Genomic DNA, 138857 nt, shown 5'->3' on the forward strand with positions numbered 1-138857 from the left:
GCCGGATAGCAAAGCTGGGACCTGAGCTTTTCTGAGCTCTCTTCCCCAGCTGGCCCGCACATCTCCCCTGGGGGCCGATGATTCCCTCTGGCTGCCTGCTCACCGGCAGCTCCTCCTCACCACCCAGCAGCCTGGGCAGACCTCCAGGTGTCCTCTGTGGCTCACCCTCCCCCATCCCGAGTGTGGGCGGCCACACCTGTGCTGATCAAGGTGGCCTGGGCAGTCTGGCTCCCCCATCTCACTGGCCTCTCGCCTGGCCAGCTGGGCCCTTGGCCATGTCCCTGCGCCTCTTCCATCTCCAGAACTCCCCCTTTTCCTTCTTCGACTTTGCTCTAAAACCAGGGCCCAGACAGGGCAAGGTGGCTGTGAGCTCACCAGGCCATTTGAAGGCCACTCGAGATGATCTGCCTTCCCTCCTCCATGATGCCCCCCCAACTCTGTAACTTCCTGTTTCTGAACGCAAGACCCCCAGACCTTCAGCCCCTTGAGGGCAGCCCGTGGAAGCCTCCGTACAGCGTGCTGAGTGCGCAAATGGCACAAGGTCCCCTTGTGGATCAGGATGTGGTCCTCCAGACAGGACGGGGCCTCTGGGGGACGGGACTCAGGGGGTCTGTGGTTGGGTCCTCTGCCCCTGCCAGTCCCAGGAGGACTGGAAGTGGACTGTGGGACTTGGCTTTCCACTACCCAGACTCCAAAAAGGTGACCAAGAACCCAGAGAAGCCAGGTCCTAATTCACACAGATGGCACACGTGTGGGCCAACCTACCCAGGCGAGCCGCTGCGGGGTGTGGGAGGCCATCAGCCACAAGCCCAACACCATTCTGTGCGAGGCACTGGCGGGTTCCCCAAGCAAGTCCTTTGCCACTCCCCTAGGTGCGCAGGCATCCCACCGGTGCTGGGGGTGCTGGGGTCATTTAGTGCTACGTGCACGTGGCATTGACTAACATGGACTCCCGTGGAGAGAAAGCTCCTGCCTTTTCAAGTCTCTTTCCAGCCTTCTGATTACATGGATGGCCTTTACAGCTCTGGGGGAGCACCCTTTTCATCCAGCGAAGAACAGGGAACCCCGGCCCCACCCCAGGCCCCCGGGCAACAGCATCCAGCCAGAATGTAATCACATTATTTCCATCGTGCTTATCTTTATGGTTACTTTCTATTTCTGGTAAACGATATTTGTTCTCTCCCTGGGATGACACAAAGTTTTTTTAAAGGAAAACAGTGAATCGATTCAAGACGTCCCAAAAGATGGGGCTCAGATGGAACAGAACTCTCAGAATGCCCTGGAATGCCTGGAGTTTGGGGAATGGAGAATGTACTCCTCTGATCTTCCCAACTACCAAGTCGGTGCCTTTCCCGGGGTATCGTCCCCTTCGCATAGCTGAGAAGACAGAGGTCCCGAGCAGGGAAGTGATCACGACAAAGAAAGGCCCTTGACTGGATGGGACTCTGCCACTCCCACCCTCTACCCTCCCATGCCCAGGGCTTGCATCCCAGACCCTGGGGTCCTTCACCTGGGGCCAGGAATCATACGTTGGCGGACAGCGTGGGCCTTGGGAGCCAGGATGGCAAAGCCCTTGCGTGTCAGGGGTCTGATGGGCAGCTCTCTCTCCAAAGCACTCACCGCTGATCCGTGTGCTCCTTAACCCTGCGAGGGACTCCCTCACGGACAGAGTGTGCCCCGCAGACGGCGTGTGTGGCGCATCGTCTCCACGCTGTAAGTGGGAAACGGACTCCAGCCAAGGGATGTGCCCAAGGTCACAGAGCCAGTGGGTGGGTGGAGGGCCTGGGCCTCGAACCCTGCTCCGTCTGAACCTGGAACCTGTGTTCTCCTTTGCCCAGCTTCCAGCTGTGTTAAGAATCTGAATCCTCCTGGGGGCGCCTGGGTGGCTCAGTCGTTAAGCATGTGCCTTCGGCTCAGGGCGTGATCCCAGAGTCCTGGGATCGAGGCCCACATGGGGTTCCCCTGCTGGGAGCCTGCTTCCTCCTCTTCCACTCCCCCTGCTTGTGTTCCCTCTCTCGCAGGCTCTCTCTCTCTCTGTCAAATAAATAAATAAATCTTTAAGAAAAAAAAAAAGAATCTGAATCCTCCTGAATCCTAGAGGCCGACTTCTTGGGAACGCACCCCCCCCCCCGACTCTCTGGACTCATTTCTTGTTCCCATGATGCTCCTTGTTGGCACCCCAGCCAGAAGCATGGAAAAGGGCCCACATAGCACGTCTGCAACCAGCTCCGGGGTGACTACCTGCCTTCCTGTGAGCCTCAGTTTTGGCCTCCGGGAAACTGAGCTGCTAACCTTGCCCCATCCCACACAGGGCTGCTATGTGGGTCCCAGGCCCTCACCATGCTTCCCTCCTCTCCTTCACGCGGGGTCTGCGTCTCCCCACACCCTACCTGGAGCACGGGATGCCGTCACATAGTGGAGCTCTTGTGACCTCCACAATTAGGATGGTGGATGGACCATGGGCGGTCAGTTACAGAGGAAGTTCACTGGATTAGAGAGCCTTGAGTAACAGGGCACATGCGTGCCTTCAACGGTTCGCTTGCGTATGTGTCAATGGACATCCCCTTGGGAGCTGTAGGTGAGGACCCAGACCCTTCTGGAACCTGGGGCTGCTGCTGGAGATGGGACCATGCTTCTTGCCTGACTCGCCCCCATCAAGCAGCACCTGTGACTTCCAGGCATGGCCCCCAAAGCGGAGCGAGACACCCCCCCCCCCAGAGGTCCCACAAGCCACGTGCCCACGGAGCCCTTCTGGGTTTTGATGGTTTCCTCCCTGTATTTAGCAGCTAGCTCCTTCACCTTATTTGCAGAAATGGTTTAAGCAACTGGCTTATATCACACTTTCCTGTGGGGTTCAAGTTTATTCTCACGGAAACCACTGCGCTTTTTCTGTTTTGTCCTCAAATTTCAACAGCTTGCATAACACTTAATTATGTTAGGGCTTACAATCTCAAGGATAAAACAGGCACAAACTGGTTTGGGGACAAACACCCTGGATCTCGCTCAGCTGGGAGTGGCCTTGAGAGAGGCCCAGGTGGCACTCCAGGCACCCTGTGGGCATGGAGAGATGGGGTGCTGTGGCAGGGAGACAGTCCTACCTCTGTTTTGGGTCAGCTGTGCGGACTCTGGGAACATCTTCGTAGCCGGAGTGGGATGGCAGCTTCCTTGCATCCCCCAGAGCCTGTGCATAAACAGGTACCCCTGGCGGTCCCCACTCCTGGTGTCCAGCGGGGGTGACAGCACACCCTCAGGCCCCCTCCCCTCCTCACACCCCAGGACACCCACCCACCCAGAGTTAGGGCCCCTTATCCCTTTGCCCCATTTTCATCCTGCACCTGGTCACCGAACACCTCTGGGGACGGATGTGGTGCCCCATTGCTAAGCTTCATGGAGCCCCTTCTTTTCTTTCAATCAAGGCTGGGACTTGGGTGAAGTGAGACAGGCACGCTCCTCCGGCCCCACATTGAAGGGGTGCCCAAAAGCAGGAATCGGGACAAACAACCCAATTAATAGTGGGCATAGGGTCTGAATAGACATTTCTTCGAAGAAGATATACAAATGGCCAATAAGCACGTGAAAAGATGCTCAACATCATTAATCAAGAGGCAGATACACATTAAAGCCACACCGAGATAGCGCCTCCCAGCCCCTGGATGGCTGCAGTCAGACAAGCAGTGACAAGCGCTGGCAAGGGCGTGGGGAAATCGGAATGCCACTGCCGGTCGGAATGGGAAATCGTGCAGCCACTTTGAAACACAGTTTGGGGGTGCCTGAGTGGCTCAGTCGGTTAAGTGTCTGCCTTCAGCTCGGGTCGTGGTCCCAGGGTCCTGGGATTGAGCCCCACATCAGGCTCCCTGCTCAGCGAGGAGTCTGCTTCTCTCTCTGCCTCTTTCTCTTGCTCATGGATAAATAAATAAAATCTAAAAGAAAGAAAGAAAGAGAGAGAGAGAAAGGAAAGAAGGAAAGAAAAGAGAAGAAAAGAAAAACAGTTCGGTTGTTCCTCAATCAGGTAAACAGAATCATGCCCTGGCCCCACAATTCTACTTCTAGGTATATCCCCAAGAGAAATGAAAACATATAGCCACAAAAAATTTGCACACGGATGTGCATAGCAGCATTACTTTTTTTAAAAAGATTTTATTTATTTATTTATTTGAGAGAGAGAGAAAGTGAGCATGAGTGGGGTGGAGGGGCAGAGGGAGAGGGAGAAGCAGACTCCCCGCTGAGCATGGAGCCTGATGCGGGGCTTGATCCCAGAACCCCGAGATCATGACCTGAGCTGAAGGCAGACACCCAACCAACGGAGCCCCCCAGGTGCCCCTACAGCATTACTCGTAATAGCTCCCAAGTGCGAACAACCTAAATGTCTGTAAACAGAAGAATGGATAAATAAATTATATACCCATACACTGGAATGTGATTCAGCCAGACCTTGGTTTCTAAGGCCGTTCTCCAGTAAAAGCAACGGCAGCTCCTCGGAGCGACGGCTGACGGTGGGCCTGGGGCTGGATCTACACAAGATGAGCCTGGAGCCCTTCGTCGCACCAGCAACCAGGGACCGGCTTCCACATACACATGCTGCGTGCTGAAGGGACACAGGCCAGCAAGAAGTTACCGATGGCCAGAGACCAAACAATCTGAGTGAAAGAAAGGCAGGAGAGAATTGGATGATAATGCAAAGTAGGAAAATCTCTTTAAAAATACAGCCGCACGTCCATATTGATATAAACAGATGATCGACTACATAAATGAACAGGGGACAGGGGACAAATCTTCTAGGCAGGAGAATTCCAAATAACTTATGTAGATGCCCCACGTTCAGGGAGGTGAGTGGAACTCCTGCTCCAGCGTGGCAGTGCCCAGAAGCTTCCTCCCAGAGTATAGATGATCTGATTGGATCTTTCCAAGAACTCCGTTTGGTGCACCTCATACTGTCTCTATTTCACAGATGAGGAAACTGAGCCTTAGAGAGGCCAAGCTCCAGATCACACGGCTGGTCACTGGGAAGCTTTTAGCTCCCCGGGGGAGTCCTGGCCTGTTCCCTGTCTGGCCTGTTCCCCACTGTGTGCCCTCAGATCTCACAGGGGGTGAGGGGTATAATTGGCACTCAATAAAATTGTCAAACGAGTGAAAGAGGGAGAGGACAGAAGTAGAGACTGAGCGATCGCATTAGTGACTGGGTGCCAGCTGGAGCCACTGCCGTGGGGCTGTGTGTTTCCGGGCAGCTCCTGGACCTCTCTGAGTCTGTCTCACGGTCCCCATCTCTGAGACAAAGACAGGCTTTCCTGCCTCATTGGTTGATGTGAGGATAAAGTGAGCTCACTGGGGCGCACTGGATATGAACCTCGTGCCATGCGCGCAGTTGTACAAGAAACACTGATTTCTGTTTTCTAAAAGGCAGTTTCAGTGTCTAACACAAAACGGGCAGGAAACTCAAGCTCAGCTCTGGAGTCTCGGGAGTTTCAGGCAGGGGACTGGGTGGGGCTGGTCTGCAGGTTTTTGCCGGGTTGCCCATCTTCACAAATCAGGGCAGCCTGGCTGAAATTGAGCAGCTCCCTGCTGCCTCCTCATCCCTACGGGGCCCAGGGGCTTTCCTAGGGAGACTACCTGCGTCTGGTCTCTGGCAGTGTGGCCCACTCAGGAAGCAGATGCAGTTAGAAGGGTCTCGGCCTGTCGTGCAAGAACCAAGCAGAGGGGGCTGTGGAAACCCAGCTTGACACCCAGTGTGGGCGCCCACCAAGCCCTGGATCCAGCAGTAGTGCGGGCGGGGGTGGGGGGCAGGCCCCTTGGCTCCAGGATCTCCACACCTCCACTTGCCCCAGCCGTGGAGCTGTCTCTCTGGCCAGGGCTGGGAGCCTTGACTCCTCTGTGCATTCTCAAGCAGCTCTGCCCTTGCTGGGAGTCCTCTCCCTGCTCCAGACAGGCGGCTGGCTTTCTGCTCTGCCTAGCCCTTCCCCAGGGGCAGTGAGCACAGGGAAAAGGAAGGAGGAAAATACAGGGGAAAACAGCGAGAAAGCGGAGCCCAGATCAAGATCTCTGATCCTAGCTCTCCATGAAGGCAAAGCGCCCGGCACCCGGTGGCTCCCTTCCTCCTCCGTCTGCATCAAATCACACCCCCTCCTTAGGTCCTCAGAGCACCTTCCCATCCTCTCCTTGCCCAGGTCACACACAGCAAGTCAGGAATGGAGCCTTTTCCAGCTCTAGGACCCAGTGGTGGCCCCCACCGGGTGGCAGCCAGTGCACTCCAACTGCCCTGTGGCCATAGGCATGCTGACTGACCCCACCTGCTGGGGACCCTCCTGCGTGCACCTCTCGCCCGCAGTGTGATTCCAGTGGGAGTTACCACCCCCCATCCCCGCTTGACTCCGCCTCCCTCACTAGAATGATTGGCTAAGCGGAGGCACCTGAGCCAAATTGGGCCAATCAGAGAGTGCATTTCCTGGACATACGCCAAAACGGACCAATCAGGGTCCTTCCCTAGGATCCTAGGATTTCCTTTCTCAAACCGGCCTGGTGCGGGTGCTGGAAGCGTGTGTGTGTGTGTGTGTGTGTGTGTGTGTGTAGATGCCCACCAGTGTGTGTGTGTGTGTGTGTGTGTGCAGATGCCCACCAGGACTGGAGAGATGGACGTCGCTGGAAGGGAGAGGCAAAGATGTGCAGGAAGGAAGCCCTGGCCGTGGCCCTCCCCGGCCTTTCCCCAGGCTGCGCCTCCTTTGATTTGGTGGGCTCCTCCAGGGGCCTTTAGTAAATTGCTTCCTGTTTAGCTGGTTTGAATCCCGATTCCGCTCAGGCGGTGGCGCATCCAGACCATGGACTCTGAAGCCAGCCCGCCCTCGCTAGCTCTGTTACCTTTGGTGCGTTGCTGAATAGCGCAGGACCTCAGTTTCCCCAACTGTAGCCCACACTGGCTTACCGTGGGGGCTGAGTTATAACAGCACCCCGCACCCAGGAAGACCTCAATAACATCAGCTTTTCAATCAGGAACGCTCTGGGTCCTACACCTACTGAGACCCTTGGTGCCTCCCCCAGGGGTGCCCATCAGTGTGTCCCTCAGGGTAGGCTGAGTGTGGCTTACCTCCTTCTTGTGGAAGGCCGGACACTGACTTTCCTTAGTGATCAAGGCTGCAGTGGTCAGCCCTCGCCTGCTGGGGCTCAGTGTTTTCACACCTGTTACAGCGAGATGGCCCAGTGCCTAAATCTGGCCTTCCGTAGCAGGCAGCCCAGGCCCCAGGGGCAGCTCAGACTCCGAATTGCCCCCTCTCTCAGTGGCTAACTTTGTTTCGGGGTGCAGCTCACCGCATTTGGCACCCGGAACTATGCCTGAACCATGCTGGAAAGTGCTTTGGAAGGGTAGAGGTTGTGCCCAGCTGCCCAGCTCCTCCTCCCAAGGGTAGCTCCCCTCCCAGGAGCTCTCACCCCTCCCACCAACAGCTGTCAGCCAGGCCTGTGCCACTGGGGTTGGACAGATCTGCCCAGATCTGCCTGACCACCTCCCACCCCCCAGGTGCCCACGGCTTGGACTCGAGCTGGGAATAGCCCGTCTGCCCTCAACGGCTGGGCTATGCCAAGGAGAGAATAAGGAACAGCTGTATCGTGGGTTGAACCGTGTCCTCCAAAAAGATAGATCCACCCGGAACCTCAGACTGTGACCTTATTTGGAAATAGGTCTTTGCAGATGTAATTTTTGAAAGATTTCGAGATAAAATCATCCCAGATATAGGTTGGGCCCTAAATCAAATGGCTGGTGTCCTTATGAGAAGAGGAGAGGACGCGGACGCAGAGAAAGGCTGTGGAAAGTGGAGGCAGAGACCAGAGTGATGTTGCCACAAGCCAAGAAACACCCAGGATCGCAGGCCAGGAGAAGGGTGTAGGAGCTTTTCTTCCTCAGGGCCTCCAGAGACAGCCACACCTGATTTTGACTTCTGGCCCCCTGAACTGTGAGAGAATATCTGTCTGTTTAGGGAGAAATGTGTCACAGCCGCCCTAGAGAAGGCCGACTGGCTTGCACAGCGCGCCCGCTGGCAGTTTGGCTGCGTTACCAGGAAGCTTTGAACTTTGCTCTCTCTTTGCCCGGGGAATTGCGAATCTAAGCATGTGTCTTTAGGAAATTATTGGGACAACGCAAGGATGTGTATGCGAGGGGTGTTCCCCACAGTTTTGTCCGAAGCGGTGAAAAATTAGGAAAGAACTAGATACCCGTGAATGGAGCTCGGTCACATGAGTGACCGTCCCCCCCCAGGTTGGAGCACCAGGCAGCTGCTGAACACCGTCATGTGGTTGACATCCAAAGAGCTCATGCAGGCGTAGATGGGGGAAAAGTGTTTTGAAACAGTCTGTCTGCACAAAACAGATTCGCTGTAGGAAAAGATTGCTACATTGGACTTCATAAATTAAGAACTGCTGGTCATCAAAATACGGCATTAAGAGGCTGATTTCCAATGCCAGTTCTCCCACTGACTGGCTAGGAGACCTTGGGTGAACTAGCTCCACCTTCTGTGCCTCAGTTTCTCATCCGTAAAATGGGGAGACTGTCTTCATGAGGTTTGTTCCAGTGAATTGTTACTGTGTAGCCAACCCCTCTAGAACGTAGTGGTGTAAAACAACAACAGATTTCTCACTTGCTCACATATGTGAAATTAGAACAGAGCTTGCAGGGGGGCTTCTCGGCTCTGCCCAATTGGGGGAGGGGCTGCTAGAGTACCTGCTTCCAAGATGGCGTACTCCCATGGCTGGCGCGTTGGCGGGGCTGTTGACTGGGAAGTCATCTGAGCGGAGGGTCGGAGGCCTCTTTATGGGCTCCACAGGGGCTTCTCCATGGGCTGCTAGGGTTTCCTCACAGCATGGTGGCTGGGTTTCAAGGACAAGTATCTCAAGAGACAGAAACTGGAAGCCACCGATTTCATATGGCCTTCCCTGCCCCACCCCCACTCCCCTGCCAATGGTAGAGTGTCACTTCTGCCACATTCTATTGATCAAGAGATCACAGGACCCAGATTTAAGGGGAGGGGACCCAGACCCCCATCTCTCAATGAGTGGGATGTCGAAGAATTTACAGACATGTTTTAAAACTGCCATGGGCTGCTATGAGGATTAAGTCAAATCAGGTGATCCATCTCAAAGGGTCATCCCATAAATGAGGCTTGGCTTTGTTTTTTTGTTTTTTGGGTTTTTTTAGATTATTTATTTATTTATTTATTTATTTGACAGGGAGAGAGAGCAAGCACAAGCAGGGGGAATGGCAGAGGGAGAAGCAGGCTCCCCACTGAGCAGGGAGTCCGATGTGGGGCTTAATCCCAGGACCCTGGGATCATGACCTGAGCCAAAGGCAGACGCTTCACCAACTGAGCCACCCAGGCGCCCCAGCCATAGACAACTTATTCAATACAAAGAGAGAAAGTAAGTCTACAGGGAACAGCCTGGCAGACACGGATGAGCCGAGTGATCGAAGCTAGCTAGCATCACAGAAATGGAATAAACGCGTCGTCCTGCCTCAAGGCCTTTGGACTGGCTGTTCTCACTGCCTGGAATACCCTTTCCCCAGTTATCCACAGAGCTTGCTTGCTGACTTCCTTCGGGTCTCTGCTGCAATGTCATCACCTCAGGAAGACCTCCCTGACCCCTACATAAAATAGCCATACCCACTGCTACCTTTTTCCTGGCCCTGCTCTGCCTTCCCTTTTCCACCTGACATTTTATGTTTTTTTTTTCCCCCACTGTTTCTGGTTTATTCTGTTTTCCCCCAGTAGAATGTCAGCTCTTCAAAGGCATTTTTGTCTTGCTTACCGCTGGACCCCAGCACCTAGAATGATGCCTGGAACACAGTAGGTGCTTGGAAAAGCTATGAAGAATGACTAAGCGAATCTGATAGTGGCAGCCCAGATGTCACCTCCTTTGTGAGGTCTTCCTTGATTTCACCCACACATGAAAGGCCTTGACCTTGACCTGGGGTTCCTCCCCAGTTTTCGGCTCGTTGCTTTTGTGTGTCTCTGGGGACTGAGCCCCACTCATCTCTCAGTCCCCAGCCTGGCTTTCAGCACACCATAGACACGCAGGTAATCGTGCTCCTAGGTCTTATTTCCACCTGTCCACAGGTCCAGCTTTGTGACCCAGGTTTACATCTGCCATCTCGGTTAACCTTCAACATAGGCTTCCGAGGGACATAGGATGACCCGTGTACAGATGTGGCCCAGACAGGAACGAATGGTGGCTGGCCCAAGATCGGACAGCTGGTCGGGGCAGAGCCAAGCCCAGAACTCCTGCTTCCGCGGGAGCAAAGTGCATGAGAATTACATCCTGTGTGGACACATTGGGAGGATCTTAGACTCGGCTTCATCGGAGTTGCGAATCCAGTACCTGAAGGGCCCCAGACCGGGAGCTGGTGCAACGCGAGCCTTGGATTTGTCACAAGAAGCCAGAAACCGTAAGTTGGCAATTAATTCAAATGAAGCGAAAACCCAGAACAGATTCTTCCGTGGGCTGGATGCCATCCTTGGCCAGCAGTTTGCAACCTTTGTTCCATCAAGATTCTATCTAGATTCTAGAGGGTCCCCTATTTTACAGGCAAGGAAACAGGCCCAGAGAGGGGAGTGATTTGCCCAGGGTCACATGGCAAGAGCCAAGATTTGAAAATCTCTAGCCTAGAGAAGGCAGTATTTTAGGGGGAGTGACACAGAGTCAAGCACCCCAGAGTCAGTCCCTGCCATTCACCGTAAGGCAGCCCAGGCCAACAAGGAAGAGGAAAAAACCAATGGCTAATTCCAGAACCAGGCGGTCATGGGGAGAGCCGAGTTTCAGGAGCAAATAGACCCGGGTTCAAAGTCCAGCCCAAACCCCCATCAGCTGCGTGACATGTGATCTCCGACAAGGTTCTTCCCTCTGTGAGCCGCACCTCTCCTCCGTAAGACGGGGCCGGGATGCCCTGGGTAAGGGAGGACTTGCTCTCAAGCTCAGCTGGCTCCTCGGCCCACCCCATGGGTTTTGGGGCCCCCAGGCCGGGACTGTCTTCCAATACACCTCACGCGCTTACCACACAGAGGTGGCACCACACCAGTTCCTGTGTCATCACCCTCCCCATGGCCCACGTGAAGATTGTGCCACAGCAGCTGCATGGCTTCCAGAACAGACCTGCTGACCCTGGAGCTGACCGCCTGTGCCGGTGACCCCTCCCCATCGATGCACCGAGCAGGTGCCTAGATTCTTCCATTAATGCTTCAGTCTCTGGCTGGAAAGCCACCCCAGTCCCTGCTGCTACTGCCGCTGCTACTGCCGCCGCTCCAACCTCCCCCAACCCCCCCCCCCAAGCTCTCTCTTCAAATTGCAAATGCCCAAGGAGATTAATACATCAGCTCCCAACAAATCATTTCAGAGCCTCTCCAGACACTCGGCGAGGGTGGGGGTAGACAGGTGGTCTGGCAGCTTTGGGCTCCCTCCCACCCTTTCCAGGGCCCTGCATCCAGCTAGCTCCTCATACGGCAAGAACGAGCTGGGGGAAGTCATGTGGGCAGTGACGCCTCCCAGGACACTGCTGCCCAGCCCCCCCCAACCCTGCCCTAGCCCTGTGTCCCTCCTTCCCTGCCCCAGGGCCACACTCTCTTTCTTGGGCCCGGCCCTTTCTGAACTATAGATGCTGGACCCCATTGCCTCTCAGGCCTTCCCTGCCCCCTCCCACAGCCCCCCAAACTTCCCCCCTCCCATGCCAGGCCAGAAGCCTCCTGCCCACTTTCCTGAGCTGGTGGACTTCAGGCCTCATAGGCCCTCCTTCCCGAATGTTCTTTTCATCCCCTGACCATTGGCCTGAACCTCCTGACATGTCACTGGCCGTTGCAGCTGCCCCCGGATTGGTCCTTGACCTTTAGCCTTGTTCACCTCTGCCCATTCTCCCTGCCACCCCATAGCCAGAGGGAGCTTTTTTTCCTGTTTTAGTCTTTAAGAAAGCTCTAAGCCCAGCATAGGGCTGGAACTCACGACCCTGAGGTCAAGAATTGCATGCTCTACCAACTGAGCCAGCCAGGCGCCCCCAGAGGGAGATTTCTACAATTATGTGGCCACGGCTCTCCAAGCTTAAGTCCCTTCCTCCAGGGCTGTCCATCTAATCTCCAAAGGGCAGTGCACCCCGACGTTCAAAGCCCCACCAACTTCACCTGCCTCATTTCTTGCACCTGGTAACACCTGCCACCTGGGTTTTCATTCCCTACATCTGAGTTTAAAAATTATTGTTTCCCTGAAATTAAAATAGAACTGGGTGTCCTATAGCTTACTTGGCAACTCTTGTGTCAGTCCAAACATCCCAGACATCGTGAGGTTTTAGTATAATTTTTAGTATAAGTGTGTTTTAAGTCCTTTACTTGGGACATACTTATACTAAAAAATTATTCATTGTTTAGGTGAAATTCAAATTTAATTGGGCAGCCCATATTTTTATTCGCTAAATCTGGCAACCTAGGTCCTACACAGGTCGCAGGGACCAGGGGAACTGTCAGGGGTCAGAGAGCCCCAACACGGACCCTGAAACTCTGCGCTGGAGTCTGCCTGACAGCCTCCTTTCCAAACTCCTGCCTTGGTCCATGGAAGGCATTGGAGCCCAGAGACTCCTTGGGAGGAGCTGATCCACTGCTGCCCACCTCTCTCCCCATTCTGGGCCTCAGTTTCCTTTTCCATGAAACGAAACTAATGGTTTCTCCACCCTCTCAGCCTCTCCCCAGATTCAAACACCTGAGCAGAGTAGGGGAGTCTCCGCTGACAGCGCGTGCCCAGAAGGCAACCGTGGCTCCGGAGTTTCTGTTCTTTGGCTCCCTGAAGGATCTCGAGGAGTGATTAGGACAAAGGTCTTTTTTTTTTTTTTCTTTCCCCAAAGCAACTAGTAAACCAGTTAAACCACCTTAATGATCACTGATCCAGGCAAGGAGCATTGGCAACTGCGAAAACCAATGTGGGGGATGAGGGCGTCCAGATAGTATGACAGTTACCTATTGTAGGTGGACCTGGCCACCAACACCAGAACAGTCCATCACCTGCCCTCCGACCCAAAGGAGACTAAAGAGATCTGCCAAGTAAACGCCACACTTAACCTGGGATTAGAGAGAGCTTGAGCCAGAAGCAATAATAGCTGGAAAGGCCATTCTAGGGCAGCAGGGGCAAGCGGAATGTGGACTGGGGACTAGGTCGCAGTGTCGTGTCGATGTTAAAGTTCCTGAATTTGATCATTTCACTGTAGTATATAAAACAATGGCCTTGTTCTTAGGAGAAATATGGTGAAATGTTGAGAGGTGAAGGGTCACGTATCTGCAACTAACACACCAAGGTGCGGCAAAAGAAAACAGCTAGGAAGGAAGGGGGAGAGAGAGAGGTCAAATGGTAACAGTTGGTGAATCTGATAGCTCATCGTAGTATTCGTTTTTTGGCAAAGATTTTATTTGTTTATTTGTTTACAGAGCGTGAGCAGGGGGAGGGGTAGAGGGAGAGAACTTCAAGCAGACTCGCTGCAGAGCATAGAACCTGAGTCGGGGCTCGGTCCCATGACCCCAAGATCATGACCTGAGCTGAAATCAAGAGTCAGACACTTGGGGCGCCTGGGTGGCACAGCGGTTAGGCGTCTGCCTTCAGCTCAGGGCGTGATCCCGGCGTTATGGGATCGAGCCCCACATCAGGCTCCTCCGCTGTGAGCCTGCTTCTTCCTCTCCCACTCCCCCTGCTTGTGTTCCCTCTCTCACTGGCTGTCTCTATCTCTGTCAAATAAATAAATAAAATCTTTAAAAAAAAAAAAAAAAAAAAAGAGTCAGACACTTAACCGACTGAGCCACCCAGGCAGGCGTCCCTCGTGGTACTATTCTCGCACTTTCTCTGAACATCGGGTATTTTTCCAAGTCTGAGGGCACCCAGAAATAAAATATCAGAAGTAGAAGTGGTTTTGAAGACACCGTGCGCTCCCCAACACCCGAAGCCATCCTTTCTCAGAGGAGGACCCTGAAAGGGGAAGGCCTGGGCCTGTCACACAATGACGGGCAGCTAGACCTACCTTCCTGGTTTGAGTCTCAAGAACAGGAGGGGGCCACCTAACCAAGGTCATCCCGGCTCTTTTCTCTGCACCCCACATACTCCCCAACACTATGGCCACGCTATAGGGCTGCAGAGGTAAGCAACTCCCATGGAGTCTGGGTAGGAATCCATCCCTGTCTCTCCAAAGAAACAGAGCCACAACTCCCTCAACCTGCATTGCCTACCACCCCTGAACGGCCATCCCACCTCCCAAAATACACGCAGGATCAGACAGGAGAGAGAAGAGGGGGAGCTCAGAGAAAGGGGGACAGGAATTGTAACAGTGTCCCCTGGAAAGCAACAGGCCTCGGGTCTCACTCGGCCATTGCAAGCGGATCCAAACCCCAGGAAGGAATTCTGTTGGGAGTTGAGGCCCAGGTCAATAACTGGGCAAAATAAATGCATCTGGACCAGTCCCTTTTCAGGGCTGGGGGCAGCCAGAGGACAGGATTGCTGGGCCTGGGGTCCAAGCCTGCTGAATGCAGCAGCAAGGGGTCTCTGGGGGTGCTGGAGGTGGCACCACCCCGAGTTCATAAGCAAATATCCTGCCCACATGGGTACCCCAAGCAGACAACATCTACCCCCAGTTTTGGTTTCAGCTTCAATTTTTGTCCACTTGTGCACCAGGTCTGGGCTCCCCAAGTTCATGTGTAGCCATGGACTGTAGTCACACAGGCAAGCAGGAGCCAACAGCCGTGCAAGGCCAGGCCGGGCAGGTGGGTCACTTTCTATGGAAGCTTCCAGATGCAACTGGGAGTGCTTTACATTCTGAGGTGTGTTAGTGGGTTGAGGTGTAAACACAGACAGGATTTATTACAGTGAGAGCAAAACGCTTCCACAAATTATATTGATTATGAACAACGTTAATCTTATATACAGAAAAGATGAAGTTCAAACAGATAAATAAAGAGCAGTGGATAGTTAATACGATCTTACGAGAGGCAGTAATAACGTGATCACTTTAGGGGGAAAGCTGTTTCCTTTTCAAGTCTACAAATGCAGCTGATCATTTAAATAATAATACAAGACAGAAAAATAGATTCCACCTTAATTCTGATTTTGTAGGATTATTTGCTGGACTAGCATTTATAGCTTTAGTCTAAATGGTATTTAAGTTTTGTCTGTGTATTTAATGCCATTTAAGGGGTGACCCTTTCGAGGAAAAGCCCCGTGTGGGAATTCTTCGTGGCTGTGAGGACGGACGATCAAAAGGAGAAAGCCAAGTTAGTCACCTCCAAATTTCACAAGGAGAACGAACTCTAACATCAGTGTCCACATTCCTGAGCAGCGGCATTAAAGTACACGAAGAAAACTGGAAGTGACTGGGGGAAACGAGGAGGTCAGGGGTGATCTTTCGCTCCGGGGCCTCACTGGAAGGTGTCTGTGGACAAGGGCGTTTGTCCTAAGAAGCACCTACCAGTGGGAAGCTACTGGTTGAAGTCAAGCTGTCCGATTTGATTACTTCCTTTGTAATACTAAAATCGTGATCAAGAAGGGGCACCTGGCTGGCTCAGTCAGTGGACTACGCAACTCTCGATCTCAGGGTCCTGAGTTTGAGCCCCATGTTGGGCACAGATTACTAAAAAAAAAAAAAAAAAAAAAAAAATTGTGATCAATAAAACTGAAATCATACTTAACTGATGTGCTGTCACATTTACCCTTGTATTCCATGGCAGGAGACCCTTTCTCTGTTCCTCCCTCCACGCTGTCCCCTGTTGCCTTTTAAAACCAGGCATTCACTTCCCCACATGCCTAAATCCTCCAGGGCTCCCCACGTTTCCCCACATCCCAGTTCCCTCCATCCAGGTCCCCATACTGCCTCATCCTGACTTCACATCATCCCACTGTGCCCCCATCTCCCGCTGTAATCGGCCTGTCTGGTGTTTGCAAACCTGTGTCTGTCCACCTTGTTTCTACCTCCAGGTTCTGCCCAGCTCCTTCTGCCTGGAAGGCCCAGTTCTTCTCCGCCTGGCCAGCATCCCACTGCAGGGACACGTCGCCTGGCAGCTGAGCAGTCAGATTACCAGGAGCTCACATCTGGGTCCAAACCATTCCCAAGGCCAAGGCCAGAGAGCCTCCCTGGAGCCTGAATGGGCTTACACAGAGGCGGTACTGTCTGTTAAATTCACTCATTCAACAGGTATTTATTGAGCAAGCACTATACCCTAGGCTCCAGGGGTGCAGGGGACTTCAAAGCGGAGTGGGGGAGGAGGAGCTTGTGGGTGGCTCAGTAGGTTAATCACGGGACTCTTGATTTTGGCTCAGGTCATGATCTCAGAGTCCTGGGATTGAGCCTCATCGGGATAAGCGGTCAGCATTGGGGCGGGGGGGGGGGGGAGTCTGCTTGAGGATTCTCTTCCTTTGCCTCTCTCTCTCTAATAAATAAATAAATCTTAAAAAAAAAAAAAAAGTCTTGCCTTCAGGGAGCCCACAGTCGGCTGGGATGCGGCGGGCCTGGTGGCCGACCACCCCGATGGAACACCATGGGAAGGCCGCAGCTCTGGGCAAAAGGCTAGGAAGCCCACAGGGGCGGGGCAGGGCCGGGCGGCGCAGGCCTTGCTGAGGAGGGAACGTTGGACCTGCAGCCCACCAGTAAGCCGAGGCTGGCCCTGAGGCAGCTGGGGACAGTGTCCCGGAGAGTGGGAGCAGCGAGTTCAAAGGCCTGGAGGGGGACGGAGCTAAGCAGTGTCAGGACCGGGAAGGCCTGCGAGGCCCAACACCGAGCTAGGTGCCCCCGTCTGAGTTGAGGCCGGGCGTGGCCTGGTGGTTTCCGGATTTTATGTTCCGGATCCCATAGAGCGGGGGCGCCGCCTTCCCCCTTTCTGGTGACAAACGGGCCGGAGAGAAGGCCGGCGTGACAGCCCAGGATGCCCCGCGGGCCGGAGTCCAGCCGCGCGCTCGCATGGCTACCCACCGGTGCAGTCGGCTGCCGCGGGCCACGTGCAGTGTGCGGGGTCCCCCTGTCGCCCCTTCCCCGTGCGGCGTGCGGGGCGGGGCCGCCCGGGCCCGCTCGGCCCCGCCCCTCCTCCGAGGGTGACGCAGCCGGGGGCGGGGTCTGGGCGCGGCGGCCCGACTGTTTCGGCGGCGGCGGAGCGAGCACGGTGCGGCGCCACCATGGGGGCCCAGCTGAGCACGGTAGGCGGGGAGGGGCCCGGGGGGCGCGGGGACGGGCGCGGGGAGCCGCGGGGACGGGGAGTGAACCCCACCGGGGCCACCCCGCCCCGCGCGTGCCCCGCAGGCGCCGCGACTCACGCCCCGGCGCTCAGTCGCCGGGACCCAGCCCTCCTACCTGGGGGGCGTGCGGGCGGCGGGCCCGGGGGCGGGCACCCGGCTGATGGGCACTGGGGCGCCCCGCCCGCCCGCATCCCCCCCCCCCCACACATCCCGCCTGGTCCCGCCCAGTGGAGGGAGGAGCGGGCTGCGCGTGAGCGGTGCCTGTGAGGGTGGGAGAGGGTGTGGCGCGGAAAGTTGGGAGTGTGCCTGAGTGTGCTGGTGAGCGAGTGTGAGCGTGAATGGGCAGGAGTTTGAGAGCGCACGTGTGTGGCTGCGTGTGAATAAATGACACGACTGGGTGAAGTGTGAGTGTGCACGAGAGTGCGTGTGAGTGTGAATGCACACGAATTTGTGAGTGCAGATATGCGGCTGATTGAATATATGAAGTGACTGGGTGGGAAGTGTGAGTGTGCACGAGAGTGAGTGAATGTGCATGAGTTTGAGAGTGCAGATGTGTGGCCGAGTGTGAATCTGTGAAGCGGTGTGGTGGGCAGTGAGTGTGTATGTGTGAGTGGAGGTGTGAGGCTGAGTGAGACCGTGTGATTGAGCAGGTGGGAATGAGTGTGTGAGAGAGCATCTGAGAGCACGTGAATGTGGGAGTGGAGTATGTGTGTACTATGGCTGGGGGTTTGTGGCTTCTCTGGGCCACAGTGACAGCGCTGCACCCTTGTCTCCGGCTGGAAGGGGCCCTGCAGAGCTGCCCGGCTGGGCTCCGGCTGTCCCCTGAACCCTACGAAGCTGACAGACTTGTGAGCCCCATTTCACAGATGATGAAATGCAGCTCGCACTTGGCCACCTGCTTGTGCCTGGCAGGGCCTGAACTTGTGGGGCTCCAAAGTCCATGATCAGGCTGTCACTTTTGGGTCGACCCAGGGCCTCCCTCCCTCCCCCCAGCCTGCCTCCGCTCTTGGATTTCTCAAAAGCCACAGTGGCAGGGCTGGTGGCTTGTGCTCCTTGTGGAGGCTGTAGCCAGAGGGCAGCCTCCCCTCCCCCCGTACACACTCTGGTCCCTGGTGCTGGCTGCGTGCAGGGAGCAGGCCACACGGCTGGCACTGAGGACTAGGCCCAGAGCCACTTGCCTCCACAGCCATGTCCGCCCCAGGCGCCTGAGACTTGGAGGGCGCCGGCCTCCTCCCTCTGGCTCTGTGAGGCCCCTCCTCGGCTGCGAGGCAGAAGGCCTCTTGGCCTGGGTGTTTGCTCATGAAATCGTGGCCCAGCCCAGGACTGTGGGGACATTCACACCAAGGAGCAGCCTTGCCCAGGGCGAACCTGTGGGCATTACTCAGCTTCAGAGTAACATCCTGACCCTCCTCCTTCATGGCTCAACCCCCTGACCCCCACCCCTGCTCTGTTTGCCCACGCTGCTTCTCACCTTCTAGCTGGTGTTGGTAGGGTTTGTCACTGCGTCCCAGGATGTGGCTGCTCCATACATTTCTGCTGAAAAGCCAAGGCCCCTGGCAACCCCCTTGTGAGGGGCAGAGCCCTGTCTGGGAGTCAGGAAACTCACCCACTCCAAGGCCTCCTCTGTCCAAGGGGCCCACTGAGCGCTCACGGCTGTGCTGGGGGCAGGGGAGCCACAGTCCTGGATGGGAGGCCAGTCCCCCAGTGTTCCCCCCAGGTGGCTGGGCAGGAATTGCCCCTTCCTTGTGTGGGCCTGCTGGGATCCCCACTCAGCCAGCCTGAAATACCCACAGCAGACCCTAGCTGGGCCTCCTGGTGCACAAGCTCCCACAGGGTCTGCGGGAGGCTGGCTTGGGCTCTGGGCACCAGACGTCTTATCTGGGATGTGCAGGCTCTGCAGGAGGCCTCCTCCCATACTCCAGGGGGCCCTGGCTGAGGGGTTGGCACTTCAGTCTGTCAGCCATCTGGGGGGAATATTGGGGGATGGACCTGTCATCCGGGACTGTGGCTCCCCTGCCCCCAGCACAGCCGTTGAGTGCTCAGTGGGCCCTGACAGGCTGCCATTACAGGTAGAGTCCCAGGCTTGCCACTGCCCCCCGGCAGCTCTGTGCCTAGTCTGTGGCCTTCATCCCTGGCCCTAGGAAAGCAGGGCTGTGTCTCTTCTGCTGAGAGCAGCGTTGCCGTCCACCTGCCTCTCCTCCCGAGTTCCCCTCCCCCACAGTTCCGAGCCAGGAGCCCCCTCTGCAGAACTTCCTCCACTCCCTCCCACTTCCTTCCACTTCCCGAGAAGGGGACCAGGAGGGAGGTGGACACTCAGATCCCAGAAGGACAGCTGGTGGGCGACAGGCAGGTAAGCCTCAACGCAGGGAGCTGGCCCCTGGGGAGGGCTCAGCCTGCCCACTCAGCCCTAAGCCAGGTAGAGCGGATGCCACGGTCCCAGCAGGGAATTGCAGGGGCTTAGCAGCAGGGCAGGGTGCCCCGTGGAGGGTAGCAGGGCTACCCAGCCCCTCAGCAGTGGTGGGTGAGTGGGGGGCTCCCTGGAGACATCCTGGGACTCGAGCTGCCCCTTTCCTTCGCCCCCTTCTGTGTCAGCAGAGGTGAGGAAAGGCAGGTGGAGGGTTCCCCGGTGGGCAGAGCATGGCCGGGGCGGGGGGGGCATCAAATCAAGGACTGGGAGGCAGCTGTCTCCTAGACACCCCCCCCCCATGGCTGTGGTGACATGGTTTTGTGCGTGTGCGTGTGTGCACATGTGTGTGTCTGTGTACGAGGAGCTCAGGCGGAGGACGAGCTGGGGTGGGGCCTTGGCCTCAGCCGTCTGCCTCCTGTTTACTCTGCCCACTGCATGCAGGGGTGGGAGTGCTGCCATGGGCTGGGAGGGGGGTGCAGAGTCCATTCCACCCCCAAGTCATGGGAACAGGGCATCGCTACCCCTTGTGAGTCTGCAGAGCCTTCCATTTTCAGGAGATGAAGCCTTTACCTTTCCACTGTACTCTTTTCTCTGACAGTGTCTGTCTTCCCCACTGGCTTGAGCTCCTCAGGGGCAGGGTCCCCTGGCTTATGTCCCCTGCATCCAGCGGGAGCCCTGGTGGGTGTGCTCCCTGGGGTATATGACCTGACGGACTAACTGCCCGCAGCTGCCTGCCCGGATAGGCATGCGTATGCATGCAAAGTCCACCTCTGCTCTCTCGGTAGCCACACGGTGCCCGCAGGCACAGAGAGGCAGTGTTGTAGGGTGACTCAGTATGTGGACTGGAGCCAGATGGCTGGATTCAAATCCTGGCCCTCCGGCCAGGTCTGTCACCCGGGCCTCTGCTTCCTCGCCTGGAGTGGGAGTGGTAATAGCTCCCGTCTCCCGGGCTTCAGGATTATGGGAGATAATTATGCGCAAAGCGGCCCTACCGTGCTCTGCGTAGTCTGGTCATCAGGAGTGGGGACTGGAAGGAAGGCTGCTGACATTTATCACCTGCCCACGTGAGCTGCCCCTTCCGGCCATGGCACTCATCCTACCGTATGTCTGGAAGGTGGGTGTGCCTAACAGGATCGAATCGAGGGTCCTAGCCACCTAGCCTGTGCTCTGTGGAGGGCTGTGGGTTTTTAAAAGGGACGGGGTAAGCGGGTGCCCTGTGCTTGCCCGGGAGGGACCTGGCCTCTTGCCCTGGTTCCTGAAACTTCCGGACAAAATAAAAAGAGTCAGAGAAAGGCCTGGGATGGGGGCGGGGTGGGGTGGTTTTTGTCCCTTTACGAATTTATCCACAAATATTTACTGAGTGTCTGCTCTGAGCGCCGGGGGTGCCGTGCTGATGAGACACCCAGATGCCCCCACCCTTCTGAGGCTTCCGCTCTGTGGTGTGCTGTTTCGTGTCAGCTGTGAGCACGTGTGGGCGCTGGCCTGGCCGTTTGAGCCCAGGCTGGCATCCAGGGTCCCCGAGGCTGGTACCCGGCGTCTGGAAGGTCTGTGTAGGGCTGCAGCCGGTGTTCAGGACTCACCTTCCGAGCTGATGACTTAGGAGTTTTTTCCACAGCCAGTGTTTGTAGGTTTGGGGCAGGTGAGACAGAAAATGGGAACCCGAGCCCAGACTCCACCCTGGGCCTCCCCGAGCCTCAGTTTCCTCATTTGTCAAACAAATGCAGTTGGCCTATTTCCCACTGCTGTGGGTCAGTGAGGAAATGCAAGGGAAGGTTCTTTGCTGATTGTGCAGCGAGCTGCAGGCCAAGGGGTCTTATGTTATCAAACTTGGCTATGCACTGGGGAAAATAAAACTCCAGGGAGCACCAAACACAACTCCAGCTGGCTCTTACGGTCATTTCAGTTCATCTCCAGGGCTCCCACAATGGTGATTTCCTGCAAATGTAACTTCACTGCACTTTCTCCCATAACAGTGTTCCCAAGGGACACGGCTTCTCTGATTGACAGGGAGGGGCCTGTAGGAGAAGAATCTGCAGCCCCTCCCCCCTGGAGTCTGCAGAGGGGAGCAGGGGCTGTGGAAGTCCACTGAGGGCCTGATTAGCTAGGGAGGGGCCGCTCAAGGAAGAGTTGACATTTGAACTGGGCTCTGAAGGATGAATAGGAGTTTCCTGTTTGGTTGAGGGGAGAGGTAGGGCATTTGGGGCAGAAAGAGGAGTATGCAAAGGTCTGAGGCAAGAAGGGCTTTTGGCCAGAGTCATAGCCATATAGTAGAGGCCTTGAGTGTAGGCAGTGGGGAGACGTCAAGGGTGTTTGAGGAGGGAGTGGGTACCCTGTTGGCTTGGTAGTTGGGGCCTCATTGTGGGAGGCAGGATATGGGACTGGTGAAGCAGGTGGGACTCAGGCCTCGGGCTCTGTGGCTGGGGCGCAGAGAGGGCACCTATCCTGGGGGGTGGCCTAGAAAGAGCTAGACAGGCCTGGCGTTGAGTCCTGGCTCCACCCCCAATTTGCTATAGACCACAGGCAAGTCCCTTAACTGAGAAACAGGGACAGGAGTATCTCTTGTGAGTGTGGTCCTTTGAGGATTGGCTTTGGTACAATTGGGACAAGATCCTGACCTTCTCTGTGTCTGTTTCCTTATATGTAACTTGGGGATAATCACAGTGCCTATGGCCTGAGGTCGAAAGGAGTATCATCCCAGGTTGCTCACATCCCATTCCTAGAGCCGTGCCGGCTTGCAAACGTTTGCCACTCCCGTTCTCTGTGTGGCCATTTCCATCTTCCTTTCCCCCTCAGCCTTAGATGGGACCATCCTCTTGCCCCTGAGGAGGGTGGGGCCTGGAAAGGCTGAGGTTCTCTCCTGAGGTCCTGAACTGGGGTTTCAGACCTGGGCCTCCTGACCCCTGAGTCCAGGGCTGCCAACCAGGCCCCTTAATGAGATCCAGGATGGACGAAACGCTGTGTGGGGCCTGGGATATGGTGGGTACTGGTTAAATGGGCAGTGGCCAGAGACCCCTGCCCCGTGGCCCCGGCCCCTGCCAGGTGGTGGGTGGGTCTGGAGAGGGAGCCCTGGCTGGCTCCCGTGGGCCTTTCCTTCAGACCCATTAGTCACAGACCAGGGGCTCTGTGAGGTGAGGCCTGGGCTGTACCCAGCCTGGAGGCCCTGCCTGGGAGAGAGGCACATTGTTCTGAGCCCAACAAAGGGCCTGAAACCACAGTTGCAACAAGGGAATTTGAAGTTGCTGGGCTGGTTTGGGGGAGCAGGGGCCAGGCCTGCCATGGGATCTCGGTGCTTCTGCCCTCCCTTCACCTGGATATTCCATCTCCCCGGAGGTAGAGGCCCGTTGAGGGCGGCAGGGAAAAGCTCCTGTGTGTGCACCCACATTCCTCTGTGACCTGGGCACCCCCATCTCATCTCATATCCCGGCTCCCAGGAGGGGGGTAGATTAGTAGCTCTTACCTTCCTTCTACAGATGAGAACACTGAGGCTCAGAGAGGTCTCAGGTGCTCAGCCAGGGTGCCCTCCCTGGGTTGATAGAAAGTGGGGAATCCCAGCAAGGCTTTTAGGAAGGGCCTTGAGGGGCGCCTGGGTGGCTCAGTCATTAAGCGTCTGCCTTCGGTTCAGGGCGTGATCCCAGAGTCCTGGGATCAAGCCCCGCATCAGGCTCCTCCACTGGGAGCCTGCTTCTTCCTCTCCCACTCCCCCTGACTGTGTTCCCTCTCTCGCTGGCTGTCTCTCTCTCTGTCAAATAAATAAATAAAATCTTAAAAAAAAAAAAAAAGCAGGGCCTTGAGAGGTGAGGGTCTTCTCACCCAGGTCTGTGCTCTGCAGAATACGCTACCTCAAGAAGCCCACAAAGGAAGCAGAAAGGCCTCCATGCAAGCAAAGAAGTTGGCTCTGAGCTTCCTGGCAGCCAAGGCAAAAAGGGGAACTTGTAGGATGATGAGAACTCGTGGTCCTTTGCTAAGAGAAGTAAAGTCAGGGAGGTGTGCTAGTGATGGTTAGAGAACAAAATGTGAGCCAGCTTTCTGGAGAAGCAGTGTTTTGTGTGGACTTTTGGATCTCAGCCTCACTGAACCCCCCAGTGGGGGCTCCTCCCCCCCTTTTTATTTTGAAATAATTTCAAACTTACAGTAAAGTTGCAATAATGTGCGAAGAACTCTTATATACTTTTTTACCCAGATGGATTCAGTGTAAACATTTACTATATTTGCTTTATTATGGGTGTGTATGTATTTTATTTTTTTAAGCCATTTAAGAGTAAGTTACAGATACAATGCCCCTTTGCCCCTAAATACTTCGGTGTGTATGTCCTAAGGACAAGGGCTTTCTGTCGCCTAATTACAGGATGGTGATCAAATCGGGAAAGTAACATTGATGCAATGCTCTTATCTTTTTTTCTTTTTTTAAGATTTTTATTTATTTGACAGGAGAGAGAGAGCATGAGCACAAGCAGGGGGAACGGCAGGCAGAGGGAGAAGCAGACGCCGTGCTGAGCAGAGAGCCCATTGTGGGACTCGATCCCAGGACCCTGGGATCATGACCTGAGCCGAAGGCAGACACTAAACTCACTGAACCATCCAGGCGGCCCTGCAATGCTTTTACTGAATCCATGGGCCTTAACTCAGATTTCACCAATTGTCTCGATACTGCCCTGTTTTATGGGGGCGCCTGGGTGGCTCAGTCCCTTGAGCATCCGACTCGTGATTTCTGCTCAGGTTGTGGTCGTGACATCCAGCCCCTGTGTCGGCTCTGTGCTCAGCAGGGAGCCTGCTTGAGATTCTCTCCCTCCCTCTCTGCCTCTCCCCTGCATGCGTGCTCTCTCTCTGTCTCTCTTTCCCTCAGATAATAAATAAATCTTAAAAAAAATATTGCCTTTTATAACTTTTATTTCTGGCCCAGGATTTAATCCAGAGGCTTGTGTCACATCCCGGCACTCTGTCTCTTTGGCCTCTCTCTTGGTTTCCTAGGACTGTAAAAGTCACCACAAACTAGCATAAAACAGCAGACATTATTCGCTCACAGTTCTGGAGGCAAGAAGTCTGAAATCAGTGTGTTGGCAGGGCCACCCTCCCTGGAGGTCTAGGGGAGGGTCCTTCTTGTCTCTTCCTGCTTCTGGTGGCTGTCAGCAACGTTTATTAGCTTCCTTGGCCTGTGGCCAAGTCTTTGTCTCTGTCTTGGGGTGGCCTCTGAGTCTTCTTTCTCTTCTAAGGACACTTGTCATTGGGGTTCAGCGCCCAGCAGGATAATCCCAGATGATCTCATCTCAAGATCCTTAGCTTGCTTGCATCGACAAAGACTTTTATCCATGTCGGATCACATTCCCAGGATCCGGGTGGATATATCTTTTGGGGCCACCATTCAACCCAGCAGAACTTCCTTTAATCGGGACCAGTTCTCTGACCTTTCTATGTTTTTTTGTGCCATCGACATTTTTGAGGAGTCTTGGCCAGGTATACTGGGGAATGGCTCTCATCGTTTCCTCCTGGTTAGAGGCAGATGAAATGATCCCATTTCACAGATGGAGAAACAGCTCAGAGAGGCTAAGTGATTGGCCCGGGGACAAAGACAACTAGAAAGGACGGGTGACCAGTTGTCTTCCCTTGCAAGAGTATTCTCCCCAAGTAAACCTAAGCAGTGAGCTAGGCCATGGGATTTGGGTTTTCTGTTTTTTAAAAAGCTAAGCGCTGGGTGGCCCGGTTAGCTGAGCGTCATACTCTTGCTTTCGGCTCGGGTTGTGATCTCGGGGTTGTGGGATCGAGCCCCATGTCTGGCTCCGTGCGCAGCACAGAGTCTGCTTGGGACTTCTCTCCCTCGCCCTGTCCCTCTGCTGCTCACAGGGAGAACCCCGTGCTCGAGTGCTCTCTCTCTCTCATAAATAAATAAATCTTAAAAAAAAGTCTACTTTAAAAATAAATAAATAAAATCTAAACCACCTCTTAAGGGTTTTTGTGAGGTTGAGCTGTGTGGGGCAGGGGATTGGCAAGGAGGAGCCTCTCAAGGTCACGCTGAAGGTCAGAGCGATCATGGGCCAGGGGTTTAAGAGCATGATTGGGGAAGCGAGTGGACTCAGGTTCAAATTGCAGCTCCCCACCCGCCAGCGGTGTGACAGTGGGCGAGTTGCTTCACCTCTCTGAGCTGCTGCTCGTCTGTAAAGTAGTGGTGGGGACAGCTCTCCGAGGGTTACCCTGAGATGAATGCCCACGTGGGGCTCATCGTAGTGCTGGGCAGTAGACTCTCCAAGTTTCAGGGGACCTTGCAGATCATCTGGTCCAGTTCATTTCAGAGAGGGGAAGGGACTTAGCCAGGATCACACAGCCAACAAGGAGCAGAGCTCCCCAGTGGCCAGTTCAGTGCCTCAGCTGTCCCTTACACCTGGAGGCAGAACTCCGGGTTCAGGGGTTTGTGTGTGTATATAAAGCTAGCACTTAACATTCCTTAATAGGACCAGGGAAATTGACCAAAGGAAGAGAAGGGGGGAGGGAGCACAGATACACAGTGCTCAAGATGAAGCACAATTACTTGTGAACTTTACTCTGAGCTTCCTGGCAGCCAAAGTGAAAAGGGACACATGCTCTGTTGTGTAGCTTTCTTTGTCCTGGTTCCTCTGGGAAATGGAGCTTTGACAGTGACTTAGGAATACAGTGATAGGTTTCATGTGCCTGGGTTTTATAACTTCTCCCAGCCGGCACCAAAATGGATGCTGGGGTTCCCTGGGTGAGGATGGGGGGGAGAGGGTGCTCCTGGCAGAGGGGACAGCATGAACAGAGGCCTGGAGGTGTGAACCAGCCGGTGTGTTTGCGGGAAAGGTGGGCGGCAGGCCCGTCCCCGTGTCCACGCTGACCTCGGGGGTCTGTCCCTGTCGTTGCAGTTGGGCCACGTGGTCCTCTCCCCAGTCTGGTTCCTCTATAACCTGCTCATGAAGCTATTCCAGCGCTCCACCCCAGCCATCACCCTTGAGAGCCCAGACGTCAAGTACCCACTGCGGCTCATCGACAAGGAGGTGAGTGCCCGGCCGGGGCGGTTGCAGGGGCTGGACCCGTGGAGGCTTCTTGCCCTCCCTGCAAGCACCATAGTGTTTCTCGGCACCGGCCGTGTGCCCAGGATACAGGCCCCACCTCCGAAGTAGGTCCCGTTGTCTGCCCATCTTAGAGATGGGAATTGAAGTGATGTCCCCTTCTAAGGCTACCAGTAAGCGGGCAGAGGGATTCAAACCCAAGTCTCTAACCACAGAGCCTACTCTCCGAACCACACTGTCTATCCCACGGAAGGCCAGAACAAGAGGGACCTCTCAGGACTTTGGGGTCTAAGCGCCCATTTAACAGATGGGAAAACAGAGGGCAAGAGAGAACAGGGGGGCATTGGAGGTCACACTGTGAGTTCGGGGTAGAACCAGGACTCAGGCCTACCCCTGCCATGGTCCCAGGTGCTTCCCATCCCAGTGCCCCTTTCATCCCCGCCCCCACGGTCATCTGCTCGGGGCCTGGTGCTTGTCGGACCCCAGTATCTTCTGCCTCTGCAGATTCGTGATCTCGTGCTCTTGCTGTGTGGCCCCCCCGGCCCCTCTGGAAGGCTCACTCTTGCCCTCCTGTTGGACCCCTTTCCTTTGAAAACCACCCTCTCCCTCCTTTGCCCTGCCTCCCTGTAACAGCTGCTTTTCCCCCTGCTTTCCCTCATCAGAGCCCCTCCCTGGTGCTATTTCTGGCCACTGGCAGCTGCCTCGGAAGGGTGTGACAGGGAGAACTGAGTCATGGAGCAGAGAAAGTCACCTGCCAGGCCTCGGGCCCTGGGCCCCGGCTCCACCCTGAGCTCCACACGTGTGGTCCCTGAGGCACAGAACCGGGAGGTCACAGACAAGTCAAAAACCAAAGATAGGAAAAAAAAAATCACCATTTCCCAGAGGCTTTTACCAGGCTTTATCTTTTCAATTGTTTTATATATATTGTAACAATTTTGATTCCAGAAGGAACGTGTGGTTTATATGTGCTTACGATAAAAATTCTTTGTGAAGTATTAACGTCCCACCCATCACATCCCCCGCCACTCCACCCCCGTGTGGAGGGTCCATTCACGGGCCCGTGTGAGCCTTTTCCGGGCATCATGTTCATATCTGGGTGATGTGCGGAGTTTTAGGCGTGTGTATACTTACTCTCACTTTTTTAATATCCTGATTTTTTTAGCCAGCCACACAACATGGATACTTACCATGTCTCACCCAAAGCTGGTTCATTATTTTTGATGACTGACTAGTACTTCTCCATAGGGGTGTCACGCAGTGGACCTGCCAGTTCCCTTTGAGCCGGAGGCTAATATCTTAGCAGTTAAATCTGTCCCCCCCCCCATTGTAGCCTAGTGGTGGCTTTTCGGAGTCAGCGAGTGGGTCCACTTTTTGATACATTTGCTAAGCTCCCCCAAGGGAGGCCCCCACGGCTTGCCCTTCCTGGACCTGCTGACCCTCAAGGTCCCCCTGAAGCCCTGGGGGTCGACTGCTCAGCTCGTCATGGCCAGCAGCCTCCTGAATGCCGGCACCATGCTGGGCTCCACGCTGACGGTGGCCTCATGACTTTTCTGTGCCTTCCCACTGTTGTCCAGCCCAAGAATTATCAGCGTCTTTCCCTTGTTTCTCTTCTTCTTCCAAAAACTGTCTGGCGTGTGGGTTTCTGACCTTGAGTCCCGGGACCAATTGAGAACCCTGGAATCCGTGCCCGGGAAGCCTGGGGGCTCAGTTTGCCTGGAGTGCAGCGTCTCTGGGGGGGCAGCTTCAGGCCCGGGCTGCTGGGGCGCCAAGAGCTCTGGCTGTGTCCTGAGTGGTGGCTGGGCACTGGCTTTCTGAGACCCAGCCGCCTGGCTCTGCTCGAACGCTTCAGGGACACTCAGAGTGATGCTCTGTTCCTTTGGAGGAGTCTGCTGTCCTCCCTCCAAGTGAGGACACTGTGTTCATTAGTGGACCTTGCCACGTTACCCAGTCTCGTGTGGGTGCGAACACGTACTGGATAGCAGCCTGCCTTCTGTGTGGCCCCTCCACACCCCTCGTCCTGGCTGCACCGGGTGCAGGAGAGACCCCACAGGGGCCTCAGGGGGCTGGGGCGCCAGGCTTGTTCCCAGCTCTGACCACAGCTTACTGTGGGAGACTTGCCTCCCCTGGTCTTGATTTAAGACTGCTTAACGGGGATTCGGGGGCTTTAGTTCCGGCTCCTTCCTCGGCCCGGCCTGGCCCTCAGCCAGCCTCTGCCCCGCTCTGCAGGGGAAATGCCGTCACCTGCCCACCCTGCACAGGGTGGAGGCCTGGCTTAGGGCTCTTAGCCGTGGCCGTGACTTTGGGGGCAGTGGGGCTGGCACACCTCCTCCGCTGTGCGGCCCTGCTGTAGTCATGGCCATCCCACTTCTCACGGGGCTTTCAGTGTCGTCTAGAGCCCCTCTCTTGTGTCCCAGGCCCGGACACATGGGCCTTGTCTCAGCTCTGCCCCTAGTTCGCCAGCCCAGGGCCCGAGGTCTTCCTGCCACCCCAGGATACTGCCCAATCTGATGGTGGGGTTGGATCCTCCCTCTTGTCCCCAGAATTTTCTGGGCCGTCTGGCAGCCTCCGTTTGGGATCCTGAGTTCATTCCCTACCCCGGTCACCTTGCTGGGTGGCCCTGGGCGGGTCCCTGCCCTTCTCTGGGCCAGTGAGAGCAGAGGCACGCGCAGTGTGTGCCTGACCCCCGGGCCTGCGCGCATGTGCGTACAGGTTTTGTGTCCACTGTGGCATCCGCATCCCTTCTGGATGACATGGGACATGAGCTCTGAGGGCGGGGGGCCCCTCTGCCCGGGGTGCCGTCTAACAGCTCGGGCCTCTTTGCAGGTGATCAGCCATGACACCCGGCGGTTCCGCTTTGCCCTGCCGTCGCCCCAGCACATCCTGGGCCTCCCTGTCGGTGAGTGGAGCCGGGGGCTAGGTCAGAGAGGTGGGAGCTTTGCACTTGAACTAGGGAGAGTGGGGAAGACTTCAAGGACAAGGGGACAGCCAAGCTGGGCCTTCAAGGATGAGTGTCAGAATGAGAGGGGAAATCCCTGGTGTCCCCGGCAGTGGCACGGGCAGGAGCAGAGGTGTGACGGCAGGGAGCTGGGACAGGACGGGAATTCCTGTGGGGGCGGGAAAGGGGCCCTGGAGCTGAGGCCAGGCCAGCCTTTGAGGGCAGGGCGGGGGGCACAGGGCAGTGGTTGACTAGACTCAGCAGACCCTGCAGAGATAGTCCGTGGCCCCTTTGGGACTAGACTCACCCCTCCTCATCCTGCAGGCCAGCATATCTACCTCTCAGCTCGGATCGATGGAAACCTGGTCATTCGGCCCTACACGCCCGTCTCCAGCGATGACGACAAGGGCTTTGTGGACCTGGTCATCAAGGTGAGGTCTTGGGGCTGCGGCCGTGTTGGGGGCAGGGGTGACCACATCCCCTGTAGCCTGAAGGCCCGGTGCTCCCTTGTGCCTGGTTTCTGAGTGAACAGCAAGCTGGAGCTTCCCAGCGCGAGCCAGATGCGGGGGCTTGGCAGAGGGCAGGGCCTGGCGCTCAGGGGGTGTGTCTTCAACTGAGATCGTCTGCAGGAGAGAAACCAGGAAGGTTGACCAGCTCGTGCAGAGCTCACTGGCTGCTCTTGGACCCGCAAAGCCTAGGGCACTGGGTGTCCGGTTATGGCCCCAGGGGGCCTGCTCCACCGCACTCAGTCACACGGTCTCGGTGACCAGCCAGTCCTTTCCTGAGCACGTTTCCCTAAGAAACAGCCCAAAGTCCCCTGAAGAGTAGTGTGGGGAGCTGGGATCCATCACGGGTCCGGGATGGGTGCACACTGTGGAGGAGACGGAGCCATTAGATCAGAGAGGCACGGAACAGCCAGCAAGGATCTCAGTCATCACATCGGGGGCACCTGGGTGGCTCAGTCGGTTAAGCGTCCGACTCTTGATTTTGGCTCAGGTCGTAATCTCAGGGTGGTGAGATCGAGCCCTGAGTCAGGCTGCATGCTGAGCGTGGCGTCTGCTTGAGATTCTCTCTCCCTCTCTTTCTGCCCCCCCCCAGCTTGCGCACATGTGCTTTCTCTCGGATGTGCTCTCTCTCTCTAAAACAAAAACAAAACATCACATTGAGTGGAAGGACAAATGAGAACCATAGGACAGTATACTTTTGTGCAAATCAGAAGCACAAGCTTTGCAGAAGCATCCGTGTTCTCTGATTGCACGTCCAACAAATGCGAACCAGCCCAGGCCAGCAGGGGTGGGGTGTTGGAGACCCTTCCAGGAAAGGCCCAAACCCCTGTGGCCACCCTGGCTCAGCACTCCTGGGGGCCAGGCTTACTGTCCTAACTCCACTGTGTGGGCCCCCTCACTGGGCCCCTCATGGGTGGAAGGACAGGCAGAGGGCCCCGCTGGGCCACAGCTGAGTCCCTGGTTCTCACAGGGTCCTGGGGTGGTGCTGGGTCTGTGAGGGCAGGAAGGGAGCTGGGCCCGGGTCTCTCCTTAGCTTGGTGTCATTTAGATTATACTGGGTGCCCAGGCTTGCGAGCCTGTCTTTGCCCGGAGAGTGGAAACCCTTGCTTGAGGGGAGAAGCACGTGGGACTGAGCGCCAGGAATGGCACAGAGTGGGGCAGGTGGGGTGATGGGAGCTGCTCCCCTGGGCAGGTAACAGAGGGCTGAGATGTGGAGGCCGAGGAGGCGTTGCCCAGACAGAGAGGAAGGAGAAGGACCTTTCTGGTGCAAAGGCCCTGAGGTTAGAAGAAGGCTCGAAGACTGATGCAGCCAAAGGGCAGGGGCTTCAGAAGACTAGAGGAGGGATGGTGGGGCGGGGCCGGGGGCGGGCAGTAAGGTTTGGGCTTTGTCCAGAAAGAAAGGGAAGGGGTTGAGGGTTCCAGCATCTGTTCTTGGTGGAATAACTCTAGCCAAATGTGGAAAAGGTGTTGGCAGGGGCGGGGGTGAGATCCAAGTAGAGGTTGGGAAACTCAGGAAGACCAGGCCCCTTCTGGCTTAGAGACCTCGCTCCCTGCTCCCCATTGGCCCTGGACAAGGGTTAGAGTCTTGGCCCGCGCATGGCTCTGCCTGCCTCTCCCTGTCCCTGCACTTCCCTCATGCTGACACCCCCGCCCCCCCCACCGTGCTGTGGCCACGACGAGCTCTTCTTTCTCCCCCAAGGCCCAGGCCTTTTGGGCTGCCTGTCCCTCCCCAGCTGCCCCCTCCCCGCCCATCACTCCTGCCGGCCCCTCGAGGCCCAGCACCCCCAGCGCTGGGCGGGGTGAGCTGTGCAGCCTCAGTCTCCCCGGCTCTTTCTTGCTTCCTTTCTTCCAAAGAGAAGTCCCACAGGGCACAGGGAGGGAAGTTGTTCCAGGAACGCTGTTTTTATGACAGCACAGAATGGAAAGATCTGAACATGCACAGGAGGGGGGAGCTGAGCCCACTTCCCGGAGCCTTTCTGTGCTGACAGCGTGGGAATCTCCCATCGGGAGGGGGCACAGAGACGGTTCTTGGCAGAACGTTCATACATCCAGCCCTCGGGTCGGGAGCCTTGTTCACCAGGCTGATGCTTTGTGTTCAGAGGGAATGTTAGGGAAAGGCAGACTCCTGGGGGACTGGCCTGCAGATGGGTACATTTAGATGGGTGGACAGGGCCTTACGTGAGAGCCACACACAGGCCGCAGAGAACCCCAGAACAGGTGCTTCCTTCCCTCTGTGGCCCAGAGCTCAGCCCGGTGACCCTGGGAACGGGGCCTGAGAACTGTGGGTGTGTCTTTCAGGTTTACTTCAAAGACACCCATCCCAAGTTTCCTGCTGGAGGGAAGATGTCTCAGTACCTGGAAAGCATGAAGATTGGAGACACCATTGAGTTCCGGGGCCCGAACGGGCTGCTGGTCTACCAGGGCAAAGGTGATTTGGGCTGGAGTGCCTGGAGACCCCAGCAGGCACAGTGAAAGGCTGGGCTGGGTGACCCTTGTTGGGCAGGCAGTCTCCTCTCTGGGGCCTCAGTTTCCCTGGCTGTATAGGAGGGAAATAGGCCAGGACAGGGGTGACTGGCTGCCCACAGATCGGCTTTGTTTGAAACCAAACAAGCGAAAGCATCGAGCCGGAGCGTCTCTGGCTCCCCAGCCTCAGCGCTGCGCCCCCACCTCACCCCGCACTGTCTGCGGTGGGAATGAAGGGCTCACCCTCCTGCTGTTCTCGGCTGACATTGCCACCATCCCGTCCTCTCCCTGCCCCCAGCTAGCTGGCTGGGTGTATGGTGGCTGCCCGCGCCTCAGACCCCCGAAGCAGAGACAGGTGCTCCAGCCCGTCCAGCCCCAAGCCTGGCATGTTTGAGAGCTGGGGTCTCCCCATCTCCTCCTTCTCCTCTCCTCAGGAAAGTTTGCCATCCGTCCAGACAAGAAGTCCAACCCTGTTATCAAGACAGTGAAGTCTGTCGGCATGATCGCAGGAGGGACCGGTATGTGGACCCGGAGTCCCTTGCTGAGCCCCTGGCAGGCAGATGTCATGGGTGGGGGTCAGGGTCAGGCCATGGGACGGGACACAGATTATAAGCCATTGTGAGCTCCCCGAGGTCAGGAGCGCAGGCCTGGAGGCACCTCACCTCCACACCACCTCTTGCCTGCCTGGCACTGGGCCTGTGTGTACGTATACAGCAGGTGCTCACTCAGCATGTGGGGGCTGCTGTTTTGCAGGCATCACCCCGATGCTGCAGGTGATCCGCGCCATCATGAAAGACCCACATGACCCCACTGTGTGCCACCTCCTGTTTGCCAACCAGGTCAGTGGGTGTCCTGAGACGCGCAAACCGGGCTCCTGCAGAGAGGGGGCGCAGGGCCTGCGAGGCACCGCTCAGGGGGTCTGTGCGGCTCCGTGGCCGAAATGTGAAGTTGCTCCGAGAGTCCTGTGCACGGGCAGCCTTCCTGTGGCCGGTGGCGGTCAGGCTTTTCAGCCCAGGGTCTGACCCAAGTGGGCTGCTTCGGGAGCGGAGGGGGTGAGGCGCCTGGAGCGCCCCCCACCCTGGGATTTGCTCCTTGGCTGCTTCCTCTGAACCTCAGCACTCGCCCCGCAAACAGAGTTAGGAACCCAGCAGTGAAGTGGAAGAATGCTGGCTGGGGCTGGGGCTGGGGCTGGCCTGGAGCCGGAGAAGCCATCTTTACAGAGGGGCCGAGAGCACAGCAGCAGGCAGGCCCTGAGCTGGGGGCGTTGAGGCCGGGTTTGGACCTGGTCTATCTAACTCCCGTGGAGCCCTGCTACCTGGGAGTGACCTGGAGACACATGAGGCAGTGGCCTGGGGTCAGAAGGGGCCATGTGAGGAGTAGGTCACTGGGGAGTCTAGGAAGGCTTCTTGGAGGAGGTGACACCAGGCTGAAGGACAGGGTCACATGGAGCCAACTGGATGAAGCCGGTGGGAACGGAGAGTAGGGAGCCGGAGTCCACAGTGCGGGCGAGGCTGTGGAAGGAGCAGGTGTGATTTGGGGAACAGTTGTCTGCATTTCCCGATATAAGGATATGTATCTTGAGATGCCAGAACGTAAGGAGACTTGTCCGAGGAATGACGGACCTCTCACCGGGACCATCTGCTATTTTAAGGGGGACAGTCACGGCGCAGGTTTTGGCCTATTTCCTTCCAGTCCTTCCTTGTTCTGTAGTCGACTGCACCTGTGTTCAGCTGTTTGCTTCCTCCACTCCCTGTTATGTCAGGGCACGTGTCCCCTCTGCCGTAGGAACCATCTGCAAATGCCATTTGTAATGAACACCCTCCGAGGCTTTGAGCCGCTCCCTGGGCGAGATGGGGAGAAGGGGGCGTGCGTTTCTGGGAGTCTGGGTCTGCTCCGCCAGGCTGCCGTCCTGCAGGCTTTGCCAAGTATGTGGCCCCCGGTGGACGGGATGATGGCCATTTGGGGGATGAATGTCTCCAAGGACAGTCCCTCCTGACCTCTGGGCCCTGATCCCTACCCCCCGACCCCCAGACTGAGAAGGACATCCTGCTGCGGCCCGAGCTGGAGGAACTGAGGAACGAACATTCTGCTCGCTTCAAGCTCTGGTACACCGTGGACAGAGCCCCTGAAGGTGAGAGACAGAAGTGCTGAGAGGGCTGGGCTCGGTGGGGGTGCTGGGCCTTCGACTTGCTTGGTCTCCGATGGTGCTCAGGGTGGCTCCGTGAGAGGGAGGTGGTATGACCCCATCTCACAGATGAGGGAGGGATCAGAGAGGGGGAAAGGAAGTGTCCCGCCGCACCCAGCTAGAAAACACCTGAAGTGGGGCTTGAACTCACGTCCTCCTCCAGAGCCCAAGGCCTTCTGCCCCTGCTGGACAAAGCAAGCTGGCCTTCTGCCCTCGATGGGGAGCTCACTCTGGGGCAGGTCAACAGGGTTAGTGCGGGGGATGGGGGCAACTGCACCCGCTGTGCGGTTTGTACCTCATAAGGCATTAGCCCTGGGGGATGGGCTGGGCTGACGTACAGTGACCCTCCTTCTACCCGTCCGGTTTGCCAAGGTCACGTAGGAGGCAGCAAACGAGGGCCGCCTACAGAACCTGAAACAAGGCTGCACTCTAGGGCTTAAGTTCTGCTATTCTGCTTAGGTAGGGATGTGAGTACAAGAAATCTCTCCATTCCTTCTTTGCTGTGAGAAAAGCAGAAGCTCAGGCTGCTTGGTCTGCGGCACTGACAATGTTTGGCTCCAGGGTTGGGACACTGTAGGGGGTGGCTTCGGTGTGACTGCAGCCCTGTAGGTCAGGCCCTTCCACTTTTCAAGAGAAGCAGGGACCTGCGCCTTCACGGGAAACTTCTAAACGTTGGAAACTGGACATTTTCGAAGCACCCTTATGGGCCCCAGCGTTGTGACCTGCCCTGGCTTTGCCTCCCCCTCCTCCCAGGGCCCACAGTGCCCCAGGGCTCAGCCATGGTGTGGGGAACACCCCACCTCTGCTTCCCCTGGAACTGAGCAGATGGGCTCTAGGGGCGGGCGCCCGTCTCCTGAGCTGGGTCATCTGGACCCATCCCCGAGACAGGAGCCATCTTTCTGGGGTGATCAAGCCGAGTCCTGGGCCTCCTGGCCAAGAGCGAGGTGTGGGCCTGGGTGGATTGTGGACTTGAGAGCAGCGCCCCGAGGTCTGTCGCTGGCCGGCCAGCCTGGACCAGCCCATCTGAACTGGGCTCCTTGTCAGCCCCTCCTCTCTGTTCCTGGAGCTAGCTTGGCCCCGGGAGCTGATGTTCTAGTGGGAGAAGATGAACAGGAAACAGGTTCGTTAGCAAGTCACAGAGCCAAGTAGCAGGTGGTTAGTGAGACCAGGGAGAAACGAAGTACAGGTGACCGTGGGCAGCACCAGGATTTGGGGCACTGACCCCCGTTTGCAGTCGAAAATCCACATAGAACTTTTGACTCCACAAAAACGTAATCATTCATGGCCTACTGTTGACCAGAAGCCTTACCGAGAACACAAACCGTTGATGCACACCTGTTTTGTACGTCACACGTGGTGTTCTTCCAATAAACTGTGCGAGAGAGAAGAAAACGTTAACAAGAAAATCATAAGGAAAATATATTGAGAGCACCGCGCTAACGGCAAAAGACGCACGTGTGCGTGGACCCGTGCAGGTGTCCTCCCCCCCCCCCCCCCCCCGATGTTCACAGGTCAAATGTAGGCTCAGGCAGGGAGGTCTGGCAGGGGCACCCGGTCCGGGAGTTGCTCCTTTTCCTACAGTAAAGAAAGGAGCATCTCTCTTGTATCCGCGTCTCACTCACTCAAAGGTGGGAAACAGATGTTTCCTCCCTGCTGGTCACGTGGTAGGGTAGGCTTGTCACCTATGGCGGGAGCTTCTTCGGCCCTGTGGCCCCCGGAGTAGGGGCCGGCGCTGACCCCTGGTGGTGACACATGGCAGTGCCAGCACCGGAGTGCTGCGTGCTGGGGACCCACCATTTGAACAGCAACAAGTTACCCGCCGAGGAAAACTTGGGGTTCGCTGGTCCAGCATCTCACGCTTGTGTTCATTATTACCTTGACCCACAGTTCAAGAGCAGTTGAGGTATTTTCTACAACACTGGGCGTAAACTGCAGTCCTAGGTGCTGAGAGATCACGGTAGCAGGCGGGCTAGGCTAGCGTGGAAGTGAAGGATGGGGAGCGGGGCGAGCTCACGTGGCAAATACAGCTGACCTGTGTTTTCCCCACGAAGCCTTCAGTACACGTATAAAGAAAAATACACTAGCTAAAAAAAGATCCTTGGAAAGTCGAGATGTCTTATACACCTGCACATTTTATGTGCCAGCAAATATAACTTAGTCCCGTGCAATTTCTTAAAAATAGACTTAAACCTCTTTCACCTATTTCTCCCTCCCCCCACCCCTGCCTCTGGCAGCCAGCAATCTGTTCTCTGTATGTATGAGCTTGGGGTTTTCTGGATTGTTGTTGTTGTTTTTAAGATTCCACGTATAAGTGAGGTCATACAGTATTTGTCTTTTTGTCTGACCCTCTTCACTTAGCATAATGCCCCTGAGGTCCATCCGTGTTGCCACAAATGGCAAGATTCATTCTTTTCTATGGCTGAATAATATTCCATTGTACTGAAGGGGTTCAGGCCCCCCCCCCCCACTGAATGTGCCACTTTGGCATGTGGATTATTTTGAGCTGAAGCCACTAGAGACCCTAATGGGCTCAAGAGAAACTTTTATCCCTCCCTTAACTGTACAGAAGAATCTAAATTGGGGGTCTTTCCCAGAATAAGGGCTATTAACAGAGGTAAATTTTATCTGAGTGACCCATCTGTATGGCAGGGCACACATCTAATTACCAAACATCTGCTCTTTGTATCACCCTGTGAAATGCATTCCTTTCCTCTGAAATCCCAGACCCTTACCCCCTTTTCCTTAGTTCAGAATGACATATAGACCTCATTTTGCCTGTCTTTGGAATGTCCATGTCAGTGTTGATTCCCTGGATGTATGCTATTAAATTTGATTTTCTCCTGTTAATCTCTCTGATGTCAATCTGATTCTTAGTCCAGCTAGAAGGACCTTTGAAGGGACAGGAATTCTTGCTCCCTGATGGTATTTATAACACACTTTCTTTACCCAAGTATGCATTAATGGGCATTTAGGATGCTTCCATATCTTGGCTGTTGTAGACAGTATAGCAGTGAACATGGGTTGGAGATATCTTTTTAAGAGTTGGTGTTTTCATTTTCTTCAGATAAATACCCAAAAGTGGAATTGCTGGATCCTATGGTAATTCTGTTTTTAATTTTTTGAGGACCCTCCATACTGTTTTCCACAGTGGCTGCACCAGTTTGCCTTCATTCCCACCAACAGTGTACGAGGGTTCCTTTTCCTCCACATCCTCGCCAGCACTTGCTCTTTCTTGTCTTCTTGATGGTGGCATTCTGACAGCTGTGAGGTGTGCAGTTGAGCAGAACGTGTGTGTGCTTTGGGATGGAATGTTCTGTGTCTGTTAAGCCCATCTGGTCTAACGTGTTTCTTAAGGCCAGTGTTTCCTTATTGATTTTGTCTGGGTGACCTATCCATTGATAAAAGCGGGGTATTAAAATCCCTTACTATTGGGGCGCCTGGGTGGCTCAGTTGGTAAAGCGTCCGACTCTTGGTCTTGGCTCAGGTCATGATCTCGCAGTCATGGGATCGAGCCCCACGTCGGGCTCTGTGCTCAGGGCAGAGTCTGTTTCAGATTTCTCCCTCTCCCCTCTGCTCACTTTCTCTCTCTCTCTCAAGTAAACAAATAAACAATCTTTTTAAAAAAGCCCCTAATCCCTTACTGTTATCATGTTGCTCTCTATTTCCCCCTTTAGATCTGTCAGTATTTGCTTTATATAATCAGGTATTTCTCTGTTGGGTGCGTAAATATTGACCAATGTTACATCCTTGTTGGACTGACCTCTTTACCTTCATGTAATGCCCGTCTCTGTCTCTTACTCACTCCAGCTCTCTTTTCATTTCCATTTGCATAGAATATCTTTTTCCGTCCCTTCTGTCTGTATGGGTCCTTACAAACATCTAAAGTAAGTGTCTTGTAGGCAACATATAGGTAGGTCTTGTTTGCTTTCTTCTGATTCCAGTGTAGTTAACATACATTATTACATGTTGCAGGTGCACAATGAAGTGATTCAGCAATTCTGTGCAGTACTTAGCGCTCCTCCTGATAGGTGTCCTCTTCATCCCCCCCCATCCACCTCCCCTCTGATAACCATCTCTTTGTTCTCCACAGTTAAAGAGTCTGTTTTCTGGTTTGTCTGGGTTTTTTTGGTTTGTTTTGTTTTGTTTGCTTTGTTTGTTTGTTTGGTTTCCTAAGTTCCATATGTGAGTGACATCATCTGGTATTTGTTTTTCTCTGACTGACTTCGCTTCGCATTACATTCCCTAGATCCATCCATGTTGTCGCAAATGGCAAGATTTCATTCATTTTATGGCTAATATTCCATTGTATATCTAAACCACATCGTTATCTGTTCATCACTTGATGGACACTTGGGCTACTTCCATAATTTGGCCATTGTAAATAACACGGCCATAAACATTGGGGTGCACGTATCCCTTTGAATTAGTGTCTTTGTATTCTCTGGGTAAATATCCAGTTGTGTATCATAGGGTGGTTCTATTTTTAATTTTTCGAGGCACCTCCATACTGTTTTCCATAGTGGCTGCCCCAGTTTGCCTTCCCACCAACAACGCACAAGGGCCACGTCCTCGCCAACACCTCTTGTTTTTTGTGTTTTTTATTTTAGCCATTGTGACAGGTGTGAGGTGATGTCTCATTGTAGTTTTGATTGGTATTTCCCTGATGATGAGTGATGTGGAGCTTTGTTTCACGTGTCTGTTGGCCATCTGGATGTCTTTGGAGAAATGTCTGTTCATGTCTCCTGCCCATTTTTATTTATTTATTTATTTTTAAGATTTTATTTATCTGACACAGAGAGAGACAGCCAGCGAGAGAGGGAACACAAGCAGGGGGAGTGGGAGAGGAAGAAGCAGGCTCCCAGCAGAGCAGGGAGCCCAATGCAGGGCTCGATCCCAGGACCCTGGGATCACACCCTGAGCTGAAGGCAGACGCTTAACAATGCAGCCATCCTGCCCATTTTTTAATTGGGTTGTTCACTTTTTGGATGTTGAGTTGTATCAGTTCTTTATATATTTTGGATACTAGCCTTTTATCAGAGAGGTCATTTGCGAATACCTGCTCCCATTCCATAGGTTGTCTTTTAGTTTTGTTGGTTGTTTCCTTTGCTGTGCAGAAGTTTTTTATTTTGATGTAGTCTCAATAGTTTATTTTTGCTTTGATTTCTCTTGCCTCCAGGGACCTATCTAGAAAAAGGTTGCCATGGCTGATGTCAGAGAAATTGCTGCCTGTGCTCTCTTCTAGGGTTCTTATAGTTTCAGGTCTCACATTTAGGTCCTTCACCCATTTTGAAGGTTTTTCTGTATGTGTATGGTGTACAAAAATGTAGCTGTCTGGTTTTCCCAGCACCATTTGTTGAAGAGACTGTCTTTTTCCCATTGGATATTCTTGCCTCCTTCGTTGAAGATTAATTGACCATATAATCATGTGTTTATTTCTGGGCTTTCTGTTTTGTTCCATTGAGTTATGCGTCTGTTTTTGTGTCCATATAGATAGGTCTTGTTTTTTATCCACTCAGCCACTTTTGATTGGAGAATTTAGCCCATTTACATTTAAAGTAACTATTGATAGGTACGTACTTATTGCCATTTTGTTCATTGCTTGCTGGCAATTGTTCTGGGTGAGCCAGGCTGGGCAGGGGCTCAGGGCTAGCGTTGGCTTTGGATCAGCCTCTCCATTCTCCAATGTTTGTTGAAAAAAGGGAGAAACTCAGCACAGGAGTGTAACGGTACGGGGAGGGGGCTTTGGGCTGGTGGGCAGTCATTGGTCAGTCACGCAGCCACACTTGGACTCACCTGTCTTCCGCCTGCAGCCTGGGACTACAGCCAGGGCTTCGTAAATGAAGAGATGATCCGGGACCACCTTCCGCCTCCGGAGGAGGAGCCGCTGATACTGATGTGTGGCCCCCCGCCCATGATCCAGTACGCCTGCCTGCCCAACCTGGACCGCGTGGGCCACCCCAAGGAGCGCTGCTTTGCCTTCTGATGGCCAGGCACTGGCTGCTCGCTCGCCCGCCCCGCATACTCACCGTGCCCTGTCCACCCACTCCTCCCGCCACTGTTCTTTAACATCACCTTCCCCCACATCTCCCGCTGTGGCCCCGGGTTCAGCCTGGCCTGCCTGTGCTTGGCTGGGTATTCTGCTGGGCTGGCCCCCGAGGGACCCCTTTGGGAGCAGGGTTCTGTTACAGGTGGGCTGCCGCCAGCCACCTTCCGGGTGGGTTCCTGTCTGGCCCTCATCGGTTCTTACCAGTGATGCTCGGCCCTGGCCCTGGCCCTCCCCTCCCTCCACCCCACCCACCCACCCACACACTACTAGGCCAAGGCTGCAAGCACCATGCTCCGCCCACCCCTCCCAGGGCTGACCACAGTCTGGAAATAAACACAAATGTACAGGGAGCCCAGAGCTGCAGGTGCCAGGGACCCCCAGCCACTGCCTCGGGACCCTCACCTGCCACCCCTCACTACCTGCCCAGGGCCACAGCCAGGCCTCAGCACCTGACACTGCATGACAGGTAACACCGAAAAGTCCTCTTGGTAGGGGCCGTGGGGGTGAGAGTCTGCCCCCGACCCTGGGACCCAGGCAGGCCCAGCCAGCAAGGAGCTGGGCTCTCCCCCGGGCTGGAGTAGGAGGAGGGGGCTGGCCAAGGGCTCCTCCGGTGGGCACGCGGGCCCTCCTGAAGCCTCAGCATCTTCCTCAACACACGTAAGCATTCAGGCGGCTCTGGGAGTTCCCAGCTGTCAGCCGGCTGGCTGATGGACCGCCTCGGGACCCCAGGCCGCCAGCGCTGTTGGCAGAGCTGAGACGATGTTTATTTATTCCTCTGTCCCAGACCCACCCTTCCTGCTGCCTGCACCCCAGCAGAGGGGAAGGTCCGTCTGAGCAGCATTCTCGGTGACCTCGATGTTGCCTTTAGACAAGGGTGGGTTCGCCTCTTGCATATGGGCTTTTTCAGAATCATTTATGAGCAGAAAACACATTGAAATAAAACTTTGCTAATACTAACCCTTCTGCAGTTCCTTGAGGCTCTGTGACTTGTGTCACTGTGGGGGTGGGGTGGGAGAGGAGACAGAAAGGGGCCCGGCACTTACTTCTAATGTGTGTTGGTGTTTGTCACGTAAGGTTCGGACTGTACAGAAAACTGTACACAGGAAGAAAATACTGGGCATCCAGAGGCAAACGTTGATCGCTCTGATGAAACCACATGGCCCACCGTGGGGCTGCTGCTTTTCCCCTCATCAGACGGGCTTTCCCCTGGGGTCACACATTCTCCATCAGCCCACATGGATCATGATTTATTATGCAGCACATTCCCTGTCCTTGGACAGTTAGGCTGTTTCCAATTTGTGAACTTTTTTTTTTTTTTTAAGTAGGCTGCACACCCAGGGTGGGGCTTGAACTCACAACCTTGAGATCGAGAGTCGCAGGTGCTACCACGTGAGCCAGCCAGGTGCCCCTCAGATGATTTTCTTGAGACTAGACTCCTGGAGATAGACGGGCCAGGCTGTGTGGACGCTGGGAGTCCGGCCTTGAGACCCTCCCCTCGTGCCCAGCCTTATTCACACCATCTCAGCGGTGTGAGAAGCTCTCTCCAGTCCTGTTGTGCAACTCTGTATGTCCCATTGTTTTCCTTTTTGCTTTCCCCTCTGGCCAGCCCTGAAAAGCAGGGAGAAATCATTAGCCTCACTTTCTGCTGGAGGGACTGGGGCTCAGCAGTGAATAGCCTTCAGGTTGGAGGTGGGGCCACAGTCTCCCTGTGGAAGGCTGCAAGGGGGATCACTAGCTCCCTCATTCCTTCATGCACTGTTCCAGGTGCAAGAGACTTGGCCACAGCTGCCCCAACATGCCCTCCCCTGCTCCTGGGGTGCCAGTGAGAAAGATGTAAGACAAGTGCCAGATGGTGTCGTGAGTGAGATGGTAAATGCCAAGACAGAAATCAGGCCACGAGGCAACGTGGGAGTGAGGGCTGTTCTCTCTGAAGAGACGATGAAGCCGGCCCTACTGGGGTAGGTGTTCAAGGTGGTGGAAACAGCAAGGGCAGACGCCTTGCATTTGGAACAACCTTATGGCATTAACTTCCAGAAACAGATGGCAGAAAGCAGGTCGCTGAGGGGACAGTGGAAATGAGGCTGGAATGGAAACACACTAGATGTGCTCTAGAGGGAGTGACCAGCAAGTGCAAAGGCCCTGGGGCAGAGACCTGCTGGGTATCTCCAGGAACATCGTGAAGGCCAGTGTAGCTGGGGTGGGGTGGAATGGAGAAGAGGAGAGGATGGGGAAGTGCGCAGGAAGGAAGGCTGGAAGCCACACCTCAGGCCAGGGAGCCCCTTTCTCCTCTCTTCTCCTTTTACCTTCTATTCTGGCCCAGGCCCACATACCGGAGCAGGGCTGGGACTTGTCAGTGGGCAGGAAAGGGCTTGGCCTGGGAATCCCTTCTCCACACCTACTGTGTGCTGGGGACTCTGCAGAGCTCTGGGCTCACATTAGGTCTCCCCATCCGGGTACCCTTCTGGGAGAAAACAGGCCTGAGTGTCAGGCTTTGAATGCACACCTATCTGAGCTCATAAGGGGCTGTCCCCAGGAGCTGAGAAGGCCATAGACTGGACCTGGTCCCTACCCTCTCCTGGTCTCATGCCCTTCCACCCTCTCAGACCTGACATCCTTTTAAAATAACATTTAGTCTCCTGAAGTGGATTCACAAGTAATATCACCAGCCTACACACAGAGTTTTAAAAAATCAGGGCGCCCAGGTGGTACAGTCGGTTAAGCCTCTGGCTCTTGGTTTCAGTTCAGGTCTGATCTCAGGGTGGTGAGATCAAGCCCCGCGCCTGGCTCCATGCTCAGTGCAGTCTGCTTGGGTTTCTCTCTCCCTCTCCCTTGGCCCCTGCCCCTGCTCTCTCTCTCTCAAATAAATAAATAAATAAATCTTTAAACAAAAAATCAACGCAAAGCTCCAACTACATTATAAAAGCAAGAAAGGAAAGGAATTTATAAAGTGATGCACATTTCAGGGTGTAAATGCTGGCCCAAGTCCCCCAGAAGGGGGGTGGCCAGGGGTCTGCCCAGATGCCCAGTTCCTGGAGGGTCAGAGCCCCAAATGCAGCCTGACTCCCAGTCTCTGCTGACAGGGACGCGGTTTTCCCAAGCAGGGTGCAATTCTTGGTCTATTTCCAAACGAAGCAGGACCGGATACCTTCAGCTATGGCTCAGCTGCGTTCCTGGCAATTCCATGTTTGTTCACACTGGGCTAAAAGTCCGACGTGTCCATACAAGAAACGGAGTGAAGCCCCGCCTGGGAGAATTGTAATGGGCCTCTTCTCTCCCGGAATGTTGCAGGCGCAGGAGTGGGGAGGGCCCACGCCTCAGGATTGCCACACCCCAGTCCCCAGTCTCCACCCGACTGGATTCCGATCCCTGTCCTTCAGACAACCAGACACCACCCTGCAAAACGCTACACCCTCCGAAATGCCTCCAGGGGAGGGCCACTCTGCTGACGGTTGATCTCAGTTATTGACCTTATTGAACTGGCTTTAAAAATAACCTTTAAGTTTCTTTATTACATTTCACTTAAGGCGTGACAGGGCCCTAAATCCTGCGGTCCTCTGGCCCCTCCCTTGTTCCTCTGCACCTGCCCTCCGCGGTCCAGCAGGGGAGGGTGCTGAGGCCGAACCTGGGCCCTCCCTTCCTCGCACCGCGTTCCTCCCCGCACAAAGGAGGGGTTAGTGGTCCCGGTTTACAGCTGAGGAGGGCCAGCCAGCACCCAGTCGCGGCTGCGCAGGTGGGACCTGGCTTCCCTTCCCTCTGTCTGGTGCCCACCCCCAGACCCGCTGGCTTTACCAGCTCCTGTCCACAGAGCTCCTGATGCCAGAGTTTTAATTATGTGGGTTCTGTCAACAGTACATGAATTCCACTGGCATCACTGCACTTAGAAATTAATAGCAACTCACAGAGTACAGTACATGCTCTTTGCTTTTCTAAAGACGTTGGGGGTGTGTGTGTGTTTTAATCGATTGATGCAACAAACATGTATTGAATAGCTACCTCGTGCCAAGCTTAGTGCTGGGTCCTGGGTCTGCATCGTAGAAAAGGAAATTCTACGTATAAAATTTTAACAATCAGCCTATTTAACCCTCGCAACGACCTGTCATTTGCCCCATTCTATAGATTGGGAAGACAGAAGCGCAACGAGGTGAGGCGATTTGCTGCTCGTGAAAGTCATGCCGCCCAGAAAGTGCGACTCGTGGGACGTGAGGTCTGTCCTCGTGAGCCTTGAGTGAGCGCCTACTGGGTGCAGCCGGCCACCACAAATAAACGGCTGGCCTTACACTGTAATTATAGAGAGAAGTTTCAGAGAACTGGGTAAGGTTTATGAACCGCACGTGAAAACGGACTTCCAACAGGTCATAACTAAAAAATGTCCACAAACTTGAAAAACCTAGAAAACCTGGGGCGGACCCGCTACGGAAGTTGCTGAGAGAGCTCCACCCATCCTAACAAAAAGCACGAAAACTAATACAGCTTATTTTTGAGAAACAAAAACTCCTCTAAGCTTGCTTACTAACTCCCTGCCTCATCACTCTGTCTACTCTTTTAGTGATAAGGGGGGGTCGGGCAGATCGCAACTCCCAGGCATCCCGCAAAGTAGGCGGGTCACCTTAGGGGCAACCTTTACCCGCTCAAAAATTCGTCTCACATTAGCAGTGAGGATTCGGGCGTCACCCCGAATCGTTATTTTCCTTACTCATAAGTTTAAGGCATAAGGACTTACACGTGTTACTTACTGGGTAATGAATCCCACGCTCATTAGCCCTACGGTGAGTACCAGAGTGGACCGCTGAATCAAGAGCCCAGTTCCTTTGCAGTTTATCTTATTCATTTAGTTATTTGCTTATGTCGCTTTCCATTTTATTTCTTCGTCTGGGTAGAACCGGGAACTGTAGGTCCGCCGACCGCCGTATGCAGATAGGAAGCTGGCGTCGCAAAGGCTCACGGGAGCTCCCCGCCCCTTCCGGTTTCTGCCTGGTTTGAGCTGTCGCGAGAGTTTGTCGGCCGTACGCCGGAAGCAGCTATTTGCTCCGTAGCGGCCGAAGGGGCGGGCTCGAGGGCCGAGGGAGTCTAAGCTGCTCGCGGCTCGTTCGGTGGTGCAAGATGGCGGACATCTCCCTGGACGAGCTCATCCGGAAGCGCGGGGCTGCGACGAAGGGGCGGTGAGCGGCCTTTTTTACCTCCGGGGCTCAGGATCCGTGGCCTAGCGGGGCTCGGGGCGGGGGAGGGAGCGACCCGGGAGCGACGCGGAGTGCCGTCTGCGCCCGCCCCTTGCCGCAGCCGCGCTCCTCATTGGCCCGGCCCCGCCGCCGCCGCGGGCCCGGCCGTTCGGACGTCCACACTGGCTGGAAGCGCCGTCGCTCTGGGGAAGCCGGCGGGGCTGCTGGCCGCGACGGCGGCGAGGCCCGAGCGCTCAGTTCGTGGGAGCGGCCCGGGGAGGTTGGGGGGAGGGTGGGCGTCCCGCAGAGGGAGGGGCTGCCCCCGGGGGGAGGGGTCCGGAAGGTGTCTCCGGCTCAGCCCCCTCCCCTGGGAAGACAGGCAGTCGGGTCCCGCTGCTCCACCATCTCCGCGCGGCCTTAGAGTTAGGACGAGTGAAGTTTAGCGGGGAAGTGACTTGCTCAGACTCTGCCTGTTACCGTCGAAGCTGAGACCCAGACCTTAACTTCCAAATCCTGCGTGCGCTTCCCGGCTCCGCCACCTCTATTAACACTCGCCTCAGTTGCGCGGCGTTTCAAGTTCTCTAAGCGCTTTCGTGTAACTACCGTCCCATTTGCTCTTTTCGCAACCGTACCGGCCAGGTATTAATATTTTCCCCATTTTGCAGATGGCGAGCTTGAGGCCGGGAGAAGTAGAGTGAGTGACTTGCCCGAGGCCATGAAGAGCTGAGAGTTGGGGCTGAGTGCCCTAAAGAGAGTTGGCTGAGTTGGCCTCAGGTTTGGGCAAAAAAACCCCAGGTGGGACTGGAGGTTAGAGCTTCTTGATGGTTGTAGCTCCCAGTTGTCGGAGAAGACTGTTCTGGATCTGAGTGAGGAGAAGATTTTCGGTGATGTGCCCCCAAATTTCTTCTGGACCCTTAAATATTGTTAGTCATTTCCAGCTGTATGAGCTCCGGTTCACCTGTATGAAGAAGTGGGAAGGCCGCCAGTAATTCTCCAGCACACACTGCATTAGTTCATATGTCTTTGTAAACAGGCTGTAAAGATGTTAGATACTGTTTTCTCAAACGTCATTCACTTAGCAGATATTTACTAATACCTCCTGAGTTCAGAAGCTAGAAAACATCTTTCTATTGCTAACTGAAATGTATCCCCCCACCCCCAGCTCTCATATCCACTGCACCTGACGCCACCATGTAATTCACCAGCCAGCGCTTCACCTGGGTTCTGGTTCATAACAGGCACACAGGAAGCATTAATTTGCTCAGCCATTCTCTGTGAGTAGTTCTGTCCTGGGTCTTCCCTCTAATAACTGGTGTGGAATTGGTGCTGCATCCTTTGGCCGTTTTTAAGTCTGTCTGGGTTTTATAGGTTTGCTGGACAGTGGCTGAACGAGCCAGCTTCCCAGACCATGCTCTTTCTGCAGTCACTCCCCTCAGTTCCTGACTGCAGGCGGTCTGTACTGTCTGTTGGGTCTGTACTTTCTTGGTGCCCATGTGTGCAGAGTCTGGTGTTGGGCATTGGGTGGGATCCATGGGATGAACGGGGACTGTGCAACCAGGCAGACGTGGTGCCCTAGTGGGCCTGTTGGGGTTCTGTGCCTCCCTGACAAGAGGACTTCTGAGCTGGCCCATTTCCTCATTTGTAGTAATGGTTCCTGGCCAGTGGTTGAGGAATTTAAGTATGAGAATATAAAAATGTGTATTTTAAAGTTTGTACCAGGTAGTAAGTGTTCAGCAAATGATGGCTATTGTGGATCTTTAAAGAGTAGAAGCCCAAACCCCTCCCCCAATGGGGGGGGGGCGGCGTAGGTAAGCATTGGAGCCGCAGAGTCAAACTGAAGTTTCGATTCCCTTCTCTCACTTTCCGCATAATGTTTTTGGTTGTTGGTTTTTTTTAAGATTTTATTTGAGAGTGAGAGTGCATGTAACACAAGAGGGGGGAAGGTCAGGGAGAAGCGGATGCCCTGCTAAACAGGGAGCCCAATGCGGGGCTCGATCCCAGGACCCTGAGATCATGACCTGAGCCGAAGGCAGACGCTTAACTGACTGAGCCCCCCAGGCGCCCCTCCACATGATCTTACGCAAGTTACCTAACTATTCCATACCTCTCTCGTTTATAAAATGTAGATAATATTTATTTTGTTAGATGATTGTTTAGACTAAATGAATTAATATATCTAAAGTACTTTAAAAGTATCTGATGGTTCTAAGTGTTGAGCAGATGTTAGCTATCATCATCATTATTGAAGGCTTTTAAATAAAGAAGTAACATTCCAATTTTGTGTGAGAATTTGTGAGAGAATATCGCCTTGCTATTACGTGAAAGTTGGACCGGGGGAATGTGCAGACAGAGACTGCACACTAGTTTGGCCCGCATGCTGTGTTTGGATTAAACCTTGTGGAAGCTTCGGTTTTCTTTTACTTGCAAAGCCAGTGAATACTGCATCCAGGGCATCCCTGTCAAGAACCGAAAGGTCTAAGCTAATTTCAGTGAACAGCTGTCATTTTCTACAGTAACTATATTCTGTCTTACATGGTTCCTGGAAGAACTCTGCCCTTCCTGGGAACCATGGAATGGCATTGCATGGAGGTCCCCGGGAGAACTTTGTGCTTGATCATTTAAGTAGAACCAATGATCTCCAAAAACTTTCTTCCTCTTAGTGAAAATAGCAAAAGAACCCCGGATGTGTAAATAACGTGTTTCCCCACAGGTCGTGGAATGTGCTTGTTCTTTAGAGAAGCCATCCTGTTTTGTGTCCGTCACACCTTGTAAGTCAAGAACGGGGTCGTTACCATTATTATTACCTGGCCCCCCAGTTAATAGTCTAAATGTTTTCCGTGATTAATGTGAAAACAGAGAAAGGGAGAGTTTTGAGTGGTACTTCACTCAGCCATGGTGAGGCGCTGTCCTTCCCCATGCCCAGCGCAGCTCTGGTGACTTCAGTTGCCTGAGACCCATGGATGAGTCTCCCCAGAACAGCACAGGGCACCAACTGTAGTGCCAGCCTGTTCCTGTTGGTTTTTTCCAGAAGCTGTGAGCGTACCGCTGGTCAAGTTGGCAGAGTCGCCCACAATGGTTTGATTTGTTAGGCTCTCAGATGTTAGCTGTCTGTCCACTGGCACCTCCTAGTTAGAGAAGGTTCATCTCCGGTGGGAGGCAGCCTTCGTGGGAAGGCTGGACCGTGAGCATGGTGGGGTTGAGCAGCTCTGGCCCGGATGCCCTGCCAAGGGAGTCGTTGGAACCATGGGGAAAGGGGTTGGTCAGCTTTTCAGTTCAGGCCAGGGCTCTGGTCCTGGTACTCATTGGTTGTTTCCTTGTTGAAATAAGAGAAAGGAAATGTAGACCTAAAGCAGAGAGGAGGAAAATTACTTGTTATGTAACTTGGAGGGGAAGAAATAGGATTGAAAACATCTGCACAGGACCCTCTTGGAGGGTAGGGGTTGGTGTCTTGTTTGCCTGTATCTGTAAAGCACCGAGTTCAGGACTGACTCTCCGTAACAGAATCAAACTGTGTTTTCTCCTCGTAAAGGTGGCCTCAGCACACGTTAACTAACCCAGAGACCCAGTGGATTAAAATCTGCTTTATAGTAATAATAATCCGGGGCTCCCCTCAAGGGCCTGAACCCTTCAGACTAGACATCTGTCCAGAGCCAGCTCTGGTTGGGGTCTGGCGGAGAGCGCTAGGTTCCAGTGGGGGCCCTGGCCCTCTCCCCCACAGCGCTCTTCCAGGACCCCGTGGAGCACCTAGCCGGGCCCTGCCACCAGGGCGGGGGGTGCATCGCTTCGGTGCGGCCGGCTGGGGCAGTGCAGAGACTCGTTCCAAACCTCCTGTGCCTCTCTGCCAGCATTGACTGAGGCCCGAAGTGCAGAATGTGTTTCAGGAACATCAGATAGTGTGCAGTGGGAGGTGAGGCTGCAGGCAGGAGCTGGGGCCAGACCAGAGGCTCTGCTGAGGGGTTGGGCTTTGTGAGGGAGCCCTCGGCAGTCCTTGGAACAGGAGGGTAACACCACGAACTCTGTGTTTTGGAGACCCACTCCTAGCAGGAGTGTTTATTTGAAAAATTCCTGATGACTAATGCCTGCCTTGTACCCAGCGCTGCTGCCTGCTGGGATGAATAGCCGTCTTTTCATGCAAGAGGAGGAGCAGCGATTATAAAAAGCCTGAACACTGAAGCCCCTAAAGCTGTTCATGAAAGGAGTTGAAAGAACTGGTGTAACCGGGAACTGAATGCCTCGAATGGAGGGGAAGTGGCCTACGCACGCTCCTGCACCCCAGCCACATCCCCTCCCTCCTCCACGTGGACCTGTTGTGCTGTTCAGATAGAGAAAAAAGACCAGCGCAAGGCACCTGGGCCGTCTTTCTGGCCAGACCAGCAGTGTGGTCTGTGGGTTCCGAGTGGGCCCACTGGGCCGTCCTCGGTGGGTGTGCGCTCACCCTCTGGCCGCCAGAACGTGTGCTGTGACCCTGGGTGACAGGGTCCTAAGCTGTTCCTTAGCCTGGGGACAGTATGCCCCCCAAACTCTTCAAGTTCTGGTCGTGGTTTTTGACCCATGCTTTGGTTATATATGACTAGATACGGGCAAGTCCCGTGCGGCCTTCTGCGGGACCTCATCTGTGAACTGGATTACAGTCTCATTCTCACAGTTGGGAGGGTGAGAGGAGGATGTCCAGGGGGGCCCTGTAGGGCTCTTGACACTTAGTGGGTGCTCAGGACGGGAAAGCTCTTGGAGCCTTTTTTCATCCACCAGGCGAGGAGATGCCGGGTGTACCCCAGAGAGGCCCCTCGCGCTGGTGGGAGATGCGGGTTTGGAGGCAGACCCTGTGGTTCCGCACAGTAAGGGCCTCAGCCGCAGTTGTGTCCAGGGCTCGACTGCCCCAGGGAGGGCACGGACCGCAGAAGTGCTGAGGGGGCAGTGAGGGAACGCTCTTGAGGGCAGGGCGCTGCAAGCTGTGGGCCGCGGTGGGCGCTGTTCACGTGACCTGGGGCCCGCTCGGCTCTTCCCAAGCCCGCTGGGCCTCCTCTAAGCCCTCTCACAGCCATACGGGGGTCTGATTGTGTGCGGCGTCCCCAGAGACTTGGTCCTTCCCCTCCTGGAGCAGGAGTGCTCCTACCATGCTCTTTTTGGTGACTTGATCCCAGCCCAAGGCGTCTGGCTTCAGAGAGGTCCCATGCATAGTACGTGAATGGTTTTATCTGGAGGGCTCTTCACTAATGCTGGTTTCGTCCGGATCTGGACAGTAAATGTTGATCAAAATCCTTTTCCCCAGTTTTTTTTTTTTTTATAATACACCTTTTTTTTTTTTTAAGATTTTATTAATTTATTTAACAGAGATAGAGACAGCCAGCGAGAGAGGGAACACAAGCAGGGGGAGTGGGAGAGGAAGAAGCAGCCTCCCAGCAGAGGAGCCTGATGTGGGGCTCGATCCCAGAACGCTGGGATCACGCCCTGAGCTGAAGGCAGATGCGTAACGACTGCACCACCCAGGCGCCCCCTTTTCCCCAGTTTTATGAGTAGGCCTTCAGTAGTAGTTCCTGGTCTGAACTGATAGCTTGTTGCATTTCTCTGATGGGCATCATCAGCAGATGTAGGGAGCGGAGAGCATTAAAAAAAAAAAAAAAAAAAACAGCAGGGTTCCCTCACCTGCTAGTTGGTCCTGGGGATAGGCCTTTATTAGGAAGTTTGTGTGCCCTCCAGAAATTCCAGGGGCCTCTCAAGCAGCTGTGGGTTTCAGCAGCACTACAGAGCATAGCCCCACTATTGTCAAAGCCTCGCAGACCATGAAACCAAGGGTGGGCCGCTCCAGGGGCGGGTGGGTGCTGTTTGCCACACGCACCCATTTCCCGCTGCCTAATTGTGCTTACTGAACTCCCTAAACACCCCATTCCTTTTGGCCTTGCTTTTTTTTTTTTTTTTTTTTTTTTTAAACCCACTCCTTTATAGGAGAAAATAGGACAGGGACCAGCAAGTAGGGCACCTCCCGCCCCTACCTTAAACATAATCTGACCAATTCTGTAAATGACCCTTGCTCTCTCTCTCCCACCCAGTTCTTGTGTAGACCCACTGGAAAGTATTTAAATCCTAAAGTAATTTGCTGTTTTTCAAAGAAAAACGGTCTGTGCATCACTGCCTTCGGCAGTCTTGTGGACTGGAGGCGGCCGGTGTTTGCACTGGCCAGAGGATAACAAGATGACGGTCTGGATTTGCCTTTACTGGTACCTCGGGTGTGCTCCTGCTGTCAGCACAGGAGCTGGTGGGCAGTCTCCCTGCAGTCAGTTGGGGGCAGGTGAGGCAGTAGGCGCATCTGCTGAGTTGCCCAGGGTGCAGGAGGCCTCGGGGGAAGGCTGGACACAGATGTGGGAAACCATAGAGGAACTTGTTTGTTCGGTACAGTTTTGCCTTCTGACACTAGGTCAGAGATTCTGAACTCTGCTGTCATCCAGGATCACCTGTGGGGTCAAGAATGCAGATGCCCAGGCCCTCACCTGGATTTTAGATTCAGTAGCTGTGGGGTGGGGTCTGGACAGCTGTGGTTTTAAGCGGTTCCTCAGGAGTTTCTAATGCTCAGCCAGGGTTCAACACCACTTACAAAGCACTGGGCCCATTCTCCCCCTTTCCAGTCCAGTGGGGAAGGGAAAACAAGCAGATGTGGATATAGGCACAAAGGAGGGTTGTCCTGGAAGAATCAGAGAGGGACGGTTCCCCAAGAGGAGATGTTGCCTTGGGAGCCGGAGTCCCCGAGCAGGGCACCCGCTGTTCGAGTAGTGGTGGCAGCTGGAGCAGAGAGGCCTTGTGGTGTGGTGGGCAGGTGGGGCGAGGGAGCGACCTGCAGACCCCAGGAAGGACTTGGACTTGTACTTTCCTCGCAAGCCACCGAAGGGCCAACAGAGGAACCCCACAAGCAAATGGGCCTGTTTAATGGAGTTTAGTTCATTTCCAGTCTTACCAGTTTCTGAATTTGGCATTCTTGGTGGTGGTGGTGAGTGTGATAAATACATACTTGGTTTTGGGGCGCCTGGGTGGCTCAGTCGTGAAGCGTCTGCCTTCGGCTTGGGTCATGATCCCAGGGTCCTGGGATCAAGCCCCACATCAGGCTCCCTGCTCGGTGAGCCTGCTTCTCCCTCTCCCTGCTGCTCCCCCTGCTTGTGCTCGCGTGCTCTCTCTCTCTCTCTCTGTCAAGTAAATAAATAAAAATCTTATAAAAAAAAATTTATAGTCTTATCCCTGGTTTCTGGCACACAGTTCCTAAAACTCATGGGAGTTTCCTGAGTTATAAGGGTAGTAGGGGCATCTTTTGTTCTAATGAGGAGTTGCCTGATGGGCCCCTGGATAGCTTCAGGACGGGGGCTGGTTGCCAGAAAGACCTTGGCAGGATTAGTTGGAACTTGGAGCCCTACCCCACTCCCCACCCCACAACCTCCAGGGAGGGGAGAGGGGCTGGAGATTGAGTCAGTCATCAATGGCCAGTGATTCAGTCAACCTTGCTTACATAATGGAACCTCCTTAAAACCCCCTATACACTGGAATTTGGGGAGCTTCTGGGTTGGCGAACACAGTTACATGCTGGGAGGGTGGTGCACCCAGAGAGAACATGGAAACTTCACACCCCTTCCCCTGTACCGCACGTCTCTCTTCCATTTGACTGTTTCTGGATTGTATCCTTTACAATAAACTGATAATAGTAAATAAACTGTTTTTGCTGAGTTCTGTGAGCCATTCTAGCAAATTCTCGAACTTGGGGGGGGTGGGTCCCCTCAATTTTTGTTAGTCTATCAAAAGTGTGGGAAGCCCAGGACTTGGGACTGACGTCCGAAGTGAGGGGAGTCTCGTGGGATAGCCCGTAACCTGTGGGGTGTGCGCCGACTCTGGGTAGTAGTGTCAGAATTGAATTGTAGGACACCCAGTTGGTGTCCAGAGAGTTCAAGAACAGTTGATGTGAGGGAAACACCCACACCTTTGGTGTTTGGAAACAATTGAGTGACTGTTTTGTTTTCTGTCAAGTCCTTGTGTCTTCAGTCTGTTAGTGGGCTAGCTCCTGCTCCCAGCCCGGGGTGGGGGGCTGTCTGCCGGCACCGGAGGCCTGGGCTGCCAGGAGCCGGCTGGACACCCTTTGGTAATCATTTCCTCTCCAAGCCCGTTAGGCCCACCTCACAGGGTGCTGAGGGGGTGACAGAGCACGGCCGTGGAAGAGCTTTGGAAACTGAAGTTGCTCTTCAGATGTGTGGGATTGGGATATTTGGGGGATATGCTTTTTTTTTTTTTTTTTTTTTTTTTTTTTTTTTTTTGACTAATGTCATTTGTAGGTTATTGTCCCTAATGGTGTCTCAGAACACCTGGTCTAGGGAGCAAAACAGTCTTACCTAAGTGACAGAAACCACCAGGCCATTCTTCCTGATTTTCTTTTCAAGGCAAAGTTAAAAGCCATAAACTGGGAGAGAAGTTTCAATATAGGTTTACCTGTTTCCCCAGACCGCGAGCAGATTTCTGGTTTCTCCAGGAACCCCCCTGTTCGCAGTATTACGACAGCTCTGCTTCCACGGGCTGCTGTTGATTACCCAGATCTGCTCAATACTGCAATTTTTACTTGCAGTCTCCATGCCAGACCAGGAGTCGGAGGTGTTCGGTCTCGTGTTGGGATCCAGCAGAGCCTCCTCAGCCAGCCGGCCCGCACGGCCACCTTCCAGCAGAGGTTTGACGCCCGGCAGAAGATTGGTCTCGCGGACGCCCGGCTCAAGCTGGGGGTCAAGGATGCCCGGGAAAAGCTTTTGCAGAAAGATGCTCGGTTTCGGATCAAAGGGAAAGTGCAGGATGCCAGAGAGATGCTGAACTCGCGCAAGCAGCAGAGCGCGGCGCCCCAGAAGCCCCGCCCGGTGGCCGATGCCCGCGAGAAGATCAGCTTGAAGCGGAATCCCCCAGCCACCTTCGTGAGCCCCCCCATTGGGACCGTGACCCCTGCCCTGAAGCTCACCAAAACCATCCAGGTAGGTGTGGCTCTTGCCCGCTTTCCTGGGGAGCCAGGAACAGGTGTAGGTTCAGGCAGGGAGCGGGGGCCAGGAGTGATGGGGCAAACGGCAGTTCTCCCGAGGGTTTGTATGGTAACCGGATGGGGGAGGCGAGGTTTTGATCCAGTTTTATGGAGGAGAAAAGGGGCTTCAGAAAAAGTAAGTGACTTTCTGCAGTGAGCCAGCGATGCAGGGAAGAGAGGGGAAAGGACGAAATGCTTGTGGGGCGTGTGCTCAGTGGCCAGCGCTTCACACACAGGACCTTATTTATCTCTCCCTGCAATTCAGGGACCATCGCCCCAGTTTTTAAAAGACTCTTGGGCTCAGGGATGTGAATTATTGTGCCCAGAGTTAACATAGCCGTCAGTGGGAGGCCCAGGGGAGGACCTGGCCCCCCGTCCAGGCTCTGGCCGCTTGCACAGCTGCCGAAGGAAACGAAAACAGTATTAATGTTCACAGTGACTTCGGTAACAGGAGCAGCAGCAGCTGCGAACATTTATTGAGCCAGGTTCGTTGAGCAAGATGACAAGGCTTTCTGTCACTCCTGCTTTGGGCACGAGGCGCCCTGGAGGTTACCACGGGCCTCAACTGAGTGCCACCGTATTTCAAGTTCAGTGACTCCTTTCTCATGGAGAACACGTGTGGACCCCCTGGGATGGATCACGGTCTCTGTGTGTTTCTAGGTTCCCCAGCAGAAGGCCATGGCACCACTCCACACCCATCCTGCTGGAATGAGGATCAATGTTGTCAATAACCACCCGGCCAAACAGGTGAGAGAGCAAGAACGTGTGTATGTGGGCATGAGTGTATGCGTGCAGTGTGTACGTGTAAACGTGCATGCACTCTCATGAGCTCCGCTGGGTGGATTAACTGAGCCCTGGCCCGAGGTTCCCAGTGTGAAGAATTGGAGGGGATTACATTTGGCTTTTTGCAGTTTATGAGTTTTTTTAATTTTTTCAAGGATTTATTTATTTTAGAGAGTGTGTGCGAATGGGGGAAGGGGCAGAGGGAGAGGGAGAGAGAGAACCCAAGTAGATCCCCTGTCTGGCACGGAGCCCACAACCCTGAGATCGCGACCTGAGCCAAAACCAAGTGTCAGATGCTCAACCAGCTGAGCCACCCAGGAGCCCCTGCAGTTGATGAGTTAAAAAAAAAAGGGGGGGGGCGCCTGCGTGGCACAGCGGTTAAGCGTCTGCCTTCGGCTCAGGGCGTGATCCCGGCGTTATGGGATCGAGCCTCACATCAGGCTCTTCCTCTATGAGCCTGCTTCTTCCTCTCCCACTCCCCCTGCTGTGTTCCCTCTCTCGCTGGCTGTCTCTCTGTCAAATAAATAAATAAAAATCTTTAAAAAAAAAAAAAAAACTTACAGTGGTGGTGGGTATATAAGGGGCAGAGAGGCAAATTGAGTGTCTTCTATTTTTTGTTATTAAAGCAGTATGTGCAAAAAAAATTAGTATATGCTTAATATAGAATATTTGCAAAATAGAGAAAGAATCAAAAGGAAAAAGTTACTCATGCTCCTGCTCTCCAGAGCCAACTGCTGTTGAAATTCTGCCCTGGCTCCTTTCTCTTTTTTTGGTTTTTTGTTTTGAAGCGTCATTATTGTTTAGTTAATGCCCTAGTTGGAGTTGTGTGTGTGTTATTATATTATTATCTAATTCTGTGTTCTTCTATTTTACTTTATAATTTAAGCACTTCTGCGATTCACATTTACTCTAAACGTTTTTAATAACTGCATAATCCATTGGTTGATGTTCCAGTTAGAGGCATTTCCCTCTAATTCTCACTGTTAGAAATCCTTCCGTGAACATCGTTGTGGCTCAAGCTCTTTCTGGGGGTTTGGCTGTATTTCTGTAGGCCAGACTGCCGAGGATGCACTTTCTAAACCAAGATTATAAACACCTGTTTTAAGGTGTTTCTAGGTGTTGCCCGCTTACGGAAAGGTAATTCTCGTGGACCTGGAGGTTGCAGCGCTTTTGTTGGGCCCTTGTGGGTAGCGAGCCGGCCTGTGAGGATGTGACTCCCAGGCCAGTCTCCCCTGTGGCCCCTTCTCCCTCCAGCAGCCAGCTCCACGGGTCTTGCTGTTCTTGCCCCAAATGTCCTTTGAGGGACCGCAGGCCACTTTAGCTTTTCTTGGTTTCTTTTCAGAACGTATATGATTTGGAGGAAGATGATGACCCTGTAGCTCCTGTTCCTAGTAAACAGATGAAATTTGCAGCCTCGGGCGGCTTTCTCCACCACGTGGTAAGGCGTTTTATGTTTTATCAGGTGGATGGGAGAGCTGGTGGGGAGTACGGCCTTTCAATTCAGAAATATTTCTTCGTGTGGGTCAGAAGATTTGCAGAAGTGCTGATGCAGTCCCTGGTTTATACGCGCTGAGAGCACGGTGTCCCGGGCTGTGCTCGGGGCACCACGGCTAGTGAACTGCAGAGCTGCGACCTCCGGTTGCTGTTTGAGACCCTGCACGGGGAACGTGAGATCCCAGAGGAGGGAATCGCATTTTCTTTCCCTTGAAAGGGCAGGATGTTCTGCGTGTTCCCTTCCCTCCGTCGTCAGCAGCTCCGGCCCCATTCTTGATACCGGATCCCCTCAGTCGGTGTGTTAGCCGGAGTAAGCAGAGCCTTGCACGTGCGCTCCACCAGGGGCAGCCTGCACACCAGGCAAGCTGGCCAGACTAGGCTGCTGGGTAGATCCCATGCAGAGAAGGAGTGAGAGCAGTATCTGGGACCATCAGGGTGGCCAGAAGCAGTAGGTATAGCCCATGTCAGGGAGGGCAGCCAGGGGCACTCAAGCCAAGTGCCTTTGTTTGGCCTTCAGAGACCCAAAGACTCTTTTTGTCATTGCGTTGAATGTGGACCAATTTCCTGGTTACCGCTGAAGTACTTAAAGTGCTGCGTGAAGCCGAATGGTGCCGATTTGTTACAAGGGGCTGAGCCTTTGCACTGGGTTGAACTGCTAAGGTCTGCTACCAAGGGAGGGGTCAGCTGGCTCAGTTCCTGGCTCCCTTGACTTGAAAGAATGCGGTTTTTGTGTTAACTAACTTAAGATTCCTCTTTGCTCCTACCTGGTAAGGTGGGTGCTGTTATTCTGTCATACAGGTGAGGGACCAGGCACAGAGAGATTAAGATGTTTTCCGTATCCCCAGCTTATAAATAGCAGATCTAAGAGTCAGGCTTATGCAGTCGGCCTCCCGGGCTGCATGTATCATACTGTGCTGGCTGTCGGTAATCAGAAAGTAGCTTGAGAAACGTGGGGTCCTGCATGAGGCGGACATTTTGTTTGATTTGGAGAAACTGGTGAAGCAGCTCTGCCCCACACTCGGCCTCTGCGGCTGCTGCATCCCTCCCTCCTTCTGGAGTCAGCACCTGGCAGGCACTGTTTGAAATCAGCAAGGCCACCTGCCACTTCAGCCTCATCCATCCTTTTCCTCAGACACATGCGTACCAAGGAGTTTCCTGGTTTATATTTCCAAGGGACCACATCCCGGCTTAGGGGGAGCAGGGGAGGGAGGGAACCGTCTGTGCTGGTCTGCACGGCCGACTCTGCCAGCATGTCCTTCACAGTCTGGGAGCCGATCAAGCCAGGGCTGTGCATGGTGCCTTTGTGTGGCAGAAACAAGGACCAAGAAGCTGGGAGTCCGGACCTTCTGAAGAGTGGGTTCTTCTGCCAGGCCAACTCAGAGTGGATGATCGGCCCATTGTGATAGAAACCTATCTGGGAATGAACTTGACTCTAAGCTTTTGGCCTTCTGATTGGCCCCAAGTTGTAGGGTTTTCCTAAAATCTCAGTGGTCTGGGTAGGTCTGTGGCTCCAGGTCAGGCCTGCGGGGAAGTTTCTTACGAGGGGCTTCCTGCACTGGAGCGTGGCTTCTGTAAGCGTGTGGGCAGACCGCGTGTCTCTCCCCTCCCGCCCCTCCCTTGGGGGGAGTCACTGGCAGCCTTTTTGGCTCCAGATCTCTAATGGAGTTGGGGAGCTGGGAGGCCTTGGGGGTAGGGGTTGTCAGCCCCGTAGGGCTTGTCTCTTACCTTCTCTCTAGCGTCACAGATTCCTGTCTGCCTCTTTGTTTAGGCCGGACTGAGCAGTTCCAAGTTCTCCATGTCCAAGGCCCTCCCGCTCACCAAAGTGGTTCAGAATGATGCATACACTGCTCCTGCCCTCCCCTCCTCTGTTCGGACAAAAGCCTTGACCAGCATGTCTCGGACACTAGTGAACAAGGAGGAGCCCCCCAAAGAGCTGCCGTCTGCTGAGGTAAGGTGAAGGAGAGGGAGCGACCGCCCCCGCTGAGAGCCGGCCTGTGCTGGGGGGGCAGTGTGTTGTGTGACCCCTGTTGCGTCCTCACAGCACTTCCGTGAGGTGGGCGTTACCACCGCCATTTTACAAATGAGCAAACCAAGCCTCAGTGACCTCTGCCCTCCACATGCTTGCGGGCAAGTTGGGGAAAGCGAGCTGCAGGCGGAGCAACTCGTGATAGACCAGTGGTCTGCCTGAGGAGAGCTGCTGGGAGCTCTGAGGAAAGAGCATTTGATTCTCCTGGGCAAGTCGGGAAGGCTTTAAGGAGAAAGTGTCACCTGAGCTGGGTGGGTCTTGACACGGGATTGGCATTCCATGCAGAGGCTCAGAGGCCTGTGAGTGTCGGGCATATCTCGGAGCTGATGAGAGTTTCGGGCCCTGAGCGTCGTGGTGGGGCACGATTGTGACAGGCTCTCTAGGGGGCTTTCCTCTGCGCCCTCCTGGTCACTCGCCGGGAGTGCGTGCTGCTGCTGAGCGCGGAGCTGCTGTCTGATTCTGCTCTTGTCTGGCAGCCTGTCCTCAGCCCTTTGGAAGGCACCAAGATGACCGTGAACAATCTACACCCTCGAGTCACGGAGGAAGACATCGTGGTGAGTACTGTGTCCTTCCAGAATTTTAGATCTCAAACCACGTCTGTGTCAAGGGGCCCCAAGACCACACCCCCCCAGGTTCACTGATTCCCTAGGACTCATGGGACTTCTCATAGAGTCATGTGAGGGCTGAGGTTTATTACAGGATACAGAGCAAAATCAGCAAAGGGAAAGGCTCGTGGGGCAGAGGCTGGGGGAATCCAGGTGCAAATTTCTGGATTTCTCCCTGAGTGGAGTCACACAGAATGCACCTTATTCCCCCTAGCAACGATGTGTGATGCGTGAAACCAGGGAACTCATTACAGACTCAGTGCCCAGGGTCTTTACAATGAACTAGTTGTGTGGGCACTCTGCCCCTGTACACCAGCATTCCAGACTCCCAGGGCGGAAGCAGGTGCTCAGCATCAACCACGCTGTTTGCATAGATTAGGCTCAGTGAGCCACTCTTACACCAATTTAGGGTGGTGGGAGCCCTCCCCAGTTCCAGGTTGCCAGACACCAGCCAAGATCCAGCCTTGGAAGCAGATCTTTCAAAAGATAGCAGTCAGGCTGGCTGTGTTAACCCTGTTCTTCACAGCATTAAACCAGGGCCAGGGCATGGTGCTGGATGGGTCTCGAGTGGGATCCTCTAGTCCCGTGGTTCACAGCCCTGTTGTTCCTGGTGATTCCAGGGTAAAGGGAATGAGATAGATTGGTGTTATCTGGTAGTTGGCCCCTCTGTATTGCCCTGGTCTGTCCTGTCCCGCCCTTAGCCACGGGCAAAATCTAAAGCTCGTAAGGACAGGGCCAAATGCAGCCAGGACTTCTCTTCTACCTTACTTTCATGTAGGCACCAAAAAAACCTGCTATTAATCTGAGGTCCAGGTGCCCTTTCTACTGCGAACTGTCAGATGACAGAAGGCACGCACCCGGACTCCAGGCACTCTCTGCAGCTGGGTTTCGGGTTCCGTAACAGCCCATAAGGGCCACCTCGTTTGACAGTGGTTTTAATTATGAAACACCAGTGCTGTGTGATAGCTTTGAGAAGTAAGCAGGCTCGCCAGCAAATGGTAACGCAATGGGGACTGTAGCCTACTTTGTCTAATAGTTCACAAGGTAATAGAGAGTTAAAACACATTTTTTCCCTGACTCCGCAGGTAGTAGTAGCTGCCACTTACCGAGCACGTACTGTGTGGCAGTACTCTGTAGGCAGGAAGATACAGAGTAGGGGGAGCTGCCCGCCTGTGGTGAGCACGGAGAGCGACCGCGGCAGAAGCCGCCCTCCTCCTTTCCCCACATGGGTAATGTTTAGAGAACGACAGTAATAAAATTGGGGTCACACTTAGTATTCGGTTCCATATCTTTGTTTTGGTATTTAACATTTTTCACTTTATCATGAAAAACACATCATTTCCGTGACCTCTTCAGAAACCTTGCGAAGGGAGTCGCAGGTGAGGACATGGCGTGGCTGCTGGCCGGCGTCTGTGCTCCGTCTCCACATTGTCTTCCTTCTCCGGCCTCCCCTCCTGCCCTGTACAATGAGGCGGGGGCGTCAGGGGACACACGCCTACGGAGCACTGCCCTACAAATGCCTCCAGTTGAGCTTTCGGCAGCCCCGGGAGGAAGGCGAAGCCATTCCTTTTTTCTTTTTCTTTTCTTTTTTTTTTTTTTTTTCCAGAAGAGCAGACTCGTTGTCAGAAAGGTTGAACGACTTGCAGGCTCCCTGGGGCCATGTTAACCCCGCCTTTAATGAGCCTGCGTGTTCCTGCGCATGACCGGGCCACAGAGAAATTCTGTAACCGTTATCCTTGTGGAGAAAGTGGGTGCCGAAGCAGGAAAACTTTGGGGGTGCCTTGCTGAAGGACACGGGGACTCCAGGGCAGACCCGTTTCTGGCTGCCAGCTCGGCTTGTCCCCTTACCTGGTCCCACATCAAGAGGCCTGCGGATGTCCCAAGGACACCGCCTAAAACAGCGCCTCCCGAAATCCTGGGCCCTGGGCATATTCAGCTGGAGCGCAGCTGCCGGTCTACTCAGAGCTCTTTGGGGTGTGTGGACGGCAGGCAGGCAGGATAAGGGCCCTAAAGTCTACAACCCTAATCCCTCCTGTTCTTTGCAGGAGCTTTTCTGTGTGTGTGGAGCCCTCAAAAGGGCTCGGCTGGTCCATCCTGGCGTAGCAGAGGTGGTCTTTGTGAAGAAGGACGATGCCATTACTGCATATAAGAAGTATAACAACAGGTGTTTGGACGGTAAGTCAGGGAGAAAGCAGCCACCTCCCCTTCCTACTGCTCACTGTGGGGCAGCAGGCCTTAGAGCGAGGCCTTCCTCTGAGCTGGGTGGGAGGACTCCTGGCACATCGTCCGTCTGGATAGAAGGTTTCCCGCGCACCAAGAACAGACGAGCGTGTGCAGTCCCCTGAGCTGCCTGTTTTACAGGGCCCTGGCTTGTCACCCAGCCCTAGGACTTCAGTCTAGTGAGCAGAGAAACACCATTTCTCCACGGCTGCTTCTCTTAAGAGGTCCTCCCGGGGAAACCAAAAGTCCTAGCCGCGTGCTCCCTGATGTTGGTCTGATCACTGCTCGGACACAGGTTCCTCAAAGGCCTGAAGCCTTGTCTAACGGTTGTCAGCCCCTGGGTGAACGCTGCTCCTCAGGAGTAAGCTGCTCATTTTCCTGGGCTCCGAGTCACATGGTCTGTGTCAGGACGGCCTGTGGAGAGCAGCTCTGTCTGGTGCCCCTTCCGTCTGCTGATTAGTTCTTTCAGTGTTTACTGAGGACCGTTGTGGCCCAGGGACCCGAGCTAGAGATGCAGACACTAATGTAACACCGTCACTGGGGCTTTGATTTGCGTTCCCTGCTGGTGAGTGATGCTGAGTGTCTTTCATGTGCGTAGTCACCTATGTCTTGGAGAAATGTCTATTTGGACTCTTTGCCCAATTTTTTAATTAATTTTAAAAGAATTCTTTTTTTTTTAAGAATTCTTTATATATTCTTGGGGCGCCTGGGTGGTTCAGTCGTTAAGCGTCTGCCTTCGGCTCAGGGCGTGATCCCGGCGTTTGGGGGATCGAGCCCCGCATCAGGCTCCTCCGCTGGAAGCCTGCTTCTTCCTCTCCCACTCCCCCTGCTTGTGTTCCCTCTCTCGCTGGCTGTCTCTATCTCTGTCGAATAAATAAATAGAATCTTAAAAAAAAAAAAAAAGAATTCTTTATATATTCTTAATTTGTCTCTTACCAGATAACTGATTTGCCAGTATTTTCTCCCATTCTGTAGGTTGTCTTCCCCTCTTCCTTTTGATCTATGCATTTACAGCTGGGTATTTTTCTCTTAGCAGTGCTTTAGCTGCGTGCCATGAATTTTGGTATGTTGTGTCTTTATTTCCACTCATCTCAAAGTATTTTCTGAATTCCCTTGTGATTTCTTCTTTGACCCATTGGTTATTTAGAATTGTTTTGTTTAATTTCCATGTATTGGTGAATTTGCCAAATTTCCTTCTGTTCCATGAGTGTTTAAGGAGAGTGTGTATTTTGCTGCTGGTAGATGTCGGTTAGGTCTAGTTAGTTCATAATGTTTGACTCTTCCCTTTCCTTGTTGATCTTCTGCCTGGTGGTTCTAGCCATTACTAAAAGCGAAGTATTGAAATCATCATCTATGATTGTTTATTTCTTTCAGTTGTGTTAGTTTTGCTTTTTGTATTTAAGGGTTTAATGTTAGTTGTATATTTGTATGTGTATGTGTTAGCTTATATATGTTTATGATTGCTTTCTCTCCTGGGGGACTGACCCTTTGACCATTGCAAAATGACCTTTGTCTCAGGGCGCCTGCGTGGTTCAGTTGTTAAGCATCAGCTCTTGGTTTCGCCTCAGGTCATGATCTGGCGGTCGTGGGAGTGAGCTTGTTGAGCTCCGAGCTCTGTGTGGAATCTGCTCATGATTCTTTCTGCTTCTCCTCCCCGCCCCCCTCTCTACTCACATGCGTGTGTGCGCGCACGTACTCTTTTTCTCTCTAAAATAAAATCTTATAAAACAAAACAGTGACCTCTGTCTCTACATAACATTTTTTAAAGTCTATTTTGTCTTATATTAGTATAGCAACTTTAGCTTTCCTAGGGTTGCTGTTTGGGTGATATATCTTTTTCTATCCTTATACTTTCAACCCTTTGCACCTTTGACACTAAGGCGTGTCTATAGATAACATATTGTTGGATCTTTCTTTTCTTTTTTTAATCCAGTGTGACCATCTCTGCCTTTTGGTTGGGTTATTTAATCCATTCCCATTTAATGTAGCTTTTTTTTTTTTTTTAAAGATTTTATTTATTTGGCAGAGCACGAGTGAGAGCACAAGCAGGGGGAGCAGCAGGCAGAGGGAGAGGGAGAAGCAGGCTCCCCGCTGAGCAAGGAGCCTGATGTGGGACTCAGTCGCCAGACCTTGGGGTTTTGACCTGAGCCGAAGGCAGATGCTTCACTGACTGAGCCACCCAGGGGTCCCATTTTTCACTATAATTTTTGAGTCACTACCTTAGTGGCTGTTGAAGGGTTTACAGGGTATGTTGTAGCTCACCAGAATCTATTTCAGATACATGTTAAATTAATTCCAGTGAGGTATTAGAAGTGTTACCCCTATATGGCTCCATTCCCCTTCCCCCTTTTTCTGTGCTACGATTGCTCTACTTCTCACATGGTGTGTAGCATAGCCGAACAGTCAGTGCTTGGAGCAGTTAATCTTCACAGACCAAGTGGAAGCCTGTGTGTTCACTTTTGAATTTTTTCTTTCCTTTTTTTTTTTTTTTTTTTTTTTAAAGATTTTGTTTATTTATTTGTCAGAGAGCTCAAGCAAGGGGAGTGGCAGGCAGAGGGCGAGGTAGGCTCCCTCTGAGCAAGGAGCCTGATGCGGGACTCGATCCCAGGACCCTGGAATCATGGGATCATGACCTGAGCCGACACTTAATCAGCTGAGCCACCCAGGCGCCCTTGAATTCTTTTTTCGCTTAGTTTCGTTGCATAAACATTTTCCTTTACCACCTCACAAATGAGTTTAGACAGTCACGCTGAGTTCACATTCTCCCTTCCTTCAGCTCTCCTCTCCTGCTCGAAGTGAGGTCTGGGGGCGCCTGGGTGGCTCAGTCGTTAAGCGTCTGCCTTCGGCTCAGGGCGTGATCCTGGCGATCTGGGATCGAGCCCCGCATCAGGCTACTCTGCGGGAAGCCTGCTTCTTCCTCTCCCACTCCCCCTGCTTGTGTTCCCTCTCTCGCTGGCTGTCTCTGGCTGTCAAATAAATAAAATCTTTAAAAAAAAGAAAAAAAAGAAGTGAGGTCTGTTGCCACTTTGCTTTTTGGTGCCATCCCTTGCTGAGGTTTCATGGACTTCATACCCTAGAGTTCCCAAAGCCTGGCAACCCCATCCCCTGTTCCCTGTCCCCCTTCGTGGAGCCAGAGCTGCCAGCAGTGGGGGCTTTGACCCCCTGGTGATGGAGGTGGAGCCCTTGTCCTTTTGTCTCATCGCAGAGTCTTTTCTTTTTTGGTTTTTCAGGGCAACCCATGAAGTGCAACCTTCACATGAATGGGAACGTTATCACCTCAGACCAGCCCATCCTGCTGTAAGTTCCAAAGGTAGCAGTGCTGGGGGGCCGGTGCTGGGGGCCGGGTGGAGCTTTTCTCCTTGCTTACTCTGTGGGATTCTCTTCATCCTGTGGAGAAACGGGCCTGCGTCAGCGCTTTCCTCTCTCCCATTTCCTCTGCGCTGATGGCAGGTGGACCGTCGGGGTGCTGCGTTGTGTAGGGTGACCTGCCGTTTCTGCAGGGGATTGACTGCACGGGGCTAGCGTTCAGACCTCGTTCTCAGCTTATAATATAGAAATGCCTGCGAAGAGAGTGGAAAGCAGGCCAGCTGTGTCTGTGCGCTGTGGGCACCATCCAAGTGAATGGGAGATGCCCCTCCTCATCCGGGACGCTGGCGGAGGTGGTGCCTGCCGCCGGCCCTCGTTTATGACACACGCCTGCGCGCGCGTGCCTGGCCCAGACTGAGGCTGTTGTGGAGCCTGAGATGCGTGAACTGTAGGTTGGCAGGATGTCCTTTTGTAGACAAGGAGGTAGAACCTCAGGAAGATACTAGACTTGCCAGGGTGGGTGGGGCAGGCGGACTTTGCAAGTTAGAAAGACCAGAATTTGAGACTCAGATATTGAATTGTCTGAGTTGGACAAGTGTTTTAAGCTGCATTCCAGGAATAAGTTGGATTCTGGAAAATGTAGATTTTATGACCTCGTACGTTTGGGAGCCTTTGGGCTAAATAGAGTGAAGTCAGTTTCTTGACTTCCAGACTTCTCCAGATATGTAACAAACTGATGTGTAGGTGACCGTGTCATGGGCATGCAGCGTTTCCTGAAGTTAAAATCCCAGATCACTATGCGCTGCATTTCGGTTTTGTCCTTTGCAGATTAAAAAATGATGGATTTGGTACAAAATGTCATGAGATCAGGGGCTACAGAAAGCATTGTGTTCAGCACTTAGCTTTCATAACAGAAACGGTGGGTTCCCTCCCTATCTGAAGGAAAACTGACAGGGATTTTGACTTTTCTCTGCTCTCCACAGACGGCTGAGTGACAGCCCCTCAGTGAAGAAGGAGGGTGAGTTGCCTCGTAGGGTGAATTCTACCGCCTCATCCAGCCCCCCTGCCGAAGTGGACCCTGACACCATCCTGAAAGCGCTCTTCAAGTCTTCAGGGGCCTCCGTGACTACACAGCCCACAGAATTCAAAATCAAACTTTGAGTGGGTGGGGGGTGAGGCAGCCGGGAGCCGGGGGCAGAGGAGGGTGGCTCTGTTTCCTAGAGCAAAGCTTGTGACCAATGGGCCGTCGGACTGGAGGCCCCTGAGCGCGGTAGAGTCGCCGGGGGTAGAGCGCTTCCTCACTGGACGGGACCCACCTTTCTGTGTTGTGTTCTGCCCTGTGCTCTTCTGTACGTTAACATTTCGTGTAGTCTGTTTTTTCTCCCTCCACCTCATCACCAAGGTAGGCTTGTGTTGCTCAGAGTGTCTCTCCCCTCATCTCAGCCCCAGACTGATTTCTTGTCTGAAAATGGTACCCTAGGTTCTCTGGATGGCTTTCTTGTGGCCCCATGGAATGCAGGGCAGGGGCCTCTGTGAAGGACACTTTTTTCTCTGGGAGGCAATGCCTCCCTTCCTCTTTTTTAAACTTTCAGACGAAGTGGGGAGTGGGAACCCCTGCCCTCCTGGGGGAAGCCAGGTCGTTCAAGAGCTGCAGCGCTCACCTGCCTGGTCATCGCAGGTGGCCTGGGCGGGGATTGGGCCACAGCCCTCCTGTCCTCTCACCACGATCGGCTCTAGACAGTGTTGTGGTGTGGAGAGGGCCGTGTGGCAAGGGTAGGTGAGGCTGCCGCTCTGCTGGGAAAAGCATTCCCAGCCCTTGCTGTGCTGTCTCCAGCGGCTCAGTCCGTTCTCGAGTTGACGTTTTCCCTCTCCTTGCGTCCTGCTGTGTGCCCCCCCCCCAGCTCTCAGCCTTCCGCGTCTCGTTGCCAGGAGGGGCGTGCATCGTCAGCCCTTCCAGTTTTCACCGGGCATGGCGCTCCTCACACCTGGTTTGGGTGTAAATGTCAGCTCTCCGCTAGTTGCATTTGTTTTTAAAGGTCTGCCTCTTGTTCTGTGACACTGAGGGTCTGGGGGATTATTTGGATGGGAGAGGTTAGTTTGCTCCTGGCTCTTCTTTTCTGGCCTCAGATGCCTGCAGGACAATAGGGATGCTGAGAGAGGCACAGATCCGGCTGCCACTGAGGGGCGCTGTTCCCAGGATTGTGACTGACCCGTCTGTCCATGACCAGAGGGGTCTTTGCCTGCCTTGGCAGTGAAGGGCGCAGGGAGTGCCGGGTGGTAGGGAGGGCGTGGAGAGAGCGGAGCAGCCCTTCCAGGTGAGCTGGTAGGCTCTTCCCTCAGCGTGGTTCCAGGTGGTGGGGGCAGAACTGTAGCCACCAGGGGCAGCCCCTGAATAGCAGGACAGCAGGACTCCACAGGCCTCCTCGGTCTCCTGCTGCCTTGTTGGGACTGCAGAGGGGATCCAGGCTGGCAGAGCCGGAGCAGGTTGGGCCGCAGGGCTCGGGGGGCTGTACGGAATGAGTAGCAAGCGAGTGCTGTGACAGGCGTGAGTCTAGAAAGTAGAGGGCACCTGAGACACTAAGAGCCTTTCGTGGCCTGCTTGGGACCAGCCCAGTGAAGAAAAATCTGGAAACCCATGTTTCCAGAGTTCTGTCTGTAAGCAGGAAGGACCCAGGCTTTGAACACCGCTCAGTCCCCCAGCTCTAAGGCTGCTCAGGCCTTGGAAGTCAGTGGAAGGTACCCGATGGTGCTCCGCCTTCTGGTTCTTTGAAGAATGCTGCTTTCATTCCCTTGTTCCCTTTCCCCCTTTGAACAGGTGCAAACTTAGTTCTTCTCAGCAGCTGGAAGACATTCCTCCTACACTTTCCCCTTCCTGATCCATGAGAGCACCTACAAGGCAGTAGGACCTGGCTTCTCAGGTTCTGGGGCAGTGGGATCACTGCTTGGACTCTGCTTCAAGTAGGGATGATAAGTATCCTGCCTGCATGGCTTTCCCCTCCTCCCCCCCCCCCCCCGGTCCCATGCCAGGCTGCTCTGGCGTTCACAGAGTTCATTGAGCCCCGCCGCAGCCTCCCGGCCGTCTGGACCCTGTCCGTTGGATAGCCGTATGGTACATTGCAGGGTGGAGCCTGTTTGCCTCCCCTGCTCTACAGGGTGTCGTCATGGGAAATGGAAGAGAAGGTGGTGGGCCGATGCTTGCGTCCCTCTCCACCTCCCACCCCTCCGCATTCCTCATGTGTATCTCTTGTTGAAAAGGAGAGGAAGAGACAATAACGGATGGAGGAGACTGTATGTTACTTACCCATTTCTGAATAAATATTTGTTATTCCTACCTTTGAACTGTTCTTTCTTAAAGGATTCTAAGTGACCTTGTAGGGCTTGGCACTAGAAAACAGGAATTTGCCTCTGCTTTCCTACTCACCAGCTACGATCTTGGGGCAGTTCCTCACAGGACTTGCTGAACCCCAGTCTCCGTGGCGAGGATGTGAGCGTTAATGTCTGTGAAGTACCTGGCACAGTAACTCAGTATGTCCTGGGCCTGAAGTGCCTCACCAGGTACTAAGCATGGTCAGCTCCAACGTAGAACTAGGTCTATTCATAGGGAACAGGAGAGCCTGAATTTTGCCTTGGTTTGAAGACATCAGATTGATGGGTGAAATTTCTTAGATCAGTGATGCGTTAGGAAAAAATGTGTTGATGGTTTTTGTGTGTGTGGTGAAATACACATAAAATTTACCATCTTTGTACACTTGAGTGGCATTAAATACAGCCCCATTGTGCAACTGACCACCCTCCATCGCTGTAACCCTTCATCTTGCAGAACTGAAATGCTATTCCCATTCAACAGTAACTCCCCATTTTCCCCTCCTCCAAACCCTGGCAACCATCCTTACACTTCCTGAGATGTTGGTTACTCATGGAAGTAGATTCATACAGTGTTTGTCTTCCTGTGACTGGCTTATTTCATTCAGCATCACGCCCTCAAGCTTCTTCCATGTAGCACACATCAGAATTTTCTTTTTAAAGTTGAATACTACATTGTTGGTGTGTACCACATTTTGCTTATTCATCTCTGGACAATGGGATCATTCCATGTTTTAGCTGTTGTGAATAATGCTGATGTGAACACGGGTGTAGAGATCTCTTTTTAGACCCCACTTTCAGAGGCACCTGCGTGGCTCAGTTGGTTAAGCATCCAACTCTTGATTTCAGCCCAGGTCTTGCTCTCAGGGTTGTGAGATGAAGCTTCGCGTCAAGCTCCACGCTGGGCATGGAGCCTGCTTCAGATTCTCTCCCCTCCCCCACCTCTACCTCTAGCTCTCTCAAAAAAACAAAAACAAAAAAAACAAAGACCCTGCTTTCAGTTTCGGGGGGTCCATACCCAGAAATGGAATTGCTAAATCCTGTGGTAATTCTGTTAGTAATTTGAGGAATTGCTGTTTTCAGTTTCCATAGCGGCTGTCCCGTTTTGTATTTTCATATGGTTTTATTATGGTGTGAGTGGAACAGCTCCTCTTCCGGGAAGGTAGAATGGAAGTACTTAATCCCTATCCTTTCCACTAAATAGAACTGGAGATTTTATATAAAACATTAAGCCTGAAAGGTGGAGAGAAAGCAGACTGGCTGGGGACCCTGGGACCCAAGGAATTACTGGCACTGAGCTCCCTGAGTTTTCTTTTTGCTTCACATGTCAAACTGGTGCTGAAGAGGCAGACAAAACCCCAAATAAGGGCTAGAAGGGGAAGAGCTTAGCAAGACTACAGCCAAACCACAGAAGAAACCACCCTGACTTTACCAACATAAGCGAAGTTGGGAGTGTGGGCTTCCATCCTCGCTAGGCTGTATTGGCACCCCAAAATTCCTGTTGGGGTGGTGTCCGAGAAGGTCAAGCAGGGAGCTGGAACTTTGAGTTGGTGTCAGTGGAGGCCGTATGAGGACAAATGAAGCACCCAGCCCTCTCAACCAGGGTGTTCTAAGTAGAGGTGTAATGAGATGATGGAACTCACCCCCACAAAGCAGTAACTAGAAGGCACTCCCACCCTGGGTGTCAGCAGACAGCAAGCGAGGAACCTTGACTCAGCCACACCTGGCAGTAATTCAGTGGTTCCTCTCCATCCCCGTCAGAGGAGGTGCGCTGTAACAGTCTAGCAAGCTGCAGTCTCCGTAGCAACCCCAAATGTCCATGTTTCAGCCACAAATAGACTGAAAAGGCCAGGAAAATAGAAAAGGGGGCAGGGAGACCACACAGATGAGATGTTAGAATTACCTGGCAGGGATTTAAAAGCAGTCATCGTAAAAGTCAATGAACAATTAACACACTTGAAACAAGTGAAAAAAGTACAAAGTCTCAGCGAAGAAAGAAAATATAAAGGATCATTTAGAGCTGAAAAATCCAATTACCGAAAAAGCAATGGAGGAGAAAGAATCCTTAAACTCGAACATAAGGCAATAGAAATTACACCTGAACAGAAAGGAAATACTTTAAACAAACAAGAAAAGACTTCAGGGACCTATGACAGAAAATCTAAAATCTAAAAAATCATCAGAGTACCAGAAGGAGAGAAGAAAAATTGGGGCTGAAAGAGTTGAAGTAATAGCCATATACTCACCAGAACTGGTGGAAGGCCTAAACCTGAAGATTGAAACAAATCCGAAGAAATTAACACCAAGACACTTCACAGCCAAACTTCTGAAAACTAGACAAAAATTTTAAAAGCAAAAGAAAAATGACACCTATAAGGGAAAAACAATGTGACAGGTCCCTCATCAGAAACCATGAGGCCGGAAGAAAGTGGCACACTTTTGACAATGAAAAAAAGTTGGGTCAACTGTGAATTCTACATCCAGCAAAAAATATCTTTCAGGGGTGAGGGGTAATTCAGACATTCTCAGATAAAGGAAAATTAGTGGAATTTGTTGCCTGCAGACCTACCCTAAAATAATGGCTTAAAAAGTTCTCTAAACTTGAAAAAATAAGGAAATTTCGTGTATTAGGAAGGAAGGTAGAAGAGAAATAGTAAAACTATAGGCAAATAAAATACTTTTCTTCTCTTGAATTTTCTAAATTGTTAATGGCTGAAACCAAAATTGTAACATTGATGTGGTTCTCAGTGTACAAAGAGGAAATATTTAAAACAATTACCTTATAAATGGTGGACAAAGGGAAATAGAGGGGAGGTTTCTACATTTCACCCAAACTGGTAAAACGTCAACAAGAATATACTGTAGTAACTTAAGTATATATGATGAGATTCTTAGAGCAATCACTAAAAAAGATAATACAACCAGAAACACTACAGATAAATAAAAATAAATTTCTAAAAAGTTCAGGTAACCCAGAGGAAGGCAAAAAAAATTATGAAATAATAAAATTAAAGTGTGAGATTAAGTATATTACTAAATCACTATATCAAACGTAAATAGTCTCTATATATCCTTCGAAAGAGATTGGCAAAGCGGGTGAAAGAACGTGCCCTAATTTATATGCTATCTGCAAGAGATAGAGCAAATATGACAATATAAGTTTGAAAGCAAAAGGACTGAAAAGATCTGTATCATGCCAACAATCCCCAAAAAGTAGCTATGTTAGTATCAGATATATTAGACTTTGGAGCAAAGAAAGTTACCAGAGATAGAGGAACATTATATAATGGAAGAAAGGGTTGATCCACCAAAAAGACATAATCCTAAATATGTATTTACCAAGTAACAGGTGCAAATCATGTGATGCAAAACCTGTTAGAATTGAAATAGCAAATCCATACTTAGGCTTGAAGACTTCAACACCTCTTGCAACAATAGGAGAACTAGACAGAAAGGTTTGTAGAAGGACTTAACACCACCAACCAACAGGATGCAATCAACAAAGAATATTCCACCTGACAGAAGACACATTCTTTTCAAATATCATGGGACATATACCAAGATAGACCATACCCTGGCCCATAAAACAAATCTCAACAAGTGAAAAAGAATTAAGTTCATACAGTGTGTTCTTTGGTCACAGTGAAATCAGTAATCCCTGGGTTAAATATTGAAAGCTTTCCCTATAAGATCGGAGACAAGACAAAGAGGTCTGCTTTTACCACTTCTGTTTAACATTGAACTGGAGGCTCCAGCCAGGGGAATTTGGGTAGGGGAGGAGTGGGGGAGTTGCAGAGAAAAGCATGCAGATTGGAAAGAAAAAAGTAAAACTATCTCTATTTGTAGATGACATGGTCTTTTTTTTAAGATTTTTTTTTTTAATTTATATATTTGATGGAGATAGCCAGCCAGCGAGAGAGGGAACACAAGCAGGGGGAGTGGGAGAGGAAGAAGCAGGCTCCCAGCGGAGGAACCCGATGTGGGACTCCATCCCGGAATGCCGGGATCACGCCCTGAGCCGAAGGCAGACGCCTAACGACTGCGCTACGCAGGCGCCCCTGTAGGTGACATGGTCTTTATACAGAAAATGCAAAGGAATCCACTGAAAGACTACCGGAACTAATAAACACAGCAAGGTTGAAGAATGCAAGGTCAAATCGATATACTTACAATGAGTAATCTAAAAATCATATTAGAAAACAATTCCACTCACATAGAATCAAACAGAAAAAAATAGGATGAATTTAATACTAAAATAAGTGTACTTTAAGTGTAAAACTTATATCCCGAAAGCTACAAAACATTGTGGAAAGAGTTTAAAGGGATCCTGAGTAGCCAAAACCGTCTTGAAAAAGAAGAGAACTGAAGAACTCACACTTCCAGATTTTAAAACTGAAGTAAAACGCTACAGTAATCAAGACAGTGTGGTTCTGGCATAAGGATAGACATACAGACCAATGGAATAGAATGGAGAGTCCAAAATTAAAGCCTCATGTATCTGGTCCATTAATTTTCAGCAAAGGTGCCAAGACAATTCAGTGGGGGAAAGAACAGTTTTTTTCACAAATGGTGCAGACGACTGGATACCCTCAAAAAATAAGTTTAACCATCAAAAATATAAAAACTTTTGTACCTTTAGGGGAGTGAAAAGACAACCCACAGAACAGGAATGAATGTTTGCAATTCACATACTCATGAGGAAACTGCACCCAGGAAAGATGAAGAACTCCTACAACAGTAAAAGCACAAACAACCCGATAAAAAATGAGCAGCTGTGAGTAGACATTTCTCAAAAAACAAAAAACCCACACACATGGCCAATGAACACATGAAAAGATGCTCAACATCACTCATGATCAGGGAAATGCAAACCAAAACCCAATGAGCTATCACTGTACATCCATTAGGAGGGCTGTAATCAAAATATGGACAAAAATAATGGTGAGGGTGTGGAGAATTCGAAAACCTCATACTTCGCTGGTGAGATTTTAACATGATGTAGCTGCTTTGGAAAACAGTCTGGCAGTGCCTCAAACTGAAATATAGAGTTACTATAATGATCAAGAAATTCTCCTAGATATGTATCCAAGAGAGGTTAAAACATGTCTGCACAAAGTTGTATAGAATATTCAGAGCAGCATTATTAACGATAGCCAAAAGTAGAAACCCAAATATCCACAGACATATGGATAAGCAAAATGTGATCTATACCCATAATGAAATATTATTCAGCCTTAAAAAGGAAGGAAATTCTGAGACCTGCTCTTACGTGGATTAACCGTGAAAACATGCTAAGTGAAATAAGCCAGACACAAAAGGACGCATATTGTATGATTCCGTTTATTTGAGGTATCTAGAGTAGTCAAGTGGATGGTGAGTGCCAGGGGCTGGGGGAAGGGGGAAAAGGGTACAGAGTTTCAATTTGGGAGGATGAACATTTCGGAGGTGGATAAGGAGGTGGGTTGCACAATGATGAGAACATACTTAACGCCACTGAACCGTACGCTTAGAAATGGTTAAAATGGTCAACTTCAATGAGGCCTTCACTGTTGTTTGTGGAATGGAAGAAAGGAAGGTTAAGTTCCCTCCACCGCCGACACTTACTAACCCATTTACGTGCTGACTTTATTCAGAGCAAACAAAGGTGGTGCCCTGAAGGTACCAGGGCCAGAAGAGGGGCTTTTTCAACTCAACCAGAACCGAGAGGGCGGGTCGCACGCGGCGCCGTCGTCATGGAAACGCGCACGCTCCCAGCGCCGGACTGCAACTCCCAGTGGCCCCCGCGGCTTCCGTTTGGCAAGATGGTGGCACGCAGGAGGAAGCGTGGGGCGCGGGACTCAGAGCAGGGGATTCCGAGCCCGCCGGGTTACTCAGGTGAGGGGCCGCGGGTCGGGGCGGCCAGGTCCCCGCGGGAGGCGGCTCGGGCGTCGGCGGTGGCTCGGGGACCCCCGCGCGATTGGGTGTGAGGCCCGGTGGCCGCGAGGCCCCCAAGACCGACCTTGAGCCCTGCTCGCGTCTGGCGGCGCTCCCCCGGGACGAGCCCATTTTGGCCACTGCTTCCGTTGTGTAAACCCATCTCTCGCCACACTCTTCCCCCGGGCGAGTGAGCCCACCCGCTTCTTATCAGCCCTACACTCGTAGTCTGGCTCCTATCAGTCCTCACCCGGTTGTGCCCTCCTACCTGGTTCTCCTGCTTTTGTTCTTGCCCCTGCCTTCTGTTCGCCCAGGTGCCAGCCAGCATGTGCTTTCTAAAGTCAGATTTAAATCAGATTTTGCCTCCCATGCCTACCTGTATACCCCCTACCCACTGAACTCCTTCCAGTGGTTTTACAAGTTAGCACCTAAACAAAATCCAAACTTAGTGACTTGTGTGGCCCCGCATGTTCTGGCTCAGCCGACCTCTGCAGCAATAAGCTCTTTACGTCCTCGGGGTTTTTGCACTTGATGTGCCCTCTTCACACAGCTGTGCCTTGTGACTTTAATGTTAGTTCCCCAGGCCGTTCCGATGCTTGTCTAAAGGCCTCTGCCGCCCAACCACCCTGCACTGTTTTCCCCTTTCATATTTGATAGGATCTTATTATGTGCTGCTTTGTTCATTGCCTGCTCCTACTCTGGTGCGAGCTTCCTGGGCACAGGTGCTGCAGCTGTATCCCCACTGTGCTCTGAGGAAGGCCATGAGAAAAACAGAAAACAGCCCCTAGCATTATGAGAATATCAGCCATTATCCAAATGACGACACAGATAGAGACTTGGAGACCGGGAAGGCACAGAGCAGGTGGACCTAACTTGGCATGTAAGGCTCTCTGAGGAAGTAAAGTTAAACCTGAAGAATGGGTGGAGGGAAGAAGGTTGATGTTTCAGGTAAAGGAAACATGTGAGCCTGGGTGAGGCCTGGACTTACTGGAGGGATAGAGAGAAGGCAGAGTGGCAGGCCCGCACAGTGGCGGAGGGAAGACTCGGCAAAAAGATGTGAAAGGTGGTTAGGGTCTGGAAAGGCCTCCACCTGATGTCAGGATGTTGGTGTTGACCCCAGGAGCAGCAGGGTTTGGACTCCCCTCTCCTTTTTCTCTCCACCTGTAATAATTGCCCTTTCACATTCTCTCCCCCTCCTGCTCGGGCGCCCCTCCTGGGCAGGTTCTCTGCTCACTCTCGCAGCCTGCACAGTACCCTGCACAGGCCTTGCCTAGGGGAAGGGCTGTGATGGAGTGGACAGATGGGACTAGAAAGGGACAGCCTGAGCTTGATTTTCACGCCATCCCTCCCTGCCCCCGTTTCCTGTCCAGCCATCCCAATCAAGTTCTCGGAAAAGCAGCAGGCTTCTCACTACCTCTATGTGAGAGAGCACAGAGTTCGAGAAGGTACCAAGTCTTCCTGGCCTCAGAAGCGGACCCTTTTTGTCCTCAATGTGCCCCCATACTGCACAGAGGTGAGCCGATGTCTGGGAGGGAACCTCTAGGGCTGGCCAGGAGCTCCAGGCGGGGTTGGGTTCCCACTGGCCTCCACCGGGTCCTCATTGGTGAGATGGAAGCATCGAACTGAAGCCCCAAGGAGGGCATCTAGAGGGCTGCTGCTTCTGTCTCTTGTGACAGGAGATGGCTTTTTAATATTTTTTTAAAGTAATCTCTACACCCAGCATGGGACTCGAACTTACAACCCCAAGATCAAGAGTCACATGCTGTATCGATGGAACCAGCCAGGGGCCCTGGAAATGTATTTTTAAAGATTTATTTATTTTGGAGAGAGAGAAAGAGCATGAGTGCGTGCAAGGTGGGGGGGGGGCAGAGGGAGCGGGGGACTCTGAAGCAGCCTCCATGCCCATCACAGAGCCGGACGCAGGGTTTGTTTCCAGACCGCGACGTGAGCTGAAACCAAGTCAGTTGCTTAACCAATTAAGCCACCCAGGAGCCCTGGAAATGTCTTTTTAAAGCTGTGTTTTAAAGAGTATAGTTCTAAGAAGCCCAAAGCTTTTTATTATTTCCCAGAATTCTTTGAATTACATGTTGGTTTTTTTCCCCTGATTATAAAAGTGATACATTTCCATAAGAAAAAAATAGAAAATAAGATTATCCTCTAAATCTATTCAGACATTAACTTTCTTTCACAATAATGGTTAAGTTTTGCATTACAGAAATTTACAGAAGAGGAACTGAGGGTGTTGCTGGATTTTAGAGGAATTGTTTTTCAAAAAAGAAATACTAATTTCTAAAGATTTATTTTAGAGAGAGTGAGCTGGGGGGTGGGGTGGGCAGAGGGAGAGAGAATCCTCAAGAGAAGTATGAATTTCTAAAAGATTCTTCTACAGTTAGGGAAAGAAGCAGAGGAGAGGGTGTTGGTGTTGTTTTATGTTTCCTGAGGCATAGCGTGGGTACAGAGAAGGGCCCCGGCCCTAGTGCACAGCGCCCCACATTTCGCAAACTGGACACGCCCACGTACTCAGCACCCAGAAGCAGAACAGGACCTGCGCCCAAGAAATCCCCTCGCAGCCCTCCGCTCACGACGATCACCACCAGCCTGAGCCCAACAAACACACAGTTAACTCCAGTTTTAAGTAGCTGCTGCAGGGAGGAAAACTTAGTTGGTGCCTCATAAAATCAGAAAATCCCGAATAACCCCAGAAACGTCCCCGCCTATTCTCATGATAGAAGCTAACCCTCCTTTGGGGATCATTCACCCAGAGACAGGGGCAGGGAAGGACGGCTGGCCTTTCCAAGTGAGAAATCCCTTTCAGGGACAAACCAAACATCTTGGGCACGTGTTTCCAGCAGCAGCCTTTCATAAAGCCAAAGAATTTATACCAGAATTCTGTGTCACGCTGTGTCTGCTCCCTCCCACGTCCCGTGACCAGTGGAGGTGTGGAGTTTTTTTTACTCACCACTTTGAACGTGAAAATTCACAAGGTTGTTGGCTCGGGCTGTGGGAGGGCAGGACGGTGACCGTGCGGAGGAAGGTGTGGCTGGCTTAGGGCCTGGGTGCGTGCCCCCCAGTTGGGTGGACATGGACTCCTAGACCTTCGGGGGCTGTGGTCCCCTGGCAGTGCCACCCTGGGTGGAGGGAGGCTCCCTGAGGCCCCGCAGCCCCTCACGCTGTGCTTTCCCCCCGGGGCTGTGGCAGGACTGCCTGTCCCGCCTCTTCTCCCCCTGCGGCTCCGTCCAGTCCGTGGAGTTACAGGAGAAGCCAGACCTCGCTGACAGCCCAAAGGAGCCAAAGTCGAAGTTTTTTCATCCCATGCCTGTTCCGGTAAGCCTCCGAGTGCTGCAGTCTGCTCGCCTGGGGGCACGGGGTGCAGCCAGGGCGGTGTCTCTGGTGTGTGCCGGGTGGCGCCGCTAGGCCAGTCCTTGCCATGTGGGGCTGAGGACGCCTGCTAGTAAGGAGTGCCTGGATTTGCCATGTCCTTCAGCTTCTTGTCCAGCTCTTTCCATCGTCTTGGGTGAGAGCTCAGAGACCATCTTGCTCGCCACCCTGAAGGGCCTCCCTGAGCTCCCCTCCTGCTCCCCAACCGAAGTCCCTTCTTCCTTAGGCCCCACGGCCTGGTTTCGGCTCCCCGACCCTAGCCCACACCTCCTGGCATAGCACAGTCTGAACTGGTGTGCGCTCTGTCCGCTCATGGTACATGACGAGCTTGCTTGTCACTGTGTCCCTCCCATAACTAGAAGGGAGGTCCCCAGTGTCTCACCTCACCTGGGTCATTTCTAGCAGAAGTTGGAAAACTAAGAATGTGGCTGTCCCTCCCCAGGATTATAGAGAACTTCCTGGTTATCTTCATGGTTCAGGAACAGCCTAGCACATGGCCCCTGGTCCAGCAACAAGTCGGGCTGAGGGCAGCTGGGAGCCCTGGTGCCAAGAGCCAGGTGGCTGGGAGGATGGGAGGGGTGCTGGTATTCTGACATGTCTCCTCCCCCCAGGGCTTCCAGGTAGCCTACGTGGTATTCCAGAAGCCAGGTGGGGTGTCTGCTGCCTTAGTCCTGAAGGGCCCCTTACTGGTCTCAACAGAGAGCCACCCTGTGAAGAGCGGCATTCGCAGTGAGTACCGCAGCGGCGCGGGGCCCTCCTCCCTGGGCCCTGGGTGGTTGGCGGGAGCACTAGGCAGTGCCTGCTGTGGCCCCTCACCCCGAGAGCGGCAATCCGGGTGGGCGGAGGGGAGGGCCCAGCTTGCCGTCACTAGAACCTTCCTTGCGCCACAAGTCTCCATCCTCGTGGCCCGTGTGAGAAGATCCTGACTGGCTGGGCAGGTGGGGCTCTGAGTACTGGGCCTGAGGAAGCCCCGTTCCCTCCCCGCTTCCTCCCTCAGAGTGGATCAGCAGCTACGCAGACTCGGTGCCAGATCCTGAGGCCTTGCGGGTCGAAGTGGACACGTTCATGGAGGCGTACGACAAGAGGATAGCTGAGGTGGGGCCTTCACGGGGAGCGTGGTGTCACGGGTGTTGTGGTGGCACTCCGGAGGGGGATGGGCGGTGGCACCCTGTCCTGCTCACTGTGTAGAGTTCAGGCTCCCTTTTTCCCTGCTGAGTCCCGTGTCACCTAGCTCGGTGATGTCTAGTCTCTGAGTGGTCTGTGGGAAACAGTCTGAGGGAGGAGGAGGCAGTTGGCACCTCTGTGCCCCCTGCCCCCCACACTTAGCTGCTGGAACGGGGAGGGCGCAGCAGGTGGCAGTGGGTGCCCCGGGAGGTTCTGGGTGCCGGACCATCACAGCGTCGGTTCCTTGCAGGAGGAGGCTCAGGCCAAGGAGGAGGAAGGGGTTCCGGACGAGGAGGGCTGGGTGAAGGTGACCCGTCGGGGCCGGCGGCCCGTGCTGCCGCGGACAGAGGCCGCTAGTCTGCGGGTGCTGGAGAAGGAGAGACGGAAGCGCGCTCGCAAGGAGCTGCTCAACTTTTACACCTGGCAGCACCGAGAGACCAAGATGGAACGTAAGGGAGCGCCCCAGACCCCTGTGCTTCAGCCCCACTTCCCTTGGGGCTCAGGCCCTGCAGATGAGGCTCATGGCCGCTGCTGCCAGCCCCGGCCAGCGCGCAGGGCTCCCACGGCGGCTCTGGGACCTGGGTGTGGAGTGGGGGTGTCCTTGGGCACGGACTTCCCACCAGGCTCTGCAGCATCCCGTGGTGGTCCCCCTGTTGCTCCCCAGCGGCAGCTGTGGGGGCCCCTGGGTGACTTAGAGGCTTCCGAACCTGGGGGCGGGGGGCTGCCTCCAGAGCCCCGAGCAGCTGGTGCTGGAACCTGTCAGCCTCCTGCGGGGCTGGGTTGCAGAGGGTGTGCTCAGGTGCTCGCCGTAGGGACGGCAAGAGGCCCGCCGCTGGGTGTGCGAGTTCGTGTGCGCGTGGGAAGTGGGGCGAGTGCCCGATCGCCCGTGGCCCACTCATGGTCGCGATGATGCCGAGCTTGTGTCGCAGCCCCTATTCCCTGTTTGCAGGTGGCTCCCCGCAGGCCTAGGGGGAGAGGGTGCTGGCCTTGACCTGGTGGGGGGACAGGCTCTGCAGCGGGGGGTGACCTGCCACCCAGGCACATCTCCCTCTTGCCTGTCTTGCTGCTCCTCCCCACTCTGGCGTCCTTCCTTTGGCACCTTCACTCCTGCTCTTCTCTCTACAATCACCGACAGCAGGCCTCCATTAGCTCTCCCTCGGGACTCCCGCCCCTCCGTATTCCTCTGACCTGGTCACACCAGAGCCACCATCCGAATTCTGTGGCATTCTGAGGGTGGGGTCCCTCTACTTCCTGACATTCTCCCCAGTCTGGCTGCGACAGTGGGGTGGGGCCGGAAAAGGTGCCCCTGGGGGGGCTCCCCACACCCCAGAGCCGCCTGCCTTCACCTTGGGTATGCGGGGTGGGGGTGGTAAGGGAACAGGTGCCCTGCTTACTCTGTTGTCGCTCTTCTGCTTAGTTTTCTCTGAAAGCTCAGGCGTCCCGGTGCCCTGGCTTGAGCTCCCACGCTCCGGGCCTGCAGGCTCATCTGCCCGTGCGGCACCCAGGCCGTACCAGCAGAGGCCAGCAGGGCGGGGGCCACAGTCCCCAGAGGGTACACTGACTGATGTGGCTACTTCCCCTTTCCCGTCCCCCCGCCCAGATCTAGCCCAGCTGCGCAAGAAGTTCGAGGAAGACAAGCAGCGGATTGAACTGATGCGGGCGCAGCGCAAATTCCGACCCTACTGAGCCAAGCTGGCCCCGGGGCCCCGTGGAGGGGGGCAGGGAGCGGTTCTGGTGCGCGGCCAGGGAGGACGTGAAGGCCTGAACACTCATCCCAGACTGTCCGGGCCAAGGGGCTGCCACATCAAACCGCCCCCCCCAGATCTGAGCCCCCACGGGTGAGGGGGTAAGGACAGTGCCCTCCCTTGGTTCTGGTGCGCAGCGGTGCTGGGGCCTGCTGCTGGGGCGGCCTGCACGGGGTGAGGGCGTGGCCCGCGGGGAGCCACCAGCCCAGGCCACGGTTGCTTCCTTCTCGTGGTCTCTGTTCCTAGCCTGTCCCTGGCCTTCCCTCCAGCTGGATGCTGTAGTCTCCCTCCCCTCAGTCAAGGGCCCCTGCCGAGAGAACAGCCTCAGAAGCAGCGGGAATACCTGAGCGTTTTATTTTTCATCCAGCTGGGCGGCCACCTGGCCGTCCCTTCCTCCATCTGCTGCCCACTCCCTGCAGATTATCAGCCGCGAAACACGACACCGCCAGATCCAAACATGGTCTCCCCTTTGAAGTCACAGATGTTAAAAGGATCTTGCCCCGTCCCCCCAAATTCTGACCAGGATTCTCTGCCCCGGCACCTGCTGGGCTTCGAGACCAGTGAGGCCTGTCCCACCACCCCCGGTCTGGCTGGAGGGCCTGGAACTAGGAATCTGGGCGGTGGGCGGTAGGCACCAGGTCTCTGAAGGCCCAGGCTAGGGCTGATGTGGCGGCGGCTCCTGGCTCTGCAGAAAGGCACCGATGATCCCGGCCACGATCTCGGGTTGGTTCAAGTGGACGTAGTGGTTGCCCGGGACCTTTGCGTACTGGAACCGCTGGAGAGGGGAGGGGACGCTTGGTGAGGAGTGGCCCCTCTGGTGTGCTGGGGCCTTCCCACAGCCTGCTGCCTCCCAGTGGTTCCGAAGGGTCCCCCACGGTGAGCCATGGAGCAGGGACTGAGCCACAGCTCCCCGGTCACACGCTAGTAAAGTCCGAGCCTGGCTCAGAGTCAGCAACAAGGGGCTGATTTGGGGGGGAATGTTCAAACCCTGGATTTCTGGGCCACTCTTGAGTTGTGAGGCGGTAGAGCTAGGACGGGGAGGGGCCGGTAGTCAAGGGCGCTGCTGGTACTGGTAATTCTGTAAGGTCGGCTGGAAAAAGGGGCAGCCTTTCAAACCAGAGCCTCCCTGGGAGACAGGAAGGCACTGTGGGCCGGCCGCATACAGGCTTGCCTTTGGTCGTGGTGCTGAGATGTCTCCAGAGGCCCAGGGTCAGGTGTTGACAGCGGATGATGGTCCAAGTGCCAGGTGCTCCCAGGGACAAAGCCCAGGTCCCAGCCCCCACTGATGAGACTGGTCATCTGCTCACCCTAGAAATCATGGGATGGCCTCTGGCCCAGTTGGACCTGGGCTGGGGGATATATGTGGACAATAACACTGGGGCGCTCTGCCAATAAAATGTGTTTCCTGTGCTGAGTTAAATGTGAGCTCCAGGGGCTGACCACTGTGGGGAGTGAGGCCTGGTAGCTTCTGCCAATCATCCATTAGACCTGGGCCCGGACCAGAGGTCCTAGTGCAAGGGGTGGGTGAGGGCCCTCCTGGACCTCACCCTGGCTGAGCCCTGTCACCTACCTCCTTTAGGATTGATCTCAGCATGTCTTCCATAAAAAGCAAGACATTCTTGTCAGTGTCCTCTTTTCTCACGTTATAATATCCTTGGATTGCTCTGCAAAGTAAAAAATCAGGGTTCACCTTGTGGTGCCTCCCACCTGTCCCCAGCTTCCAGGCTGAGAGGAGACAGGCCCGGGCTTGCCTCTGATTTTCCCACAGTTCAGGGCTCATTGTGGCCAAGGTGCTGCAGGTTTACTTCGGTGGGGTGGTGGGACTTGCCCACGGCCACCACCACTGCATAGCACAGCCAGGACAGAACAGGCTCGGGTCCATGCTTTCTCTCTCTACATCTTTACTGAGATCATTTCACCTGTTTCACGTGTATACTTAGAGCTCTGCACGTGTGACTACAATTTGAGGACGCTGTTGTCGTCTCAAAAAAATCCCCAAACCTGAACCCCTAGTTCTCATGCAGCTGCCGGGCTCCCGCACTGACTGACCCTCTAGAGACTTTGCTCCCTGCACCTGCACATGAGTCGAACCACAGGCGGACTCGTGACCGGCTGCTTCCCTTTCCGTCATGCTCTCAAGGTTCATCCGTGTAGCATGGACCAGTTTGTTCCTCTTACGGCTAAACGTAGCCACCGTGTGGACACCATATTCTGCTTGTCTGTCTGCTGACAGACGTCCCGGTGGTCTCCACCTCCGGGCTGTTGTGGCTATCGCTGCTCCGGACCGTTACGTCCAAGCTGCTGCAGGGACCTAGGTCGGGCCGGTATATACCTTGGAGAGTGACGGCTGGGTCCTGTGCTAAGTCCCAGCTTCCCAAGCTGCCCGTTAGCTGACACTGAGAGCCTAGCCATCCTGGGGCTGCGGTGTGTCTCACTGTGGTGTGCATTTGCAGCTTGAGTCCGTGTTTCCTAAGCCCCTGTGCTCAGCACCAGAGGCACACGTGTCCCCAGAGGTCACAGTCCCGGCCTGGGGCCCGCCACAGTGCAGACGGGCCGCCGAGGACAGTGGCAGCTGGGCCACACGACAGGAGGTTTTCTGGGCTGTGGGATCGCTGCTGGCGGGGTGCCGGCAGGCGAGGGAGCGGCGAAGGGTTGGGGATGGAAGGGGTCTGGGGTGGCTGGCGGATTTGGTAGGGCAAGTGCCCGACTGTAAGGTCAGCCAGTCTCGGCCTCGCCGGGTGTGCCCTCCACAGACACCTGTTGAAGGGGGGCGCACAGTCTGCTCTGTGCCCTGCTGCCCAAGCCCTCCCCTGGCTCTGCCCTCCACCCCCCAGTGGCCGGGGCGGCCTGGCCTCACCCAGGAGAACGGGGAGCCTCATGTGAGGTTGCGTCTCTTCTGGGGCGCGAGGCTCACACTTACTTGACGAGCAGGACGCGGGCCTGCAGCTGCTTGATGGAGTGCACGAACAGCTCCCTGCTGACGAAGCTGATGCTCCGCTCTGGCTGCGGAGAGGAAACCACAGTGAGTTCTCGCCGCAAGGCCGCAGGCGCTGCTGTTGGGGCGGGGGGTGGGGGGACTTGTGGGGCCACCATGGCCATCTACCCCAGGACCAAGTCCAGTACCCAACCACGTCACCTCCACGGAGCCCTCTCTTAACCCCTGTGGGCCAGAGACTCTTCCCAGCCCCGCAGATCTGTTCTCCCTCTTTCTGGGCTCATGGCTGCCCAGCCAGACAGCATCTCGCAGATCCCTTTACAGCCTGATGTGATTGGGCAGCTAAATGCAGAGAAGTGGCCTGGGCGGCTTCTGGACCTAGATTTTAGGACTAGGTGTGGCCCTTGTGCCGAACTCCCTTCCCCCATCCGCGGGCCGCCCTGCAGCGCCGTCCAGCCAGCCTCGGCTCTGGACCCTGCCAAGCAGCGCCCACCTACCCGCACCATTTCCACGAGAAAGGAACCTGCTTAAGCCACTGGGCAGAATGCGTACACCTCGATGCCCCCACAGCCCCGCCGGCCTCCATCAGAGCCCAAACCACCCTGTCTTAGGACCATATAAGGGTCTAGGTCCGTGCCGTCCCACACGGTAGCCGTCCGCCACATGTGGCCACTGAGTGCTTGAAATGGGGGCGGGTCCGAGATGCGCAGGTGTGAACTTGCTATAATAATGCCAGATACCTCACATTTTTATACTGGTTACATCTCAGATACATTGAGTTAAAAATAATATTAAATGCGATTTCTTCCATTTTTTTACTCTTTTTTTTTTTTTTAAAGATTTTATTTATTTATTTGACAGAGAGAGAGACAGCCAGTGAGAGAGGGAACACAAGCAGGGGAAGTAGGAGAGGAAGAAGATAGAGACAGCCAGTGAGAGAGGGAACACAAGCAGGGGGAGCGGGAGAGGAAGAAGCAGGCTCATAGCGGAGGAGCCTGATGTGGGGCTCGATCCCATAACACCGGGATCACACCCTGAGCCGAAGGCAGACGCTTAACCGCTGTGCCACCCAGGCGCCCCCCATTTTCTTTTTACTCTTAACACGGCTACTACAAGATGTGCAGTTGCGTGAGGCTCCGGTTCGCGTCTGAGGGACGGTGCTGCTCGAGCCCCCAAGCTCCAGGCGTGACAGAGGAGGAGCTTGGTAAATGTGTGCAGAGTGGATTAATTCATCAAAGCTCCCACGAGGACTGAGTTGTGCCCGACACTCCTCCACGTGTACAGACCCAGTCACAGGGTCACAGCCAGGAGAGCACATTGCCCTTGATCTGACCTGACCTCCTCCCGGCCATTTCCTGCTCCTTGGGCGAAAATGACCTTGGGTGCTTTTCCAGAAACGTTTCCAGACCATCCACAAGGCCCAATGAACGACGATCTACCGGGGACCCAGACGTGCTGCGCGTCAGCTCCTGCTGGCAGAGCGCCCCACTTACGGAAAAGCAGGGCGGTGGTTCCCGCTCGCGGAGGGGCTCCCCCGACCAGCGTTAACGGGCGTCTTGCAACAGGGCTTTACGGAGGATCACAAAGGCTCCAGTCGCACAGCAGCGAACAGGAGATGGCGCCAGGCCTGGGCTCAGGCGTCTGCCCCCATCCCCGGCCTCTTGGCCTCTCTCCGTGCTGCCCCGGCTTGGGGGTCCGCTCAGGCCCTCAGCTCGATTGGTCCCCAAGGCAGAGACTGAGGGATGCTACCTCTGCTCGTGTCTCCACATGTGCAAACACAAGTCTCGGGTTTTGCAGCAGCTTCCTCAGACCACACAATCCGAGGACGTTTCTCCAAGAAAGGCTTTAAGAGCAAAGGCTGCTGGGTGTGCCCTCTTTTTTCTTTGCTTCCACCCCTCCCTCCTCTAACCTCCTTTCCCTAGTCCACTTTCATTCCCCAATCTTTTGTACTTCAAGTGTAGCTTACGGCAAAGTCCCCAGATCTGTGTGTCAGCTGTCGATGCCCTTTCACATATAAATGCTCCGTGCGACCCAGCTTCGAAGCCTCGAACACCACCAGCACCTGCGGGCTCCCTCCAAGGACGCCACTATTCAGACCGCTAGCCCCGAGATCAATCTTTTTGAACTTCAGGTAAATGGAAGCACTTAGTGCTGTTCCTGGTTTCTTTTGCTCTGTAAGGGTGTTCGTTGTTTTCGTTCCTGTGTGGTGCCCCGGTGGACGGATCTAGAACAATGCGTGCATTCTGCTGTTGAAAGACTCGCGGGCGAGTTCCGGTTTGAGACTCTTATGAACAAAGCTGCCCGGAACACCCTCGCACGCGTCTTTCGTGCACACGGCACACCTTTTTGCTAGGTATACACCTCCGAGGGGAGTTACTGCCTCACAGGATGTGACTGTGTTTTGCTTCAGCAGTTCCTGCCAAGCACTTGTCCGAAATGGGTGCATCGATTGAGACTCGCTCCTGCAGCGTAGAGAGTTCTGGTCTTCGTCCCCGTTAAGACTCAGTGTTGTCAGGCCTTGCGGTTTTGACTCCAATTTCTACGCCTCTGCTGGAGGGTTTGGGTTGGCATTGCCCTCATCACTGACGATGATGAGCACCTTTCATGTGTGATTGGCCACTTGGAAAACCCGCCTCTTTCCCGCAGTGCCTGTTAAAATCTTTTGCCTGGTTTTAAAAACGAGGTCGTTAGACTTTACCTTATTGATTTGTAGGCGCTCTTCGCATCTCCTGATGTGAGTCCTTTAGCAGCCCTATGCATTTAAGTATCTTCTTTTAGGGGCGCCGGGGTGGCTCAGTCGTCAAGCATCTGCCTTCGGGCCAGGTCATGATCCCAGGGTCCTGGGATTGAGCCCCGCATCGGGCTCCCTGCTCAGCGGGGGGCCTGCTCCTCCCTCTCCCTCTCCCCTGCTTGTTCCCTCTCTCGCTGTCGAATAAGTAAATAAACATCTTAGTCTGTAGCTTGACTCTTCACTCTCAATGTGTCTTTTGAGGAACAGAAATTCTAAATTTCAATAAAGGCCCTATTAATATTTTCATTGATTCATGTCTGTGTTCGATTTAAAGTATATTGTCTACTCGAAGGTCATAAAGCTATTCCCTATTTTCATCAGAACCTTTCCTCTTTCACCTTTCGTAGTTTGATCTATGATCCATCTTGAATTAATTTTTGTGTATCATGTGAGGCAAGGGTCTAGGATCCTACTTTTCCGTGTGGGTAACCCACTGCCTGGCCCGCCTTTATTGTAAATCAGCTGGTACCCATTCATAATGTTAACAGTCACTAAATTCCCAAAGTATTCTACAAATGCAATGTCATCTCAATATAAATTTTTTTAAAGTAAGCTCTATGCCCTACGTGGGGTTTGAGCTCAACAACCCCAACGTCAAGAGTCACATGCTCACCAACTGAGGCAGCCAGGCGCCCTATCCCAATGTAATTTTTAACATAAGTTGATCATTCCAAACTTCATTTGGAAGTGAAAATATGCAAGAAAAGCCAAGGAAAATGTGTAAAAGAACAAGGAGAGAGCGCTGGTTCTACTAACCATCAAAACTAACTAGAAGGAGGTAAAATAGAGTGGTATGGCCCGGATGGTGACCAGATCACTGGGACAAAAGGAGAGTGTAGAGACAGACCCATTTTAGAATTTGTATCTTTTGTAATTCAGTTTATGTCCCAAGCAAACTCCACATCAGTGGGCAGCCTGCTGCAGAACAGCTATGTGCTGCATAGGGCATGGTCCTCAGACAGGGAAGGGGCATTTCCAAATGCCCCCAGAAGTAACCAACCCAACCTGCACTCAGGGGCAGTGGAGCGTTGGGGCCCTGCATGGCCGCCTGGAGGGTGACCTGGCTCAGGCCAGGGGTCCAGCCAGGATCACTCTCTCTGGAGGGAAGCTTTCCAACAAGGGCCTCTACTTAGGATCTGGCAATAAGCTCCCAGCCCGAGAACCAGCCCACAGAAGACAGACCACGGTGAGTGAGCCTTGGTGGTTAGGAGGACCCCCCAATAACTGGCAGTGGACCAAACTGGCTATTCATCTGGGAAGAAAATGAAAATGGATCCCTACCTCACACCGTACTTGAGAACAGGTCCCAACCGGATCAAAATCAAAACTCAAACATTCCCGTCCCCTTGGCTGATGCCCTGGTCCAGGCCTCAGGTCCACACCTGAGGCCAGAGCTTCCCACCTCTATTGACAGCGTCTCACATGTGCCAAGCATTTTACCCTCTTAATCTCATTAACAGCACCATCTGGGAGCCCCTAACAGGATAGCACCGTGCTAGAGCACTCGACACGCGGCCCTTCACTAGTCTTCACGGCAACCCCACAAAGGGGGGGTACCTCCTAGCTGTTCATTAACCCACTGCATGACGAATAAATGAATGAACGCACTTCCTTTCTGCACACAAGACAACGGAGGCACAGAGGGGGTGAGGGGCTTGCCCAAGGTCACACAGCCTCTGTAGCTGACTTTCTGCAAGTGCTCCTGTCACACATCTCCAGACTGGCTGCTGGCCTCCTGTTGTGCAGCCCCCCTCACTCGCCTTCTGGTCTTCATACCCTCCATCAGGAAGCCCATCTGAACACACGCACCGAGCCGATGCCACGCCTCTACCTGTGCTTAGCAGGGACCTGGAAAGTCTTTCCCTTCTCTACCCACGTCCATCCCACCACCCTGGGCCCAGCACACGTCCCACCTCCTCCCGGCAACTCCTCTGACCACACCTGCCCCCAGCCGCCAACAGGCCTTCCCTGCATTCCCGCGCAGTTAATCCACGTAAGCCAGGCACTTGCAGCCGCCTCTGTGAAAACCTAAACAACAAAACCCAAGAGCCCTAAAACGAGTGTCTTCCTGCGCAGTCATGAAAGCAGACGGGGCTGCAAGTCCGCCCTCGATGTGGCCAACAGTGGGCCTCGGCCTTCACGCTTGGCTCTGGGGGCACCTGTGTGTCCGTAATGGTTTCTCAGTTATTCGTGGGTGGGAAGCCCCCACCGATGGTGCTGCTTGACCGTGGGCAAGTCGTTCGGTGGACTTCGTTTCCTCGCCTATGAAATGTGGGTGACGACAGTTCCCTCCTCCAGCGCTGCAGTGAGGATTACACGAGCACACGTGTGTGAGGCACGGGGAAGAACGAGGCACCGTGAGCGCCGCCCCCCCCCCCCCGCTGGGGTGTCCCCCCCCAGTGCAGGTAAAAACCCAGCGCAGCCCCCGCTCCTGCCAGCCCTGCTGGGGAGATATCTCCACCTCAGGAATCCGTGGGGCAGGGGATCCTCTCCCTTGACCTCAGCCCTGCCCTAAGGGGACCCATGATTCGAAAGAGGCTGTGCACCACTTCACACACCCAGGAGGACGGCTAAAGTTTAAAAAAATAGAAAAGTACAAGTGTTGGTGAGGAGATGCAGGAACCGGAACCCTCGTGCGTCCTGGGAGTGACACCGATGCTGCCGCCGGGCGAACAGTCCGGCTGTTTCTCAAAAGGTTCAACACAGGATTGCTGCGCGATTCAGCGATTCCGCTCCTAGGTGTGTATCCAGAAAAACTGAAGCGAGGACTGGAACTGGTACTCCTCACCCCGTGCGCACAGCAGCAGGATTCATAATAACCAGAAGGCAGGAACAAGCCAAGGGTCTCTCAGCGGACGAATGGACAGACCCACACAAACGGAGTATTATTCAGTCATAAAAGGAGGGAAGTTCGGGCACCCTGCTACGACATGGATGAGGCTTGAAAACGTTCTCTAAGTGACATAAGCCAGACGCATGAGGCCACATACGGCCCGATTCCACGGACATGAGGTCCCTAGAGCAGCCAAGTTCATAGAAGACACAATGGCGGCCACCAGGGGCTGCAGGAGGATGGGGACCTGGTGTTCAGGGGGTACAGGGTTTTTATGGGGATGATGAAAAATGTGGGTGAAACGATGGTCGTACAACATTGCGAATGGATTTAGTGTTACTGAGTTGGACACTTATGAATGGTTTTAAAATGGTAACCAATGTATAGCGCAATAACGTAAAGTAATAATGTCATGACAAAAGAAAAAGTCAGCAACACTCACCACAGTCATCCTCCGGTCTCTGTTCATTACTAGACCTGGAATGGAAGCACAAACGGGGTCTCAGTGCTGCCTGTTGGGTGAGGGACTCCACAGGGCTGCCCTGGGGACCCGGGGCCCTTCCGGCCAGGTGCCCTTCTTCAGCCTGGACTGGTGTCCTCTTGGGGCCGAGCAGGAACAGCAGAGCTTGGCCACTGCCACCTGGCCACGGACCAGTGCGGCCCACACAGGCGCCTCCCCGGCCACCCCAGAGAACAGTGCGGAAGGATGGTGGTGGATGGTTACCCCATCTGGCACGTGGCTGTCATCTCTGAGAACCTTAAGATGGTCACGTGATCTTTAAACCCCAGGAAGCACCCAACAGCAAAGAATCCATGTCATCATGTGTCGAAGAGAAAAGAAGGTTGGCGGGGTCAGGAGGCCCATGGTCCCATCTGCGGGCCGAGCCTTGGTTCTTTGCCGAAGTCCCGATGGTGGACAAGCTGGGCCTCACCTGGGGAGGCCAGATTCCCAGCAAGTCCATGCTTGGGCAATGTCCCCTTCAGAAAGAGAATCACAGGTTTGGGAGGCCACCTGAGAAGTGAGCTTCTGGCGGGGGGTTGTTAGGGGACCCTCTCCACTTGGGAAACGGTGGATCAGAGCCACTGGGTAAATCCCACAGATGTGACACCAAAGAGAAGCAGGGCTGCCTCCTCCTTCCCACAAGTCTCTGCTCCATATCCCCTTTCCAGCCAGGCCCTCCCATTTCAAGTCACAGCCAAATAAATAAGTAAGTAAGTAGAGTCACAGCCATCTCATGGGGACGTCTCCCGCCCCCTCTGGCAGGCTTTCCTCCTATCGCTCAGCACTTTCTAAAGCACCCCACCTGCATGCATAGCTGTCCTCCACTAGAATGCAGCTTCCCAGGGAACAAGGGGCTTGGTGTCTCCATCCCGGCTGGGTTCCCCAGGACCGAGAACAGAGACCGCCACACAGCAGGTGCTCAAAAAGTTGCTTGTTGAGTGGATAAGTAGATGTTTGCCTCTGGGTGGCAGAGACGGGGACACACAGGGTTCAGAGGAATGGGTACTGTTCTAGTGCTTTCGCCAGTGGCGGGGGCACAGGGGTACGTCTGATATCACTAGTACTACTAATATTAGTTAAATGTACATCCAGGATATGCCAACACAATTTTTAGCAAGAATAGCGGGAAGACTCTGAAAAAGAGCCATAAAGGGAGACTGTCCTACAGATGCTAAAACACCCCGTGGGGCTCAGTGAGCCGAGCTGTGCAGTGCTGGCCAGGGACGGACGGCCAGACCCACGGGACGAAGACCCACAGACAGACGATGCCGAAGGGCCGTCAGGGCGTGGCCGCCTCTCAGGTCACCGAGGGCAAAGACACTTTCACGGAGGAGCCATCTGGAAAAAGATCCAATCAGATCCAAACCTCAACCTGTACACAAGATAAATATCCAAAGTAGCGAGCCTTGAAGGGAAACTCCTCAACCCCAACAGTGTTCGAATCAGACACGAGCTTTTCGCTACAACTCAAGATGCAGAGGCCGGAAAAGAGACCCCTATGCGCAAATTCTGCACTGCAAGAAAAAACCCAAAACACCTCTAAGCAAAGTCAAAGAAGATAAATGACCGTCTGGGAAGATGTACTTGCAACTCAATCTCCCCGACCTACGAAGAGTTCCCGGAAATTGAGGAAAGACCACCAGCGCGATGCGGCGGAGGGCAGGCGGGTACATTTTCCGGAAAAGTAAATCTGAGAAATACTCATCGTTAAAAAGAAAACGCACGAGAACCACGCGAAGGTGTAACTTCGCACCCACACACGGGCAAGAGTCCCTCCGCGTGCCCGCCGGGAGCACAGGCCGCTCACCCATCACGGCCGGGCTGCTAAGGGCCGGCGCTGGGGGGCACCTGGCAAGGCCGGGCACAGCCAGCGCCTCTCCCCTCGCCGGGGGACAGATGCTCTCCGTGCGGGTTCCACCTGCGCCCGAGCCCGCGATCCACCGTGAACGCTTCTGCCAACCAGGCGCCCGGCACAGCCTCGCGCGGAACAGCAGAGACGGGAAGCGCCCAGGGTCCCTCTGCAGGGAACAGGTTACATTAGCTCCCACGGTCACGCGGGGACACTCGCATCAGTACTAAGTCCAGGACCTGCGATCAGTGCGAGGAGCCGGGAGGCTGCGGCACGCGCTCTAGGGTGTTTGCAAGAGAGGGAAATAGGGGCACCTGCCTTCGGCTCGGGTCATGATCCCGGGCTCCTGGGATCGAGTCCTGCATCGGGGAGCCTGCGTCTCCTCTCCCCTTGCTCCTCCCCCCTGCTTGTTCTCTCTCTCAGGGAAATAAATAAAATCTTAAAAAAAAAAAGGGGGGGGGGGAAGAAGAGCATACATTAAAACACTGGAAGGATGTGAGCACCCTTAAAAAGGGGGTTACCCTAGGCTGAGCTGAGCAACAAGGATGGGAAAGGGGGAAGACCCAGGGAGACGCGCGCACAGGTTTTTACAGGATTGCCTGTTTGAAACCGTGTCAGGTGACACCTGTTAAAAAAAGTAGTATTAAATTCAAAAACAAAACCCAAATGGCAACTAGGTGGGTCTCTCTGCCCAGCCCCTTGTAAAGGCCATCAGCTCTGGGGTGGGGGTGGGAGGAGACGTGGGGTATTTGAGCAGGCGGGGCAGCGGGGGTGCCCACCGGGGGAGGGGCCTTAGGCCTCCCTGCTGGAAAACTGATGTTTGAATACAAAATGGCTTTCAGAGAAACAGTTATGGGAACAAGGAGAGCTATTTGCCATGCTTATTAGGTTTCCCCCTCTAATTAGAGATTATGGAACTTTCAGATGATAAACATAGACGATGAATTGATGGAGGTTCTCCGTTGGGCATCTGTGATTCTAAATACTTAGGAGGACGATGTAATTGGAAGATTTTCTGGTCGCTGCCCTAGATCGCCTTGGCCTACGGAAACGAAGCTGAGGCCTCTGGGTCGTCTTCCGCTCTGGCCATGATCTCCCTGCACAGATGACTGGCCCCCGCCCTGGGCTCCCTGCCGTCCTCCTTCCTCCAGCTCTGGGCTCCAGCTACTCGGAAGACGTGAAAAAACTTTTAAAGGGGGTTATTGTAGGGGTGGGGTGACCCCCAGATACCTGGGAACCTCTATCGAGCTGTTCTGTTTTCTCTGCCCGGGGCCATGGCTTCTCTCCCCTTCGGCCACATCCTCCTGCCCTTCCAAGGCTCACTTCCCCTGGTCACATCCTGAACCGGGCCGGGCAGGCCCACGGCCTGGCAGCTCTTCTGTCAGCCTCCCCATGACAGTGAGCTTTGTGAGGGCAGGAAATGTGTTTCTCAGACCAGCAGGCCGGCACCGATATCCCTTAAAGGAGTCCCACGACCAGATCCAAGAGCAAATGGCCCTCGCATTTCTGGAAGGGAGAGAGAGGTGCTTGGGGCTTTTCTCGATTAGATGCGGACCCCACAGCACCAAGTGCCAGCACCTGTCCCGAGGGGCTTCGCACTGACTTCTCGTAATTCCGTCCACAACCTGTTTCACCTGGAAGGAACAGAGAGGGATGAGGCCAGGGTCAGCCCTGGAAGGAGGAGAGACTGGGCTCTGCTTGCCAGGAGGGGTCTGCACCAGCCCTGCTGGGACCCCTCGGGCTGGCCCGGCCAGCGACTTGTGAGCGCCACCTTTTCCAAGACTTTCAGAATCCCCCCTTCCAGACAGTTCCAGAACTGGACTCTGCCGGGCCTCACGCGGGGGCCTGCCACCTTCTCGACCTTTGCCTTCACCACCTTGTTGCTCAGTGTGCCCACAGGGTCTTTCCCCTCTGTCCCCCTCATGGCTCCCACTCGGGCTGCCATTTCCCTGTCACCCTCCTGTCTCCTGCCTCTGAGCCCACATGAGGTCCAGAATGACCTTCTCCACCCTGTGACTGCCCCACTCCACCCTCCACCTTCCTGCGTCCCCCAGGGTGGGCGCTCACTAACGGTATGCTTGCGGATAAAGGAAAATGGTCACAAAGTAGACAACTATCTCCTAACATCTGTTTTCTAGAAACTAGCCCTCCCTCTTTTTACAAAATGGGGATATTTGCCCCTCAGGCTAAGAACCCCCAGGAAGAAGACGAAGACACAGCTTAAGCTTAAGGACACAGCTGGCCAGCCGCCAGACAGCCCCCTCTCTGCACCCAGTGAGGGAAAAACCAAATGCCAAACGTTCCAGGCATTTTCCCAAAGGAATGTGTGGTTTTCAGGCATTCCCAGCCTCACTGCTCTCCTGCCACGTGCTGGTGGTCCCTTCAAAACCTTCAACCAACAGCTGCAAGAAAGCAAAGAGCCAGCCAAACAGACCTGCCCTTGGCACCCTGACCTTGGCCTGGACCGGTGCACAGGGCAGCCAGCGCCTGTTTGGAAATGCAAATTCGATCAGTTCAGACCCACCTCTTCACCCTCCAGTGAAAACCCTGCAAGAGCTTCCCTTTGGTTAAAAAGAACACAGTGATAAAGGAACTTTTCAACTTTGAATGCTTGTGGGCCCTGCTCGTGGGCTCCCGGGGAAGCTATGCTTTCACGAAGGTCAAAATGATCTCACCAAACTTCAAAGCGTGGGCTCCGTTTCCGCCCTGAGCACCCGTGTACATCCGGTCCCTTAGCAAATAACCTCAAAGAAAAAGTCTGTTTGTTCATTTGCGTCAACAGTTCTCGGCGGTGTAGGTAGGATCTCGGAGCCACTGGGCGGGGAACGCCAGGGGGTCACCCGGAGCTCGGCGCCCGGTACCAGCTCGGACCCTCCGTGCCCCTCGACTGCTCTGCACCTCCCATGTGTATCTGGTGAAGTCTCCTGGGCACACCCGGACCTCCTCGATGTAAGCTGACTTTTATTTGATCTGTTAAAGGTGACCGGTAATGGGGACGCCTGGGTGGCTCAGCCGGTTAAGCAGCTGCCTTCGGCTCAGGTCATGATCCCGGGCTCCTGGGATCGAGCCCCACGTTGGGCTCCCTGCTCCCTGTCATGGGTTAATTATTAAGAACAAGCAGGTTAAGGGGCACCTGGGTGGCTCAGGTGGTTAAGCAACCAACTCTTGATTTGGGCTCAGGTCATGATCTCAGGGTGCTGGGATCGAGCCCCACATCGGGCTCCCTGCTCAACGGGGAGTCTGCTTCTCTCCCTCTGCCTGCTGCTTCCCCTGCTTGTGTGCTCTCTCTCTCTCTCTCTCTGTCAAATAAAGAAATGCAGTCTTTAAAAAAAAAAAAATCTCACTGGCAGCACTAGGGGACTCGGACACGGTTTAGAATTTGCCCTGACCATTAACCTGTGTTTTTCTTTTGCTTCCATAGAAATGTCTCTTACTGATTCTGATTGCTTGCTAACAAGGCAGAGTCTGTATGATGGCTGATACCACTTACTGCACCTGTCTCCTCCTGCTGGGAGATGAGACTCCATACAGACAAAAGCAGGCAGCAAGCCACCTGCTCCAAGAAGCCCTTGACCACCACACCCCACCGTCCGAGGTGGCTGGCACTGGTTGACTATCTGTTCTCTTGCATACCCACTGACGTCAGATCAATTTTAGAAGGAATGATGGGTTTGACTATATACTGTTACTGTTCCATAGAATACACTTGGGGATAAAATTAATGTCATGTGGTCCCAAACTATTTCGGAAAATATCCACATTCTCAGATAAGGAACTGTCTGACAGTCCCCTCCATTAGCACAGGTACCAAAAGCCGTGTCCTGCACCGTGTCAAATCCTTCCTTTCCAAAGCCCCCTACCGCACCCTAATTCAGGTTGAAGCAGTTACAGGAGATGCGCCTCTGCCCCGCTCCATAGAAATGGAATGAAAAGACTGAATGGGAAGTTAGGTCTGGAAAATCTTGGCATGTCTGACTCCATGTTACATTTATTTCCTTTGCTGCCGTAACCTGTAAATTAAAACTTGCTCAGCCTGGCACCATAGGCATGACCCGGCGAAGATTTGCAACAACTTCTCTTTGCCCAAAACCTACTTCGCCCGAGGAGATAAAGAAGTAGCCAGAGCGGTCATCGTTTCAATTCTTCGAGATTGAGGAATGACCACAACTCCAGGGGTAAGTGGGGGCCAGGGCTGAAACCATGCCCCATAGGGTTAATGAGGTGAAAACTAGCAAGAAGTTTAAAATGTGTTTTTCACACAACGGTTTCCCCCAATCAGCAATTGCATCTTTTCCGACCCCACTAACAAACTCACTAGTGGTCTCCGCGGAGGCCTGGACTCCAGGTCAACCGATATGGTCCCAGCCTGGCAACAAGCAAGGCCCGGCCTTCCTTCCTGGAAACCAGGAGCCTAAAACCCCATCTTGGAGCATACCCACAGCACCCCCGCCCTCGTCCTGCGATAACCTCCTGATATCGTGGACTGGATTTTGCCCCTTCCAAGGTGAAGTCCCCACCCCAAAGCCCCATGGGACATACGGTATGTATCTGTTTGCTCAATGCACCGGTTCCATCTAAGGAACGTAAAATAAGGGTTGATCGCCAAGGCTGAGAAAGATTGTTGATCAAAAGGGAGAAATGATACAGGAACGTTGCAACTTTGAATGTTCGTGGGCCCTGCTCCGGGGCTCCCAGGGAAGCTGTAACTTTAATATTTACCAAGGTCAGAGTGACTTCACCGAACTTCAAAGCGCGGGCTCTGTCTCCGCCCCGAGCACACGTTGTACGTCCGCTCGTTAGCAAATAGCCGACGAGAGACGTTTTGACTAAAAATAAGAGTACAAATCTAAGTTCTGTTCCCATACCTCTGAAGCCTGCGATCTTGTGCTCTTCCTTTTTTTAAAAGAAATTCTAAAAAGTTTGTTCATTTTGTGTTGACAACCACAAGCCCCAAAGGGAGGCCCTTATGTGAAGGGCCCATGTCAGCCCACCCAGACTTAATACGTGACCTAACTGCGGTTTCAGCCCAGCCGGGAAGGTAACCTCTAACCAGTCAACATGGGACTTCCCCGCCGTCACCAGCAAAGCTACTGACAGGCCCCTTCTGCTCCCCTGAGGAGGGCGACCTCGTCGGAAACAATGCCTTCTTCGCAAATCATTTCCTTCCTCCGTTTCTGTCTCTGCCTTTAAAATCCTTTTCTTTTCTACAGCTTGACGGACTTCCTTTCTCTTTGCTAGATGGGACGCTGCCCGACGCACGGGTCATTTACTAAAGCCAATTAGATCTTCAAATTTCCTCAGCTGGATTTTTGTTGTTTGACACTTTGCTCTTGGAATAAACACCACGATCAGCCGTCAACCAATGGTTAGCATCCTGGATGGATCCTACCCTGTCCAGGACCCAACTCCCCCACCCCCCATGGCAGCCACTCTGCCCTTCTTTCAATATTCCTGGCCTTCTGTCAGGTCCCAGGACTGGACATGCTCCCTCCTGCTGTGGGGAGGGCCTCTGCACATACTGTCGCCTGGGTCTGGAATGCTCGTTACCTCATCCTTCTTACCTTTCTGGGCACTATCCTCAGTCTTCATGACCCTTGGGTCTCCGGGGCAGGGCTCTCCACAGACGCAGCACTCCTCTCCCAGGTGGGTAACCTCTGTGGTGAGTGACGTCTGTCCCCTAACCCCAGGCTCTCTACTCCAGGACTACAAGGTGGGGCAGAAGAGCTGGGTGCATAGCAAGCCTGGGGCAGGCGTCCAGGACTGATCTGTTGATGTGTTGAATGATCTGAATGGATGGGTGATATCAGCCCTGGGATGGGCATATGAAATGGGGCAGAATGCCCTGGATCCTCCCTCTCTGGCCTTGGTTTCCTTGGTTTCCTCTGCAAACAAAGGGGTCTTGGACCCTGAGAGTCCTAACTGCAGCCCTGGGGACAACAGAACAGGGTGGTTGCCTCAGAGCAGACAGGGTCAGAGCTGCTGCTGGGACGGAGTCCCTCATCGGCTCCCTGCTCAGCGGGGAGACTGCTTCTCCCTCTGCCTGCTGCTCCCCCTGCTTGCGTGCAAGCTCTCTCTCTGTCTGATAAATAAATAAATAAAATCTTAAAAAAAGAAAGACACTGGAAATCTTCATTTTTAAATAAAATCTTTCTACTTTAAATATGAGCACCTACTCAAAATCCCCCTCAGGAGAAATTTCTGTGTTCGAACCGTACAAGTGAAAACAAATCATGCCTTCAGCCCCAGGGCTGCCCAGTTTAAGCTGAGGGGTTCAGCATCCACAACAGTGAATGTGGGGCCCCACTTCAGGATGTGGGGGCCACATATTGACACAGGACTGTGTTCTGTCATTACGGAACCCCAAGCACTGCTGGGCTCTCCCTCCCTCATGCCAATACCTCAGGCTTGTTTCAAGACACTAAAGCCAGGGTTATGATGGGAACACGGTTAAGATGGTAGATAAGGACCTGGCTGCTCGCTCCCTCCCCACCCTGGCTTACTGCTTCCTGTTTCTCCCACAAGCCAGGTCAAGCTCGTGCCTCAGTGAGGGACCAAATGTGCCACCCCGAAATGTATCTCTGGCATATTTTAGGCCAATTATTTTTAAGAAACGGAAGACTCAAGAAGTTATTCTTTTTGACCTTCCCTGTAACTGCCTAAAAGGATTCGGACAGAGGAAGGAGCGCGCACCATAGATAACTACGTCATACTATAGGAACTGGGTGTAGTAGACGGGGAGGAACTTAGCAAAGTCTGTTTGTTAAAACTCCTCCTCATGTCTCATTGTTTCGGATGGCCCAGCAAACACTTGCTTACCATTTACTCTTTCCATTCTTTCTGTGAATTGCTTTCCTTCCCTTTGACGCCTAAGACCACTTACCCCCTTCCCCTCCCTCAGTCCAGAATGGCAATATATACCTCATTTTGCCTGTCTTTGGAATCTCTCATGTTTATGTGGATTCCCTGTACGTATGTAATTAAATGTTATTTTCTCCTGTTAATCTTTCAATTTTAAATCTTAGACCAGCTGGAAGAAACTTGAAGGGTGGGCAAAAGTTTTTCCTCCCCAACATCTCAAAGCCTTTCCTGGCATCTCTCCTCCCCAGATCATCTTCCTAGATTATCTGTGTGACTAGCTCCCTCTCCTGCATCACTTTTGCTCAAAAGTCACTTCTCCATGAGGTCAACCCAGACCATTCTATTTTTAAGAGCAATCTGCAAGCTCTGCCACACATCCTGATCCTGTCATGCTGCTCTGCCTTTTCCACACACTCTCCCCTAACACACTCTGTGAAGGGCAGAGAGAATGCCCCACACGAGTCAAGGGACGCCTGAGGCTACCAGAAGCTAGGAGAGGCACACAGAGGCTGCCAGTACTCTGGGTTTCTGGCTCCAAACTGTGAGACAATCAAAGTTGTTTACGTCACCCGGTCTGTGGGACTTTGTAATGGCAGCTCCAGGAAATGGATACAGATTTTGGAGGATAATTTTGAGGACCTCGAGAAGAGAAGAATTCACCCAAATCTATAGGTACCGACATGAATCTGATGGCAATTATGTGGTTTGGCTTCTTAGCCGCAAGAGGCTGCTAAAAGTTCAATCTGAAAGTATATGAGAAGTTCCAGCAAAGCGCATTTTTAAGAAACCTACATGGACAATCACTATTCTTTCTGCACTTACGTGCATCATCAGGCCAAGCTTGTTAACACCGGACTATCTTACAAATGAATTAGTCTCGATTTGTCTATCTTTGAGGAATACAAGGATGATTTTTGTGAGAAAAATTATGTTTCAGTGACATACCTTTGTAGATGTCAGATTCTCATTCTGATTAATTATCTCTGAGTATTTGTTGTTTGCCTATAAAACTGGGCTGGATCCTGAATTTTTTTTTAATTTATTTATTTGACAGAAAGAGAGAGCCAGTGAGAGAGGGAACACAAGCAGGGGGAGTGGGAGAGGAAGAAGCAGGCTCATAGCGGAGGAGCCTGATGTGGGGCTCGATCCCAGAATGCCGGGATCACACCCTGAGCCGAAGGCAGACGCTTAACGACTGAGCCACCCAGGCGTGCCTCCCCCCCCTTTTTTTACATGAAACCTTGAAGACTGAAGCTAGACAACTTGAGGTAAACTTCCGATAGAAACTACCACAACAGCTCACGTTTAAACAATCTTCCTATCTGTTGCTGTGCGGACCACTCAGAAAGATCACCCAAAACATGCAAACTACAGGCCAGGGAAATCTGTCAGCCCTCACTCCATCTGAACGTGCTTCAAGCCCGACAGCTAGAAATCTTCTGAGCAGCACTCAGGACTCAGACACTGGGTTCACAATTTGCTCCAGCCATTAATCCGGGTTTTTCTTTTGTTTCCACAGAGGTGCCTCCTAACTAATTACCTGATGACTTGCGCAGTATAGGTCTAACTTTGAGAGCCCCCCGCAGGACCACCTCCTGAAATGAGATGCCTGTAACTGAAGTAACCTGTTTTCAAGACTAAGACTGGTTCATGAAATCGGGAGCAAACTTCCTAGAACAGAACAACAGAACAGTGAAACTCTAAGAGCAAACAATCCTGTTCTGTGATGTTTTTCTAAGGAAAAAAAAAACTATCAAAAGGGGAAAATGTTAATTCATAACCACGCCATGGGACTTTCGCTATACTGAGGTGACCCAGCAACGACTCTTCCCCGGTACTTGCTCATGGGGCTACTTGGAAGGAAAGGAGACTTTTGACTTTGGAGAATGGAAGACAAAAAAGAAAAAACCCCACCACAACCACCACCAACAGAAACAAAAACAAAAAACCACCTAAGAGCCAGGATCACCCAAAGCTTGGAAGATGGCATTCCCAGAGCACAGACCTCCCCCAACCACTTTTGGAAAAGGAATTTGCTAACTGTTCTTGGGAGCCCCTGACGGACCTCAAGGTGTTGTTTGGGAGACAAACGCAGTAACAGATGAGCAGGACTCCTTGGGGTTGTTGGTTTGCTCCATAATTCTCATCTCTTTTACTTGGAAAGAGAATTCCATGGTCAGAATTTCACAGACTTTAGCTTCTTCAGGTGACTTGTCTGACTGCTGGATACGGTACCTGAAACCCCTCTCCGTACATGACCACGTCGACCCCCCAGCTAGGCCCGTAACCTTTCTCTAATGAGCCCAGCTTCACGGTAACCTACGGAAGAGCAACCTACAGCCGCAACCAACCAGGTCGAAAATACTTATCAGTCAGTATTTTTACTTAATGGAGGATCCTGTGTGCCCTGTTTCTTTTTAACACCCCTGACAGTGTCCCCTGTAATGACCTTTGGAAGCTCATGTAAGAGCGAGGTCATAATGGTCATAAAAACCAAACACTCTCTAACAGACAGACAGTGTCTACTTGTCTGTTTAACAAAACCCACTTTCTGGGCCACGTCTCCTTGTTTTAGTTCAGCAAAGATGGACTAATCAGTCTTCAGGTTACATTACCTCCTGCCTAGGTACAAACTGGAAGTCACAAAACAGCCCGTTCCTGAAGGGAATCTCTTCCCCTTCACAGGCATGTCATTTGAATTTCAAGTGCACACTGTCTTATACTGCTCCCTAGCTTGGCCAGGTTCTAAGCAGAATTCCCCCACATAAAAAGCTTAATTTTCCGGGGCGCCTGGGTGGCTCAGTCGTTAAGCATCTGCCTTCGGCTCAGGGCGTGATCCTGGCGTTCTGGGATCGAGCCCCGCATCAGGCTCCTCCACTGGGAGCCTGCTTCTTCCTCTCCTACTCTCCCTGCTTATGTTCCCTCTCTCTCTGGCTGTCTCTCTCTCTGTCAAATAAAGAAATAAAATCTTAGAAAAAAAAAAAAAGAAAGATTCTCTCTCACCCTCTCCCTCTGCCCCTCCCCCCAGCCTCTTTCTCCCATTCTTCAAAAAAAAAAAAAAAAGCTTAATTTTCCAAACATGCCCAGAATCCTCTGTGCTCCGATGGGATATATGTTTGTCTGTGGGGCAAATGATCAGTCAAGGAGGTTCAGCATTGGACCAATTCTTGAAAACCTTTTTCCAGAACTAAAAGGTCCATACTGAATGGTGATTTGCTTTGGGGAGAGGTGCAGGGCTACCTACTAGGGTGCCCAGAAGGCAGAACAGGCTATTTCTCTGGAAGAACTTTATTACCCTGGTGGGGAGTGACGGCCCATGAACATATGGTTAGAAACCTCTCTACATAATGGGGTGCCTGGGTGGCTCAGTCGGTTGAGCGTCTGCCTTTGGCTCAGGTCATGATCCTGGAGTCCTGGGGTCGAGTCCCGCATCGGGCTCCCTGCTCAGCAGGGAGCCTGCTTCTCCCTCTCCCACTCCCCCTGCTTGTGCGCTCGCTCTCTCAAATAAATAAATAAATAAATGAATAAATAAATAAATAAAATCTTAAAAACAAAATCTCTCTATATCTTTGGGACTATTTGCTAATGAAACTGCTTCGGCTACAGCAGCTCAAGAGAAGGACTTAGATTCTTCGGCCAGAATGGTTTTAGACAACAGAACTGCTTTAGGGATTTTGAAGGACTGACCTTGCAAGAGGAAGAGGGCGGAGCCAGAGCCGGGGGCTGAGGCTGTGTCACTTCGGCGGGAGCAGGTGTTTCTCCTGGGTCTCTGTTATTTTAGATCATTAGAACTTTACTTTCTGGGGGGAGGAGTTAAGATGGCGGAGGAGTAGGAGACACCGTTTTCAGCCGGTCCCCTGAGTCGATCTGGATAGGTACCAGACCAGCCTAAACAACCACGGAACCAGCCTGAGACGCAGGAAGACGCATCTGGATCTCTACAAATGAACATCTCCAGCGCTGAGTATTGAGGTACGAAGCGGGGAGCCATGAAACTGTGCACAGATATCGGAAGATAAACGGAAGGGGGGGGGAGCCGCCGTGTTCGGGCGCCGGGAAGCGGTAGCCACTTGCACGGGAGAGCCGGCGGGCTCGAGGTCGGCACCCGCAAAACAGCAGACTGAGACCGTGAGCCGGGTGCGCGCGCCACCAGGCATCTCGCGGAACCCCGGAATCCCGGTGCGCTCACTGGATCCAGACTGAGACCGGGAGATCCGGGAGCGCGCGGGGCGGCTGGCGGCTGGCGGCGTTAGAAACACAAAGGACAGAGACGCGCCGGCCCTGGAAGTGAGGGCTGGGACGCCGGGTGTGGGGCGCACATCCCGGGACGCTGCAGGGTTGAGCAGCACCAACAGAAACAGAGTTAAAGTGGCCAGAACATTAGTAGAGAACGGGCCGCAATCCCTCTGTTCTGTGACAGAGGCTGAAATTCGGCCGCTGCTGCTCTGACTCTCAGAAGAGGCACAGCAAACCGCCAGGGAAAGCCGCCAGAGAACAAAAGCCTGGAAATACCGGCTCACAGCGTGCCCACCCCCATCCTCCCTCGCAGGGGACGCCGAGACTCTACCCAAACATGGCTGCCTGAGTATCGGCGCGGCAGGCCCCTCCCCCAGAACACAGAAGGCAGGCTGAAAAATCAAGAAGCCCACAACCCGGGCGCCTGGGTGGCGCAGTCATTGAGCGCCTGCCTTCGGCTTAGGGCGTGATCCCGGCATTCGGGAAAGGAGTCCCTCATCGGGCTCCTCCGCTGGGAGCCTGCTTCTTCCTCTCCCACTCCCCTGCTTGTGTTCCCTCTCTCGCTGGTTGGCTGCCACATAAATAAATAAATAAAATCTTTAAAGAAGAAGCCCACATCCCTAAGATCCCTATAAAACAAGGGGCACGGCCTGGGACCCAGTCAATAATTTGGGCTCTGGAAACCCCGCAACCTCTCCTCATCAGAATGACAAGAAGGAGAAGCCCCCCCCAGCAAAGAAAAGACAGTGAGTCTGTGGCCTCTGCCACAGAAATAATGGATATGGATGTAACCAAATTATCAGAAATGGAATTCAGAGTAACGATGGTCAAAATGATGAGTAGAATTGAAAAAAGTATAAACGAAAAGGTTACTGAGAATATAATATAGAATCCCTAAGGACAGAAATGAGAGCGAATCTGACAGAAATTAAAAATTCTATGAGCCAAATGCAGGCAAAACTAGAGGCTCTGACGGCCAGGGTCGCAGAAGCAGAGGAACGGGTTAGTGAATTGGAGGATGGGTTAATAGAGGAAAAAATTAAAATAGAAGATGGTCTTAAAAAAATCCACGCCCACGAATGTAGGTTACGGGAGATTACTGACTCAATGAAACGATCCAATGTTAGAATCATCGGCATCCCCGAGGGGGTGGAGAAAAACAGAGGTCTAGAAGAGATATTTGAACAAATTGTAGCTGAAAACTTCCCTAATCTAGCAAGGGAAACAAACATTCGTGTCCAAGAGGCAGAGAGGACCCCTCCCAAGCTCAACCACGACAAACCTACGCCACGTCACGTCATAGTGCATTTCGCAAATATTAGATCCAAGGATACAGTATTGAAAGCGGCCAGGGCAAAGAAATTTCTCACGTACCAAGGCAAAAGCATCAGAATTACGTCAGACCTGTCTACACAGACCTGGAATGAGAGAAAGGGTTGGGGGAGCATATTTAAAGCTCTTTCAGAGAAAAACATGCAGCCAAGGATCCTTTATCCAGCAAGGCTGTCATTCAGAATTGATGGAGAAATAAAGACATTTCAGAATCGCCAGTCACTAACCAATTTTGTAACCACGAAACCAGCCCTACAGGAGATATTACGGGGGGTTCTATAAAAGTAAAAAGGCCCCAAGAGTGATACAGAACAGAAAGTCACAGCCAATACAAACAAAGACTTTACTGGCAACATGGCAACATTAAAATCATATCTCTCAGTAATCAGTCCTAATGTAAATGGTTTGAACCATCCCATAAACGCCACAGGGTTGCAGATTGGATAAAAAGAAATGACCCATCCATTTGCTGTCTACAAGAGACTCATTTCAAACCCAAAGATGCATTCAGACTGAGAGTAAGGGGATGGAGTACCATCTTTCACGCAAATGGACCTCAAAAGAAAGCTGGGGTAGCAATTCTCATATCAGATAAATTGGATTTTAAACTACAGACTATAGTTAGAGACGCAGAAGGGCACTATATTATTCTTAAGGGAATTATTCAACAAGTGGATATGACCATTATAAATATATATGCCCCCACCAGGGGAGCAGCAAGATACACAAGCCAACTCTTAACCAGAATAAAGAGACATATAAATGAAAATACATTAATAGTAGGGGACCTCAACACTCCACTATCAGAAATAGACAGAACACCCTGGCAAAAACTAAGCAAAGAATCAAAGGCTTTGAATGCCATACTCGACGAGTTGGACCTCATAGATATATATAGAACACTACACCGCAGAACCAAAGAATACTCATTCTATTCTAATGCCCATGGAACATTCTCAAGAATAGACCATGTTCTGGGACACAAAACAGGTCTCAACTGATACCAAAAGATTGAAATTATCCCCTGCATATTCTCAGACCACAACGCTCTGAAATTGGAACTCAACCACAAGGAAAAATTTGGAAGAAACTCAAACACTTGGAGACTAAGAACCATCCTGCTCAGGAATGACTCGATAAACCAGGAAATCAAAAATCAAATTAAACAATTTATGGAGACCAATGAGAATGAAAATACAACAGTCCAAAACCTATGGGATACTGCAAAGGCAGTCCTAAGGGGGAAATACATAGCCATCCAAGCCTCACTCAAAAGAATAGAAAAATCTAAAATGCAGTTTTTATATTCTCACCTCAAGAAGCTGGAACAGCAACAGAGGGACAGGCCTAATCCACGCACGAGGAAGCAGTTGACCAAAATTAGAGCTGAAATCAATCAAGCAGAAACCAGAAGTACAGTAGAGCAGATCAACAGGACTAGAAGCTGGTTCTTTGAGAGAATCAATAAAATTGACAGACCACTGGCAAGACTTATCCAAAAGAAAAGAGAAAGGACCCAGATTATTAAAATTATGAATGAAAAAGGAGAGGTCACGACGAGCACCGTTGAAATTGGAAGGATTATTAGAAATTTTTATCAACAGCTATATGCCAATAAACTAAGCAATCTGGAAGAGATGGAATCCTTCCTGGAAACCTATAAACTACCAAGATTGAAACCGGAAGAAATTGATTCCTTAAACAGGCCAATTAATTATGAAGAAATTGAGTCAGTGATAAACAACCTTCCAAATAACAAAACTCCAGGCCCGGACGGTTTTCCTGGGGAATTCTACCAAACATTCAAAGAAGAAATAATACCTATTCTCCTAAAGCTATTTCAAAAAATAGAAACAGAAGGAAAGCTACCAAACTCATTCTATGAGGCCAATATTACCTTGATCCCCAAACCAGGCAAAGACCCCATCAAAAAGGAGAATTACAGGCCGATTTCCCTAACGAATATGGACGCCAAAATCCTCAACAAGATACTTGCTAATAGAATCCAACAGTACATTAAAAGGATTATCCATCACGATCAAGTGGGATTCACACCTGGGATGCAAGCGTGGTTCAATATTCGCAAATCAATCAGCGTGATACATCATATCAACAAGAAAAGACTCAGGAACCATATGATCCTCTCAATCGATGCTGAAAAAGCATTTGACAAAATACAGCATCCTTTCCTGATTAAAACCCTTCAGAGTGTAGGAATAGAAGGTATATTTCTCAATCTCATAAAAGCCATCTATGAAAAGCCTACTGCAAATATAATTCTCAATGGGGAAAAGCTGGAAGCCTTTCCCTTAAGATCAGGAACTCGACAAGGATGCCCACTCTCGCCACTATTATTCAACATAGTACTAGAAGTCCTTGCAACAGCAATCAGACAACAAAAAGGGATCAAAGGTATTCAAATCGGCAAAGAAGAAGTCAAAATGTCTCTCTTCGCAGATGACATGATACTCTATATGGAAAACCCAAAAGAATCCACTCCCAAACTATTAGAAGTTATAGAGCAATTCAGTAACGTGGCAGGATACAAAATCAATGCTCAGAAATCAGTTGCATTTCTATACACGAATAATGAGACCGAAGAAAGAGAAATTAGGGAATCCATCCCATTTACAATAGCACCAAAAACCTTACGTTACCTTGGAATTAACTTAACCAGAGACGTAAAGGACCTATATTCTAGAAACTATAAATCACTCTTGAAAGACATTGAGGAAGACACAAAAAGATGGAAAGATATTCCATGCTCATGGATCGGAAGAATTAACATAGTTAAAATGTCCATGCTACCCAGAGCAATCTGCACTTTCAATGCTATCCCGATCAAAATACCGAGGACATTTTTCAAAGAACTGGAACAAATAGTCCTTAAATTTGTATGGAAACAGAAAAGGCCCCGAATCTCCAAGGAACTGTTGAAAAGGAAAAACAAAGCTGGGGGCACCACAATGCCGGATTTCGAGCTGTACTACAAAGCTGTGATCACAAAGACAGCATGGTACTGGCACAAAAACAGACACATAGACCAATGGAACAGAATAGAGAGCCCAGAAATGGACCCTCGGCTCTTTGGGCAACTAATATTTGATAAAGCAGGAAAAAACATCCGGTGGGAAAAAGACAGTCTCTTCAATAAATGGTGCTGGGAAAATTGGACAGCTACATGCAAAAGAATGAAACTTGACCACTCTCTCACACCATACACAAAAATAAACTCCAAATGGATGAAAGACCTCGATGTGAGACAGGAATCCATCAAAATTCTAGAGGAGAACATAGGCAACAACCTCTACGACATCGGCCAAAGCAACCTTTTTCATGACACATCCCCAAAGGCAAGAGAAACAAAAGATAAAATGAATTTATGGGACTTCATCAAGATTAAAAGTTTCTGCACATCCAAGGAAACAGAAAAACTAAGAGGCAGCCCACGGAATGGGAGAATATATTTGCAAATGACACTACAGATAAAGGACTGGTATCCAAGATCTACAAAGAACTTCTCAAACTCAATACACGAGAAACAAATAAACAAATCAAAAAATGGGCAGAAGATATGAACAGACACTTTTCCAATGAAGACATACAAATGGCTAACAGACACATGAAAAAATGTTCAAAATCATTAGCCATCAAGGAAATTCAAATCAAAACCACACTGAGATACCACCTTACGCCAGTTAGAATGGCAAAAATAGACAAGGCAAGAAACAACAATTGTTGGAGAGGATGTGGAGAAAGGGGATCCCTCCTACATTGTTGGTGGGAATGCAAGTTGGTACAGCCACTCTGGAAAACAGTGTGGAGGTCCCTTAAAAAGTTAAAAATTGAGCTACCCTATGATCCAGCCATTGCACTACTGGGTGTTTACCCCAAAGATACAGACATAGTGAAGAGAAGGGCCATATGCACCCCAATGTTCATAGCAGCATTGTCCACAATAGCTAAATCGTGGAAGGAGCCGAGATGCCCTTCAACAGATGACTGGATTAAGAAGTTGTGGTCCATATATACAATGGAATATTACTCAGCTATCAGAAAGAACAAGTTCTCAACATTTGCTACAACATGGACAGCACTGGAGGAGATAATGCTAAGTGAAATAAGTCAAGCAGAGAAAGACAACTATCATATGATTTCTCTCATCTATGGAACATAAGAACTAGGATGATCAGTAGGGGAAGAAAGGGATAAAGAAAGGGGGGGCAATCAGAAGGGGGAATGAAACATGAGAGACTATGGACTATGAGAAACAAACTGAGGGCTTCAGAGGGGAGGGGGGTGGGGGAATGGGATAGACCGGTGATGGGTAGTAAGGAGGGCACGTATTGCATGGTGCACTGGGTGTTATACACAACTAATGAATCATCGAGCCTTACATCGGAAACCGGGGATGTACTGTATGGTGACTAACATAATATAATAAAAAATTATTAAAAAAAAAAACTGCTTTAGGTTATGTTTTAGCGGAACAAGGAGGTGTTTATTCGTCAGGCTGCACGTATATTAATACTTCCTCCGAAGTGGACGTTCCTCTTGCCAAAATAAAGACCACAAGCTACTTGGTTACAACAAATCTTTAAAGTCCCGGACTCGGATTTGGACTGTTTTTCTGGATTATTTTCTTGGATTCCCCAGGGATTTCGGTCAACCTGCCTAGGAATACTTCCTCGAATGTGGCATCTTCCATATTCCTAATTCTCCCTCTTCCCTACTTAATCACAGCATGCGGTACGAAACGTTGTACAAAAACTATTCACCAAAGCACAAAAATTCTAGTCATGCAGAGCGCAGGGTTTTAAGCCGGAACTGAGGAATATTTCCGATTAAGTGCAGAAAGGGTCCGTTCCGCTCACCCCGATCTCCGCCCCATTTCAGCAGGAAGTAGCCGGAGCGGTCATCCTCCCGATTCGCTCAAGAATGAGGAATGATCAATGACAGTGGGGACCAAAACTAGTAACCAAAGCGTTAACAGGGCAACTGAGGCGGCTGCAGCTTTCTTACCCAAACCCGCTTGTTCGGGGAATGCTGTCTGCGCCATGTTTCTAGAAGATAATACTCTTGCCCGACACCATGACAACCAAGTACCCCAACAAAATGAAATTAACCCTCCGCTACTTAAAGTAACTTCCTTTATCTGGTTTTGAGTCACAGAGCTCCTCTCCCCTTTCCCCAGACCCTTTCCCACTTGCCTTTAAAAAAACCCTGGCATTCCCCTTCGAGAATGTTCTCCATCTCCTCACCTCCTCCTTTGTCTGCCTCTCAAATAAACCCTTTCCTTACTGCACGCTTGACGTCTGGGTCATTGGTTCTGCTGTGCGTTGGGCAGATGAACTTGGGTTCAGCTGTAGGATCAGGCTGGACTGATGGCACTGTCCCTGCTCTCTGCTGCTCCGGAGTGGAGTGGGGACTCTCAGGGGTCCTGGGGCCTGAGGACAAGCCTGGAACACGGGCTCTCCCAGTGTCATGCCACCCGGTGGGGGCTGGGAGCCTGCTCGGTGTCGTCTTAGGTCAACCTTCAGCCCCGAAGGGCCACAACTGCTGCAGAGGGGCTGGGCCCGACACAGTGACCCAGCTGCCTGTCCCCTCGCCTCCCTTCTCTCTTCACCCTCTTTGACAACTGGTTCAGTGTCTGGGCTCACCCCTTCATGTGACCTGGGCCTGGCCTAATTGGCTTCCCCCGCCTAGCTGGGAACATGTCTTATTCCGGATTAGCCCACTTCTGCGCCGGGGCCCCTCTGGGGGGGCCATCTGTGTGGGCACACTGGGAAGCCTGGGCCTGCGGCCTTCCGCCTCGACCTCCCCTCTCCGTGGAGGACTTGCCAAGGTTCCAAGATGGTAACAGACAGTCCCTCACAAGTCACAGACTGGCAGCCTGAGGCCAAAACATCCCTTAAGTATATTCCATCTCACCTCACGGTGTGTTGACAACTCCTGGTCAAACAACACAACACGGGAGATCTCCGGCTTCTTGTGAGCAACTGGAAATTCTGGCCATATGAGGCCCAGAGCGCCCAGGGAGAACCACTGGCTGGGCTGTCCTGCCTCCAGTCCCGCAGTCCCCGCCACTCCCTGCTGCCTGACTCCCAGCAGCCCACTTAATCCCACCACCTCCTCACACCTGGCAAGCCCGTGGGTTTGACCCCGCCTCCTTTGACCTTTATGGGCTGAAGCTGCATTCACCTCCTTGCTTGATCCTCTCGGACCACGAGCACAACGATCCTAAGACATTATTTATCACCTGAGAAAAACAGGGGGGAGGTGTCTCAGTGGGAAGGGGGGACTTGCCTAAGATCTCTGAGCTAGCAGAGTCAGGAATCAGCCCAGGTCTTTGGGCCCCATGTGGTGCCTGGTCCATCTCACCCCACTGTCTCCCTTGGGCTTCACCTCTGGGAGCCGCTTCCAGGACTCCCGCTGTGGGGTTTCTTCCAGAACACCCTGGACATTTCTTGATTACACTTACAATAAAATGTCTCGTTTGTCTGTTTATGTGTCTATCATCTGTTTCTCCTCCTAGAATGGACATTCCTGACCTGGCCTCCTCCTTGTTCAACCCCTGGGGGAGTCAGGTCCAGGGAGGGCACTGGTGAAGGGCACCCCTGGAGTTGTACCAGCCGGAGGTAGAGACCCACCAGGAGAGGGGCAGTGTCTGCACCCGCTCACCTCTGCTCCCGTGGCCGCCGCGCTTGGGGCTGGCACTGAGCGGGACTTGGTACGGTTTTCCGGAACGACTACATTGGGAAACGAAGTGCAGAAAACACAGGCCCGAGGCTGCCCTGAAGCCAAGGTGCCACCTACTCTACTTCTCCATTTTGAAAAACCTCTTTCAAGTCACCCGGCCCCGCAGGACGTCCTCAAACCCTCGCCTCGGACACTGACGCCCACCACACAGGGTCAGCAAAGCACGGCTGTGACATTCCCCAACATTCACTCCCAAGACAGCTGACTGTGCTTCCCACAGGCCTCTCTGCGATGTGCGGCAGCTGTCTGACCTGGCATGCGTCACTTGGCCTATTGGAGCCTCAGTTTCTCCCGCTCTGCACGGGGTGAGCATAGGGCAGCAGGGCGATGACACGAGACACTGTTTGCTAAGCCCTCGATGCATGCCTGGTCCAGAGCAAGCAGCCTGAGCCTTGGCAGTTATCGTGTCTCAACAGTGGCGATCAGCAGCGGCCCTAGACGGCGAGTCCCTACCTGTGGCCACCTCTGTGGTTCCTCTCTGCAGGAGGAGTCGTGCATTCTCCTCGCTCAGGTGACTGTTTCTCTTCAGGAACCTGGAGAGGACAGAGGGACGCTGAATGTCTTGCGGGCAGGGAAGGCCAGACGGAAAGACGAGGAGGGGCCCCCACAAAGGACACAGGCACGTGTCAATGGGGATGTCCACGTCAGCAGTGTGTGTGTGTGTGTGTGCGCGTTTGTGTATTTTCACTCCTTTAGGTAACAAATATGTCTACCTTTGATTACCTACAGGGCCGGGAGCAGAGCTCACCAAGGAGAGGCAGGGCAGGCTCCCCGAGGAAGTGACAGTCACCTGAGGCCAGAAGGAGGAGTGGGCAAGTGAGCAAGGTGTCCGCAGAGAGGTCCAGGTAGAAGGAGCCACAGAGAGAAAAAAGGTGTGGAAGGAAAGACTCTGTGTGTGTGTGTGTGTGTGTGTGTGTGTGTGTGTGCGCGCGCGCACAGTTACAGGGAGAGGAAGAGGGGTAGAGAGCAGGTGGAAAGGGGTCTTGGGAATGAAGGACGCGATTATAGAGCAGGGAGGACCCGAGGCAGGGAAGTCCCAGCTGGGGTGTCTGGAGAGCCAGGAAGCCTGATAACCTAGGGTGAGCACAGAGAGAAACAGGCTCGGTATGATTTGTGCGTAGGAGATAGACGCTTCCTCTGTGCCCCAGAGATATCCTCCCTCAGTATCCCCTCGCTCCTCCAGGTCTCCCACCCCCACCCCCTCTCACCATTCCCCTCCCCACCAGCCCCATCTCACCCGATGGCACTCACCCCTGCAGCATCTCCTCTGGGCTGGCCACCTGCCGGGGCTTCTGGGAAGCCTCCGCCTGCAGCATGTGCTCGATGGCTCCCCGCCTGTAGGTCAGCAGGTTCTCTACTCCCTGGGGATGTGGGGTCTGCTGGGTGGGCGGGACTCTGGGCTGCCGATGGAGGGGCTCAGCTCCCTCCCCACCCCCACCCTCGGCCCTCGGCAGCCCCTCTGCCGGGATTCATTCTGATCCAGTGAAGGGCAGCACAGGATCAGCCCCTGCCAGTTGGCCCCGTGATCAGAGCTCGTGTTGTCTGCCTCAGTGACAGCCCGGCCAGCCCTGCCTGTGTTCCGGACAGCTGGAGGGGTCAGGACGGATGATGGAGGAGAAAGGAAATCTCTGCCAGTGGTCAGTGCTTTGCAAGGTTCAATATTAGGTCCATAAGTCACGGACCATCTGGGGTTGGCAATTTTGGCTGCTTTAATTAATGCTATCCCTCCAGATGGTGGAGAGGAGACGGCAGACGGGATGCAGTTTGGGGGCTCTAGGCCCCCCTTTGAGTGTACCCATTTCAGGCACGCTCTGACAACAGCCCAGCCCTGCCCACAGGCCGCCACCTGGAGTAGCAGCAGCCGGAAGGGACACTCCCATCCATCCCCCAGAGAAGGTGGGACAGGGAGGGCCAAATACCCGGATGCTCTGGAGGGAGATCCTGGGGCACGGCGTTGGGTAACTCAGTGGGTGAAACAGAAAAGAAGGGAGAGTAGCCCAGAGTCTCACCGGATCCTCACATTCACCCACAAGCTCTCCATTCATGAAACCAACGCTTACTGAGCACTTACTATGTGCTGGGATTGGCCATGTGGTGAGAAAAAGACAGCATGCTTTGTGCCCTTTTGGCACTTGTGGTCATTTTACAGATAAGAAACCAAAACTGGTGACAAAGCTGTGTCACAACCGAGAGGCTGAGCTCCTGGGGACAGAGTGACAGAATGTGACAGCGGGCAGACAACTCCAAGGTCACCTAGTCCAACCTCCTCATTTTCCAGGTCAAGAAGCTGAGGCCCAGATAGGCCAAGTGTCTTGCCCAGGGTCACTCAGCAGATCAGTGGCAGAAGCCAGGACTCAGATGCAGGGACGGCAGTGTTTGGTGTCATTGGTGGTGGTGGCAGGAGGGGCCGGCACGCTCCCATCAGTCCGCACTCAGGGCTGCCGTGCGCTGTTGTGCAGTGTGCACAGCACAGAGGCATACAACTGAACGTGAATGGGGGGCCTCATCACACTGTGTACCCCCAGAACTTCCTCAATCCACTGTTCCTACCCTCTCCCACCTCCTGCCACTTCGTGATAGACTTGGCACTCTGTAGATCCCAGGCCACATACAGGGTTTCCAAGGATGACCAAGGCTTCTGCACGCCTTTTCTCTGCTCACTCCTAGCGGTACGGGCTGCAGAACCCTGTCCTCTCTGGGGGCGCCCTGATCCCCCCTTGTCTACCCTCTGCCACCTCCTCCCACCTCCCTGCCAAAAGAAGCAGGGCTGAGGACACCACCCGGGGCCTGGGTCTCCCCCGTGACAGCATGCATGAGAGCCCCCATTCTTACATTATGGTCCAGGCCAAATGGCATTGTGTCCAGCAAGATAAGTTTATCCACCATCTCGGGGAAAATACTGGTAAACTGCGATGTGACCCAAAAAGGGAAGAATGAGTAGGAGAGGAAGAAGGCAAAGGGACTCAGGCTTTTCCCTGGGGACACTGGTGTTTCCAAGGGGCTAGAACCAGAATCTTCATTCCCTTCAGGGTAGCCTCCCCTCCCTCGCCCCAGCCCCTGGAGGTCCACACCCAAACCAAGGTTCACACCCTGGTGGATGGCTGGATTCCAGGGTTCTCTGGGGATGGCGAATATGGAAACTCTGCACTCCATCAGGAATCTCCAGTTTCGCCGACCTCCCCGCAATAATGATTATTACTGCCATCTATAAAGCAGACTGGCACTAGGCCATCAAATACTGGCTTCAAATTTGTGATATGAGGACATACTTCCTTTCCTGGAAACTTCTTCTCCCCCCTCCCCGCACCGCCTCCTGCCCCACCTGCAGGAATGCCCAATGTGGCCAGAGGTGGTCACTGCAAAGCCATCTACTCACCGTTCCGCCCACTATGCCACCTGGGGGACAGAAGAGTCATGGGGCTGGTATTCCGCAGCTTTCAAAATCCTACTAAAGCTTCCTCCCAGGGGCTGCCCCACCCCAGGCTAGGGGCCTGGCTCTCTCCCACCAGGGGGCAGGGCTCTTTATTCCCTGTCAAACTTGGGGTTGCCTCCCTGGGGGCCATATGACCCCTTCATAGGACCTAGCCACTTGAAAGGTCACATTTCCCTCATCAAGTTGGAAGATAGCCACCTCTGGGGCCCCATGTCCCTTGGGGGTGGGCTGCCTCAGGCCAAAGAGCCTAGTGCCTACAGTGCCCACAGACCCCCTCATCTCTCCTTGCAGTGCCCAGAAGTGCAGGGTAGCTGTGTACCAATTCCTTTCCCTCCTCGCAGCCCCTCAGCCCAGTCAGCCCCCTGCCCACCGAAGTGTAAACTTGTACTCACCAAAACTATGGCCCATAAGAGAGAAACGCTTCCACTTCAAGGCTGAAAACACACGGAGCCAGGTGTGGATGGGCCCAGCCTCCCTCCCCAACCCCCATTCTGCAGTCCCTGTGCTTAGGACATCTTCCTCAGCACCTGGGGTGCCCCACTCAGCAAACTAGAGGGGTTCCAGCTTCCTTACAAGGGGTGGGACCCCCAGAAGGATGAGAGCTCTTCTTGGCAGCCCTCTCCGACCTTCCCAAAGTCACCCATGAATTCTGGGAGAACTCAGGCGAGACCCCAGGTCGCTCCCAGCCCAACACTGTTTCCTGACTACCACACCCCACTCCAACAATGAGAGGGGATGCCCCAGTGCACCCCTACACACACACACACACACACACACACTGCCTCTTACCTGCTACAACTCTCCGGACCTCACTCACAAAGTTTTCCTGGTAGTACGCGAAACCCGGGCTATAATGGGATGAGAGCCCATGTCCCCCGAAATCCATGGCAACATAATGAAAGTCTGAGACAAGAGATAGGGGGAGAAGGCAGCTAGGTCAGCTGTCTCCCCCACCCCTAACTCTCCTGCAGTCTATGTCACGTTGCCCCTGGGCTTCCCTTCAGCCCCACCTTTCGGAAGAAGAGGGATGAGTCTGTCAAAGGAGTTGGCATTGTCCAGCCAGCCATGCAGGCAAAGAACTGGGGTGGCCTGCTGGGGGCCCCAGGCTTTGGCAGCGATGTGACCCCAGGGCACAGCCAGCTTCAGCTCTGAGAGCAGACCTGGAAGACAGACACCCACTCATGCATGAAGGAGGCACTTTCTGAGCCCCTCATCAGTGCCCCAATGTGTTCAGGGCAACAGCGCAACCCAGGAGGCTCAGATTCCTGCACTGCCCCCAGGGATTACAGGGAGAGCCTGGCATGGGGCTGGGGATACCCAGAGGAAGGAAAAATAAACTGGGTCCGCTGAGTGAGGAAATCCAGGAGAGGGTTTCATGGCAGAACTTTGTGGAATTGGCTAGACCTGGGCTCTGCCACTTGCCAGCTGTGTGACCTTGGGCCACTTACTAAAACCTCCTGAGCCCCAGTTTCCTTTTCTGTAAAACAGGGAGAAAACAAAGTAATAGTAATAACCAACATATTCTAAACTTTCAGAGGGGCCAATGGGGTGGTCCCTCTCACCTCCTCATAGCAAGTTGGATCATTATTACTCTCCCTTCGCAGGCCAGTAAACTAAGGCACGGGGAGGTGCAGTCTGCGACCAAAGGTCCCCAGGGAGAATGAGCGGAGCGAGGACCTGGCGCAGGCGGCACAATCCCAGGACCCGGGTCCTGACCACCCAGCACCACGCTGTCTCTGGCCTACTCTGGTCAGGACTGCCTTCTCCCTGGTCCAGCACTGACCTGTTCACCTTGCTGGCCCACCCGTTCCGGCTGGACACCCGTGCGCCCCCAGACCCTCGCGCTTGCTCCTCTAACTTGGAGCTCCCGGGACCCTGAGAAGCCACGCGTAGCGCTTTCCGGGGCCCCCACCCTCCCGCGGGTCGCGGTGACCCGCTCCCACTTCCGCTCCGGAGTTGTGCCCCAAGGAGGTGGGTGGGCAGCTGGAAGGGCGCTCGTGGTGGCCCCCATCCCACTCCCGTCTAAGCGTCCTTCGGCGCAGCGTCTTCACCCATTGCAGCCGTCCTGCTGTCGCGCGGCCGTCGTCACGCCACCGTGAGGTCGCGGCCGCTGGGATAAATACGAGAGCTTCAGGCCCCGCCCCCGCCGGCCGGCCGCCCACTCCAGCCCGGCCCCGCCCCCTGCCCAAGCCCCGGCCCGCCCCGCCCCTCCCTCCCGCCTGTCCCCACGCGGACCTGAGACTTCCTGCCCACAAGGGCGCGGGCCCCGACCCCGCCCCTCTGCCCGGGCCCCGCCCTGGCCCGGCCCCTCCCTCCCGCCTGTCTCCACGCGGACCTGAGACTTCCTGTCCTCAAGGGCGTGGGACCCCTCTCTCAGCTCTGGCCCGGAGGGGCTCTGAGCTCCCAGGAGACACCCACCCGGCGGCTAGGGAGCACTGGGCGTTGGCCAAACCACCTCCAAAATTTTGCGCCACGCCTGGGATGGTATCCAGGGGAGTGAAGCTTCTGCTTGATACGTGGGTGACGGGACCCAGGCCCTGGGCAGTCTCCACGGCTGGCCTCATTCCTACGCTGGACCAGGAGCTGACCAAGGTCCAGGGAGCAGCCACAGCCAACGGGCCACCACCTGGGTTCTCACTGGCTCGCACCATTGGACTAAAAATGTGGCGTGACTCTTAAATGGTTAAGTGTTTGCCTGGGGGGCACCTGGGTGGCACAGCCGTTAAGCGTCTGCCTTCGGCTCAGGGCGAGATCCCGGCGTTTTGGGATCGAGCCCTACATCAGGCTCCTCCGCTGTGAGCCTGCTTCTTCCTCTCCCACTCCCCCTGCTTGTGTTCCCTGTCTTGCTAGCTGTCTCTCTCTCTGTCAAATAAATAAATAAAATCTAAAAAAAAAAAAAAGTTTGCCTGGAAGGCCAGGCTGTGTCCACCATGTTCTCGTGTGTCCTGGATGGTCAGTAGTGCCTGCCACGAACTAGTCTTAATATTTGTTGCACAAGTGAACGAATGTGTAAACTGGAGACCTGGAGGAACCCCCCCAGGTGAGGAAGGATTATGGACAATAACATGGAGTCTGGAAAGGATCAAGAACCCCGAGTCTGGAAGGGAATGTTTGGGGTACTAAATCCTAGAATAAAGGCACTCAAGTGTACCCTCCAAGTCAGTGGCAAGTCTAGGACAGATAAGGCCAAGTGCTTCCTGTTCATTCACCACCGTTTGCTAGTCAGAAGGCCTAGGAGCGACCCCTCAGATGTCACAGTCCCGCTGAGCCCCTAAGTGGTGAAGCAGAATCCAGCAGGGGTGGGGGTGGCTGGAGAGAGAGCTGCGTGGTGAATTCTCCTGGGGGGGGACAGGAGACCCAAGTCCTGAAGGGGGGCAGGCAGGGGTGTGCCACAATGCAGGGAAAGTTGTTGTGGCTGGAAAGTGTGAGGAAGGGGGAGCATGGGGGCTGGGTGTGGAGATAAGGAATCTGGACCTTATCTGAGTTGTGGGGGCCTGGGGGGGACTTGGAGCTAGGGGTGATGAGACCATTTCTATGATAGTACCCGCACAGTGGTGTCCTTTAGTTCCAGAAATGCTTTGGCTTCCTTGACAAGTTAGGCAGGGGGTGACAGATCGTGGGGTGACAGAAGCAATGGGACATGACCCTTTCGAAGGGGCTCTTTCCTCCTGTGCCTTGGGGACCCACTGCCCCCTCTTCTTCATGGATGATGCCACATTTATACCTGGCACCAGGCTCCGGTCTGACCTCTAGGTGGGGGCCTCTAGTGCCTCGGACCTCAACTTCCTTCAGCCCAATGGCCCAGCGTCTACTCCCTCCTCCCCCAGGCTCACCTCAGTCACCCCCACCTCCTTTCTCATTCCACTGAGGCCTTTCCCTGCCTTTCCAGTGACCTCCCGTTCCAGTGACCCCCAGGAAGACAAGAGAAATCCCTTGCCCTGCCCCACATCCCCTCCTACCGCCACCCCCTCCCCCTACAGCCCAGGTGCAGCTCTGATCTTACTTCCCCTCGGGAATCACACGGAGAGGTCACTACTCTACACAAATGCACACCTGGTCCCAGGGGCCCTGACAAAGCGGGACCTGCTTCGGCTCCCCCCAGACCGGACTGGGCTCTGAGCAAACGCCCTGCAGGGTGCGCGGAGTGAGCGGGAGTGTGCTCCTGAGGCCTCAAGACTGAGCAGACCGTCTTTTGTTTGGGCACAGATTCAGGGATGCTGCCCCTGAGTCAGGGGACAGGGTGCAGCCGGAGCTCACTGAGGCAGTGACCAGTGAGGGCCCAGCCTGCGATGACGGAGGGGCTGGTGCGCTGGGCGTCTCAGCAGCCTGGGGTTGCAGAGGGAACGTGAATGCCTGCGGGGGGGGGGGTGGACAGAAACGCTGGGTCGTGGTGGGTGTGCAGGGTCCTGGCGCAGGGAACTTCGGAGTGAGCCACATCCCCCAGGGCATCTTGGCAAACTCTGGAACTACTGAAAACTCTGTTGCCTCTTAGTCCCCGGCTGGGAACCCGGTGTCCCGCGCCCCGCCGCAGTGGTAAGAGCTCTGTGCTCTGCCGTCCTTATGCTGAGCTGGCTGCCGGCCAATCTGCCGGCCAATCGGCCCTGTCCTACTGCCCTAAGGCACAGGGGCCCAAGTACTCTTTGGGGCGTGTCCCCTCCTCCCCTCTCCTTCATGCCCCAGGAGAGGGCCTCATCTGTTCCCTTAGAGCCTGTGGGTGACTGATAATGGTGGAGGGAGATGACTCTCTTATTTCTTTTAAACAAACAAAAGCCAAACCAACAACCACAACAAAAAGCAAATAGCAAGCCCTTCCTGAGAATACCCACAGCTTCTCCTTTGCATTCTCTTGTCCAGGGACAGTGGGTTTTCATTTGATTTCACTTAGACCTTAAAGGTCACAAAATAGAGTTCACCCTAACCAACAGATCTTGACCCAGTGAAGCCAACTCTTTTTTTTTTTTTACTTTTTATTTTTATTTATTTTTTAAATGATTTTTTATTATATTGTGGTAGTCACCATACAGTACATCCCCGGATTCCGATGTAAAGTTCGATGATTCATTAGTTGCGCAGTGAAGCCAACTCTTGGCCCGCGCCAGATGCACCCTTCTGGAGTGATATTCAAAGTGTGCAACCGCCGGGGCGCCTGGATGGCTCTGTCAATAAGGCATCTGCCTTTGACTCGCGTCATGATCCCCGGGGCCTGGGATGGAGCCCAGAATCCGGGAGTCTGCTTCTCCTTCTCTCTCTCTGTCAAATAAATAAATAAAACCTTAAAAAAAAAAGTGCAGCCACCTGCAGGCTGGGGTGCGCCGTAACCCCTGGTTGCCAGGAAGGTCCACAGGGCGTTGTGGGAGGAGCAAATGCAGAGTGCCCGGCCTCCTGCCAGAGCCCCGGTGGCTCCTGCCCCCCCAAGGGGCGGCGGCGCCATGGCTTCCCCGGGCTGCATCGCTGGTGCAGGTGTGAGAGCCACGGGTTGGAGCCGGGACAGCTGGGGTCCATTTCGAGCCGAGGTGGGGACGGAGGTCCAAAACGGCGACGCGGGGAGACACTGGTGCTGCTGGAGGTGCGGTCACTAAAGCTACTTTCAGTATCTTCACTCATTACAACATTTGGGTTCTTTGGGGGTCTGTTTCCATTGATTTTTTTTCCTCTTGGTCATATTTTCCTGTTTCCTTTGTATGTGGAGTAATTTGGATTGTGTTCTGGTTATTGTAAGTGATCCATTCCTTGGAGTCTGGATTCTGTTTCTGTTCCAGAGAGGATTGATTTGTCTGTTTTGGTGGACGGTTAACTCGGCTGAAGTTCTGTGAAGTCTGTCTTCTCTGCAGTGAGAAGCAGCTCAAATTTCAGTTCAGTTCTTTGAGCCGTAGCTGGGCTGCTTGGAGTCTGCCCCATGCCTGTAGTTCAGTGGTCAGAGATTTGGACAAAATATGTACACAGACTTGGGGGCTCCTCCTGTCTGGATGTCTCCTTTGGAATTCTCCTCCTTAATTCCCAGCTGCTGTCGTTGCCACAACCTCTTTTTCTTTTCTTTTTTTTAGAGAGAGCACGCAAGGTGTATGTGAGGGGGTGAGGGGCAGAGGGAGAGGAAGAGAGAATCTTTTTTTTTTTTTTTTGAGATTTTATTTATTTATTTGAGAGAGAGAGAGAACACGAGGGGTGGAGGGGCAGAGGGAGAAGCCGGCTCCCCGCTGAGCAGGGAGCCCAACTTGGGGCTCGATCCAAGGACCCCAGGATCATGACCTGAGCCAAAGGTAGACGCTTAACCAACTGAACCACTCAGGCACACAGAGAGAGAATGGAGAGAGAGAGAGAATATTCAGCAGTCTTAAGCAGGCTCTATACTCAGTGCAGAGCCAGACATGACGCTCGATCTCACAACCCTGAGGTCACGACCTGAGCTGAAATCAAGAGTCAGACACTTAAGCAACTGAGCCACCCAGGGGCCTAAGACTGTGGATTTCTATCCAGATTTCAGTTGCCCACGTGGTGAAAACTGGGGCCAGCTTTTAGGCTAAAAGTCAGCTCTAAAAGTGGCAAACTCACACAGTTCCTTTCTTTTCTTCCAAGTACCAACTCCCATCCAGTATCTGCCTTGTTTTGGTTGTTTTCTAGTGCCTTCAGGTCATTGTCTTTTCTGTTTTTCCCAGGATTTACAGTTGTTATCTGTGAAAGGTCGCTCAACAGAAGCCACTTGGCCCATCCTAGACGGGGAGCATCCAAGCTGTATCGATTTTGGATTAATGCATAGGGGTAAACTAGACGGGGCAGCAAGGGGAGAAATGTTACTCTGAGGGATGTGACCAGGAAGGGGCACACAGGGCGCCTGGGTGGCTCAGTCGTTTAGGCAACTGCCTTCAGCTCACATCACGGTCCTGGAGTTCAGGATGAGTCCCGCACGGGGCTCGCTGCGCAGCGGGGAGTCTGCTTCTCCCTCTGACCCCCCTCCCTCGTGCTCTCTCTCTCTCATTCTCTCTCCCTCTCAAATAAATAATAAATTTTTTTATTTTTATTTTGATTTTTTTTTAAAGAAGAGGCACATAGGGGCGCCTGGGTGGCTCAGTGGTTAAGCGTCTGCCTTCGGCTCAGGGCGTGATCCCGGCGTTCTGGGATCGATCCCCACATCGGGCTCCTCCACTGGGAGCCTGCTTCTTCCTCTCCCACTCCCCCTGCTGTGTTCCCTCTCTCACTGGCTGTCTCTCTGTCTGTCAAATAAATAAATAAATAAAATCTTTTTAAAAAATTAAAAAAATAAAAAATAAAGAAGAGGCACGTAGACTCCTAAGGTCATGGTGATATTTTCATCTTAATCTGTGTGGTGGTGATATGGGTGTTTGCCTTATTATTTTCATAAATCCTTAAAATGTTGTAGATATCTTCTATACCCTTCTGTATATGACATATAATGAAAAGACAATGTTCAGTGCTCTGAAGGATGGAGGTGGTATAGCACTGGAACCAGGGGCATCCAGGAGGCAAGTGATGCCATAGCGATGAATGAAGTCTGCTGGGGGTGGGGGGCATGTCACGTGAGAAGGTCCAGGAGATACTCAGGAGCCCTAGTGTTTCCTGGACAGTCAAGGGGAGGGGACCGCACAAAGGGAGCTTTAGGCAGTATGGTCAGACCCATGGAAGGAGAAGCAGCAATGCATGGTCTCTGGGAAACCAAAAAAGAGGATTAAGTGTCAAGAAGGGAGGGGTTGACAGACTCAAGAGCTCCAGAGAGAACAGCAAAAATTGAAGATGGAACCACCCTAACGAGAGGGTGAGGTTAGGAGGCCATTCATTTCCGTGGCAGGATGGGGTCAGAATTCTGATGCGGAGAATCAAACAGTGAATAGGTGAGGTGCAGAGGCAGTGAGGCCAGGCTGTGGTTTCCAGGGGCTCGGTCTCACGGGGGGGGGCTGGGTATGTGGGCACCCAAGAGTAATGGGAAGAGAAGTACTGTAGAACTAAAAAAAAAAAAAGAAAAAAAAAGAAAAGCAGAAGAGGGGGCGCCTGGGTGGCTCAGTCGTTAAATGCCTGCCTTCGGCTCAGGTCATGATCCCGGGGTCCTGGGATGGAGCCCCGCATTGGGCTCCCTGCTCAACGGGGAGCCTGCTTCTCTCTCTCTCTCCTTCTGCTGCTCCCCTTGCTTGTGCTCTCTCGGGAGCTCTCTCTCTCTCTGTCAAAAAAAATAAATAAAATTTTTTTTAAAAGTAGGAGAGGAAAGATAAGGGTCAAGAAAAAATTGAAGTCAGACCACATCCCTACTAGCTGTACTCTGTTGATTTGATCCCGATTTAAACTGATTAGGGCTTATTTCGAGATTGGAATGGAGAAGTAAGAGGGAGGCACCTTTGTTTAAATTGTGTGCTCATACTGTAATCGTGTCTAATCGTGGATCTGGCCCCTGTCTGGAGTGAGTGTGAAGGCTCAGGCGAAGTTATAAGGCTCAGCTTGGCCCCTGACGTGGAGAGGACCACACTCCATGAAGGAAAAGCTTGTCCGAACCCAACTCCCCATCATTAGGACGACTGAACACTTCCACTTCTGCATGATCATCCCAGGGGGCCCTGGGACCCACTGTGGCACCCATCCTCACCACAGCAGAGGCCCTGGCCTGGGGTGGCGTTCTATTTGGAATGTTTCCTCCTCCTTACTTTTGCCTTTAAAATCATCTGAGAAGTGGGTATGGGTGGAGATGAAATTTGGCGATGGATTGTTTAGTTTGTCTGGAACAAAGTACCACGAATGCGGACTGAAACAGCGGAAATTTCTTGCCGGTCAGTTCTAGACGGCGGAAGTCCAAGATCAGGATGTGGGCAGGGTTGGTTCTGTCTGAAGTCTTGGGGGACAATCTGTCCCTGGGATACCTGGGATAGTGGTATCCCAGATCACTCCAGTCTCTGCCTTTGTCTCCACACGGTGTTTTCTGGGGGTTCACATAGTCTGTTCTCGGTGTATGTCTGACCCTGTGTCCAAATTTCCCCCTTTTATAAGGACACCTGTTGTATTGGATTAATGACCTCATTTTAACTTCATTATCTTTACAAAGATCCTCTCCAAATAAGGTCATGTCCCCAGGTGTACTGAGGGCTAGGACTCCACCATCTTTTTTGGGGGGACCCATTTCAACCCATAGCATAGGTATATGGGGACTTGTTACATTAATCTTTACTATTGTGTATGTTTGAAATTTTCCACAATAAAATACAAAAACAAAATGAAAAATATATAGCATATATACATTACTGAGATGTTTTACAATTTTTTTTTCATATTAAGTCTTGGAAATCCGGTGAGTTTTTTATACTTACTGCACTTAAGACCTCTCAATTCAGACTTGCCCCATTTGAAAGCTTGACAGCCACACGTGGCTAGTGGCTACGGGACTGGGCTCCAATCCGTGGCACACAGATCACTAGTATCTATCTCACCGGGAAGCTTGCTGGAGGTCCAGAGTCTCAGACCCACTCAGTCAGAATCTACCTTTTCACAACCAGATGCCGGCGTGATTTGCATGCATGTTGAAGTTTCAGAAGCACCGGGCACCATTGGTGGCTTTGTTCCTGAAAGTATACTTGCATTTTTTAGACCACACATCTTAGTTTGGGCTCTGAAAGCCTGACCCCCTCCCCTGTAACGGCATCCATGTCCACCCTTAGAGAAAGGGGCATTCTTTTTTTTTTTTAAAGATTTTATTTATTTATTCAACAGAGATAGAGACAGCCAGCGAGAGAGGGAACACGAGCAGGGGGAGGGGGAGAGGAAGAAGCAGGCTCCTAGCGGAGGAGCCTGATGTGGGGCTCGATCCCATAACACCGGGATCACGCCCTGAGCCGAAGGCAGAAGCTTAACCGCTGTGCCACCCAGGCGCCCCGAGAAAGGGGCGTTCTTTCATCTCTCCAGTGTCGACCCATCCTTTCAGTTCTCGACACACCTTGACCTCCTGCCTCTTCGGAGCCTCTGGACCATCATCGCTCCCTTCTTTCATCTTCAGAGTACTTAGATCTTCAACAAGCAAACCCAACTCCTTTGGCCCACCTTCCTCTTCAGCCATTATTTGATCTTTCTCTTCTCTTTGATCCACATATGTTTTTTACGGTTATGCAAACTTGATTGATTTTTCTGCTTTCTCACCGTCCATTCATTGTGCAGGCCACTGGCCTGCTAGACTCTACCACTAAAATGACTCACGCTGGGGCGCCGGGGTGGCTCAGTCGGTGAAGCATCTGCCTTCGGCTCAGGTCATGATCTCAGGGTCCTGGGATGGAGCCCCGTATCAGACTCCTTGCTCAGTGAGGGACCTGCTTCTCCCTCTGCCCACCCCCCCTTGCTCCCACTCCCCCTCTCTCTTTCAAATAAATAAATAAAATCTTAAAAAAAAAATAAAATGACTCACGTGAAGGTGACCAAGGATCTTGTGCAGAGGCTTTAGAAGAAGCAGTTGCTTCTTCCTTGATGAACTTGAAGTCATAGTGGCCCTGGACATCATTCCTCACCTGTTGACCCTCCCAGGGTGGTCCCGTGATACCTCTCCTGGCTCCCCTCCCCTTCCTCCCACCCTTGCCTCCCCAACTGTTCCTTTTAAATCTGTTGCTAGCTCCTCTCCTCCTCTTCCTTCTTCCTGCTCCTCTGCAGTCCTTACAAGTGGAGTTTGCTGGAGTTTCATCTTTGGTCTTGCTTTCTTGCTGTGTGACCCACCTGGGTGAGCTCAGACTAGCGCTCAACTTCATATTATCATCTCCAGCATTGATCTCTCCCCGAGTTCCAGCCTCTTTTTTTTGCCTGCTTTGTGGTGTGCGTGTGTTTGTGTGTATGTTAAAATATACATAACACATTTATCATTTTAACCACTTGTAAATGTACAATTGAGTGGCATTCAGAATGCTGTACGACCATCATCACTAGGTACATGCAAAACTTTTTCATCATCCCCAACAAAAACTCTATCCATTAATTAATAACTCCCCAATCCTTTTCCCCTCAAACTCTGGTAACCTCAAATCTACTTTCTGTCTCTATGAATTTGCCTAGTCTAGGGACCTCCTGTAAGTGGAATCATATAATGGTTGACCCTCTGTGGCTGGCTTATTTCACTAAGCATGTTTTCAAGGTCCATTCATGTTGTAGCATATCTGAAAATGTCATTCCTTTTCACGTCTGAATGATATTCCATTGCATATATGTAGTACGTATATAATATATATTATATTTATATACACACTTTGTCCATCCCTTCATCTGCTGATGGACACTTGGGTTGTTTTCACCCTGTGGCTATTGTGAATGATGCTGCTGTGAACGCGGGTGTACGAGTTCGTCTGTTCAAGTTCTCACTCTCAGTTCTTTTGCGTATACACCTGGGAATGGAATCGCTGGGTCACATGGTAGTTACGAGTTCCACGTTGTGAGAAAGGGCCAAACTGTTTCCCACGGTGGCTACACCATTTTACGTTTCACCAGCAAGGCACAAGCGCTCCGATTTCTCTGCGTCCTTGACAATACTTGTTCTTTGCTGCGTTTTCAGTTCTAGCCATCCTAGTACATGTGAAATGGAATCTCACTGTGGTTTGATTTGTATTTCTGTAATGACTGATGTTGTTGAGGACCTTGTCATGGGCTTATTGGCCATTTGTATATATTCTTTGAAGAAATGTCTAAGTCCTTTGTCCATTTTTGAATTGGGTTGTTCGGTGTTTTGTTGCTGACTTTTTTTTTTTTTTTTAAGATTTTTTATTTATTTATTCGACAGAGATAGAGACAGCCAGCGAGAGAGGGAACACAAGCAGGGGGAGTGGGAGAGGAAGAAGCAGGCTCCCAGCAGAGGAGCCTGATGTGGGGCTCGATCCCATAACACCGGGATCACGCCCTGAGCCGAAGGCAGACGCTTAACCGCTGTGCCACCCAGGCGCCCCTTGTTGCTGACTTTTAGGACTTCTTTATATATGCGGGTTAATGAGGTAGATAGTGGGTTATCTCTTCTCTTTCTCGATAAATATCCTTTGATGCTGAAAAGTTCTCAATTGTAAGGAAGTTCGATTTTATTTTTTTCTCTCGTTGCCTGTGCATTTGGAGTCATGTCCATGCAGTCGTCAAATCCAATATCATGAAGATATTTTCCCCGATATTTTCTTCTAAGACTTTTTAATTTTAGCCCTTAAGTTTTGGTCTTTGATCCCTCCAAACCCACTTTTCCAACTGCCTCCCAGATAAATACTCCTGTATGATTTAGCAGGTACTTAAAACGTAACATGCCCACAATGAAATTTAACACCTCCCTCAATGGATTCCTCCTTTATTTTCTGTCTCAAGTAACAGCATCACCATCTTCCAGGTTCCCAAGCAAAAAGAAATTCAATCATCCTCAACCCTAAATTGCCAACAAGTCTCACTGGTTCTAAGTTGAGACATGTCCCCAGCCCTGCCTCACCCTCCCACTGTCACCATCACATTACCCAGATGGCCATTGTCCCTGTCTGGACTTATATCTTCCCACGCCAACCTACTTCATACACCAGTGAGCTCCAACGTGAGTTCACAGCCAATAAAAATATGCAGAAAGATTTTCAAAAGATAAATCAATTGTATTTCAAGAAAGCCCATGTATCCTGTAATTACGACATCTTACCTTCTTGGTACAATAGCCTCAGTTGCAAAATAACAAATTGCAGGGGTGCCTGGGTGGCTCAGTGAAGTGTTTGCCATCAGCTCAGGTCGAGGCCTGCACGGGGCTTCGCTTCTCCTTCTCCCTCTGCCCTTCCGCCTGCTTGTTGCTCGCTTGCTCTCTCTCTCTCTGTCAAATAAATAGATAAAATCTTAAAAAACAAACAAACTGGCAATGGTAGGTCTAGGTGCAAAGATTTGTTTTATTTTGTTTTGTTTTTCAGTAGGCTCCATGCCCAGTGTGGAGCCCAACGTGGGGCTTGAACTCATGACCCAGAGATCTAGACCTGAACTGAAAGCAAGAGTCAGATGCTTTTGTCTTTTTTAAAGATTTATTTATTTTGGGGAGGCAGTGTTGGGCACCGGGAGAGGGAGAGTCTCAAGTCGACTCTGTGCTGAACATAGAGTCGATGTAGGGCTCGATCTCGTGACCCTGAGATCACGACTTGAGTTGAAACCAACAGTCAGGGGCTCAACTGACTGCGCTACCCAGGCGCCCCTGCGAAGGTATTTTTAAATTAATTTTTTTTGAAGTAGAACATAATATAGAAAAGTGCATGTACTCCTCAATGTACAGCTTGATGAATGTTCACAAGCTCAACACGTCCTCACACAATACATGGATCAGGAACTGGAGAAGTCCCAGCACCCCATGAAGCCTCTGATGTTTCCAGCAATCACCCTCTCCTCCAGAGTCACCACTAACCGGAATCTAACAGCAGAGATTGGGTTGACCTGTTTCTCTACCCCATATAAATGGAGTCATAGAGGAAGGATCTGTTGTGTTTGGCTTTTGTTCTTCATCATGTTGGTGACATTCTGTGATCTCTCTTGTTCATTGTTGTGTGATATGTCACAATAGGAATGTTGTACAACGTACTTATCCATTCTACTACTGACGAATGTAAGTGGTTTCCAGTTGGGAGCTACCATATTTTACTGCTAAGAACATTCTCGTCATGTCTCTTGATGAATATATATATATGGATTTCTGTAGGGTAGATACTAGGGATGGAATTGGTAGGCCATAGGATGGATGTGTGTTCAGCATTTAAGAAGTTTTTGGTGTTCTCGTTGTTGCTATTTGATTGGTCTCTGCAAGCCTAAGCCTGGGGACCATTACTTTACATGAGAGAACTTCTGTAAAACCATAATCTTGCCACATCGTTCCCCAGCCCACAGAACGTCTCCACTGCCCGGGTCGGCATGGAAGCAGCTTCACGGGCGGGACCTGATGTGGGTTTTTTCAATGTAGGTGAGGTCTGGAGTGGAAAGTCAGGAAGGAATTCTTGAGACATCTCCAGTACAGACGGGTGATTTCATTCAAGTTCAGGGGTGGGACCCACGGGCAGAAAGCGCTGCTGCCCTGGGGTTGTGAGGAGTGGCTGATTATAGACTTGGGAGTTGGGGGAGGTATGGGAAAAGGGACATTAAGATAGTTGGGAGTTTCCTTCTGGAAGTTAGGTTATGGATAAGAAAGCTTTTTTCTTGTCAATCACTAAGACATTTGCAAACAGAGGGAGACTCAAGTCTTGCTGGACTGTGATCTCTATTAGTGAACCATTTGGTGCTTTTGGTTTTTTTCCTTCCCTTAGTTTTAGGGCAGCCGGAGTGCCTGAGGAATGTCACACAGATCCCACCTGGGAGTGTGGGGGGGGTGTCAGCTTCTGCTCTGTCCTCAGCTTGCCCTCTCCAGGGTCCAGCATATTTCTCCAGTCTCTTCTGCAACAACTCCTGGCCTGACGTAGGAAAGACATTGGAGTTCGGAGCCGATGGCCAAGAAAGAATTCTTGAGACGTCTTCGGTGCAAAGAGGCGGTTTTATTAAAGCACGGGGACAGGACCGGTGGGCAGAAAGAGCTGTACTGGGGTCATGAGGAGTGGCTAATTATCTGCTTTCAAGTTGGGAGGGGGTTAGGGATAGTGTAAGTCTCTAAGGAATTTGGAAGCAAGGTTTCCAGGACCCTGAGGGGCTGACTGTTGTTAGGAAAAGGTCATTTACGACTGTCTAGTAAAACCCTAGTCCTGAGAACCTTCAGATGTATATCGGGTCATATCCTTGGGGGATGACTGCCAACAGATATCTTGGGTGGGGTGGGGGGGCTAGAGATAAAAGTAAGTTTCCAAAGGAAATTTTACATGTTAAAGTAGACTTACAGGATCCCGGAGGTTGGGAGGTCGAGTTAAGGTCAAGTTGCCTTTTTGCCCTTAACGAAGTATTAACATTGAGGTGGCCGAGCTCCCAGAGGAAGGTCACTCTGTCTGTTTCAAGGTCTTGTCAGTGGGCTGTATGCAGGAAGGAAATTTAATTTTTTTTCTTTTGCCTTTGTTTCCCACATTGTGGCCCACCCTCCAATCCCACAGAAAGCCCAAGTCCTCCCCACAGCTCTCAAGGTCATGTGGGATCTGGCCCTGCCCCTTGGTGACATCCTTCCTCCCCTCCAGCCCCAGCCCCAGTCTGGCGAGCCTCTCCTCTCTACCTCAGGCACACCAGGCCACTTCCCTTCCCCTCCCTTAGGTCTTGGCTCCAAAGTGCCAGCTGCCCTGACCCCTGTTTGAAGAGCAGCCCCCACCCTCACCTGCCATGACCAGTGGTCTCTTCCTGGCTTTGCATGTCTCTGTGGGACTTAGGACCACCTCATAAACCTGCGTGCTTGTTCAGTGTCTGTCTTCTTCCCTTGGAATATTTGTTGAATAAAGAAATGGCGAATTCTCCGAGAATGTCACACTTCCGCCCTCCCAAGCCCTGGCATATCTTATTATGTCAGCACAGAAGCTCCTACTCATTGCAGGAGCTCCTACTTGTAGGCGTAAGTGCCTCACACAGTAATTCTCCTTTGGGGGGAATCTGTCCCCTCTCCCAACCGCGCAGTCGCAACGGTAGGCCCTGGGCAGCCATATTTATATTTTGGATTCCATCCCTAGGCCAGAATCAATTACCGGGGTGGGCAACCTGACCCAAGTGGGGCCAAGGTCTCTACTCCAGAAATTTGGGATTGCACTTGGCATTTCACCTTTACTCTGGGCTTGTCTTTAGAATGGAACATTATTATTATTATTTTAATTAGGAGCTGTGGTATGACCATCATCCACCCCTACAGCCTAAGTAGCAGGGAAACAAAAGGTGTTAGGAGAGCAGAGGAGAGTCCACGAGGCTGCTCTCAAGGAGTGTAGCGGGTGCCGTGCTGCGCCACCGAGAATGCCCCTGGGGCAGAGGCGCCATCCTCAAGCTGCGGGGGTCCCGTGTTGGCTGTGACGGCTTAGTTCAGCTGAGTTCTTCCCTGAGACTTGCCCGTCACCAAAGGGAGCCACCGTGCCCTGGAGAATGCCCTCCCCAGGGCAGTTCACGGCCAGTGACTGGTCTATGCAGGGTTACAAAGGGCCAGCCCCCTTACCTCGATTCAGGACCAACTCTAGAGGACCGTCTCAGCTCCTGAGCTCCCTACGGAAGTGGGTAAGGCCCCCAACCGCACGGCAGCTCCACTGCCGCCCAGTCCAGCTTCTCTGACTCGCCGCTGCCCTCCTGAGAACACTGCCCACTGTGCTTGCTGGAAGCACATCTCAGACGTGCGATTCCGTTTCCCAGGGAGCCCAGCCAAAGACAAGCAGAAACGGGCTGGTGGCGTCACAGCCCATGGTCGCTGTGGATGTGGCTTGAAGGGGTGGGGCTCAGAGCAAATGGTCGAGAAAGAAGTCTTGAGACATCTTTGGTGCAAAAAGGTGGTTTTATTAAAGCACCAGGACACGACCCGGCACTGGGGTCATGAGGAGTGGCCGGTTATACACTTTCAAGTTGGGAGGGGGTTAGGGATAGTGTGTCTCTAAGAAATTTTGGAAGCAAGGTTTCCAGGACCTTGAAGGGCCTAGCTATTGTTAGGAAAAGGTCATTTATTATTGTCTAAAAAACCTTAGGAGACCCTTCAGATGTGTATCAGTGGGCCATGTGCTTGGGGGATGACTGCCAACATGTATCTTAGGGGGTTTAGAGATAAAGTTTCCAAAGGATTTTTTTTTTAATTTATTTTTTTTAAGATTTTATTTATTTGACAGAGAGCGAGAGGGAGATGCAGAGGGAGAGGGAGAAGCAGGCTCCCCGCTGGGCAGGGAGCCCGATGCGGGGGCTCCGTCCCAGGGCCCTGGGACCATGACCTGAGCTGAAGGCAGACACTTCACTGACTGACCCACCCAGGCGCCCTCCAAAGGAATTTTTATACGTTAAAGCAGACTCACAGTATCCTGGGGGTCAGGCTAAGATTGCCTTTTCCCTTACACAAGTATTTTTTTTCTTTTATGTTCAGCTAGCCAGCATTGAGTACATCATAAGTTTTTGATGTGGTGTTCCAGGATTCATTAGCTGTGCATAACACCCAGTGTTCATCCCAACAGGGGCCCTCCTTAATACCCCCACCCGGTTACCCCATCCCCCCACACCCTTTCTTCTGTAACCCTCAGTTTGTTTCCCAGAGTCCAGAGTCCTTCATGGTTTGTCTCCCTCTCTGATTTCTTCCCATTCAGTTTTCCCTCCCTTCCCCTGTGGTCCTCTGTGCTATTCCTTATGTTCCACATGTGAGCAAAACCGTATGGTAATTGTCTTTCTCTGATTGACTTACTTCAGTTAGCATAATCCCCTCCAGTTCCATCCATGTCGATGCAAATGCTGGGTATCCATGCTTTCTGATGGCTGAGTAATATTCCATTGTACATATGGACCACATCTTCTTTATCCATTCGTCTGTTGTAGGGCATCTCGGTTCCTTCCACAGTTTGGCTATTGTGGACGTTGCTGCTATGAACATTGGGTGCACATGCCCCTTCTTTTTACTACATCTGTATCTTTGGGGCAAATACCTAGTCGTGCAATTGCTGGGTCATAGGGTAGCTCTATTTTTAACGTCTTGAGGAACCTCCATCCTGTTTTCCAGAGTGGCTGCACCAGCTTGCATTCCCAACAGTGTAAGGGTTCCCCTTTCTCCACATCCTCGCCAACGTTTGTTGTTGCCTGTCTTGTTAATTTTGGCCATTCTAACTGGTGTAAGATGATATCTCATTGTGGTTTTGATGTGTATTTCCCGGATGGCTAGTTAGCCAAGTTTTTTGTTTTTTTAGAATTTTTTATTTATTTGACAGAGAGAGCACACAGCAGGGGGAGCAGCAGAGAGAGCAGCAGAGGGAAGGAGAGAAGCAGGCTCTCCACTGAGCAGAGCCCAGCGTGGGGCTTCATCCCAGGACCCTAGGATCAGGACCTGAGCTGAAGGCAGACGTTCAACGGACTGAGCCACCCAGGCGCCCCTAGTTAGCCAAGTATTAACATCGAGGCAGCTGAGTTCCAAGAGGAATGTCACTCTGCCTGTTTCAAGGATTTGTCAATGGGCTGTAGGGAGTAAGGAAATTTAATTTTTCTTCTCCTTTGTTTCCCATCACTATGTGGATGGCAACAATTATTCCCAGAGCCCGCACCTCAGCTTTCTTGATGGCCCTAGCGATGGGCCTCGCTAAATTAACATTTACCAAGCAAAACAGTTCCGAGGAGGTCAGGGTGGTGATCACGTCCGCCCCCCACAGCAGGGGAGGTGGCAGGGAACCTGGTGAGGGAGGTTAAGTTCGGCCCTGGCACCCTGTCCTTTTTTGGACTCTCCCAAACACAGCGGTCAGGCCTGCCCCCACTGTCCTTGGGCCGAGATGTGAGGTGCCCCCACCCTGCTTCATTCCTTCAACAAGCCCTGCGGGCTCAGGCAGTGCAGGCGTGGTTTTCTCGTGGGCCTCGGGCCACAGCGCCCCGAACTGGGTCCATCCGGTCGGCGCCACGCACGTGCATTAACTACCACCAGCTGCGTTTTAACCACGGCCTTTCCACTTCGCTCCTGTTCCTCGTCTCAGGATCTCCTGCTCCGTGAACCGGCCGCTCAGTCCCCGTGTTGTCTGCAGAAGTCTCCAGGCTCAAGGCGGCAGAGACGCTCAGAGGCGCTCGGAGGGGCCCCAGGAAAAAAATGTCCATCAAGGCCCTCGGCTTGCCGCTGAGGAAGCAGAGGTAAGGATTTTAACCCAACCCCATCCCGAGGGGCGGGCAGGGGTCCAATTCAATTGGATTTGATTTTCCCCGCCACCCACCACCACCTGCCTCCGGCCCTTTGGATGGTTTTGTGGCGCTGATTTGCTTTCACGTGCGGGGGTGGCGCGGGGAAGGCGGGGAGCGAGAGGTTACCGTGGATGGGCGCGCGGGGAAGCGCGGCGAGAGCGCGCGGGCGGGCACGCGCCCCGGGGGTCGGTGGGGGCGGCGTGGCGGGGGAGAGCGCGCGGGCAGACGCTCGCCGGGGGTCGTTGGGGGAAGGGGCTTGGCGAGAGCACGCGGTGGGCACGCGCTCCGGGGCAGCGCGGCGGGGGCCGGAGGAGAGCTGGGGGTGTGTGTCTGTGTGTGGAGGCGTCCTCACTGCGCAGCCCTCTCCCCGAGTCGGTCTCCCTCTAGAACGCCTTCGGGTGCGGGTTGCATCTCCATCCTGGTCGAGGCTTGTGCTACTTTGTGTGTGTGTGTGTGTGTGTGTGCGCGCGCGCGATTCTTTTTTTGGCGAAACAGAACTTCCTTAAGTGAGGACGGCGGGGCGGCGTCTGCTGGCGGCTTGTGGCCCTTGGTGGGTGGGAGGTAGGTAGAGGAAGACCCGCTTATACCCCGATTCAGCCCTATTAAGCGGCTCTGCCGGGCAGGCGGTTCATGGGGGCCAGGACTGACGGAGGCGGGCGCTGCAGGGTTTAGGGTGAACGCGAGCCAAAGCGGGGAAGGACGCGGGTGCAAGGGGCCGCTGGATGGCCCGCGACGGCCGGGGGCACGGCGGGACCCCCAAGCGCGCGGCACCTCGCAGGGCTCAGGGCTCCGTCGGCGGGGAATCCGGGCGCCGGGGTTGACTTCCGCCCGGGGCGGACCTGCAGCGCCTCCTGCCAGCCCCCCACCCTACTGCAGCCTCTTCGGTCTTGGGATCTGATTATTCTAGAACTATGTCCAAGTGGGCTAAATAGTTGCTAGATTAAACTTCAGCAAAGTAATGGGAGACAGAAAGGGACCCATTTAGTGGTAAGACCCACCTTACCTGTATCATTTAGAACATACTTACTGGCTGATCGATAAAGTGCTAGATAGAAATAGATTCCTATTTCCTTGGCCTCATCCATCCGGTTTATCATTATGGAAAGTGGCAGATAGATAGAAAAGAAGGAGACTGTATAGCTTCTTTTGCCCATAGGATCTGATTATGTAACATTTAAGAGATAAATAGGAAAACTGTAAGAAACTGCTTTCTGAACATCTGAAGTTGTAACCCTAGTCCCTCGCTCAGCACCCTGTCACTTTTCTTCCCTTACCCTGGTTTGCGGTTGCTTTGTCTTTGTCTGTGTTGTCACGGGTCACGGGTCTGTTAGGTTAGCTCTCCAGGGCAGTCAGCAAGTGCTGACTGATTTTCCAGCCTCCCTATTGTCCCTGGTGCAGAGCTGCTTCTGAGCAAACCTGGAGGCACGAGCCCTCTTGGAGGCTGTGTGCAAGGTAGGGCCAGTTTTCATGGGTTTTCTGGCAGTCTGTGCATCCCATGTCCCCTCTCCCCCATCACCTCCAATTCCCAGAGGGAATGAGTTCTCCAGACCACATGGGGTCTACATTATGTCATATGTCTGAACGAGACTTAAATTTAATGCATATATTTTCTGATGAGCCACCAAGTGTAAGAGGAGACCAACCCGACCTCCACTGGACTCTGCCACTGACCAGCTGCGCCACTCTGGACACAGCACCATGCCCTCCTTTGTGGTGGGGCATAATAATCCTTCCCTCATTAGAAATGAGTAGGTATGTGAAGATTGAGATAATAACAGCCAACATTTACCGGGCACTCGCTACTTCCAGCACGGTTCTCAGAACTTCATATGTACTGAATCATTAAATCAATGTGATAATGGGAAGTGCCTGGCTCAGTGTCCAGCATAGAATAAGTGATAGATACAAATAGGTTTTTAAAAAAAATTGTTCAGCGAGGGGCGCCTGGGTGGCTCAGTCAATTAAGCATCTGACTTCAGCTCAGGTCATGATCTCAGGGTCCTGGGATGGAGCCCTGAGGAGCCCTTACGGTGGAGTGTGCTGGTCTTTCTCCCTCTGCTCCACACACCTCCTCCCCCCTGACTCGAGGTCTCCCTCAAATGGATAATTAAAATCTTTAAAAAAAAATATTCAATGAGAAAGATTACAGTTAGAAAACTTCTTAATGCCACTGAAGCCTATCGGCAGCACTACTCACATCCACAGTCAAAACACTTCCGTTTTACTGTGTAGACGAAAACTGACCTACAATGTTCAAAATGTGTTTTTAACTGCTCTTTGAGCTTCTTGGTGTGATGTATTTTAAGAATGTCAAGTTTTTATTAAGCTGTGTACATTTCCTTTGAATATTTATATTTTGGTGTAATCGATTTATAATGCATAGGTATTTTCTAAATGAAGCTAAATACCAGGGCGCCTGGCTGACTCGGTCATTAGAGCTTGTGAATCTTGATCTCAGGGTTGGGAGTTCAAGCCCCACGTTGGGTGTGGAGCCAACTTTGAGAAGATAATAATAACAAGCTAACTACCTAAAACTTATTGTGGGATTAAATAAAATACCTATTTAATTCATATTTATTTTAATATGCAATCATTTTCTAATATATATACAATATTTAGCACAGTTCTGCTATCGTATATGCTGTGTGGCAGCTGTTATTGTTATTACTGTCATTAGCTTGACCTCTGAAATAGATAGTCAAAATAAAAATATCCGTGAGAGAGATAACTTATTAAGAAACATCCTTGAATTACGGAGGGCCAGTAAATAAATGGTGAAACATGAACTAGGAGACACTGGCTTGTTTGGCATTCAGTACAAGACTGTTCTGGAAGAAGTGCATCTGATGGCTTTATAAAGGTGGGAGGGTGGGGCGCCTGGGTGGCACAGCAGTTGAGCGTCTGCCTTCGGCTCAGGGCGTGATCCCGGAGCTATGGGATCGAGCCCCACATCAGGCTCCTCCACTATGAGCCTGCTTCTTCCTCTCCCACTCCCCCTGCTTGTGTTCCCTCTCTCGCTGGCTGTCTCTATCTCTGTCAAATAAATAAATAAAATCTTAAAAAAAAAAAAAAAAAAAGGTGGGAGGGCACACCTGGGCAGCTGGGAAGAGGTTTGCTACGTAGCCCCGATGCAGGCTCCCCCTTGGGAAAAGTTGGTGTGTTTGGTCTTGATATGGCCCAGGTTCTATGAAATAAAGATTAGTTTATTTTGGAGGCTGGAGTGAGTTGGGTTTTATGGTGCTTTACTTCTTAATTAACACATTTCACAACCAAGCGTCTGGTTGGCTTGGCCGGTTAAGTGTCTGCCTTCAGCTCAGGTCACGATCCCAGGGTCCTGGGATGGAGCCCCGCATCGGGCTCCCTGCTCGGCGGAGAGCCTGTTTACCCCTCTCTCTCTGCCTGCCACTCCCTCTGCTTGTGCTCGCTCTCTCTGTCAAATGAATACATAAAATCTTTAAAAAATTAACACATTTCATAAATGAAGATAAACCCAGTTACGACAAAGGAAGCATGTTTACTTAAACGCCAAATGTATCCAGCTGCCATGAATTTGGGGGTTTGTTTCACTTTTTTTTTTTTAAGATTTTTTTTTTAAATTTATTTGAGAGAGAGCATGAGTTGGGGTCGGGGCAGAGGGAGAGGGAGAAGCAGACTCCTTGCTGAGTGGGGAGCCTGACCTGGGGCTCAACCCCAAGACCCTGAGATCATGACCCGAGCCAAAGGCAGATGCTTTACCGACTGAGCCACCCAGGCGCCCCTCTGTATGCATTTCATACAATTGTCGAGTGTCATGAAATCCTCTCCTTTTAATTGTTGTTCAACCATTTAGCGATGTGAAAACCATACTTAGCTCACAGGCCACGTAAAAACCGGTGGCAGAGCAGATGTGGGCCATGGGCCGTAGTGTGTTGACTCCCAGAAGGGACCGTACTAGATGGAGGCGCGGAATGCAACGGAACAGGGCGGGCAGAGGTTAACCTGCAGGACCTGGGTAGGTTCAGAGGATGCTTCCTGGAGGAAGGGAATTGCACACAGGGTTTGAAAGGGAAGTACTTGTTTGTTTTAAAGATTTTATTTATTCATTTGAGACAGAGAGAGAGTGTGAGTGCACAGGGGAAGAGTCAGAGAGGGAGAGGGAGAAGCAAGCTCCCTGCTGAGCTGGGAGCCTGGGGGGGGGCGGGGCTCGATCCCAGGACCCCGAGATCATGATTTGGGCCAAAGGCAGACACTTAACCATCTGAGCCACTCAGGTGCCCCAAAAGTTAAGTACTTGTTTGATGGGGGGTCAGTTGAAGGGGGTGGGGAGATGAGGACCAGTGGGGGGCTGAGCCGCGTTCCAGGGCCCCTTGAGCAAAGGCACAAGGGAAGGCCGACCTGGAGGCTGTGGCCTGTTTGGAACCAGGAGGATTTGGAGTGGCCCCAGCACAGGGAGCAGGGGAGTGTCTGGAAGTGGGCAGGAAACTTGAGCCAAGCCATGCCAGAGGAGATTTTATTCTTAGGCGATGGAAGCCTTAGAAGTTTCCCGACAGGAAAGTGATTCAAAGCTGCTGCTTATTTTACAGACAGGGAGGCAAGCGAGGGGGCAGGGAGGCCAGGTTGGAGAAGGGGGCATGGGAATACTTAGTGGGAGGCTGGGCTGGCAGCATAGGAACTGGGCTGAGGGCTTGTCCCCACACAAGGCTGTGGGCACTGCTCGAAACAAGAGAGGCTTCTTTAGGTGGAGGCCAGGGAGGGAGGCCAGAAGCTGGGAGCCGGAAACGCAGTCTGCAGGGCACCGCGTGGCAGGATGGAGCACAGCACTGCGAGGATTGAGAGCAGGAGATGGGGGGCGTGTGGAGGGGGAGAGCTGCTTCCCCAGCGCCTGCAAGGGCCGGGTGGGATCTTGGGAAGAGATGGCATTTTTAATTATAAAAACAACACTGACGCATTGTGAAAACGTGAGACAGTAGGAAGATAGAGATACGAACGGTCCTATCACTCGCCTTTTGCCTTCCTATGCCTGGGGGGACTTACCATTCAGGACACACACAGAAGGTGTGTCCTTCTGACTCTTTGTTCTCTGCCTGTGCAAATATAGATATCCCGTCTCTTCAAATAAAAATGAAAAGCATGCATATTTTCATGTGTGCAATTTACTCTTTCAAAGATTTTTTTTTAAAAAGACTTTATTTGTCAGAGAGAGAGACAGAGAGCTTGAGTGCTGGGAGGGGCAGAGGCAGAAGCAGGTTCCCCGTGGAGCAGGGAGACCGACGGGGCTCAATCCCAGGACCCCAAGATCACAACCTGAGCCACAGGCAGACGCTTATCTGACTGCGCCACGCAGGTGCCCCTGCAATTTACTCTTTCACCGAAAGTGTGTATGTTGCAGATTTCTTTCCTATCAGTACATCAAGATCTACCCCAACCTTTCAACAGTTTCCAAGTTTTTTGGAGCATAGTTGTACCAGAGTTTATGGACTCCTTCCCCTACTGCTGAGAATGAGTTGTTAGCATGGATTCATCTTTTAAACGATGGTGCAGTAAACACACACTGGCTACCCAGTGGCCCCTGGCAGGGGATGGCAGGCTCGAGACTTGGCTCACACGAGTGCTGCCCGATGAGGGCAGGAGAGGGCAGCCACCAACGGGAGGGGCCGCCCTGACCACTCACAGGAGGGGC

The 138857-nt window shown here is 52.7% G+C and overlaps 4 protein-coding genes, 2 long non-coding RNA genes and 1 other non-coding gene across 13 annotated transcripts; 4 read left to right on the forward strand and 3 right to left on the reverse strand.

Moving 5' to 3' along the window:
• Positions 1-1155: 1155 nt before the first annotated feature.
• Positions 1156-16343, reverse strand: LOC113241694 (uncharacterized). Its single transcript, XR_008960816.1, has 6 exons — positions 15927-16343; positions 15452-15613; positions 8702-8847; positions 4432-4637; positions 3099-3181; positions 1156-2034 (listed from the first exon to the last, which is right to left on the reverse strand). It is a non-coding gene; the product is annotated as an uncharacterized LOC113241694 (long non-coding RNA).
• A 708-nt stretch (positions 16344-17051) lies between these two features.
• On the forward strand, positions 17052-41723 carry LOC113241692 (NADH-cytochrome b5 reductase 3). 3 transcript variants are annotated; one of them, XM_026479491.3, is made up of 9 exons: positions 17052-17169; positions 26485-26616; positions 29455-29527; positions 29891-29997; positions 32371-32500; positions 32970-33053; positions 33289-33374; positions 34567-34666; positions 40531-41723. In XM_026479491.3, exons 1-9 carry the CDS (start codon positions 17149-17151, stop codon positions 40701-40703), a joined length of 906 nt encoding a protein of 301 aa, XP_026335276.1. In that variant the 5' UTR covers positions 17052-17148; the 3' UTR covers positions 40704-41723. The 3 variants fall into 3 exon arrangements, with proteins under 3 accessions (XP_026335276.1, XP_048074151.1, XP_026335275.1); XM_048218194.1 differs by lacking the exon at positions 17052-17169 and adding an exon at positions 19283-19558; XM_026479490.3 differs by lacking the exon at positions 17052-17169 and adding an exon at positions 19372-20729.
• Positions 41724-44887: 3164 nt separating this feature from the next.
• POLDIP3 (DNA polymerase delta interacting protein 3) lies at positions 44888-68712 on the forward strand. The gene is made up of 9 exons (XM_026479489.4): positions 44888-45925; positions 54513-54903; positions 55608-55694; positions 57073-57168; positions 58993-59172; positions 59727-59804; positions 61901-62030; positions 65306-65372; positions 66365-68712. Exons 1-9 carry the CDS (start codon positions 45867-45869, stop codon positions 66540-66542), a joined length of 1266 nt encoding a protein of 421 aa, XP_026335274.1. The 5' UTR covers positions 44888-45866; the 3' UTR covers positions 66543-68712.
• LOC113241822 (U12 minor spliceosomal RNA) lies at positions 45327-45476 on the reverse strand. Its single transcript, XR_003311727.1, has one exon. It is a non-coding gene; the product is annotated as a U12 minor spliceosomal RNA (small nuclear RNA).
• A 5670-nt stretch (positions 68713-74382) lies between the features above and the next one.
• On the forward strand, positions 74383-82364 carry RRP7A (ribosomal RNA processing 7 homolog A). Of its 2 annotated transcripts, none has more exons than XM_026479493.4 (7): positions 74383-74618; positions 76028-76170; positions 77856-77981; positions 78647-78764; positions 79033-79130; positions 79450-79648; positions 80800-82364. In XM_026479493.4, exons 1-7 carry the CDS (start codon positions 74477-74479, stop codon positions 80883-80885), a joined length of 912 nt encoding a protein of 303 aa, XP_026335278.3. In that variant the 5' UTR covers positions 74383-74476; the 3' UTR covers positions 80886-82364. The 2 variants fall into 2 exon arrangements, with proteins under 2 accessions (XP_026335278.3, XP_048074150.2); XM_048218193.2 differs by having other exon boundaries at positions 74501-74618; positions 77898-77981.
• On the reverse strand, positions 81276-116609 carry SERHL2 (serine hydrolase like 2). 3 transcript variants are annotated; one of them, XM_026479498.4, is made up of 12 exons: positions 116524-116609; positions 115483-115632; positions 115262-115375; positions 114865-114906; positions 114416-114435; positions 113872-113946; positions 112291-112400; positions 111493-111572; positions 89946-89980; positions 83865-83947; positions 82515-82608; positions 81276-81719 (listed from the first exon to the last, which is right to left on the reverse strand). In XM_026479498.4, exons 1-12 carry the CDS (start codon positions 116525-116527, stop codon positions 81600-81602), a joined length of 927 nt encoding a protein of 308 aa, XP_026335283.1. In that variant the 5' UTR covers positions 116528-116609; the 3' UTR covers positions 81276-81599. The 3 variants fall into 3 exon arrangements, with proteins under 3 accessions (XP_026335283.1, XP_044248348.1, XP_044248349.1); XM_044392413.3 differs by lacking the exon at positions 116524-116609 and adding an exon at positions 116256-116363; XM_044392414.3 differs by lacking the exons at positions 81276-81719; positions 82515-82608; positions 83865-83947 and adding an exon at positions 87521-88970.
• LOC113241697 (uncharacterized) lies at positions 94450-102279 on the forward strand. 2 transcript variants are annotated; one of them, XR_006412043.3, is made up of 3 exons: positions 94450-94803; positions 95887-96029; positions 100232-102279. It is a non-coding gene; the product is annotated as an uncharacterized LOC113241697 (long non-coding RNA). The 2 variants fall into 2 exon arrangements; XR_006412044.3 differs by lacking the exon at positions 100232-102279 and adding an exon at positions 97093-97969.
• Positions 116610-138857: the final 22248 nt, after the last annotated feature.

This window comes from Ursus arctos, unplaced genomic scaffold (genome assembly GCF_023065955.2).
Source record: "Ursus arctos isolate Adak ecotype North America unplaced genomic scaffold, UrsArc2.0 scaffold_21, whole genome shotgun sequence".
Classification (NCBI taxonomy): Eukaryota; Metazoa; Chordata; class Mammalia; order Carnivora; family Ursidae; genus Ursus; species Ursus arctos.

Coding starts and splice junctions, on each gene's coding strand:
- LOC113241692 (XM_026479490.3), top strand. CDS start 20,700: ATGGCACTCATCCTACCGTATGTCTGGAAG. Junction 29,998..32,370: donor TTGTGGACCTGGTCATCAAG/GTGAGGTCTTGG, acceptor TGTGTCTTTCAG/GTTTACTTCAAAGACACCCA. Junction 33,375..34,566: donor ACCTCCTGTTTGCCAACCAG/GTCAGTGGGTGT, acceptor CCCGACCCCCAG/ACTGAGAAGGACATCCTGCT.
- POLDIP3 (XM_026479489.4), top strand. CDS start 45,867: ATGGCGGACATCTCCCTGGACGAGCTCATCCGGAAGCGCGGGGCTGCG. Junction 45,926..54,512: donor GGGGCTGCGACGAAGGGGCG/GTGAGCGGCCTT, acceptor TTTTACTTGCAG/TCTCCATGCCAGACCAGGAG. Junction 57,169..58,992: donor GCGGCTTTCTCCACCACGTG/GTAAGGCGTTTT, acceptor CTCTTTGTTTAG/GCCGGACTGAGCAGTTCCAA.
- RRP7A (XM_026479493.4), top strand. CDS start 74,477: ATGGAAACGCGCACGCTCCCAGCGCCGGACTGCAACTCCCAGTGGCCC. Junction 77,982..78,646: donor TTCATCCCATGCCTGTTCCG/GTAAGCCTCCGA, acceptor TCCTCCCCCCAG/GGCTTCCAGGTAGCCTACGT. Junction 78,765..79,032: donor TGTGAAGAGCGGCATTCGCA/GTGAGTACCGCA, acceptor TTCCTCCCTCAG/AGTGGATCAGCAGCTACGCA.
- SERHL2 (XM_026479498.4), bottom strand. Junction 112,401..113,871: donor CATTTGGCCTGGACCATAAT/GTAAGAATGGGG, acceptor CCACATCCCCAG/GGAGTAGAGAACCTGCTGAC. Junction 83,948..89,945: donor GAGACCGGAGGATGACTGTG/GTGAGTGTTGCT, acceptor TCCTCTCCGCAG/CCAGAGCGGAGCATCAGCTT.